Below are 144179 nucleotides of genomic sequence, written 5' to 3' on the forward strand. Positions count from 1 at the left end.
ACGAGTGGAAGAAGGAGTGGGAAATCAATAAGGTTCGATTTAATTTATTAAACAATTTTTTAATTTATTAAACTATTTTTTAATTCATTAAACTATTTTCTTTTTTTTTTATTAAAAGGTCCCAAAGTCGATGAACGACACGGTCTGGAAGGAGTTGTGTGCGCATTGGGATAAGGAAGAGACGAAAGAAACTTCTTCCACCAACTCCACCAACCGCAGGAGCGACCGTAAAGGGAAGGACATCTACATGCATAACTTGGGTGCTCAATCTATTGCCACTCTGGGAGATCGCATGGTAAGTTCAACCGCTTTTTCTTCAATTATTTGAGTTTCAGAATTTTAATTTATTGTGCATTTCTTCTAATTTCTAATGTTTCTTTAATTTATGTTTTTTTTCAAGGCGGAAGAAAATGATGGCGAGCCGGTTGATGATCTCGCCCTAATGAGGAGGGCGTATACCAACAAGAAGACCGGCCAGATTGATGACGGTCTTGTGAGGGACGTGGTCGACCTTGTCCAAACTCAGGTGGTAGGCGAAGTGTCTCAGCTTCAAACCGAGGATGACGATTCGACGGCTTCGACGGCTTCGACCAACTTGTCCCGGTTTCGAATCAACGAAATCGTTGAATCCGTAAGTTCTTTTTTTTTAAAGTTCAATTCATTTATTTATTGGTTTAAATTTGTAAATTTGGCTATTCAGTCGGTTCCAAAGAAGAAGGGACGTTTGGTCGGTTTGGGTCGTCGCACCCGGTCGGTTCCTCCTTCTTCTGCACCACCGCCCTTTGTTGATCCAGAAGTACTTACGGCTCAGTTGACGGACAAGGATGATCGCATATCTTTGTTGGAGACCCAGATGGCGGCTCAACAGGCGGGCTATGAGGCACAGAGGGGGCTGAACCAACAAATGATGGAGATGATGCAGAGGATGTACCCGAACGAGGTGTTCCCGGACGTGCCAGACCTGTAGTTTTTTTTTTTTCCAAAAACTCGGAATCTTATATGCTGTTTTATTTTTTTGTATTATTTTAATGTATAAGAAACCCATTGAGAACTCCATCAATGCTGTTGGCCTAACTAATTAATTTTGGAAGGAAAGTTATTTTAGAATAATGTAACTAAGATTTTCGCAGAAAGTTATGAATCAATTAGGATTCTAAACGTATAAACTCAGACAGGTACTTACATAACTTGGATAAAAGTATGTCTTCAAAATAAAACAAAACAAAACAAAATATTTTTTTTCGTTGATGGATGGGAAAGTAGAGATGGGTAACAAGGGTTATTTCTCTTATGAGGAAGAGATATTGAAATATATGATTATAATTGTATCATGTATTAAAGGTGCAACTAATACTCCTGATAAATCCTACCACGCATGGATATGGTAGTATACACATATATGCGGGTATGTATAAATTTAGTTTTTTTGTCAACGAAATTAGAATTGTATTAATCTTGTAAACACATAGTTAGAATACAAGTATAGAATAACCAAAGAACTACAATGTCATTAGACATAATTTCCAGAAAAAATATATTACATAAGCAAATATATGTGTCATATGCTAAAGACGATAACACAAGAGAAGTAAACTTGATGATGCTTCCCGAAGTAAAGACGACTTATCCGCTAACAGACTTTTTACATTGTTATTTCCTTCTCCATAATCAAAATTCTTTTGATGCGAAGTGTTGTGTTTAACTAGCAACTTTTGGCTAAGACTCTTTATTACACACATCATAGTGAAATCCAATGCTTCCATTAAAAGAAATCATGTTTTTACGAATGGACACCACCGCTTATTATATGCTCAAATTAACCCTACAGAAACTTATTCTCCCAAATAAGAGGTTCAGTTGTAGTATTTAGGGATCAAATCCACAAAAAATCTATTAATACACGTTAGACTTATTGTTTTCGAAATAAAGCTAGAAGGTAATGTTATAAGCCAGTAAACAGAGAATAAAGTGTTGTAAGTTATCAAGATGAGATGAAGCTAAACTTAGGTGAACTCTCAGGTATGATTGGTATGTAAACCAAATAAGTTATTAGGGATTAAAAGATTTGTTCTCGAACTCAAACTTGAACTATAATCTAGCAACGTTCGTATGTATAAATGATCTAATGTTAGACCTAGGAATCCAACTCTCGTATGTGAGTCCTTGGAGAGTATCGGAGTGTCGATCGATACTGCTTCTAACAAGCTTTAGCGAATGGGTTTGGTGCATTCTCTAACCACATAGATCAACTCTCATATGTATCTAGACAATTAGATCATCCTAGTTTCATTCAGGTAACAGAACAAGCTCTCCCTTGCGCCAATAAATCCTAAGATCTAATTTCAGGGTGATCAATCCTAGACTTGGCAATAAGAACAACTAAGTGATGAACTAGTTAAATCATCCTAACAACAATACATGTTTAACAAATCATCAGATAACCTTTGAGGAGTCCTAAATATAACAATAGAACTACTCAGACATATTCATAGAAAACATTATGATGGTCTGAATAATACTGCAATAGATAAAATAGAAAATAGAGTAAAGAAACAAAGGAGTTCAAGATCTTCTCTAAGAAGGTGTTCAGATATCACTCCAATCCTAAGCTTTCTCTTTAGAAGGGTATGAGGTGTGCCTCCAAAGCGTAACAAAGCGTAAAAGAAGTTATCCTTACAAAACAATAGAAAACCCTAATAAATAGCTTAACATGCAGCCACGGACTTATAGTGAATTTCTTGGAACTTTTGGGGAAAACTTGTAATTTCCTCAAACCATCATTAAACTCGCGGGCAGCTACAGTGTCGATCGTTACTTCGAGTGTAGTGTCGATTAATGCTTCTCACAGAAACAGTCTATGACTTCAAGTCTTCAGCAAAGCTTTCCTCAAAGCTCCAAAAAGATCTAAAATCTTTAATTATGTCCAATAAGTACCTAGACCTAAGAAGACTCTAAAACAACTCCAAATACATAATAAACTTTAAAAACATATTTATATCATAGGTAAAAACAATACAAGAAAACAACGGTATTCTGACGGATATTCCGAGGAAACACAAAATTTGGTTTCCTAGGAATTTCCTCGGAATATACAGACGGAATTCCGAGGAAATATCAATCCGTCGGAATATTCTTATGGAATACCGAGGAAAAATGTATTCCTTGGAAAAAAACTGATGAATTCCGAGGATATATTATAGCCGTTAGAAAGCCGTTGGAGAGCCGTTGGGGGATTTTAAAAATTCCGAGGAAATTCCGACGAACTAGCCGTTGGCGTCGGAATTCCGTCGGAATTTCCTCGGTCTGTCGGCAGGATTTCAAATATAAATACAAGCACCCCTCTTCCTCTTCATTCACTCCATATCTTCATCCTCCCTCTTACTCTCTTTACACACGAATTTGATTCATAAAAAACATGTCTTCTTCAAATTATTTTCGTTCTTGGATCAATCGACCTCATTTTGATCCGAACACGAGATTGCTTACGGAAGAATACCAACGAGGTATAACCGAATTCATGGGGTTAGTTCACCGACGACCGGAAGCAAAAACATGTATGTTAAGATGTCCTTGCTCTAATTGTAAAAATAGAAAGGTTATTAAAGAGTGGGATGTTTGGACTCATCTATATTTGAGTGGGTTTACACGAAGTTACAAAATTTGGTATCATCATGGGGAAACTGATTATGAACATGGTAGTACTAGCGAACCTCAGCCAGCGGTTAGATTAGAAGAACCAATTAGAACGGATGTAGATTATGGTGTAGGTACTGAGCAGATGGTAAATGATCATTTTAGAGGGGAGATTTACCCAATGCAGAAGCTAGGAGATTTTATGATATGTTGGATGCTGGAAAGCAACCATTGTACGAAGGTTGCAGAGATGGTCATTCAGCTTTATCATCTGCTACAAGATTGATGGGCATTAAAACAGATTATAATTTGGCTGAAGACTGTGTGGATGCGATTGCTGATTTTGTAAAAGGTATTCTACCCGAGGATAATGTAGCTCCTGGTTCATACTACGAGGTTCAGAAACTCGTAGCTGGTCTTGGTTTATCGTATCAGGTAATAGATGTATGCAGCGACAACTGCATGATTTATTGGAGGGCGGATGAACAGCGGGTTACATGCAAATTTTGTGGGAAGCCTCGTTATAAAGATACGAGTGGAAGAGTTCCAGTGCCATATAAAAGGATGTGGTATTTGCCTTTGACGGAAAGGTTGCAGAGGTTGTATCTGTCTGAACGCACAGCGCAACCAATGAGATGGCATGCGGAGCACTCAACAGATGGTGAGATCAGACATCCTTCAGATGCAAAAGCGTGGAAGCATTTCCAATCAAAGTATCCCGACTTTGCGTATGAGAGAAGAAATGTCTACCTTGGATTATGTACTGATGGTTTCAGCCCGTTTGGCAAGAGTGGAAGACAGTATTCTCTATGGCCAGTCATTCTTACACCATACAACCTACCCCCAAACTTGTGCTTGCGACGAGAGTTTTTGTTTCTCTCGATTCTCGTTCCCGGACCAGAGCATCCTAAGAGATCACTTGATGTGTTTCTTCAGCCACTAATATATGAGTTGCAACAACTATGGGCTCAAGGTGCTGAAACATACGATGTTTCGTGTAAAGAAAACTTTCAAATGCGGGCAGTACTAATGTGGACAATAAGTGATTTTCCAGCATATGGTATGTTATCTGGATGGACAACGCATGGAAGGCTATCATGTACATATTGTCAAGATAACACTGATGTTTTCCAACTAAAACACGGAAGGAAAACATGTTGGTTTGACTGTCACAGAGGAGATTCCTACCACCTGATCATCCATATCATAGGAGTAGGAATTTGTTTACGAGAACAAGAGGGTGTTTGACAGTCCACCTCCGAAAATTTGTGGGAAAGATTTGAAAGACACAACTAAGAGATTTTGGTGCAGAAAGGACGCCAGACGTCGGTGGACATGAGCGTTTTCCGGTAGATGCTGTTGGAGACCTACATAACTGGCACAAAAAAAATATTTTCTGGGATCTGCCATACTGGGAGGATCATCTGCTAAGGTATAATTTAGATGTCATGCATATTGAGAATAACTTTTTGACAATCTCATGAACACGATCCTTAATGTTCAAGGTAAAACAAAGGATAATTTGAAGTCAAGACTGGATTTAGTCGATATATGTGCTCGTTCAGAACTTCATGTTGATGAGAATGGTAGGGCTCCTTTTCCCATATACCGACTTGATGCAGAGGGAAAAGATGCATTCTTTGATTGGATTTCAAACGATGTGGAGTTTCCAGACGGTTACGTCTCTAATTTGCGTAACTGTATCGACAGAAAGGAAGGAAAGTTTACTGACTTGAAAAGCCACGATTGCCATGTAATGATGCAGCGCCTCCTTCCGTTTGCCTTCAAGGAACTATTACCACGAAATGTTCATGAAGCAATTGCACGGATAAGTGGTTTCTTCCGCGATTTATGCACGAGATCAGTGACTCTTGAAGGTATTGAAAATTTGAAGACTACGATAGCCGTGATTCAGTGCAACCTTGAGAAGATATTTTCTCCCTCATTTTTTGATGTTATGGAGCATCTTGTTATTCACCTGGCAAGAGAATTGGAACTTGGTGGTCCTGTGCAGTATAGATGGATGTATCTGTATGAGCGGTATATGTTCCATTTGAAGAAGATGGTGAAAAATTTAAGTAGGGTGGAAGGTTCTATAGTCGCACAGATGATCAATGAAGAAACTTCAAACTTTGCCGAGTACTACTTTCCAGCAGAAGTTCAGACCAAAAACAGAAGACCTGCTCGGCATGATGATAGAGGCGAACGGGCAACATATCATGTTACGGTTCCAGACATTTTCACAGACGTTGGACGACTTAGCGGAAAACCAAAGGACCGTCGACTTACTGAGCAGGAGCGCAGTAATTTGCAAACATATTTGCTCACCAACTGCGAAGATGTTCTTCAATATGAGAGGTAAATAAATTAGCTTACAAATTTTTATTTTAACAAGTTGAAATTTAAATCTTAATTAATTACATTATTGTCATCATATGTACAGGATTTTCATGGCAGAAAAGCGGTTCGAATATAGATACGCCACAGAGGACGAACTAGAAGAAATGAAGCAGAGAGAATTTGCTGGATGGATGTTTACTTATGTGAGTGCTTTAAACAAATTAAAATATCATTTATCACATATTTATACTAATTCACATTTATTGATATAACATATATATGTGCTATTAATAGGTGTCTGCTGGTTTGGCCAGAGGTGAAACATTTGACGATTGGATACGCGAGATGGTCGTTGGACCAAAATTTGTTGTGAAGTCATATCCGAGATTTTGTACTCGAGGATATGCATTCACAACTCAGAAGAGGAGACGTTCGAGTACGACTTATGATGCTGGCGTTTGTTCTGCATCAGGAGATGATGTATACTACGGACACATACATGAGATTTTGGAAATCAAGTATTTGGGCATGGTTGGATTGCGCTGTACTGTTTTCTATTGTGATTGGCACGACAACACTCTAGATCGAGGTGTGAGAACAGATGCATTTGGTGTTACATCAGTAAATTCGAGGCGAAAGCTGCAATATTATGATCCTTTCATTCTTGCTTCTCAGGCCGATCAGGTAATTAAATGTTAATTATTCAGAATGATTCATCATCATGTGTATTAATTTATAATTTTTCTAAATGTTACAGGTTTGTTATATCAAGTACCCCCGGGTAAGGAACAGAGATGATCCATGGGTTACTGTTACAAGACTCAACCCGAGAGGCCGAGTTCAGGGAAGTTCTGAGCTGGAAGACCCACTACAACCAAGCACATCCGGCAACTTAAGTGCAACAGAAGATTTAACTGGAGTTGGCCTTGTAGTCGATTTAACCGACTTCGGAGAGGAAGCCGTCGTTCACGTAGAGGATGAACCAGTGATTGGAGAGTTTCACCAAGATCCAGATTCAGATTCATCTGGTGATGATGACTCGGAAACAGACTAGCATCGACTTTTTTTGTTTTTTTTTAATAGAAATACCGAGGAAATTCCGAGGGAAGATAGGTTTTCCTCGGAATTTCTTCGGAATAGACCTTGTCGATTTAGGGATTTGATTATAGAGTCTTTTTCCTCGGAATTGCCTCGGAATATTCCGACGGAATTTCGCGGAAGATAAGGGTTTCCTCGGAATTTCCTCGGTAATTTCCGAGGAACTAGGGGTTTTTAACCAAAAACAACGTTTTGCGGATTGAATAACACGTATATAACCTTCATTAAGTGTCTTAACCAGATTATGAAGTCAAACTTTGGTGTTTTACCCAATAACAAACACTTTTACGATTGCATGAACGAAAACCACAAAACATAAGAGAAACACTTATACACTTTAATAAACGGTAAATGGAATACTTACAATTATTTTTGAAATTTTGTTATTTCATGGTTTATGATCATCTATACAAAGAATCCTCAATTGTATGCATTACAATTGTATAAGAAATGAAATACGGCAAAAAAAATCAATGTTTTGAAACCCCAAACCCTGTTTCCTCGGAATTTCCTCGGTAATTTCCGAGGAAATTCTGAGGAACTAGGGGTTTTTAACCGAAAACAACGTTTTGCGGATTGAATAACACGTATATAACCTTCATTAAGTGTCTTAACCAGATTATGAAGTCAAACTTTGGTGTTTTACCCAATAACAAACACTTTTAAGATTGCATGAACGAAAACCACACAACATAAGAGAAACACTTATACACTTTAATAAATGGTAAAGGGAATACTTACAATTATTTTTGAAATTTTGTTATTTCATGGTTTATGATCATCTATACAAAGAATCCTCAATGGTATGCATTACAATAGTATAAGAAATGAAATACGGCAAAAAATATCGATGTTTTGAAACCTCAAACCCTGTTTCCTCGGAATTTCCTTGGTAATTTCCGAGGAAACATGGTTCCTCGGAATATTTTCATTTAACCGGGTAAACCAAGCCGCCAAATATTTCGCGAAAATTGAATTAATGATTTCCGAGGAAATTCCGACGGAAATATTTAATCATTCTGAGGAAATTCCGACGGACATTTTCCGTCGGACGCCTCATTTTATTAGGTCGAACCAGATCTTCTTCCCCATTTCTCTCTTCCTCTCCGCCGAGCTCTCTCTTCTCTCTCGTGATTTCCGGCGTTTCCTCCCTTCTCTCTCGCGATTTCCGGCGAATCCGCCCTAATCCTCCTCAATTTCAGTCACTGCATCATGTATGAACCCTATCCCACTCTCTTAGGTTAGATTTGTTAGGTTTTTAAGTAGATTTGATGATTTTGGAATGATATTTATAGATTTTTGTGAGGGTGAATGGTAGGATTGTGTAAAATCGAGTTTGATTATGGTATTCACTTGATTTGGAATTTTTTTTTTAGTTTTTATTAATTTTGTGGTTATAAAAATCTAATTGATAATTATGTATATATAATATGAAAATGTTTTTTGTATATAAAATCTATTTTTTGCATTATAAAATCATTTATATATTTATTAAACATTTTTAATATATATAAAAAAAATTGTGATTAAAAACTATTATTTGGGATTTAAAAACAAATTATATATATATATATATTTATAATATAAATTTTTATATTTATTAAACATTTTTAATATTATTAAAACTATTTTTTGTAATTATTAAACTATTTTTTATTTATTAAAACTATTTTTTGTAATTATTATACTATTTTTTATTTATTAAAACTATTTTTTGTAATTATTAATCTATTTATATTTTTGTGATTAAAAACTATTTTTTAATTATATTTTTTTTATTTATTAAAATTATTAGAACTAATTTTTAAATATGTTTTTTTTAATTTACAGGTCTAATGATGATCAGATCCGGCCTCAACAGCGTCGTGGTCGTGGTGGTACGGGTAGCCAGTCTCGGGATTCTAGCCAGATTCAGAATTCTGCTTCGCCCCACAGCTCCTACCATACATCTCCCTCTCCATTTTCTGCTCCTGCTCCTCCCGCTCCCGCTGCTACACCCGCTCCTGCTCCTCCGGGTCCTCCGGGAGTGATGAGTGTTGCGGAGTTGGTTCGACAGCCCGGTCGTGACCATCTTCCCTATCTCACTCCGTATCCACATGGACGGGGTCAAACATGGTAATTAAACGTATTTTTTTTCATTAAAATTTGATTCATTATTAATATATTGTTCTTTTTATTAGGTTCAACCGATCCGGAAACGGGATCAGCGCATGGATCAACCGTATGATGTACTCGGCCCTCGACAAGGGACATCCGACGTTCACTGACTTCCCTACCGACAAGCAGCATCTGTGGTTTCGTCAGTTTACGGTAAGTATTCTAATTTTTTACTTATATTTTTAATCTTTAATATAAATTTTCTACTAATTGTGTTTTTTTTCCAGCAAGAATTCAACTGGAATTCCGATAATACGCTCTTTATCTATCACCACTTCGTCCATAAAGTTATGGACAACTATGGGAAGCAGATGCACGAGTGGAAGAAGAAGTGGGAAATAAACAAGGTTGTTTTTAATTTATTAAACAATTTTTTAATTTATTAAACTATTTTTTAATTTATTAAACTATTTTTTAATTTATTAAACTATTTTTTATTTATTAAACTATTTTTTTTTTTTTTTATTAAAAGGTCCCAAAGTCGATTAACAACACGGTCTGAAAGGAGTTGTGTGTGCATTGGGATAAGGAAGAGACGAAAGAAACTTCTTCCACCAACTCCACCAACCGCAGGAGCGAGCGTAAAGGGAAGGGCGTCTTCAAGCATAACTTGGGTGCTCAATCTATTGCCACTCTGGGGATCGCATGGTAAGTTCAGCCGTTTTTTTTTCAATTATTTAAGTTTTGAAATTTTATTTTTTGTGCATTTCTTCTAATTTGTAATGTTTGTTTAATTTATGTTTTTTTCAAGATGGAAGAAAATGATGGCGAGCCGGTTGCTGATCTCGCCCTAATGAAGAGGGCGTATACCAACAAGAAGACCGGCCAGATTGATGATGGTCTTGTGAGGGAAGTGGTCACCCTGATCCAAACTCAGGTGCAAGACGAAGTGTCTCAGCTTCAAACCGAGGATGACGATTCGACGGCTTCGACCAACTTGTCCCGGGTTCGAATCAACGAAATCGTTCAATCGGTAAGTTCTTTTTTTAAAGTTCAATTCATTTATTTCTTGATTTTTATTTTATCATCTTTTTATATTATTTAAATTTGGCTATTTTCTATTTCAGTCGGTTCCAAAGAAGAAGGGACGTTTGGTCGGTTTGGGTCGTCCCTCCCGGTCGGTTCCTCTTTTTTCTGCACCACCGCCCTTTGTTGATCCAGAAGTACTTACAGCTCAGTTGAAGGACAAGGATGATCGCATATCTTTGTTGGAGACCCAGATGGCGGCTCAACAGACGGGCTATGAGGCACAGAAGAGGCTGAACCAGCAAATGATGGAGATGATGCAGAGGATGTACCCGAACGAGGTGTTCCCGAACGTGCAAGACCCGTAGTTTTTTTTTTTTTCAAAAACTCTGAATGTTTTATTTTTATTTGTACAACTTTGAATATTATCTAATATGTTTTCAATTTTAATTTTAATTTTATATTTTCGAATGTAAATTTCAAAAAATTTATTTTTTTAAAAAAAGTTAATTTTTTTTGAAATTCCGAGGAAATGAACCCTCGGAAATTTCCGACGAACATTTCCTCGGAATAAGTCGTCGAAATATACTGAGGGACTCCTTCCTTGGAATTTTCCGAGGGCTCCGTTCCTCGGAAATTCCCGATGAAAATTCCGAGGAATATTTCGTCGGAACTTCCGCGGATTGGACCATCGGAAAGTCCATCGAAATATCCCGAGGAATTTCTCCCTCGGTATATTCCGAGGACCTTTCCGACGAACTGGTGGTCCTCGGAGTTTCCTCGGAAATTCATTTCCTCGGAATTCCGTCGGAAATTTCCGAGGGATTTCCGAGGAAAAATGAATTTCCGAGGAGTTATTTCCGAGGACTTGTTTCGTCGGTATGTCGTCGGAATAACGTTTTTCCGACGACATACCGACGATTTTTTCCCTTGGTATGCCGCTGTTTTCTTGCAGTGAAACATGTAAAATTCATGACATATCAGCTTACGTATCCAACACCTTCTATGAGGGTTTTGTTTTGACTTCATACTCCTTGCAATAAAAATCTGGCATCATCTACAAATATTGCCTATATTTTCTTCTTCTATTCCACCAGCTTTCCACAACCATACCTAGTAGATTTCAGAGTGACCTTTGCTCCGTAGACAGTGCAAAAATAAATGTTTCCAATAACAAAAAAAACACCGAATAGTAAATCCAAAACAATAATGTTTTAGAAAAATGCAGAACAATCGCTCTTCTTCAAGACATAATGCAGACAAGTTTCCATGACATTACCGATTGCAAGATGTTGTTGCCATTCAGTTGAAGCCGTGAATCCTTTAACATCAAGCAGTGAACAAACTTCTAATATCATATAGAAAATAACCAACAGTGGCTTCAGATCCATCATTGTTTCTGATAATTGATGTTGGGTCAGGATAACATAGATCATACTAAAGAAAAATCTGTGTTCAAACTTCTGATTCCACAGAAACTCATCCTCTTCATCAATATTTGTTTTACCCGGATCACATACCTGAAAGGTCACAAAAATGAATCCAAATAAACCGTACAACAAAGCAGACACAGAAACAGGTAAACAATTGCCGGAGTTTTGCCGGAAGAAAGCTCTCGTGGAAAGAGAGAAGAAACCAAAAGTCTAGAAGTTGAAAGATTAGGATGTTTGTTTCTAGAGTGTAGGCGCAGTGTCGTATTAAAAAAACAAAACAAAACACAGGCCTAGATTATAAATTTTACGGCAAATTTATAATTTTCTTTTGCCTAGTAACAGTAATCCCCACTGCTTATAAAACACCACCTTAGAGATTTCTTTACCATCAATTTCTATTAATGTGGTGATAGCCCTCACTTAGCGGTAATTAGGGTTAGGCTTCAATCATGAATCCAGGTAAATGGTCTATGTTTTCCAGATCTGGATGATTAGGTTTTGTACGAGTTTTTTTACTTCTAATTCGTCTATTCCTAACCGAAAGCAAAACTATCGTTTTCCAAACAATCTCTTGGTGGTTAGTCATATATATTTTCTGAATTCGTGGTGGTTTGGGGGAACACATGTGAATTTTATGGTCAATTAATCAATTTTTTGACATAATCATATGTTTTGTAATGGATCTCCCAGCCCTAAGCGTAAGATCAAATCGAAGATTAGGGTATTTTGTGACTGTGTTTTTTCGTTTTGTCTGGCCATCAAGCGCTTGATTTTGATACGTGTCAGCTGATTTATCAGCCGTTAGTATCCATGTTTTATTACATCAGATTATTTTTTCTTCATTCACTTAGAATGTTACGTAGCCTTGGAAACTGCCTTAATAATCCTGAAACCCTAATCATAAGTTTGTAGACGAGGGAATCTTTGTTATGGGTTCTCTCAGTTGTCTGAATGTGAAAGCCGTTCTTGAATGTTGCTTTCACATTCTATGTTCAAAATTATGGTGTTATGTCAATTTCTTTTAATAAACTGTATTCTACTTTTGCTATCATATGTGACACAATCTTATTCCTCAATATTTCAGCGTTGGGATTTACATCTGCGTTTTCCAATGTCGACTCGATCCCGATGCTAAACGGGATCAAACTTTACGGAATTGAAAGAACATCTGTTACTTGTGCTTGCCCTCATGGATCTTGACATCTCGCTCAGGGAAGAACGTCTCAGTCCTTCTAAAAAAGTTGACGAAACCAAGAAATGGGACCGTTCCAACCGCATTAGTATGATGGTAATGAGAATCCGTATCCCGTAGCCATTCAGAGGCGTTGTTCCTGAGGATGTTACTACATCCAAAGAGTAGTTAGCTGCGGTTGAGAAATGCTATGAGAAAAACGTGAAGTCAGAGGTGGAGATTTTACTGGACGAGTTTTCCTCCATGAGGAAACAGCCAGATGAGAGTGTTAGGGAGTATATTATGACGAAGATGAGCGTTGCTGCTAAGATGAAGCAACTCGGGATGCATATTCCAGATGATGTTGTGGTAAGTATGTTACTCGCTAGTCTGCCCTCGGAGTATGATCATCTTAAGAATATTTATAGCTGTGGGCAAAAGAAATGGCCGGCTCATGAGCTCATATATCACTGTCTGCAAGATGAGGATAGTTGGAAGCTAGAAAAGAAGACGTGTGATCTTGCTGTTGTGGATTGTGGTAAGAAAAGGAAGAAGTTTGAGGAATGATTGATTGATTTTGGATTAAAGTAGAAAAAATATGCTTAGGCTTGGAAAGAAGAGGATATATATATATAAACACATAATAAGAAGGTTGATAATAAGAAAGTGGATCTCACAACGTGTAAATATGCAAAATGTATAGATTAAAAATACATATATTTTGAATGAGGTTCTCTATTTGATTATTTCAGATTGTTATTTTATTGTACTTAACTCAAAATATATTTGTAAGTAATAAAAGTTAATTAAAATGTAATATAAATAAATAAATTAAAATATCTGCACAGAAGTGGAGTCAAAATAGGACGAAAAAACGTATTAATCTGTCGTTATCCCATAAACTCCTAGTATAAGAGAATCTCCGAGCTTTTTATGAAACATTCCTCGTGCAAAGAAAAGAAGATAAGTTTCAGCGATCCTTGTACTAGTGGTGCATACTGAATAGTACCGAACATATCATAGTCATATCATAGTACCGAACATATCATACTGATAAAGTGAACCTAAAGTTACATATCTGAGGCAAGATTACGTCATTTGATACAAGTTGTAAACATATTTCAACTCTGGCCAAAGCTATAGTGATATAAGTTCATTCACCTTCACTATTTGGGTACGTCAGTCTTGTATGCATATTCTTGCATTAAAGGTTATTTTTCTCTGAACATATACTATTGTGTTTGATGAAGCATCACTCATATTATTAATTTTTTAAAAAGAGACATGTGAAGGCAAATGCATCCATCAATCATTGGATATTTGAATCGAACTGAAAAAGGGCTCGTCTGTCCTGCTCTGTTTTCCCCTGTTTTCCTCTATTTGCCTATTACTGTAAAAAAATTTTTACTAAAATAACACTGACTTAGAAAAGAACTTTAAGATACTTATTTTAAAAGTTATTTACAAACATCTGCTTATATACAAATCATCATCATCAGGCCAGGTGTTAAAAATATCTAAAAAAAAAAATCCTTACAGTTCAGGTGTTTCATGGATAGATTCAAGACGTGGTTTCCACTTATTTTCGCTAGAAGATCTGAGAAACATTCTCTGGTTCACTAAACCGAGCTGCTCTAGTGAAACTTGCTTGGCCAATAAGAGATCCAGCTGTTTCCTAGTTATCACCACTTTGATTCTTCTTCCTCCTACGTTAGCTTTCTCTTCGAACACCGAATCATCCTTCAATGACATTGTTGTGTATCTTCCTTGGACGCAGATCCTCTGATTTACTGACAAGTTGTGAGATCCACCTTCTTATTATGTGTTTATATATATAAAGAAAAACAAAGAGGGTTCGTTCGAATATTTATTTAAAAGGCTTTCAAATATTTAGAAGTATGGGTTGTGTTTAATTTGGAGTGGATGGTGAAAGAGTTGGTGGGAATGTAACAGATGCGGATCAATAAAAACCTTAAGAAAATTAGAGATGAAGTCTTGGTAATCTTAACACGTGTTGCATTATGGGTTGGTCTTGCGCATAGAAACATTAATTTCGGACCGACCATTCGATCCAAAACATATGGCTTGTCTAATACTTCGGGGAATATACCTATCTAAATATCTAATGTATAAAATGATTTGCCCAAAAAAAAAAAATGTATAAAATGATTAATATTTTTTTAAATGATTAATATTGTCCCCTGTTAGAAACTACGCTAGGCGCTAGTCGGGCGGCAATTTTGGGTCTAGCGAGTTACCGAAAAATCGGGGATTAAGCGGGGTATACGCGGGGATTAGTTTTTATATGTTTTAAATTATAAATATATGTATACATACCATTACATGTGAATGTTTAACGAATAATCAACATAGCTCAGTGGTTTGCTTAGCAATTGTTGCAGTAAGAGGTGTGGTGTTCGATTCTACTCTGATGCAACTTTTCTTTTATTTTAAATAGCACAAGTCAGAAAAAAAAAATTAGAAACCAGTGGCATTTGTCCCACATCGACTAATTCCTTAGAAGAGTAGCTTCAAATTCTTCTATAAATACATAGAGGAGATCCCAGCTCAACTCAAGCAAATGGGCTGTCTTATGGCCCAAACATTTGTCTTTAAAATCCAAAATTTTAATGTTCAAATTGGTCTTTTTGTCCGATTTCTGGACAATTAGGCGGCGATTAGTCGGGTTTTAAGTGATTTATTGCTTATCCGACTTATTGTAACGATTTGGCTAAAACCGCGGCGGTGCACCACCGACGAACGCCTATGCGGACGCCTAGGCGGCTGGGCGTCCGAGTTTTAGAACAGAGATATTGTCAGGTCACGGTTAGAGAAGCTGAATCTGCAACAAGAGCTTGTCAGGATCCAAATCCGTCTGTAGACAGACGAAAGGCCAGTTGCAAACTTGATTATCTTGGTGCTAGGAATAATCAATCAAACTAAAACGGTTCAGTCTTAAGAATCCCAAATTCAATTAATTTATTCGGAGAGATACTTTCTCGTTATAATATCTGTTCTTGTAACCTACTAACCTGTGGGCCGGCTATCTACGTAGAACCCTACTGGTATTTGCTCATTCTTCGTCTGTCAATATTTTTCCCTTTTTAGAAATAACATGGATCATATTTATTTTGTGTTAAATTTAATACTTTCTAGCATCAAACTGTATGGTATTAATATGAAACTAAGATAAAGTTTTTTGGGTTTCTTCATATTCAAGAACGAGTACTACACAACTACAAGCAGTAGTATCAGTAGTACTACCAATCTCAATCTGAGAAAAAGAGAGCTTCTTGTTCCGTTATATTCTCATTGTCAATTCCGTTTATTCTAGGGTTTTTTTGCAAAATTGACCTAAAACTCAAAGTCAAACACAAAACTAACCTCCATTTTTTTTTTAAATGAGTTTTGCCCTATTCACCCCACAAGTTCATATAATTCACGAAAATGCCATCAATTTTTTTTTTCGAAAATGACATTTTTACTCTATCACCCTCATCATCTACAAGTAATTACAAGATTGTCATTGTTATCAATACTCCAACCACCATGAACAACCAATTGGAAGCTCTTAATGCTCCCAAAATCGATTTACCCTTCTTCTTTCTACATTCTTATGAACTAAACACAATATCTCTCTCACTTTCTCTCCACATTCAACTAAAAAAACCCAAGATTTTGATTCTACATTTTTTATGGTTCATAGAGTCATAGAAGCTAACAATTCTGGGTGGGTCACTTTCGTTTGAGATTCTGTGTGCTTGGAGAAGCCTTATGTGTGCTAAGGAAGTTATCTCACCAATTTAAGATATGAAATCGAGTTTTTTTCCATATCTGTTCGTCCAGACGACTTCCCAGGTAAGTCGTCTGGCTGTAGACGACTTACCTGGAAGTCGTCTAGTCAATGCAAAGGTTATTTTTGCAATTGACTTTGAAATCTATTTTCTGAGATGACTAAAATATAAGTCATCTGCTTTTGTTTGGTTACAAAAAAAATCTCCAAAGAACCTTGACGACTTACATGTAAGTCGTCATAGGTTAGTTTTGCATTTGACTAGATTTTGTCGGAATTTTGACTTTCCTAGACAACTTATTTTTCAGTCGTCTGGTGGAAAATTGAAATATCAATATTTTATTAAAACCCGACGACTTACATATAGGTCGTCGTAGGTTAGTTTTGCCATTGAAAAAAAAACTTCAATATTTAACTATACGCAGAACTTATAATTCAGTCGTCCGCCCGATGACTTACATGTAAGTCGTCCAGGATTTTATTCCGAGATTCTGGTCAAACCTTGTAAATCCTGGATGACTTACATGTAAGTCGTCGGACGGACGACTAAATTGTAAGTCGTCTATATATAATTAAATATTGAAGTTTTATTTTTCAATTGAAAAACTAACCTATGACGACTTAATTGTAAGTCGTCGAGTTTTAATAAATTATTGATATTTCAATTTTTTTCACCAGACGACTGAAATGTAAGTCGTGCAGGAAAGTCAAACTTCTGAAATAATCCAGTCAAATGCAAAACTAACCTATGACGACTGAAATGTAAGTCGTCTAGATTTTTTGGAGTTTTTTTTTAACCAAACAAAAGTAGACGACTTATTTTTCAGTCGTCTCAGATAACAGATTTCAAAGTCAATTGCAAAAATAACCTCTGCGTTGACCAGACGACTTATATTTTAGTCGTCTGGAAGACTTAGATTGAAGTCGTCCGCGTCGATCTTTAATAAACTTTCGTTTTCTTTGTTCTATGTTTGCTAATGTATTTTATTTTGATTTTTTCAGATGATGCGTCAATTACATGCAGTGTATAGAGAATAATTGTTGAAAGATGGATGTTGTAATTTTGTGGTTGATCATTTCAAAGGAGCGAGAATGTTATTTTTGGGTGAAGGTTCGACACATGCTGATCTTGTTGCAATGAATCAAGAAGATTATAACCTAGACATGAACACATAGTCTATGGAGTTAACCTACTCATTACAACAGAGTCTTTGTAAAATTTTAATTGCAAAAATGACCTAAATGGACAACTTCTCTGGAAGTCTACTAGACGACCTCCGTGGATGTCGTCTGCCTCAACTTGTATTTTCTCTAAAACTATAGAGACTTTTAAACATTTTCTTGTTAATTCATGTTTATTAATGAATATTTGGGCTACTGAATGAAATTTATAACTTAATTGGTGATATTTATGAGGTTACCAACATTCACGTTAATTAAAGTTTCTAACTGATCCGAGAAGACTTCCGTGGAAGTCTTCTACGCTAGTTTTTAAGTCTTCTACGCGAGTTTTTGAATAATTTGTATTTTTAAGAGTGATAAGTAACTTCAAGATATGTAAAACTCATATTTTCAAAATATGTTTTCTCCCTTACTTATACTAAATTTGACTAAGTTTTTCAACACAAACTTATAAAAAATATGATATGCTTTGACTAGTTACTATTGTTTGTTTCCATCTCTTAAGTATTATTGTTATAGACACTAATGATGATTATTGTTATGAGTTGGAAGAAGGGTTAAAATGTTTCTTAAAATGTTGTATCAATATGAAGCTACCAACATTCTTGTTTATTAAGATGAGAAAAAGGTCATTGGAGTTTATTATTGCATATGAGAGATCCAAAGAAAAGAAAAAGACTATTGAAGTCTATTATTTCATTGATTTGTAAATGTGTAAACACATTGTTAGCTCATGTATTACATCTTGGGAAACATTATTACTGATTTTACAAAATATTCACTGTGGGAACCGAAATTCACACCGTCGATTTCTGTTTAATTAAGGAAACTAGGAAAACCCTAATTTCCCAGAGGTCCCGGATATCTGCTAATACCACACGCCAAGCAATCAGAACACAAGAATAACAACGATAAAGTATAAGAAATCGAAAAGAGAGCAAAGCAGATCTTATTCTGATTTCGCGTTTGAGCGTTACAACAAGGTAAGAGCCTGGGCTACGAGAGCTGTCGGCGAGATTCCTAGTTCTAAAACCCTAAGACGGCAATAACCTAGTTGAGTCGCAGCTCAAATAACAAAAACAGAAATATGCCTAATTGCTCTAAGTGCTAAGTTTGCTCTGAGAAAATTCCTCCCCATGTCTCTCGCCTAGGACTCCTTATGTACTGGCTCCTAGGTCGGTTTGCGCTTTTCCTCTTCTGCCCTCTAACCATTATAGCGTAAAAATGGAGATATTCCATTTTTTCCGATCTTCGTAATTATCTTCAAAATTTCGTATTTAACCGCGGAAACTTGACATTTATCTTTCCATGCGAACCAAGCGTAAACTGTCATGCGGCTTACGGGCTGCTGGTCAAGAAATCGTAAGTTGGGCCTCGGGTCATGTCTTAGGTCCCTTTGGGCCATCTTCTGACTCGAAGCGTTTGTTACGTCTTCTTACGATAAAGAACGAATTTTCCGCGGATTTTACGGTAAAGTTTGATCGATGAATTAGAATGGCAGGAAACATGAAATGGGTTCGCTACGATCTTCGGGAGATAGCATTGACGGGTAGACGAGAATGCATGGATTAATTATCGTATCGATGATTCGGAAGAACTCGGTCGCTACGTAGCGACCAAGCTTCGCTCGGGCTCGGGCTCGGTCGCTACGTGGCGACCGAGCGGAATGGACGCTCGGTCGCTACGTAGTGACCGAGCTTCGACTCGGGCTCGGTCCCTACGTAGCAACCGAGCGGGACGGGCACTCGGTCGCTACGTAGCGACCGGACAGCGTGCTTGTGCGGTAGTAGCGTAATGACCGAGCTTGGTTCGTCTGTGTTCTGATCGTCATACTCGGACCTATCCGTAACTGGTCTGGGTATGTTTCTGATGGCTTATGTTTGATCTAAACAGAATTCGAACGAAGCTTTATCTCGGGAACATACGTTGTTACGCTCTCTTGATCGAGCATGATTTGTTGCGAAAAGACATACTTGTATTTTGTGGGGATTTGGACGTTAACTTCGTCGTAATCGTTTTCGACCCCAACAATTAGCCCCCCAGCTCGTTAGGATCGTGGATTTCTAGTGAGATTCCAACGTGCGGTATGGCGAGTTCGGACGAGATTGGTGTATTTGGGCGAAGTTCGTTTCTGAAAATCCGCAAGTAAATAGTAATTTCTGATGCCTATAAGAAGGGAGGTAATTTCTTACACTTACACATTCTCATAGAGAGATTTCTTGAAAAATTATTTCTTCTTTTTCTTTCTCTCTATCATTTCCTTCTTAGAAAAGAAAACACGAGATGTCGAGTAAGAAGAGGAGTTCGAAGAAAGGGTCCTTGCCCGCGAACGTTTCTGAAGAGCTCTGTGTGCCAAAGATAGAATTCGTTCCTCATTCGGTAGACCCGGCCGAGAACGAGGCATGGTGGATGGCTTGTTATGGTTCGATCACGCCTCCCAAAGAGAAATCGTTCCCGGTCATCAACCGTCGCCCGGTCGAGGAAGGAGCACCAAGTAGGAGTACTAGCGAATTCCTCGAGATCATGCGGTCGTTCTACCAGATTTTGGATGTGGTGGAGTTCAGGGTTCCTCGTCAAGGAGAGCGTGCTAGAGGGTTACTTTCGCGGGTTACTTTAGTAACGAAGCCTTCGTAGTGCGCTGTCGTTTGTGGTTCCCGATTCCCAAAATTATCGTCAGTGTGTTGGATCGTTTCGGGGTGGCGATAAGCCAACTGAATCCCCTTGGCATCCAGCACCTCATTAGAGTCCTGGTCCTGAGCTATGAGCATGGTCTCTCCCTTACCGTCGATCATTTCGAAGCGCTTCTTAGGTTACAGATCATCAAGGATACAGACAAGTACAGGCTGGTCCCTCGGAACTTCATGTCGGTGGTTAAGGGGTTTACTTCTAACTTCAACTCATGGAAGAAGTTTTTCTTCCTCGTTCGTGTGGACGCTGCGTCTGTCGAAAAGAGTTGTATCCCATTGTTCCGGAGGTTGCCGAACGATCGTCCCTTCATCAATCCTATTGCTCTGTTTCCTGAGGACATTATCGCGGTGAGGGATCTGCTCAGGAACGGTCCTTTTTTCTGGACTTCCATTACGCCGAAGAGAGTTCGAAAGGCGTTGAGGTTTGTGCATCCTAGTCCTGCTTTGGGCGGTGAAACAGGGAGTGATTCCGAGCCTGATGGCCAAGGTTCCGACGCTGCTCCCACGGTTGCGACGGGGCTGAATTCTTCGAAGGGGAAAGATATTGACCTCGGTGACCTGGAGTTTTCGGTGGACGATTGCATGCTTCCAGGATGGGATCCGGACCTTGCTTTCGGCGATGGAAGCGGTACGAGCGAGGTCCCTATTATGGACTTTGATGATTTCTTCGCTGGTCTTCCCTCGGGCTTTGATGCTCCTCCGGCCACGAACGAGTCGGGGAGGCCGAATGCCGTCGCGTAAGGATCTCGTATCATCAACGGGGTATAGGCTTTAAGAATTTTGACGATCGTTTCAAGTGTATATATATATATATTTTTTTTTTTTGCTGATAACGTGTCAATCGGTTTTACAGGGCTTGAACTTGCTTGGATCAGCCATTGAGGCGAGCCATAGAGAAGCCATGATCTATCGCTTTAAAGCGGAGAAGGCGGAGAAGGATCTTGCTCGCATGCGAGACGAGATGTTGGCGCGAGATGCTCAACTCGCTCGTGATAATGCCAGGGCCGTTCGTAGAGCGGAACAGAAGGGCAAGAGGGAGATTGTCGAGGTGATGACGACTCGCGCCTCTCAATTCCAGGTTGAGTACGGGAACCTCAAGGATGCTTTCAACTCGCTTGGCGACTTCCGTGAGTGTCGCGGTTCAGTCGGGAGCCTTTGGAAGACGCGGGCGGATGACTACGTTTTCAAGAGGGAGATGGAGTTAATGAAGGGCGGCATGAAGGATCATGCTCACGCTGAGACGCTCATTTCTCCGATCGACGGGAGGATTCAGGGATTCTGGGATCCCATCCCGGTTTCTCCTGATACCGTAGAGACCATGACCGAGTTTGCCGGTGGCGATGAGGAAGTGAACTATCCTGCGGATGCATTCGGAGCTTCCTTGTCCGGGAATTTTGACTTTGATCTGTGAGAGGCGAGTGTTTGACGGGAAGAAGTTTTTTCCTTTATCTCGTATTATGCGGCCAAGTGTGGCTTTCATTCGTATATGTCCGGCCGAGTGTGGCCTTCGAACTTTGTATGGGCCTATTTTGGTCGCTTTTATCTTTACCAGGACTGGCCGTTGGTGGCTTTGAACCCCTACCGCCATGCGGTTTATATATATATAATGGATGTTTGTTTGAGTTACTTTGTTTCGAGTGGTTTTGAAGTAAACATGAGTTGTCTTCTCATATTTAATTCCGTTGAGGCATTCAATCTGTTGGTTTGTTCGAGACGTGAGTTTTTCGTAAAAATTATTTATTCTTACGGACTTTTGGAAACGTCAAGATATGAACGGAGAGACATGTTTTAGGATCTCGCATCGTTTAGATATCATGTCTTGAGATGTCTGAGACCAATGCGATGGGTTTAGGGCAAGACCTAGGTTTACTCTCGGTTTTTAGATTTGTGCGGTGACTAGCCGGCTATTGATTTTTCTGTTGCGATTTCTACCTGATTCGTACTGATTTAAAGTCCGCGATAGGTTCACGGCTTATATAACTTGTATGGCATGAATCGAGCATCTTTCCAGAGACAATTTTTAAGCCAACTAGAAGTGTTAGACCAAAATTTTGGATTTTTTTTGTAGCGCGCTTTCGTCCTTGTGTTGGACGTTCGAAGATCAAAAGAGTGATCAAGTTGCGTTTGTTTAAGACGACTGATGTGTTCGTCGGGCCCAATCGACGAACGGAGTGTAAGATTTTTGTGGTCGCGTTCGGACAATTTGTTCGCATCGTCTCGACTTTTAACTTGGCGACGTCTCGCAGTTATTTCGAAGACTATACGTATATTTTTGGTGCTGAAGAGAGATTCTTTTGCGATTTTGGGCCGTATGAGGCTGCTGACAAGAGTCTTAAAAAGGAGCGATGCATATTGTAGTAAAAAATTTCGAAATCTCTAAAAAACTAAATTACAATAACGCTTATTTTTCTATGTGAGAGTATACGAGTATACGCACCCACTCCCCCCCCCCCTTTTAGAGAGGGGGATAGCTGAACTCGTCTTTCGACGAGCTGCCTACGTACCTCTTTCGAGGATCAAGCCATCTCGTAGTTCTATTTTATGCTGCGAGCGTTTTTACTCGGCGATTGTCGCCGTGCTGACCGCCATGATCGTGATGACCATGGCCGGGTCAGCGTTCTCTTCTGGATGTTCTGGTTGAGTCGTAGTGTCGGCTTCGGACTCGTGTTGAGTTTCGACACCCGAAGCGTTTGCGTCAGCAGATGATGTTAAATCGTCTTTTCTTGACACGTTTCTGGCCGAAGATTTATCTATCTTCATGCGCTTGCGATTTGCCATTGCAGAAGTCGTCATCTGCCTTAACTTGTGCTCCGCGAGGAAGCATAGTCGCGTCTGTTTCTGACATCCCCAGATAGCTGCGACTCCGTTAGGGGTCGGGAATTTGACACCCAGATGGTACGTTGATGGAACGGCTTGCATGGCGTTGAGCCATGGGGTTCCCATGATCACGTTGTAGATGGCAGGATGATCAACCATCGCGAATTCGACGATTTTCGTGATCTCCTTGGCCATGACTGGTAGCTGAATCGAGCCGAGGGTCATCGATACTTCGCCTGAAAAACCTGTGAGCGGTTTCGGCGTTGGAGTTTCTTCTCCGAGTTCGATGCTCATCCGATTGAGAGTGTCGCGGAAGATTACATTGACCGTGCTTCCCGTGTCAATGAGTACTCTTCTGACTTCCAGATCTCGTATGACGAGAACTATGACGAACGGATCGCAGTGAGGTTGATCGATCATGCCGGCTTCCTCCTTCGTGAAGGTGATTGAGCAATTCTGATCATCTCGGGTAGGAGACCATGTAGGCCAGTTTTCACTCAACTCCGCCTTCCGCTGGTAAGCCTTGATGGCCGAAACCGTATCGTTGCAGAATTGCGATCCTCTAATCATCATGTTGACTCTGTGAAGATTGTTATCGTTCCCCTTGTCGTCCGGCCTTCTGCCGCGTTTATCCCCAGATTGGTTTCTTTGAGGAGATTTCTCCGCGGGAGGAATTCTGTCCGTCTTCAGGGGAAGATCGGTCTCGAGGATGAGATCTTTCATGCCGGTCACTTCCGAGAGCTCTCAAGCTAGTAGCTTCGCGGCCAGCCTTGCTCCCAAGACTTTCCAGTTAGTCGTGGAGTGTCCTCGGGACTGGTGGAACTCGCAGAAGGTGTTTTCATCATATCCTTGATTGCGAGTCCACGTATTACCCGTGGTTCAGCCCTGGTCCGAGTTGATCGCGTAATTGTGCGCTCCTTGGAGATCTTCCCCCTCGTGATGGACATACTTGTCGTTACGAGGGTTCTTCTTCTTCGTTTTTGGATCTACATCTTTCGAGGATGGTCTCGCCGACTTATGTTTTTGCGATAAGACTTTCGTTTCTTCCTCGATCATGATGTAGTCTGTCGCCTTGTGGAGGGCGTCCTGGATCATCCGCGGTTTGTCGAGGGCTATCCATTTTCTGAATTTCGACTTGTACCAGAGCGCCTTTCTGAGCGCATCAATGGCCACCTTGTCGCTTATCCTACTGACCCTTGACATTACCAACTTGATTCGGCTGATGAACTCGCTGAGGGGTTCGTCTTCCCTCAGGGACAGACTCCAGAGATCGATATCGGAAGTTTCTCTATCTATGAACATAGAGTATTGCTTGAGAAATTCCGATGCGAGCTGTCGAAAACTTCCGATAGAGTTTCGCTTAAGGCGTACCAACCATTCAAGGGCTGCCCCTTCTAGATTCTCGACAAACAGGCGGCAGTAGCCGGCGTCTTTTTCGCCGTCCTTCAGACACGCTCTTCCCATCGTGATGTGGAAAGCCTGAAGGTGCGCCTTTGGATCGGTCGTACCATCATACCTCGGTATTTTGAGTTTTCCCGGATCGGATACCCTCATATCTGAGATGCGAGTGGTGAAGGGGGTCTTCCGAGCCCCTTCCAGCAGCCTGTCGATCTCGGGTGCAGCGCTGGTAGCGTGATGGATTTGGGATTTCACGGCCCTTACTTCTGTCGCAGTCTTGGTGATATAGTCGCGAAGATCGCGGATATCCGACGTCTCGCCAGCAGATTTCCAAGCCTGTCGGCGTTTACTGCGAGTGAGCTCGGTTTGCTTTTTAGCCAGCTCTTCTTGTTCGTTGCAATAGAGGATTTCCTCCTCTTCTGTCATTGGTTTGTCGAACGGAGAGCTTTCCCGAGCGACTCGGCTTCTGGTCCTCCTTGGATGTATGTCGACGTCCTCATCAGTATCGTTGGAGACATCGCTAGGATCCAGGTCGACGTGCTCGACTCCGTTGTCCTCCGAAGCCTTCGCGGGAAGCGGAGGACTTTCAGGGTTTCCCTTTTCGATGGGAGATTTCTCGCTAGGGTTTTGACATGAAGATCGTTCCTGCGCGGCTCCAGGCCTGTCGAGTGGGGTTGCGAAGTCGAGTCTTTTCCCGCGGACTTTAGTGGTTCCGCGGGGGCGGATTGCTCGAGTCCTTGCTGTTAAAGTTTCAACTTGTTTGGTCAAGGTGCTCACGAGCTTATCCTGTTCTTCCGACCTTTTTTCGTAAGTGGCGAACATCTTTTTAAACTCCTCGAGCATCGCGGCGTTGGCTGGTGCGTTGGCCGCGGGTACGTCTGTTGCGGGAGTGTGGAGGTCAGTGCCACTGCTTCCTCTAAGAGGAGTCTGAACATTATCCTCATCTTCAGTTGACATGTCTGGTTGAGCGTGATGTGGTTGAGAGTTAGATTGATCTGTACCTCCCCTCCTTCTAGCGCCAAACTATGGGAACCGAAATTCACACCGTCGATTTCTGTTTAATTAAGGAAACTAGGAAAACCCAAATTTCCCAGAGGTCCCGGATATCTGCTAATACCACACGCCAAGCAATCAGAACACAAGAATAACAACGATAAAGTATAAGAAATCGAAAAGAGAGCAAAGAAGATCTTATTCCGAATTCGCGTTTGAGCATTACAACAAGGTAAGAGCCTGGGCTACGAGAGCTGTCGGCGAGATTCCTAGTTTTAAAACCCTAAGACGGCAATAACCTAGTTAAGTCGCAGCTCGAAATAACAAAAACGGAAATATGCCTAATTGCTCTAAGTGCTAAGTTTGCTATGAGAAAAGTCCTCTCCATGCCTCTCGCCTAGGACTCCTTATATACTGGCTCCTAGGTCGGTTTGCGCTTTTCTTCTTCTGCCCTCAAACGGTCATAGCGTAAAAATGGAGATATTCCATTTTTTCAGATCTTCGTAATTATCTTCAAAATTTCGTATTTATCCGCGGAAGCTTAACATTTATCTTTCCTTGCGAACCAAGCATAAACCGTCATGCGGCTTATGGGCTGCTGGTTAAGAAATCGTAAGTTGGGCCTCGAGTCAAGTCTTAGTTCCCTTTGGGCCATCTTCTGACTCAAAGCGTTTGTTACGGATTCTTTCGATAAAGAACGAACTTTCAGCGGTTTTTACCGTAAAGTTTGATCGATGACTTAGAATGGCGGGAAACATGAAATGGATTCGCTACGGTCTTCAGAAGATAGCATTGAAGGGTAGACGAGAATGCATGGATTAATTGTCGTATCGATGTTTCGGCTCATCTCCCCGTGACCTTCTTTTGAATTCTCAAAACTTCTGTCACAGCATCCCCCAGGGGCGGAGAACCCGTTGCTGTCTCGGCTGTGCTACCGGAGGCTCTGGGGAAGTCGGAATAGGAGAGCACTCATCTTGGGGTGGGCTTACTACTTAGATGCTTTCAGCAGTTATCCGCTCCGCACTTGGCTACCCAACGTTTACCGTGGGCACGATAACTGGTACACCAGAGGTGCGTCCTTCCCGGTCCTCTCGTACTAGGGAAAGGTCCTCTCAATGCTCTAACGCCCACACCGGATATGGACCGAACTGTCTCACGACGTTCTGAACCCAGCTCACGTACCGCTTTAATGAGCGAACAGCCCAACCCTTGGAACATACTACATCCCCAGGTGGCGAAGAGCCGACATCGAGGTGCAAACCTTCCCGTCGATGTGAGCTCTTGGGGAAGATCAGCCTGTTATCCCTAGAGTAACTTTTATCCGTTGAGCGACGGCCCTTCCAGTCGGCACTGTCGGATCACTAGCGACCGAGCTTCGGCTCGAGCTCGGTCGCTACGTAGCGACCGAGCGGAACGAACACTCGGTCACAACGTAGCGAGCGAGCTTTGGCTCGAGCTCGGTCGCTATGTAGCGACCGAGCAGAACAGACGCTCGGTCCCTACGTAGTGACCGAGCTTTGACTCGGGCTCGGTCGCTACGTAGCGACTGGACAGCGTGCATGTGCGGTAGTAGCGTAATGACCAAGCTTGGTTCGTCCGTGTTCCGATCGTCATACTCGGACCTATCCGTAACTGATCTGGGTATGTTTCCGATGGCTTATGTTTGATCTAAATAGAATTCGAATGAAGCTTTATCTCGGGAACATACGTTACGACGTTCTCTTGATCGAGCATGATTTGTTGCGAAAAGACATACTTGTATTTTGCGGGGATTTTGACGTTAACTTCGTCGTAACCGTTTTCGACCCCAACATTCACAACTAAAAGAGTAGACATGCAAATCACAAAACAGACCACAAACAAAACTATTATAGATCATTCTTCTACAAAGACAAGCTCGGACTCCACTTGATATGGAAGAAGACTTCGTCAGAAGACTTCCAGGAAGTCCTGGAAGTCGTCTGGAAGACTTCCTGTAAGTCGTCTGGAAGTCGTCTGGAAGACTTCCTGTAAGTCGTCTGGAAGACATCCTGGAAGTCATCTGGAAGACTTCCTGGAAGTCGTGACTTCCTGGAAGTCTTCTGGAAGACTTCCTGGAAGTCGTCTAGCGCATTATATTTTAGACGACTAACATGTAAGTCGTCTCAGAAGTCTTCCAGATCTGAAAAACCTGCATATCTAAAAACGTTCAAATGGGTTAAAAACAGAGAAAATGAGTGGAAGATTAGATACATCTACTTTTATAGAACACACAAAAATACATATCTAAAATTAATAGATCTACCTTTAAATGAGTGGAAGATGAGTACCATCTGATTAAAAACCTGCAAAAAAAAGATAGATTAGTAAGAAAGACATGAGACAAAACTGAAAAATTCATATAAAGTTTGGTGTTTTCAAGTCAAAGAGATTAGAGTGGGTTTGGAGAGTTTTAGTTTGGGAAAAAAGTAAGAACTTTATAAAACAAGAAGTTACCAAATGAAGAAAAATCAGACATAAAAACTTACCAAAACGCTCAGATCTATTACAAAAGGGAGACTTCGTCAGGTCTAGCGCATTATATTTTAGACGACTAACAGGTAAGTCGTCCCAGAAGTCTTTCAGATCTAAAAAAACCTGCATATCAAATCCAGATCTGAAAAACTTGCATATCCAAAAACGTTCAAATGGCTTAAAAACAAAGAAAATGAGTGGAAGATTAGATAAATCTACCTTTATAGAACACAAAAAATACATATCTAAAATTAATAGATCTACCTTTAAATGAGTGGAAGATGAGTACCATCTAATTAAAAACCTGCAAAAAAAAAATAGATTAGTAAGAAATACATGAGACAAAACTGAAAAATTCATATAAAGTTTGGTGTTTTCAAGTCAAAGAGATTAGAGAGAGGTTGAAGAGTTTTTTACATTTTTGCTGCAGCCATTTGAGAGAAGAGAGAATGTGTGAATTTTTCTTTATATAGAGAGACAAAAAATCCAATTAGGTTAAATATTTTTGATTCAGACGACTTCCTAGACGACTTACTTGTAAGTCGCCTAGAAGACTTTAATATTTTTAGCGGAAAATTAAAATAATTTTAGCGGTAAACTAAAATAGAAGACTTCCCAGACGACTTACAAGTAAGTCGTCTCGTTTAAATTATTTAAGCGGAAAAATAATTTTTTTTTTTAATTTTAGGCGGGAATATTTGGACGACTTACATGTAAGTCGTCTGTTTTAATTTCTTCACCAGAAGACTTCCGTGGAAGTCGTCTAGACCCTAAACATAACCCCTAAACTTAATTAACTAACTAAACTCTTCATAAAATCAAATTAAACTTTAAAAGTGTTTACTATACCCAAAAATAAACACATATAGGTAAAAAATAAATTTTTCAAAAAAACATTCAAGATTTCCAAAATCTAACCCTAAGAATACATACAATACTACAACATATGTTGCCAAACCCTAGACCAAATAATACCATGATTCACTACCTACACTCATCTATGTTGAAAACAATTCAATTTTGTTATATTTTAATTTATATCACTTAAAACTGTTTATAATTACATGATTTTAATTTTTCGCTTATCAAAATATTTTTTAAAAAAATTATAAATTATTTTTAAGATCAACTACACCAGAAGACTTACTTTGAAGTCGTCCAGACGACTTCCAATATCTCAGACGACTCAGGCGACTTACTGGGGCTATATTCGTAAAAATGGCTTCTATTTTTTTGTTTGGTCACAAGGGGCTGGACTGTAATTTCACAAGGTTTTTAGGTTAGTTTTGCATTTGATTTAAGTTTGGATATAGGTTTGGGATTAAAATCAAGTTGTAGATTAGTTTTGGCAAATTTTCCTTTATTCTATCTGACTTTATGTAGGCAAAAGTTCATTATTACGCATGCATCCGTAAACTTTTATATCTGCTTCTCCTCTGTTCCAACTTTTTATATCATTGATTCTGTCTAACTCAAACTACTAGGGATCGTTATCCGCGCCAAGGTGCGGATTTTTTGCATTTTAAACTATTTTTGTCTCTTGCTTACTAATTTAGCATTCAGTTTTTCAATGCATTTTATCTTCACCATCTCCTCTTGTCTTGTTTACATTTGTTTTCACGTTCTGTTGTTTGATTTGTCTTACTTTTGGCTTGTGTAATAACTTAACCCTGCTCATTCTTCTTTCATTCTTTATTGATTGATATTTTTATCTCGCTTAGCTCTATGTTGCCACTAACTTGCTCGAATCATTTTTCATCATCTGCTTCGTATTCTTTTCATATTCATTAACTATTGTCTCCAATTTCTTTAAATCCTAAAAATCCTACATGTTCTTTTGTTTATTAAATCACATATTAAATATTGTTGAAACTGTTTATTTATTCTAATAAATCCTTACGATTATAACTAAGATGATATGGATACAAGACTGATTATAATTTAGTTGAAATTAAAGTCTAAAGTAGAAGTTATTAAACTTGCAATCCTTCTTTTTGTCATCCAAGATAGCTTTAGTCAAATCAATTATATTGATTTAGAAAACCTATGAGCTATTTCAATCCCAAACAACCAATAAACAGGCGCATTTGTTATTGACGCTGCGGCGGGTTTCCTTTACTATAAACATAATTGATTGTCACAACTGTTAATAAACCCAAATGTGTTTACAAAAGCTACCCATATATGAGTTTCATACTCATTTCTCTTTCTCTAGTCATCTCCTATGTTAGTAGCTATCATAATACAATCATCAAACAAAGGACATATCTCTTGGTTCCATATTGAATATGCAAAAGGACTATTTTCTGTAGACTCCATGATAACTGAGTATTATAAATATCAAACTCTGTCTATGGTCTATTTATATGTTGAGGAAATGCCTCGAAATATAGCTTCCAAATAATGATTTCTAGGTCAACACATTGCATGTTAACCTCCACAATGGGATAAGCGGATCTGCAGATACCGCTACATGTCGAGTCGAACGCAGCAACACATATGTTCCCTGCTTGTGCCTTTCATTCACAATCTGCAATTCTCCCAAGAACCCGAATCAATGTTAAATGAGGTAAAAGTTTTAGAGTCACAACAGACTTTGTATAGCCAAGCCCAATAAACCAAGCACCCAACGTAACATCCCCACTTGCCTATTTGTGCAGAAAATGACTTGATCATTATATAGTAGCACCGAGAAGTTAGATGGAGAATGAGGTATGAGTGCAAAGTAGACAAAACAGTTAAAATCTTACTGATTATGAGAAATATAAGAAATCAATTCTTGAAATGGCGTATAACTGTCCAATAGTGTGACAGAAGTACTTGTTCCTGTTCTCACCAAACTTCCAATTCTAAATGTATATATAAATCTATTAGAGTTATTGCCAGCACTCTGTTGCGATATTTGTTAGCTAAAATAATTCATCCAACATAATAGGAAAAAAAAACCAACGAAATTGTAAAGCTAACCATCAGCTGAGATGCTTTTGTTGTCCTGACACATTGCAAGCTTAGTGATTTCACTGTCAAAAGAAACAAACTAAGCATTCATATACATCCGAGACATTTATTTACAAACGATTCCTAGCACAGATGAAGCATATTATTATGTTACGGATGATAAGTTTGATGCATAAATACAGTTTTAAATTTTTTTCAACTGAACATTTGTGCCTACTGAATTTCCTTACAACACCCACTACATTGTGATTTTGGCATGTTAAAGCTGAGAATCAACATTGGAGCTTACGTTAGCATTTGGAACATGAAATATAGCACCATCAATTTCCAGTGTTAATTCCATTGACAATTTCACATCACATAAACTCTTCTTGAACAATCAGGCAACGGATAGTATGTCTCTCGTGTGACTCAGCTGAGTCCTCGATGGCATCCTGAACGACAAATGTCTTCTTCTTCTTCTTGGTTAGATCAAAGGGTGCAAGCTAAGGATGACCAAAGAAAATTAAAACCACACAATCATGATTTATCAGGCAAAATAAAAGAACCGATGATGAATTTATTAAAGATGGGGAGATGTAGAGACTAAAGAAGAAAAACTGATTCATGAAACTCAAAGAGTCAATCTGTGTTTCTTAGATGAGACATGAACCGATGATTAAAAATTGAAAGCCCTAAACTTCCATTGAAGAGAACGCTTACAGACCAAAGAAGTTTTATTGAGTTTTTTTTAACGAATCTCATTTCAAAACGTGAGTTATAAAGTATTTATTAAATCATTAGATAAAATAAATAAGTGTGGGTCCCACAGAGAAAACCGAAGAAGCAAAAGTTTCCGACCTTCATAAATATATATTTGTGACAGCCATCAATGTACAAATAATCTTTTAGCTCAGTGGTATAAATGTTGTTGTTTAGATCTCAATAACCCGGATTCGAGTCACAGACTTGACACTTTTTAAAAGTGAGACCCACATATCGCTGACGTGTCGCATCAGGAGTGATGCAACTGTAGATTTTAATATACTGCTGTTGAGTTGGTAGAAAGGTTGTCTCAAGAATAGAATAAATAACGAATCTATTCTCGCAAAAACATCTTATTCCAATTGCAAAAATTCTTGGATATTCGAGTCCTGATGAATCAATGAATCTCAGGAGAAGCATAGAAACTTCATGGGGAAAAGCGCTTTATTTGATCTTTCCCAAAAGTAGAGTAAATCATTAAATATACAAAAGTATATGGATTTCAAGAAACACACATAATATATGGACCCAACAATCTCAAATCTTTATGCGTAGAGCTCAAAAAAGATACATCCACCATGAACTATTGAAGAGATGGGGGGAAATAATCAGGTAAATTGCTTGCTTATACGGCAAAACCATTTCTCCTGCCTATAGCCACCATATCAACTCTTCCCTACTTTTGAACCAAAGATAAGCTCTTTATATAATTCTATATAAACAGTTTAAATATAGCTTTACAAGTAGTACTAATTACCAACACAAAAAGCATCATTAAAATACAGCAAAAGAAACTATAGTGTATATCTATGGTTGATTATTCAATATATCTTATATATCGGTAGAGCAACCAGTCCCTTGTATTATCGCTAATGGATCAGTGGTCATGTTTGGATCAAAAGCAACGATTGCAACACAGTTCACATTAAACCGGTATGCGCCAGAGACAAACGTCCCGATCTTCCACCTTAGCTTCCCATCCATCTTCATACCGATGATTACTTTACCGGCTGCCCTATCACGAACGATTTGATAGCCAAAAGACTGAGCAACGGGTAGCTCATTCCCTTGAAGAAAGGCTGTCAAAAGATTGATTTCTTCGTGGGATTGATAAAAAGGTGGTAGAGAAGCTTCTGATGTTATTTGTTGCCCTCTGTATGCTGCGTATACGAGTAGCTTGTCGTAGTAGATTCCAACTTTTTTGTTAGGGTTTTTGGAGAAGAGAGTGAGCTGGATTGAGGAGTTGAGGAGATGAGTGGCGGAGGAGGAGAGATTGAGGGTGTAGATGTCGGCTTCTGTGAGGGAGAACTCGGGTTTTGCAGGGTGGAGGGTGAGCCAAATGAGGAAGATGATGAGGAGAAGGCCGCTGAAGAAAGTTGAGAATGTGAAGAAGAGTTTCTTGCGACGGTTGTTGATGTTAATCCCTCCTTTCTTGGCGCAATGCTTTGGAGAAGTTTCTGAGATTTGAGACATTTGGAGAGCTCTAAGGAGAATGAAGAAGGAAGTATTTAGAAAGAAGGAGAGAAGTATGAAGAAAGAAAGAAAGAAAGAAAGAAAGAAAGAGAAAAAGAAAAATATGAAGAAAGAAGGAGAGAAGGTGAAGGGGTTAAATAGAGAGAGAAGTGTTGAGAGTAGAAAGCAGTGAGCACTTAAGCGGCAATTATCTTTGTCTTTAGAAATGCCTTTTGATTTGGATGTTGCTTGTGAGCTGTGAAGTTGTGAAACTATTGACCGTTGTTTAAACAAATAATTGGACTTTTGTTTTCTTGCTGTCTTTGTTTTCCTTTCTAATATATTTGCGTGAAAGTTTAATTTACTTTTATTATTAAACATGCTTGATTTCTTTTAATTAAAATTATACTATTAATTAATTCATCCGAAATTGGGGACGTCAGCTCGCCCGAGAAACAGCGAAGAGCTAACATCTTGTGAGAATTTCCCTTAACTAAACATGATTGATTAGTTAAGAGAAACCCCAAATTATCAATAAAGGTAACATCTCCAGAGAATTTAAAATGCCAATAATTCGCTCTTAATTTGTCTTGCACAGTTTGTGTTTTTCTTCGGCTAGGGTTTGCCTGGTAAATTTTCTTTTGTTTGGGTTTTATGCATGGTAATTATTGTGAGATCATGCAAAGTTAAAAGACAAAATGTTATGTAAATTCGAGCTATCGTAGCTAATCCATTAGTATTTTTTACTTCAACATGTAGTAAATTAGAATATGGAGTAAAAATATTATAATTTTACTTCATTTCTCACTGTATAGTAGAGTAAAAGTTGGATTTACTTCATAAATGGAATTATTTCATTATGGAGTTAGGAATCTGAGTAGAGTTGGAGCATTTTGACTCCATAATCTATTTTATTCTATTTTGGAAAAAAAATGGAATTTTACGTTGTAGATGTTTTTAGTTGAATCACATCCAGTACCGACGGCTCGGGATCTTTGGAGGTCCAAACAAAACCGGAAAACGTTTTGGTTTACAAAGAAAAAAATAGTTGAACAAACATTTTGGTTTCAAGAAGGTGTCTTGTTGTTGTGTCAAACGTCTTAGATGTCCCTCTCTGAGTAGACTTTGAATGCCAACAAACTTGTTTATTTTATTTTTTTTAACACTGGATAACACATTACATCATCATATAATCTCTAATCAAACTTGTTTATTTAGGTCCAGTATTCTCTTTTAGTTGGCTTATTATCTCTGATTTATTTTAGTATCTCTCTGTTGTGATTAGCCTTTACTATAATAGCCAAGTGGAAAAAGCAAAGTGAGTTTAGAAAATGTTTACGAAATTTAGTTCGAACTTTCACCGCAATATTGTATACAATAAAATTAATATAATAAGAACTTTATTATAAAATATTCTTATAATCTTATTCACATGAATATACACAAGAAAGATCACGAGTCGACGGAAAAAAGGAAAAGACGAGCACGAGGCTTACGTTATATGTGACTGAAGCGCGGTCGGGAGATCCTCTCGTCGGAATAAACTTTATACGCTCGCCTGCTCGGTTTGTAGTATTTACATGAGACAAGCAACGTATTGTTCTATTTCTTTTTAGAAAAAAAAAATCAAAATTTTTTTAATTTTATTTTAAAATTGTCTACTATGAAACTAATACATGTACAAGAATCAACGCCTCTAATTGCTTTTAAAAGTCTCATCCAATGGAAAGCTTAGATTTTTTCCTTCCAGAAAAGCAGCTTTCAACATTAACCTTATAATAGTCGGATAATGCGTAATATGTATAAAAAGAACGTCATACTCGAGAAATATATACCTGATTTTTTTCTTAGTTTTCTTTTCCTAGAGTAATACAAATATAATTCTTTCGGTTTTATGAGTATGAATGGAGATTAACCAAAGTTTTAGTGGATTTTAGTGGAAATATCATATCATCATTAAAACTAAGATTTAGCAGAGTGTGATGTGTAAATTGTAAAAAAAAAAAGAAGAATACAATCAGATAAGCAGAGTACAAAAATTGCCTAAATGTGTTAATGTCATACAAGACATGAGGAATCAATTGGCTTTTTCAGAGGAAAAAATATTAATTTGTAGAGAGAAAAAGAAGATTACAAAAAGATCGTGGAAGCATCTCAATCATTTCACGGGGGGGGGGGGGGGGGGGGGGGGGGGAGGCTTTTTGTGTCTTTATGCAGCCGCTCCTTTTACGCTAAGGAAAGATAAAGCAACTCGTATGCATCCAATGTCTTCAGATGTCACAATTGCATTTTTAATATAAGGTCTATATTGCATGCTCTCTTAGATATATACCTATTAAATCAGAGAATTTTAATAATTCTAATTAAGTGTAAGTGTTGAGGTTGGTTATTCGGAGATTCAAAAAGTAATGGATCTTCAAGGAACCGTACTCTATCGTAGGGTTCTCTCTTGTAAAATAGCCCTAGATGTTTTTATTAAAACACGATAATAGCAAGATAGCCCTAGAATTCATATTAAAGTTAGCCTCTTCTGCTACCTATATCGTCAATTCTCAACCCACATTAATGTGTGAAAAAAGCGAAGGGACCTCTAGTTAAAAAAAGAGAAGTGGGAAAATGCAAGACATATAATAGCTTTCACTATGGATTATACCTATATATACTATATGAAGACTTATTTGTTGTAGTTTATATTGGTTCATGAAACTAGTTTTATAACTTTTACCAAAAAAAACACTAGTTTTACAAGAAACGACCCCATGGACTTTGGTGGTGTGCGATTTGTAATCTTCTTTCAATTCTTTTGAAATACTTTCTGAAAATTGCTCATCATCATGATGTTCTTGCTTTGTACCTAACTTTTAGTGTATTGCGGTTTAAATTAATAGAACACTGAAGTGGGAAAAAAGAGACTATGCTTTACATTCTTTGGGTATTTAAAAGTCACTTTTTGTTGATTTTTCCCCCATAAGTTCACTAGTTGAAGGTTATCTGACAAAAAAAAATTGTTGAGATAACAAAATAGGAGTGAACTTGTCACCATAAGTTCTTTAAATAGAAAAATATATTTGAAGATTAGTATGGACCACGACCCTAAGTTTCCTAGTTTTATATATATGGAGATTGCATTTAGCTCAAATTTCTCCACATAAGTTCTATAAAGTGAGACTCTCAATAGTGTCAACTGCATGCTTCTCGTCTATGTGGCTTGCATAGCACCGGAGGCGAATTCTCTTTCTTGTTATTTTGTCTATTTCATAATCTTACCTATGTTCTAGTTTTTCTTCGTTCTAGGTCTTTGGTTTAGAGGTCATTGGAGGCGCATGGAGAACGTTTCTATCAAACAGTAGTGGTGAATCGACATTCTTTAAAGTTGCAGATGTGTCTTTGGCTGCTTTTGGTCCCTTTTAATAGGATATCTTTGTTGTCTTCTAGATCTGCTTTCACCCACTCCATGTGGTTGGTACTGAAGTGTTGGAGTCTTCGACGATCCGTTTTCCGTCTTGGTTTTTCTCTTTAGTTTTGTTCTGGCCTTTTTGTTAAACGGTTTTGGTTTTTGATACCTTATGTCTCACCTCCTTTCGAAATTGGATCAAGTTTCATTTTGGGATTGGTCTTGCTTCCGTTGTTTTCATGGACATATGTTTCAGTGGTGGTGATATTGGAAGTGATTGATTATCTATATGGTTTGTACTTTGTAGTTCAAATTTGTTCAATGATAAAGGTAACTGAAGAGGAAGACTTATCTACACTATGAGAATTATTGCCTTGTTTTCGTTAAAGATATTAGAAGTCCGTCTGCTACTACTGAAACGAGAATATCTAATTTATGGTAATTCCAAACAAGACCAGTTTGGTATTGTTAATGTGTCATTATTGATGTTTGTCCTTGCTAATTTTTGGTAGGGAGACCATTAGTTTCTCGTTATTATCTTGTGGTATTCTTCTCCTATGATGTAATAGATTTCAAATCATTATCAGCAAAACAAAGTAGTTAAAAAAGTTATATAAAGTATACAATTTTTTATAAGGTACTAGGATCGGCCCGCCCTACGGGCGGGAAGTTAATAATAAAAACTGTTTTATATAAATTTATATTAATTTTATGAAGCATTTAAAAATCACGGTGGATTAAAAACTATATTATAAAAAACAATAATGAATAGAATTCTGAGATCACATTGTTAGGGCATAATTAGTGGTAAAATAGCAAGTAGAGTACCTCACTAATATTTTTATTATTATTTTTGTACATAATTTAGTTATTAATAATTTAAAAAATTAAAATAAAAAAACCTGTAAAATGATACCACATGTATTCACCGATTCTTTAGAAATGTATGAAAGCTCTTCCCACAGGTACCACTCTTGCTCTCTTTTTTTATCCTTTCTCTTTCTTCTTTTTCAGCTTTTAATATTTTTAAATTTGTTAGAGACTGATGAATTTCAATCGGTGCGAGTGCCCTTATTTTTAATAAACATTTTTGGTTTGGAATTAAAATGACGATATCCTTCATTATTCTATTTTTTTCAGAGAATACAGAATTAGCAAAAAAACAATTCAGAATAATATGATGATATATACATATATATCTTCTTATTATTCTTAGTTCAATTTGACATAATAAAAGAAAATATTAACTTTAAATAGATAATAGGTGAAATTTCATGTTTACCACATTCATGGTACCATTATTGATCTTTACCATCACTAAAGGGGCATTTTTAAAAATATATTTTCAATAAGTAGCAAAAGACTCTTATATCCTTGTTCTTGATATATATATATAACAAATAATTATTTAAATAAAAAACATATTTTTTTTATGTTTTCGAATTATACTTTTTTAAAATTCAAATTTTTTATAATTATTTTTTTTTGGAATTATTTTGGTTTATTTTATTTTATTTTTTAATTCTACAGATATAAGATATGTTCGGTTATTTATAAAATTTGATTCAATTCTCGTTCAGATATTTTGTTTTTTTGGTTCAGTTCCGACAATAAAGTGGGGAACCAGCTAATATCAAAAACAAAATCGGGTCTCTTTCGATTACAGACGTTTCAGGTTATTTTGGTTAATTTGAGTAAATTTTATTGATAAATTTTTTTTTGCCAGGAAAAAAACAGGTGATTTAAGTTTTTTGGATAAATTATCAGGTAGTTTATATAATTTTAAATAATTTAAGGAAATGGTATTCATATAATTCATTTTGGATAGTTCAGTTTATAAATAATAAGTTTATGATATTTGTTACTGTAAAACTAAGTTTATTTAATATTTTAGATTTGTAAATTATATTTCAAATTGAGATACTTATTGATTTTGGTTCGGTTCTCGTTTGTTTTTGATATTTTAATTTCATAAAAATATAGAATACATGATATATAGAAATATACCTGATTTATGAAATTTGATTTTGTTTCGATTTTGTTTTTTATTTGGTAAGGTTCGATTCTTCAGTTACGGGTAAACACATGGCTAATTTCATGTGTGCAGAGCTTTGTAGTACTGGTTAACGGCACATCGATTTTAATGTTTGATCTCAAACCTCTCGTCATTCTAGTTATTTATAAATTAAAATTGTGATACAATTATTGACCATATATTAACTTAGAAAAATAAATTGGCGGATGAATCAAATCTATTTTTCATTTGCTAGTTGACTATAGTAAGAATAATATTATTGTATAGATCCAAATCAAAGTTTAGAGTCATAAATAATAGAGCCTAAAGAGACCGACAAATAATTTAAGTGGTAAAGTAGTTTACGATGACGTGGATTTTTTTTGTTCTCTATCTATATATAATTGATTACGGCTGCTGGTTCAGAGGTGGACTTTGTGGGTTACCGGACTTGAAAAATTAGAGTTGTATAAGGCCCAAAGTTTATAAGTCTGAAGCCCAAATAATGTTGTGACGGACACGTGTCGCCTCTGCAGCGAACGACTTTCCACGTGGCAAAGCAGGATAGATACCAACATATATATATATATATAGATAGATTTAATATTTTTTTTTGTTACACAATTCAATACTCCAACTTATTATTCTACTCATTTAATACATCAGTTTTAGAAATGTTAAATGTCTTTAAAATGTGTTCATTTAACATTTTCAAAATTGATGTGTTACAATGGAACTAATCAGTTGGAGTATTAAACTGAATAATAAAAAAAAGTATTAAACGGTTTATACAAATTTAGTTAAAGTACTTTTTATGAGCTTTTAGTTAGTTTTTTTGTAACTTATGAGTTTTTATTTTTCTATTTGTAAGTTTATAGATTTTCACTTTGTGATAATTAAATAATATGTAGGTTCAATTTTTTTTTTAATAATGTGTGTCCTTGCCTTTTTAGCGGGCCAACCGAGTGGAGTAGCATGATATGTGAACCGGACTTGTTGCGAAGCTGATGAAGTTTTGTGCAATTTGGAATCTTCATTTCATTGCTGGACCATTAACCATGGAAAAAGTAAAATACAAAGATCTATAATGTAATAATAGGGCACATATACATACATCTAAAAATAACATTTACTTACGGTGTTTATTACTAAAAAAGTTATTCGATGTGATCTCATTTATGGTCAAAATAGTCAATAAAATTTGAATAAACATGTTGAGTACTGTTTAGAAACTATACATCGCATGCGTATCATTTATATTTTCCCTAACCAAATTTAGCCAAAAGACATATTCATCACAGATATTTCAAATACAGACTTACGGGGGTTTTATTGTGAGATTGAGTTGTCTAGAGTTTGAAATTTTTTAAAGTTGATAGATTTTAAAAATTATGTAGATTATGCGAATATATTTATTGTTGATTTTTAAATTTTTTATAGATTGTTGTAGATTTTCATGAATGGATTCTATTACCTCTTTCTATCATTATTTTTGTAAAGTAAATATATGATGTATAGCATGCTTATTTATCATTTTGTAAAAAATATATATATTGGTTAAAAGAAAACAAGGAATATACATATAGTTATGCTAGTATGATATGTTGAATACTATAAATTAATAATCTTAACTATATCATATTTTCTAGAAATTGTTATGCTTCATCATGAAAATATCATTAAATAAAGAGATAATTGCATAATGAAAAAGGTAATAAAATATAAAAGATGATGCCTAACCAATTTTTTTTAACATTGTTTAGTTTCAAACCAAGGCAAAGTTCAAACAACTAGCTTTTAAAAAGCTAAACCTAAAAAAATCACCGATAGATGACATAAAGAGCCTAAAAGAGCATATACATAGAATCCACGAAAGATTGAGATAATATTAACCAACATACTGGTTTTTGTACTAATTTTTAAGGCTTAAGCATTACTTACCAGCCTCCTCATTAAGTAGTTGTTGCAACCAAGTAGAACATGACAATTCAAAGAGGTCATGTTCTTTTGATTTATAGAATTGCTAGGGTGATTTATTGTATCCTTCACACACTACAAGAAAACAGCAAAGATTCTGAGGGAAAAAATCGTCGGAATTTCGTCGGAATACCTTTATTCCGACGACATACCGACGAAACAAGTCGTCGGAAATAATTCCTCGGAATTTCTTCTTTCGTCGGAAATCCCTCGGAATTTTCCGACGGAATTCCGAGAAACAAATTTCCGAGGAAATTCCGAGGACCATTATTTTGTCGGAAATGTCCTCGGAATATACCGAGGGAGAACTTCGTCGGGATATTTCCTCGGACGTTCATCGATCGATGCGTTTTAGACATATATACATCGATCGATAGGAATATACCGACGGAACTGTTTCCTCGGATTATACCGAGGGACATCTTCCTCGGAATATTCCGAGGAACACGTTCCTCGGAATATTCCGAGGAACACGTTCCTCGGTATATTCTGAGGAACATGTCCCTCGGTATATTTCGAACGTTTTTTTTGTAAACAGATCGATCGATGGATTTATGTCCAAAAACGCATCGATCGATCGCGTGAAAAATATAATTAATTTCCTCGGAATGTAAAAAATATTAATTTTTTTAAAAAAATAAAATTTCTGAAATTTAAATTCGAAAATATGAAATTAAAATTAAAATTAAAATTAAAATCATATTAATTAATATTCAAAGTTTCACAAATAAAAATAAAACATTCCGAGTTTTTGGGAAAAAAAAAAATAATCTACGGGTCTGGCACGTCCGGGAACACCTCGTTCGGGTACATCCTCTGCATCATCTCCATCATTTGCTGGTTCAGCCTCCTCTGTGCCTCATAGCCCGCCTGTTGAGCCGCCATCTGGGTCTCCAACAAAGATATACGATCATCTTTGTCCTTCAACTGAGCCGTAAGTACTTCTGGATCAACAAAGGGCGGTGGTGCAGAAGAAGGAGGAACCGACCGGGTGCGACGACCCAAACCGACCAAACGTCCCTTTTTCTTTGGAACCGACTGAATAGAAAATAGCCAAATTTACAAATTTAAACCAAAAAATAAATGAATTGAACTTTAAAAAAAAAAAACTTACGGATTCAACGATTTCGTTGATTCGACACCGAGACAAGTTGGTCGAAGCCGTCGAAGCGTCATCCTCGGTTTGAAGCTGAGACACTTCGTCTACCACCTGAGTTTGGACCAGGTCGACCACGTCCCTCACAAGACCGTCATCAATCTGGCCGGTCTTCTTGTTGGTATACGCCCTCCTCATTAGGGCGAGATCATCAACCGGCTCGCCATCATTTTCTTCCGCCTTGAAAAAAAACATAAATTAAAGAAACATTAGAAATTAGAAGAAATGCACAATAAATTAAAATTCTGAAACTCAAATAATTGAAGAAAAAACATTTGAACTTACCATGCGATCTCCCAGAGTGGCAATAGATTGAGCACCCAAGTTATGCTTGTAGATGCCCTTCCCTTTACGGTCGCTCCTGCGGTTGGTGGAGTTGGTGGAAGAAGTTTCTTTCGTCTCTTCCTTATCCCAATGCGCACACAACTCCTTCCAGACCGTGTCGTTCATCGACTTTGGTACCTTTTAATATAAAAAAAAAATAGTTTATTAAATTTAAAAATAGTTTAATAAATTAAAAAATTGTTTAATAAATTAAATCGAACCTTATTGATTTCCCACTTTTTCTTCCACTCGTGGATCTGCTTCCCATAGTTGTCCATAACTTTATGGACGAAGTGGTGATAGATAAAGAGCGTCTCATCGGAATTCCAGTTGAACTCTTGCTGAAAAAAAAACACAATTAGTAAAAAATTAATATTAAAGATTAAAAATATAAGTAAAAAATTAGAATACTTACCGCAAACTGACGAAACCACAGAACCTGCTTTTCGGTAGGGAAGTGAGTGAAAGTCGGATGTCCCTTGTCGAGGGCCGAGTACATCATACGGTTGATCCATGCGCTGATCCCGTTCCCGGATCGGTTGAACCTAATAAAAAGAACAAACGGTTAATAATGAATCAAAATTTAAAGAAAAAAAAATGTTTAATTACCATGTTTGACCATGTCCATGTGGATACGGAGTGAGATACGGAAGATGGTCACGACCGGGCTGTTGAACCAAATCCGCAACACTCATCACTCCTGGAGGACCCGGAGGAGGAGGAGCGGGTGCAGCAGCGGGAGCGAGAGGAGCAGGAGCGGGTGCAGCAGAGGGAGATGTATGTTAGGAGCTGTGGGGCGAAGAGGAATCCTGAAAATGGGTGGAATCCCGAGACTGGCTCCCCGTACCATCACGACCACGACGCTGTCGAGGCCGGATCTGATCATCATGAGACCTGTAAATTAAAAAATATATATTTAATAAATACAGAAATATATAAATTATTTTTTTTTTTTAAAGTCTCAAATAATTTAATCACAAAAAAATATTTATAGATATTAAAAATATTTAATAAATATATAAAAATAGTTCTAATAAAAAAAATAGTTTTAATAAATAAAAAATAGTTCAATAATTACAAAAAATAGTTTTAATAATATATATATATTAAAAATATTTTTAAATCCCAAATAATAGTTTTTAATCAAAAAAAAGTTGTATAGATATTAAAAATGTTTTGTAAAATCCAAAAAATCGAATTTATATACAAAAAAATTTTTGTAAAATCCAAAAAATCGAATTTATATAGAAAAATCGTTTTGTAAAATACAAAAATCGATTTTATATACTAAAATCGATTTTCTAAATACAAAAAAATAAAAAAATAATAAAAAAATTATAAATCAATTCAACAAAACAAATTATTCAACTAAATCACAATTCTAAACCTATTATACAACCAAAAATCACAATCCTAACCAATCACCTTAACAAAAATCTATCAAAACTCCACAAAAACCTAACAAATAGAATCTAAGAGAGTGGGATAGGGTCCTTACATGATTTGTGTAAGAAAAGGGGGAGATCGCCGGAGATATCGTCGGATTTCAGGGGGAAATCGCCGGAAAAAAAGAGAGGAATCGCGCAGAGGAAGAAGAGAGAAATGGGGAAGAAGAAGTGGCTCGTGGTTATAAAACCTAGGGTCCGACGGACATTTTCCGTCGGAATTCCGTCGGAATTTAAATTTCAATTTTCGCGAAATATTTGCCCGGTAAAATGAAAATATATGCCGAGGAAATTCCGACGGATAGTAAAGTATCCGTCGGAATTTCCTCGGAATATTCCGAGGAAATACCGAGGAACAAGTGTTTGGGGTTTCAAAACATCAATTTTTTTGGGGTTTTTCATTTGTTATACAATTGTAATGTATACCATTGAGGATTCTTTGTATAGATTAGCATAAACCATGAAATAACAAATTTCAAAACTAATTGAAAGTATTCCCTATACCATTCATTAAAACGTATAAGTGTTTCTCTTATGTTGTGGGATTTCGTTCATACAATCGGAAAAGTGTTAATTAAGGGGTAAGGAACAAATTTTAGACTTCATAAGTAACGTAAGACACTTAATAAGGGTTATGTAGGTGTTATTCAAACCGCAAAACGTTTTTTTCGGTTTACAACCCCTATTTCCTCGGAATTTCCTCAGACTATTCCGAGGAAACCCTTGTCTTCCTTGTAATTCCGTCGGAATATTCCGAGGAAATTCCGAGGAACTAGTGTTTGGGGTTTCAATCTTGTATGTTTTTTTATAAACGGATCGATCGATGCGTTTGTTTAGAAAAACCCATCGATCGATCACCAGATGGACGAAAGCCGTAAGAATGTGATCGATCGATTGGATTGAACAATCGATCGATGGAACAAATCTGAAGCCTTCCTCGGAATATCCTCGGAAAATCTTGTATGTTTTTTTATAAACGCATCGATCGATGCGTTTGTTTAGAAAAACGCATCGATCGATCACCAGATGGACGAAAGCCGTAAGAATGTGATCGATCGATTGGATTGAACAATCGATCGATGGAACAAATCTGAAGCCTTCCTCGGAATATCCTCGGAAAATCTTGTATGTTTTTTTATAAACGCATCGATCGATGCGTTTGTTTAGAAAAACGCATCGATCGATCACCAGATGGACGAAAGCCGTAAGAATGTGATCGATCGATTGGATTGAACAATCGATCGATGGAACAAAATCTGAAGCCTTCCTCGGAATATCCTCGGAAAATCTTGTATGTTTTTTTATAAACGCATCGATCGATGCGTTTATGTGGAAAAACGCATCGATCGATGGGTGTGCGAACAGAATTATAAGGCAAAACCCGACCTTTTTGGATCTAAACCTCAGAACTCTCATCCCCTCCGATTTCCCCTATAATTCGCCCCCCCCCCTTTTTCTCTCTCTATAATCATCCGATTTGAACAATTTTGGGCTCTATTCCCCTTGATTTTTCGAGCTCTACCTGATTCCTACACTCGTTTTCACCCTAAGACAGGTATACTCCGCGAATCTCCACATTCTGAAATCGTGTTCTTGAGCAATTTTTTGGGTTTTGTGTATTTCTTATTTCCGTGTTGATTCCTTGATCAAATATGCATGAAACAGATGTTTAAACATGGAATAGAACACAATTGTCTGTGATCAACGAGTTTGTAACAGGATTTGAGATGATTTACGGATTGACAATTTTTTTGAATTTGGTTTTTTTTTATCACAACTCGATTTCGCTTTTCATTTTCATGTTGCTTTGAGTTCTTAATTGATTATAACCATGTTGAGAGCAATGATTCTATTTTGTAGAGAATGAAGCGCACAAAAATGTCAGCAAAGAAGAACCCACAAGAAGAGGGTTCGTCTCATCTGGAGAAGCAAAGGCCAAAGAAGTGGGATAAGTCTGATACCACCCACTACAACAACATGAAGAAGGTAGCCGTTCCGGCTACACAACTAGCATGTCCTGAGACGATGACAATATTGGGAATCCAAGCAGACATTGAAGGACTGTTCCAGAACATGGGTCTAGGCCAACTATGCAACCTCAACGAACCCACTTATCCGGAGTTGGTACGCCAGTTCATAGCATCCGCATACGTCACCCGTCCCGATGATAGGCATCAGGAAGGTTTTCTGGCATTCGTAGTGCAGAAAGTATACTATGAGGTAACTTTCACAGACCTCTGCGGACTATTTGGATTGAGTGCAGGGGAGAGGACATCTGGTCTTTATTGGACTTCAGAGCTGTTGAACTTCTGGGAAACGATTGGCACAGGGGTTTATAGATCTTCTCAGGCAAAGGAGTCACTTATCCGGAGCCCAGTACTGAGATATGCCACACGCCTCATTGGCTCATTGCTATACGGGACAACCACAGCCGCATCAGTCACGCAATGGGAGTTGTGCCTCCTGTACCAAGGTGTGAGGCATTTGCTACCGGCATTTGGAAACTCTACATTCCCACCTGCTACTGCCTTCAACATGGGAGCGGTGCTGGCCGCAAACTTAGCAGGATACAAGGGGAAAGTAACCAAAAAAAAGAGCAATGCATGTGGATTTGGTGCAGTGATTACTCGGATCCTTAGACATGTGGGTGTAGACTGCAAGAACCAGGAGGTAGCACTGGACAGATCGAACAACATTGCTTGGAACTACCTGGATGTCATTTCTCTAGTAAGTAAGGAGTTCATAGCTGGTCCCCACTCGAGGATCCATCGGGATGGTCCTTACGTCTACGTATTCCAGGACCGAGCGAAGAAAACACTCTACTGCCACCTACCTCAGATCGGTCTCACTTCTCTACTTTCAGAGGCTGCAGTTGAGTTCCTACCCCCTGCTACCGCACTAGTAGACAAGCCATCCTTCTTCACGCCAAAATATCAGACCAAAGGCAAGGGCGTGGTTGATGAAGAAGGAGAAGATGAGGCTGCACAAGCCATTCCAGATGATTCACAACCCCATCAGCTACTCCCATCAGACTCCAGCCAGTACAAGCTGCAAGAGCTTCCACCGAACGCCACTTCGCGCCAGCAACAACATTGGAGAGATCAGAGCATAAAGACAAACAACGACATGCTACACAAGATCTGGGCTGCCATTTCACGTATCAGGCCGTGTCGTTGCCAAAAGGATGATGTAGTTCATCGGGACAACTCTCCATCCACCTCTGGTTCGGGTTCGAGTGGTACACACAGGGTAAGAAAGAGGTCCAAGAGACCCAACGATGCAGGAACATCTGGAGCAGGAGACGAGGAGTAGGAGCTATCACCATCTATTTTATTTTCTTTTCTATTCTAACGTTTTATGGTCTTATTTTCTGTTAATTTTGAACTGAGTTTTTTTTTGGGTTTCTTAATTATGAGTTCGTATTTCTTTTACATGGTTTCTTCGTTTTATTTGGTTGTGTTCTGAGTAGTTTTTAATTCGTATTCAGCTTTGCCTTGCTAGATAAACCAAATAACTATTATTCGAGGAAAGAGGTTATATCAAGTGTTCCTCGGAATTTCCTCGGTATTTCTTTAAAAAAAAAAACAAATAAGTTCAATGGTAGTCTGTTTCCGAGTCATCATCACCAGATGAATCTGAATCTGGATCTTCGTGAAACTCTCCAATCACTGGTTCATCCTCTACGTGAACGACGGCTTCCTCTCCAAAGTCGGTTAAATCGACTACAAGGCCAACTCCAGCTAAATCTTCTGCTGCACTTAAGTTGCCGGATGTGCTTGGTTGTAGTGGGTCTTCCAGCTCAGAACTTCCCTGAACTCGGCCTCTCGGGTTGAGTCTTGTAACAGTAACCCATGGATCATCTCTGTTTCTTACCCGGGGGTACTTGATATAACAAACCTGTAACATTTAGAAAAATTATAAATTAATACACATGATGATGAATCATTCTGAATAATTAACATTTAATTACCTGATCGGCCTGAGAAGCAAGAATGAAAGGATCATAATATTGCAGCTTTCGCCTCGAATTTACTGATGTAACACCAAATGCATCTGTTCTCACACCTCGATCTGGGGTGTTGTCGTGCCAATCACAATAGAAAACAGTACAGCGCAATCCAACCATGCCCAAATACTTAATTTCCAAAATCTCATGTATGTGTCCGTAGTATACATCATCTCCTGATGCAGAACAAACGCCAGCATCATAAGTCGTACTCGAACGTCTCCTCTTCTGAGTTGTGAATGCATATCCTCGAGTACAAAATCTCGGATATGACTTCACAACAAAGTTTGGTCCAACGACCATCTCACGTATCCAATCGTCAAATGTTTCACCTCTGGCCAAACCAGCAGACACCTATTAATAGCACATATATATATATTATATCAATAAATGTGAATTAGTATAAATATGTGATAAAATATATTTTAATTTGTTTAAAGCACTCACATAAGTAAACATCCATCCACTAAATTCTCTCTGCTTCATTTCTTCTAGTTCGTCCTCTGTGGCGTATCTATACTCGAACCGCTTTTCTGCCATGAAAATCCTGTATATGATGACAATAATGTAATTAATTAAGATTTAAATTTCAACTTGTTAAAATAAAAATTTGTAAGCTCATTTATTTACCTCTCATATTGAAGAACGTCTTCGCAGTTGGTGAGCAAATATGTTTGCAAATGACTGCGCTCCTGCTCAGTAAGTCGACGGTCCTTTGGTTTTCCGCTAAGTCGTCCAACATCTGTGAAAATGTCTGGAACCGTAACATGATATGCTGCCCGTTCGCCTCTATCATCATGCCGAGCAGGTCTTCTGTTTTTGGTCTGAACTTCTGCTGGAAAGTAGTACTCGGCAAAGTTTGAAGTTTCTTCATTGATCATCTGTGCGACTATAGAACCTTCCACCCTACTTAAATTTTTCACCATCTTCTTCAAATGGAACATATACCGCTCATACAGATACATCCATCTATACTGCACAGGACCACCAAGTTCCAATTCTCTTGCCAGGTGAATAACAAGATGCTCCATAACATCAAAAAATGAGGGAGGAAATATCTTCTCAAGGTTGCACTGAATCACGGCTATGTTAGTCTTCAAATTTTCAATACCTTCAAGAGTCACTGATCTCGTGCATAAATCGCGGAAGAAACCACTTATCCCTGCAATTGCTTCATGAACATTTCGTGGTAATAGTTCCTTGAAGGCGAACGGAAGGAGGCGCTGCATCATTACATGGCAATCGTGGCTTTTCAAGCCAGTAAACTTTCCTTCCTTTCTGTCGATACAGTTACGCAAATTTGATGCGTAACCGTCTGGAAATTCCACATCGTTTGAAATCCAATCAAAGAACGCATCTTTTCCCGCTGCATCAAGTCGGTATATGGGAAAAGGAGCCCTACCATTTTCATCAACATGAAGTTCTGAACGAGCACATATATCGACTAAATCCAGTCTTGACTTCAAATTATCCTTTGTTTTACCTTGAACATTAAGGATCGTGTTCATGAGATTGTCAAAAAAGTTCTTCTCAATATGCATGACATCTAAATTATGCCTTAGCAGATGATCCTCCCAGTATGGCAGATCCCAGAAAATACTTTTTTTGTGCCAGTTATGTAGTTCTCCAACAGCATCTACCGGAAAACGCTCATGTCCACCGACTTCTGGCGTCCTTTCTGCACCAAAATCTCTTAGTTGTATCTTCAAATCTTTCCCACAAATTTCCGGAGGTGGACTGTCAAACACCCTCTTGTTCTTCGTAAACAAATTCCTACTCCTACGATATGGATGATCAGGTGGTAGGAATCTCCTGTGACAGTCAAACCAACACGTTTTCCTTCCGTGTTTTAGTTGGAAAGCATCAGTGTTATCTTGACAATATGGACATGATAGCCTTCCATGCGTTGTCCATCCAGACAACATACCATATGCTGGAAAATCACTTATTGTCCACATTAGTACTGCCCGCATTTGAAAGTTTTCTTTACACGAAACATCGTATGTTTCAGCACCTTGAGCCCATAGTTGTTGCAACTCATATATTAGTGGCTGAAGAAACACATCAAGTGATCTCTTAGGATGCTCTGGTCCGGGAACGAGAATCGAGAGAACAAAAACTCTCGTCGCAAGCACAAGTTTGGGGGGAGGTTGTATGGTGTAAGAATGACGGGCCATAGAGAATATTGTCTTCCACTCTTGCCAAACGGACTAAAACCATCAGTACATAATCCAAGGTAGACATTTCTTCTCTCATACGCAAAGTCGGGATACTTTGATTGGAAATGCTTCCACGCTTTTGCATCTGAAGGATGTCTGATCTCACCATCTGTTGAGTGCTCCGCATGCCATCTCATTGGTTGCGCTGTGCGTTCAGACAGATACAACCTCTGCAACCTTTCCGTCAAAGGTAAATACCACATCCTTTTATATGGCACTGGAACTCTTCCACTCGTATCTTTATAACGAGGCTTTCCACAAAATTTGCATGTAACCCGCTGTTCATCCGCCCTCCAATAAATCATGCAGTTGTCGCTGCATACATCTATTACCTGATACGATAAACCAAGACCAGCTACGAGTTTCTGAACCTCGTAGTATGAACCAGGAGCTACATTATCCTCGGGTAGAATACCTTTTACAAAATCAGCAATCGCATCCACACAGTCTTCAGCCAAATTATAATCTGTTTTAATGCCCATCAATCTTGTAGCAGATGATAAAGCTGAATGACCATCTCTGCAACCTTCGTACAATGGTTGCTTTCCAGCATCCAACATATCATAAAATCTCCTAGCTTCTGCATTGGGTAAATCTTCCCCTCTAAAATGATCATTTACCATCTGCTCAGTACCTACACCATAATCTACATCCGTTCTAATTGGTTCTTCTAATCTAACCGCTGGCTGAGGTTCGCTAGTACTACCATGTTCATAATCAGTTTCCCCATGATGATACCAAATTTTGTAACTTCGTGTAAACCCACTCAAATATAGATGAGTCCAAACATCCCACTCTTTAATAACCTTTCTATTTTTACAATTAGAGCAAGGACATCTTAACTTACCTGTTTTTGCTTCCGGTTGTCGGTGAACTAACCCCATGAATTCGGTTATACCTCGTTGGTATTCTTCCGTAAGCAATCTCGTGTTCGGATCCAAATGAGGTCGATCGATCCAAGAACGGAAATAATTTGAAGAAGACATATTTTTTATGAATCAAATTCGTGTGTAAATAGAGTAAGAGGGAGGATGAAGATATGGAGTGAATGAAGAGGAAGAGGAGTGCTTGTTTATATAGATTAAATCCTGCCGACATACCGAGGAAATTCCGACGGAATTCCGACGGAAAAGGCTAGTTCGTCGGAATTTCCTCGGAATTTTGTAAAATCCCCCAACAGCTCTCCAACGGCTATAATATTTCCTCGGAATTCATCGGTTTTTTCCGAGGAACACATTGTTCCTCGGAATTTCCTCGGAATATTCCGACGGACTGAGGTTTCCTCGGAATTCCGTCCGTATATTCCGAGGAAATTCCGAGGAACCCCAATTTTGTGTTACCTCGGAATTTCCTCGGAAATTCCTCGGTATATTCCGACGATTTCATTTTCCGTCGGAATGTCCGTCAGAATACCGCTGTTTTCTTGTAGTGACAGGATTGTTCTTATTGCTTGTTTGTAGAATAATTAACTAGAAACCTGATCATATGATAATTAGGCGCACACGAGAGCATGGTCTATTACCTTAACTGAATCCTGCTGAGTTAGGTTGTTAGGCGCATGCGAGAGCTGGTTTAGTTAACCTAGTGAACATATCGATTAGGACGTTAATGCTTGTCTATTTATTGATACCTATTCAATAGTATCAATCGGCACTCGATCCTTGTTCACATGCGAAAGCTAGAACAAAGACTTAGTCATCTGATTAGTAATTGCATGCGAGAGCTGGATTACTTGCTTATTAAATTTGAGTTCTAGGATCAACCCTTAGCATCTATAAATTGTTGTTCTAATAATCTGAATAAAACCCTAAGTCTAGTACCACTCTTCCATCAAAAAAAAAACTTCTCTATTTATTGTTTTGTTATTTACTGTTTTATATTATTTGACATAGCTTATCTGAAACTCAAGTCTATTATGTGAAGTATCGAGTTATGCGGATACGATCCTCAATTACTACAATTTGAGAGAGTTGTTCTTGAGATAAATTGAGCAGGATTTCCTCATCGGCATTAAAGCTCTTGATTCCATAAACTTGTTATAGGTCTAGCTGCCCACCTCAGGCGCAGTCTTTTAGAAAGTTGAAACAACATGAAGGACAATCGGAGAGAACTTGTAAAATACATAAAAAGAAATTGAGAAAATGAGTACTACTATATCTTTTACGTACGATACTGAGACACAACCGAATAACAAAGCCATTGTTTTCAATGTTCATTGAAACAATGAAGAAGAATGTAGAACTTGAGTTCTATCAAGTACATTTAAAAACCGCTGTGCAACCATCCCGGCAAGGATAGAACCGAGCCGGCTAACGATCCTCTACAGCACCAGATAAATCTAGAGACAATCATTGCCGTTAATCACGCTCTGATCGGACATTCATGGTTCATCAACCAGGGTATAAGGCTTGTCTCAGAAATCAAGGATACAGAGGTACGAGCCTATAGAACAGATCCTGTTCAAGTAAGGTCGTGACCACCGTTGCTTTCTCTCGGCTATATATACAATGAGGTTTCTTATGACGCTTGGGATGTGGGATACCGCATCAGAAACAAAACATAGAAAACCATATATATATGGCTTATAGTTTGAGGACTCATGTATTTTTATATAAAGCCCATTTATGATTTTTGTTTACACGTTGATCTACTACTTTGTAACAAGTTTCAGAAGAAGAAAATTTATTTAATCTATTTATTAATCCTAACACTAATTTGGTTGAGAGAATCATTCACATACAGATCCGTCAATGCAGCCATGAAACTTTCATTTGGAAAAGAAAAGCTTGAGTTGGACGAAAAGCGGTAGCTCACATCTCACTCTGATTATTCCTACTTTCATCTAATGAAAAAAAGAACAGTACATCGCCGATAGTGAAGGAGCAGAACAAGAATACAAAGTCCAATGATACTTACAACAAGGATTAGAAACAAATATTTTTTTCACTTGAGCCATTAAGTTTAAATCTGCGTTGGAATCAAATTAAGTCAAAGGCCTTCCAGTATTCAAACTTGAGCAACACATGATATTTGTTACCAGGAGGATCTTAATCTGCTACATTGAAGTTTCATGATCAGAGGTCATTTCAGTGAGTATAATTAAGAAGTTGATCAATATGATTGTCAAACTAAATTCATAGTCCAAGAGTCAAACATCAGCAAGATGATTTTCCATTTTTTAAGTGAAGAAATAAATAAAAGATCATCTGAAACGAGTTATTTTTTGGGGGGAGAATTTGCCAATAACAACTTATATATTCATTTTAAACATATATATAGGTATGCCAAAAAAACATATATATATATATATATATATATATATATATATATATTTTTTAAACTTGGAAACTTAAACTTGGAAACATATATATAGTTTGCTTGAATGAAACTTGGAAACTTAAACTGCAGTAATATGTGGTAGTTAGATATAATCTGTCACACATACTGGCAAGAGTTCAATCTACTTATGAAGATATAAAAGTTTTAATTTTGGAAGCATGACTTAGACTCAATTCCAGCTAGTTTATAATTTGAGGTGGGAATCTCAGGGGAGCCGATAATGTACAAGTTTTACTAGCTATTGTTGGGATTTGATGGCAAATATAGTTTGAGCTAGAACAAGAATTAAACGCACAAACTCGTTCTCACACTCTGACGAACTTGTGACATGATCGTTTAGAAAGTCAAAACAGCGCGAAGGACCAACGAAGAGAATTTGTAAAATAAACAAAAACAAATTGAGAAAATGAACATTTATATCTTTCTTATGTATGATACTTGGACACAGCCAAATAATGACCAAGATTGTAGAAGTTGGAGTTGTATCGGATTTTGTTCAGGTTTAAAGATCATAAAAACGAGTGACGGCAAATAAATGGGAACCTGTCATCAGACCGCCGTGTTTGCTCTACCACGTTCTAACAAGATTGATAAGAAGATAATTGTATTTAAACCGAACGGCCAATACAAGACTGAACCGAATACAGTCAAGTCTCGATATTAGGTAGCTATAAATATACTGACAGATGAAGAATAAAAAGAAGTTCAAGAGTCCAGTATAACCAAATTTCAAGCCTTTACTTTGAAAGTGAATGTATCACTAAAGAATTGTCATCTTATATGGCAATTAATCTCAGGGCAGGTAGCGGTCACAATGAATCTGGTACTTCGCAATATGCGATGTGATAACTACTGCCTAAGAAGTGGAGAGCCAGAAGAAACTGTTACTCATGCGATCCTCGAATGCCTACCGGCTTTACAAGCATGGACATTATCATCAACACCGTCAAACTTTCAAACTTTCTCTATCTCGAGTATCTACGCCAACATAAACTATCTATTTTGGAGGAAGAATAGTATTATGGAGCCAGAAGATGATGGAGACTATTATCCCTGGATAATCTGGTACATTTGGAATGTTAGGAAAAATAAGTTTTTCAGAGGTATAGACAGAGACCCATTGGAGCTAGTCAGTTATGCAGAGAGTAAGTGTCATGCCTCGTACAATACGAAGGATACTTTACATATCCCTCCACAAGCACAAATTGTTGAAGAAACACAAGCCTTGAGCTTGGGTAATATTTGCATGGTAGATGGTTGATATTACGTGTACACGCACACCAATTAACCTAATGTGCACACTACCACAATCGAATGGTATGTCGATGTAGCACTTTAGGATCGAATCCACAGAGACCAATGATTACACTTTATATTTATAGGATCAATATCAAGCTAAAACAATATGGGGGTTTTAAAGTTGATTTTGTAACAAGCAAGTAAGAGAATGATTTAAGGTTTTCAGATGATTAAGAATACTAACCTAGGTTGGTTTGATCGAGTGTTAAACAAGTGTGAGCCAAACAATTATTCAAGTTCAATTAAGAGTAAGTCTAGAACTCGGATCACTCAGGTTGAATCAACCCACTCTCATGGTATTGATTCCTTTGCAAGTCGGTCTTGGTGCCTAAACTCTCGTTTGGATCAAGACGCGCTAGCAAGCTTTGGAGATCAAGTCCGATATGTTCACAATACACCCTAATATCTACTCTCGCTGACTAGGGATGCAATGCTCAATCATAACAGATCTAGCAACCTATTACACGGTTAATGAACAGGTTAAACCTAGGATCTAACATTAAGCGGTCAGTTTAATGCAAGCATTAAGAATAGTTATGAATGAAGACAATCAATGGATTCACTTATCTATGTTTAACTCACGGATCTAACACCCTAACACCCTAATCTAAGCAAGTGGATTAATCAGCCATGGACAGAGAAATTACAGAGATAACAGATGAAGAAAACATGTCAGAATTAATAATAAAAAGCAAAGAGGGTTTAGAAATCTTCTCCAAAGGATGTAGAGATTCTTCTCCCTTAACAAGAGTACAAGTTTTCTCTCTCCAAAATCTCTCTAAAAAGTCATGTAAAATGTCTAGAATAATAGGAAAATATATATTGTAGGTCTCTGGCGGCTGCATGAGAAAAAGGGGGAAGCCCTAGGTAAAATCCCGAAATATTTGGAAACTTCCTTAAAAATCTCTGTCGCTGGAACAAGCACGCCAGACTGCTCTGCACGACTGCTCTGCATGAAAAACTCCAAATTGCACTATTTTCTCTTCTTTTCCTTCAACTGGTTTATCTCCCTTCCAATGCAACTCCAGACCTGTAATGACTCGAAAAGGACTACGAAGACTCGATAAAGACTTGAAAACCAATTAGAAAACATATATACAAGATGCCAAAAACACCATATATCAACTTCCCCTGACTTAGATCCTTGTTTGTCCACAAACAATGCCAAGTATTAAGAACAGGGAGAAAGGTTTGAAAGTGTGGGAACTCTCCTATTCTCAGCAACCATACTTTAACCACAAATCTCTGAACCACATAAGCAGTAAAACTAGGACAACACACCCTTACTGGAACCCCACTGACTGCTGTTCAAAAATCGGCTCCATACTCTACATATCAAACCTGAAAAAGCAACACTATCGAGACAAAACTCCCTACATTCATTTAAAAGTAGCGTGAGCTTCTCATCACAAGCACTATTCAGGGTAGACGGGCTTGGTGTTAAACAGGTTATTTAATGGTGGTGTTAAAAGTGTTTAGGGGCTACCATTTCATTGTAGGGGATGCAGGATATCGCACAAAATGGCAAGAGAGGATAGATCCATTGATGTCCACAGCCTCTACTCGTTTTTGCTTCCTCTGGAACGACTGCTCCGATTTGGATCAGCCATCTGGCTGCTCTCCAATCTTTCAACTTGGTACCCACTCTTTTGCTTGACCTTCCCAGTGGCCCATGTTTCTTTGATTTCTTCCCCTTCTCCATCACCCCATTTTCGTTTTTTTTTTTTTTTAATACTGATATGGTGATGTGACGAAGAAGGAGGTAATACATAATGTTTCTGAGTGCCATTGGTGGTTCTGATTCTCCACCCCTGCTCCTGCGCAGTTCATTGGTTATGGAGCGGTTGCTCCCTTAATCTGCTTGTTCTCCTTTCTGACTGAATTTCTGCAGCAGTAACGAGTAAGAGGCTGCGTCGATCCTTTTCTCTCTGACCTTTTTGCACATATCTGCACATATGACACTGAAAAACAAATGCATGAAGGTGGAATAAACGCTAAGGTGCAAGGTGGGAACTAGCTACAGATGAGCTAGCCACTCAGGATCAGCAAGATGGATAAAAATGATAAGAAGTCCTGAGTGTGTTCTCGTTTCCCTGATCTAATGCCCATAACAAGAAGAATTTCAGTCAAGATTAGGTTCAAGTTAGGTGGATTTAAGTCTACCCAGTGTAACCTGGTCGGTTGAGAACTTCTGGAGAATCAAGTGAGATATGTCAGGGTGTTCTAGGTCCACATGTGTGTCTTTCGCCACCGCTAAGGTCACTGAATAAGATAACTAAAGCACGAGGTGGTTAGTGATCAACACGGAATAAGGTCATAATTCCCACAAAGTTTTGACTGACTCGAACATAAAAACTGACTCAAACTAACTCAAAAGAAAAACAAAAGAAAGAAACGAGTTAGTAAACGACGAAAACCCTCTCCCAGATTTACTTCACAACGTCCCTGGTGTGAAAATAAATCAGAGAGAATGTGAAAACAAGAATAAATTTTTTTTTGTGAGATACTTACCTGAGTGGAGCGGGCGCTCCACGAAAATTCTGAGTGTTCCATCGCAAGATCTCTGCCTGGAGCAGTCACTCCTTCAGCAACCCAGAATTTTTAAGTATCTCGGATTTTTCTGCTTTTTGACCTGAGACTCAATAAACTAAAACGAAAAATAAGCAAACAAAAACAAAACCAAGTTATATTTACACTTACCAGTGGGTTGCCTCCCACCAAGCGCTTGGTTTAAGTCACTAGCTTGACTAGGTGACAGTGATCAGTCGGGTTGATCATGAGGGCTTGTTCCAAAACAAGCTCCACAATCAGACATGTTCAACTTCAGAACTCTGCTCAGCAACCCCTTCACAACAACTTCTCCTTTCTCTCTCAGCTCATGTGTGAGAATTACTGTGACTTTAGAGAAAGGTTTAGAGGTACCCTTGCACTTTACCTCATACTCAATGGATTTCTCATCATACTTCCGCGGTATCAAAGTCATCATAGGGTCACCCTTGACCCTTTTCTTCTCGACTTTTTCTTTCACCTTTGCATTCCCACTGAGTTTCTTTGTATCAGTGTGAGGATCTCCATCCAGGACTACTTTGATCTCACTCTTTCCAAGAAGGGTACCTTGCTGCCTCTTGACACTCTCAGCTGTTTGAGCAAGCTGAACATCAATCCTCTTTATGTGGTTGCTCGCAGTATCATACTTTGTATTCAGCTCGGTGAACATGTTGTCCATCCTGGTGTTGAAGTCTGTAGAAACCTGATTCAATGCCTTACCCTGAATTTGCATACCCTGCAAAAGTTCTTGCATCATCATACTTAGACCCTTCAGCTCATCTTGTTGAATGTTCCCGGTAGCTGGAACAGCTTCCCGATTGCTCTGCGGTTGTCGCTGGTTCTGGTTCTGTATCTGCCCGGCTGTAGCTTGCTCCATGCTGAAGACGTGCCCTTGGTTATTTTTCAGTAGCTGATCAACCTTGGCAGTCAGTTCATCTATCTTCTGGGTCGATCCTTTTCTCTCTGACCTTTTTGCACATATCTGCACATATGACACTGAAAAACAAATGCATGAAGGTGGAATAAACGCTAAGGTGCAAGGTGGGAACTAGCTACAGATGAGCTAGCCACTCAGGATCAGCAAGATGGATAAAAATGATAAGAAGTCCTGAGTGTGTTCTCGTTTCCCTGATCTAATGCCCATAACAAGAAGAATTTCAGTCAGGATTAGGTTCAAGTTAGGTGGATTTAAGTCTACCCAGTGTAATCTGGTCGGTTGAGAACTTCTGGAGAATCAAGTGAGATATGTCAGGGTGTTCTAGGTCCACATGTGTGTCTTTCGCCACCGCTAAGGTCACTGAATAAGATAACTAAAGCACGAGGTGGTTAGTGATCAACACGGAATAAGGTCATAATTCCCACAAAGTTTTGACTGACTCGAACATAAAAACTGACTCAAACTAACTCAAAAGAAAAACAAAAGAAAGAAACGAGTTAGTAAACGACGAAAACCCTCTCCCAGATTTACTTCACAACGTCCCTGGTGTGAAAATAAATCAGAGAGAATGTGAAAACAAGAATAAATTTTTTTTTTTGTGAGATACTTACCTGAGTGGAGCGGGCGCTCCACGAAAATTCTGAGTGTTCCATCGCAAGATCTCTGCCTGGAGCAGTCGCTCCTTCAGCAACCCAGAATTTTTAAGTATCTCGGATTTTTCTGCTTTTTGACCTGAGACTCAATAAACTAAAACGAAAAATAACCAAACAAAAACAAAACCAAGTTATATTTACACTTACCAGTGGGTTGCCTCCCACCAAGCGCTTGGTTTAAGTCACTAGCTTGACTAGGTGACAGTGATCAGTCGGGTTGATCATGAGGGCTTGTTCCAAAACAAGCTCTACAATCAGACATGTTCAACTTCAGAACTCTGCTCAGCAACCCCTTCACAACAACTTCTCCTTTTTCTCTCAGCTCATGTGTGAGAATTACTGTGACTTTAGAGAAAGGTTTAGAGGTACCCTTGCACTTTACCTCATACTCAATGGATTTCTCATCATACTTCCGCGGTATCAAAGTCATCATAGGGTCACCATTGACCCTTTTCTTCTCGACTTTTTCTTTCACCTTTGCATTCCCACTGAGTTTCTTTGTATCAGTGTGAGGATCTCCATCCAGGACTACTTTGATCTCACTCTTTCCAAGAAGGGTACCTTGCTGCCTCTTGACACTCTCAGCTGTTTGAGCAAGCTGAACATCAATCCTCTTTATGTGGTTGCTCGCAGTATCATACTTTGTATTCAGCTCGGTGAACATGTTGTCCATCCTGGTGTTGAAGTCTGTAGAAACCTGATTCAATGCCTTACCCTGAATTTGCATACCCTGCAAAAGTTCTTGCATCATCATACTTAGACCCTTCAGCTCATCTTGTTGAATGTTCCCGGTAGCTGGAACAGCTTCCCGATTGCTCTGCGGTTGTCGCTTGTTCTGGTTCTGAATCTGCCCGGCTGTAGCTTGCTCCATGCTGAAGACGTGCCCTTGGTTATTTTTCAGTAGCTGATCAACCTTGGCAGTCAGTTCATCTATCTTCTGGGTGTCGGAACTATTCTCTTTCTTGGAGTGATCGCTCTCCTCGTTCTTATTGGCTGAGAGCCATGTTCTCAATCAGCTCAAACGCTCCATCAGTGGTCTGAGTCATGAAGTCTCCGTCGCTGGCAGAGTTCATAGCACTCTGAAATTCCCAGTCAACTCCATCATAGAAAATTTCCAAGAGGTAGTTATCATCAAATCCATGGTGAGGACATTCTTTGCGATAGTCATTGAAGCGCTCCCATGCGTCGCAGAAAGGCTCATCAGTGAGCTATCTGAAGGAGGTGAACTTGTTCCTCAATGCAGCTGTTTTCGCCTTAGAGTAGAAATGGTTGAAGAACACTGATCAGACATGTTCCCATGAAGTGAGAGAGCCGGTAGGGAGGGAGTTCAACCACTGTGCAGCTTTTCCATCAAGAGAGAATGGGAATATCATGCACTTGATGTAGTCTGGTGGTACGCCATTAGCGCGAGTGAAACTGTATACTTTTTCGAAGCTCTCAATATGCTCCATTGGAATTTTTGTAGAGAGACCAGAGAACACCTTTCTCTGTACTAGACCGATCAAAGCAGGCTTGATCTCGAAGTCCTGTTTGAGGCAGAGTGGAGGAACAATGGCAGAGCGCGTAGTAGGGATGTTACGCGGAAGGTTTCTCTTCCCGATCGGAACCGTCTATGCCTGCTGTTCCTGCTGCTGCTGAGCAGCTTGTTCCTGCGCTTGAATGGTCTGCTGCAACTGTTGCATATGTTGCTGCATGAGTGCCATTGCAGCAATAAGATCATCCTGATTGGCTTGATCACCCATAGTGGTGTCGGTTTGCCTTGGCTGTTGACGATTTGTTCTTTCGAACCTTGCTAGCCCCTGGTTGGTAAAAATGTAACTCTCCTTGTGCGTTTCTCCGAGTATGTCTACTGGTCATGCACCTGAAAAATTAGCTACAACAAAAAGGATAGAGCAAGTTAGAGGTCTTAGACTAAATAAATAACCGAAAAATAAAGGTAAAAAGATGGTCCCTGGCAACGGCGCCAAATTGATATTATGTGTATACGCACACCAATTACCCTAATGTGCACACTACCACAATCGAATAGTATGTCGATGTAGCACTTTAGGATCGAATCCACAGAGACCAATGATTACACTTTATTTCTATAGGATCAATATCAAGCTAAAACAATATTAGGGTTTTAAAGTTGATTTCGTAACAAGCAAGTAAGAGAATGATTTAAGGTTTTTCAGATGATTAAGATTGCTAGCCTAGGGTGGTTTGATATGGTGTTAAACAAGTGTGAGCCACACAATTATTCAAGTTCAATTAAGAGTAAGTCTAGAACTCGGATCACTCAGGTTGAATCAACCCACTCTCGTGGTATTGATTCCTTTGCAAGTCGGTCTTGATGCCTAAACTCTCGTTTGGATCAAGATGCGCTAGCAAACTTTAGAGATCAAGTCCGATATGTTCACAATACACCCTAATATCTACTCTCGCTGACTAGGGATGCAATACCCAATCATAACAGATCTAGCAACCTATTACACGGTTAATGAACAGGTTAAACCTAGGATCTAACACTAAGCGGTCAGTTTAATGCAAGCATTAAGAATAGTTATGAATGAAAACAATCAAGGGATTCACTTATCTATGTTTAACTTACGGATCTAACACCCTAACACCCTAAACTAAGCAAGTGGATTAATCAGCCATGGACAGAGAAATCACAGAGATAACAGATGAAGAAAACATGTCTGAATTAATAATAAAAAGCAAAAAGGGTTTAGAAATCTTCTCCAAAAGATGTAGAGATTCTTCTCCCTTAACAAGAGTACAAGTTTTCTCTCTCCAAAATCTCTCTAAAAAGTCACGTAGAATGTCTAGAACAATAAGAAAATATATATTGCAGGTCTCTGGCGGCTACATGAGAAAAAAGGGGGAAGCCCTAGGTAAAATCTCAAAATATTTGGAAACTTTCTTAAAAATCTCTGTCGCTGGAACAGGCACGCCAGACTGCTCTGCACGACTGCTCTGCGTGAAAAACTCCAAATTGCACTATTCTTCTCTTCTTTTCCTCCAACTGGTTTATCTCCCATCCAATGCAACTCCAGACCTGTAATGACTTGAAAAGGACTAGGAAGACTCGATAAAGACTTGAAAACCAATTAGAAAACATATATACACGATACCCAAAACACCATATATCAATGGTTCATGGACCTCCACAAATCAATTCAGTGGAATTGGATGGGTTTGGATAGCATGAGAAAGATCCAACTAATAGGGACACAGAACTTAAAGAGGCGTGAGACAGCACTACACTCGGAACTGGAAGCGCTAAGATGGGCAATGGAGAACATGCTACAACATTCGACCTGCCAGAGATTTGGAACAGATTGCAAGGACCTGATTTCAAAGGTAACGAACCCACAAGCTTGGCCAAACTTCTCAACTGAGCTGGAGGTCATTCAAATTCTCCAGACGTGTTTTCCGGACTTCAAGATCAACTACTTCCCAATGGTGCAAAATGAAAATGTTGATTCGCTGGCTAGGAATGCCCGTTCTTTTCTTAGATATCTTTGTTTTATTGGTTGTTCTATTCTGGTCTGATTACCTAGACCACCTCAAGCTTGAGTAATAGAATAGCCGTTTGATACCAAAAAAAGACTAAACCGAATTTGATCGTAACTCATGAGTTCTCTGGTTTCGTCCAACTATCCTCTTGGAATGCAAGTTCACACTCACACAGCCAATCTATATTGGTCTCTTACGGTCGGTGTGTCGATCGGGCTGGCCTGGCCTGGCTCAAAACCCGCAAAGCCCATTGCTATTTAATCCCGGCCTGGCCCGCAAAAGTTATGGGCCTATATTTCAAATCCCGGCCTGGTCCTAAACGGGCTATAGAACTTTTTGGACTTTTTTGAGCTTTTGTTATGTCTTGCCGGCATATATAAATCACTATTTCACACCTAATTGAGTAACAGAAATACGCACCTTCTCACATTACGTCTTTCAAATGATTGAGATGGAGAAGAACACAATTTCTAAAACCATATGTTTTTATGAAATCCAGTTAAACTAAAAAAGATGTGTAACTTAAAAACACCAAATAAGATAATAATAATAATAATAATAATAATAATAATAATAATAATAATAATAATAGCAAATAGAAATAAAACAAAAGCATTTCAACTTTGATGCAGTAGAAATTGTAGGATCAAGTTATTCTCAGTGGTTTCTACATTCTCATCGTCATCAAGAGTACATATAAAATATAAAAGATATTAAAATTTGACAAATATATCAATATAAAATAAAACTTTATAAATACTAATATGTTACCTAGATCCGGAACGTAAATCCTTCCAACCAAATGCGTGTATAAATCAGTGCTTCAACATGTTTTGGTAGGAGACGACTTCAAGAAATCTTGTTTTAATCCATTAGACATGCCATTTACTTTATTCAGACATGAAGATCCATCAAAGCAGCAATTAAAACTCAAATTTGGAAAGAAAAGCTTGCGATAGAAAAAAAAGAAAGAACATATTTTTCAGTATCGTAAATATTGTTGCTCTCGCATTGGCACAGCTGCTGCTCCCACACACAAGTGAAGCTTTAGAGCACCATTAATGGGAGTGCTTAAGGGGTTGCTTAGGGGTGGGATCCACCATAAGAGAGGAAGAAGCGTTGCTAAAAACGCCAAATTAAGCACCGAGGCTTGCACTGTTTCATGGGCCCCACTGACACGTGGCGGTCCGTGATTGGTTCGTTTTTAATTTTTTTTTTTTTTAACCAGACAAAAAATATATATATATATATATATATATATAAGCACCCCAAATGGGTTTATGGGTTAAAGATGCTATTAGCTAGTAGAAATGAGAACTAAAGAATACCCTAGGCCACGGTATCTTATATGAAAGACATTCGTGTGTACGTGTCATGTTTTTTTTTTGTTCCAGTTATTTTACAACAGTACAAAAGAAAAAGAAAAAGGTGATGTTAGTTTTATTGCATTATCTAATAAGTAACTAAAAATCTTGTTCAAAAAATATCAATAAATAAAAAAAAATCTAATAAATAATACCTTTCTCTGTTAATACTTAGCAGGTACTTGGAGTTGAATCTTTATCGGCAATAGATTGGCTTCAGTTAGTTACTCATTATCTGCGGCATTATCCCAAGACCCAAATGCAAAGATAATTTTACATTGCATATATATATATATATATATATTAAAACTAAAACTACATTGCATATTATTCAGTAAGGAAAATATGACCGATGTTTTTTGGGGTATCGATGATGATTTCGGGGCGATTGGCGACTCAAGGGGCGAGTCGAAGGCGATTCGAAAGGAATCTCCATCTTCTCCCATGGAAATGGCTCTATGGCTAATCTTAGGGGAGTTTCTTGTCAGAGGGAATTCTTCTCAGCCATATGGATAAAATTGGAAGATTTCCAAAATATTTTGGGAGATTTACAAAAATCTTTAGAAAATATCTTCTTTTCCAAAAAAATTTCGGAGAAGATATGTGTTTATCTAGGATTGAGGGTATTAGCGCTATTAATATTAACACAAGGCTCTTGTTTTCTTAGAAGCTGGCGAGCAAGATCTCTATTCTTATTGCTAATGGGTGAGAATTTGGCTGCAGTATTGAAAGGGATGTCGCTCAGAGAAGACAAGTCTATAGTCATATAAGAGGATGACAACTTCTGTGCGATGGAAAGGGGAGGGCGAAGCCTCTTGGGACATCTTCTGAATCCGGATTGTCAGAACATGGATAGAATGTTGAGAACAATGCCAAAAATCTGGAAGGTGTATGAGCAATTCAGGGGGCATTGCGTTTACCAAGGAAGGGTTTCAATTTATCTTTGATCTTGAAACCGACATCCAGATGGTGCTGAAGCAAGGGTTTTGGATTTTCGATGACTGGGGTATGGCTATGGAAAGGTGGGTGGAAACGCCACCACCAAATTACCTGCAAACAGCAACGATATGAGTGAGGTTGCATAATCTCCCAGTCAACTATCTCATGATGCAGTGGCACACGACCTTGGGCATGTAAAATTGATAGATTTTGATCCTTCGAAGCCTCATATCCTTGAGTATGTAAGGGTCCAAGTAGTTCTGGATATCAATCAGCCACTACGGGATAAGAAGTCAGTGACTTTACCTGGAGGTAGAATTGAGTATGTAGATGTTGAGTATGAAAGAGTGAGGAAGAAGTGCTTTCACTGCCTGAGACTTTCTCATTAAAAACAAAAGTGTCCTCTCCTTCATGGCTTGCAAAATAAAGAGAAAGGGGTGGTATTTCGACAGAATGCAGTTGAGGTACAATAGTCGGGTGTGAGACAGCATCACAGTGATCTTGTCGACCAACTGATGCCCTTAACGGCACCAACTATACTGCCCGGATTCGAGCCACATCCTTCAATTGTGGCTCCAGAAGTCTTTGAAAAAATGAGACTATACATGGATTACGTTGATCTAGAGGAAAGAATAATCAGAGAGGCAAAAATGAGGAAGACTCTCCAGGAACTGTCTAAGGACCCAATTGCCAGAGACCATATCTCAGATTGGAAAGAGCACGACTGGTTTCCTCGGAAATCAATAGAGACAGAGGAAGATTTATCGACTTCAGTAGAGTTGATACTGCCTTTGTTCCTATTGTAGCAGAATCATCGTCTTATGGTTCCTAGAGACTACCTGAAATGTTGGAAGATGAAGAGGCCAGAAGGGAGGTGGTGGCTGACTCCACAATGAGGTTGGATGAGAATAAAGGTTCGGAGCAATGCATGTCGGTGAATGAGCAACATAGGCTCTTAAATAAAAGAGGAGAAGAAGGATATACTGCTGACCAAGAATATGGGTTACAACTGGGTAATATGAGAAGTGGAGGCTTTGTAATGGGCGTTGGGACCTCCAACGGAGCAGCACGGAGTAGTCGCAGTAGAAAAACACATAGTAGCTACTCTTCTTGGGTACGACGTAACCAGAATAAACGTAGAGGCACTCAGGAGGCAGATGCCATGGCTCAGCAGAGCAGAGAAGAGGGTCAAATAAAACGCAAGGCGCATGAGGGTGAAGTCTCGTCTAAGATGGCGAAACAAGTGAAGGGTTTGGTGGTTTCCCCGAAACCATCCAATGATCAATGACGACGCTCAGTTGGAACTTTCGGGGATTGAAGAGCAACTTGACATTTCGACGCCTAGAGGAGATGTGTCGTGAGCATCTTCCGGATTTTTTGTTTCTCCTAGAGACTAAAAAATCTAATGACTACGTGAATGGTGTTACATGATCGTTGGGTTATGACCACTCTTTTTGGTGAATCCAGTGGGTCTTAGTGGAGGTTTAGCGCTTTTTTGGAAGAAGTCGTATGAAGTGGAGATTTTGAGATAAAGTAGTAGGATTATAGATACGAAGGTGAAGGCTGGCAACCTTGTATACTATATGACATTTTTCTACGGAGATCTAGTTAGACAAAGAAGGAATGAGTTTTGGACAGAGTTGAAGTCTATTGGCTTGAATCGGAATGGTGGTTGGGGCTTAGCTGGCAACTTCAATGAGTTTATGAGCAGTGAAAAAAAGCTTGGTGGTCCGGTTCGGGTTGAGAGCTCCTTTTATCAGTTTCGTTCTATGGCTCGCATATGTAAGATCAAGGAGATTCCGAGCTCTGGGGATAAACTCTCTTGGGCAGGAGTAAGGGAGGTGATTACAAATGGTGTCAAGGAGAATGTTTGGATCCAGTGTCGGCTAGCTAGAGCCTTTGAAAATCCAGAGTTGTTTCGTCTCTTCCCTCGCTCTCATCTGTAATATCTCGAACGGTTGGGGTCTTATCATAGACCTATCTTTCTCAGCATGGTGGCTCAGAGTCAGATCCGGAGAGGAAGATTTATATTTGATAAGAGATGGTCGTCGCAGCCTGCAGTGTGTGATATAATCAAAAAACATTGGAGATCGGTGGAAAGATAAGATGGAAGGGACGTGCCATCGGTGATCTCATCTTGTCGCTAAGAGCTGGCAAAGTGGAAGAGAGGTGATGCAGGAAATTCTAAGAAACAGATTATGAAGCTACGTCTGCAACTCGAGGAGGAGGAGACAAAACTTGTTCCTGACTTGGTTATGATAGCAGAGATAAAGCTGCAGTTGACCCATTTGTATCAAGAAGAAAGCTTCTGGAAACAGAAGTGTAAAAACAAGTGGCTGGTTGCGGGTGATCTAAACACTAAGGTCTTTCATGGTTGGACAAAATCAAGGAAGATGAAGAACTTGATACATGCACTAGTAGACTCAGGTGTAGAGCAAACAAAAGAGGACGCGTAAAGAAGTTAAACAAGGCTATGTGTGCAAGTAAAGAGAGAGTGATATAGAAAGTGAGAGATGTGTTTCGAGGTAGAAGTTAGTTGATGGTATCTTGTGAACAAGTGAGTCCGACATTTGAGAACAACCAGTTCAAAGTGTAGTTATTTTCTTGAGAGGAGTTAGTTCTTTCTTTTAATATGTATTCTTATTTTGCTAAACTTCAATTCTTATGTAACAAATAACTTTAATTCGAATTTATTCAGTTTCATTAAGTTTTAATATATTCACACTGTTATTTTAATTTTGTTAAATTAATAATCTGATAAAAAATCAAATAGTAATAAAAAATAATCTTCAAATATTTTGGAAAGTCAACATAAAAGAGTGGTCAGAAATTTATCAGAAAATGGATTGATAATTTTGACCACTTTCTGCTGCTTGTTTTTTACGACAATTCCGTCGACTTAATATGGTCAAAAAAAATTGACCATTTTCTGACCAAATTTATTTTCTGGCGGAACTTTTTTGACGGTTTAATGTGATTAAAAATTGGTCAAAATAGAGTGTTTCTGACCATTTTCTAACAGAATTAAAGGTCAGAAATTAAACTATTTCTTGTAGTGACACATTACAAATTTAATTAAATGGTGGAAATGTTTCCAGGTACTGTATAACTCTATAACTTTGTCTTGGTTTTTATGCGAATAAGTGATATTTGAACATGAGTATTGACATCTTGTATTTTTGTTTTAGGAGGCATTGGTTGTAACGGGAAAATATATTTTACAGTCTCTATTGTTAAAGAGAAGCTATGAAAACTAAGATGAACATGAGCCATGTCAAGAGCATTTTTCGTATTTTACATTCTACACTGCCAAAGAGAAGCTATTCAAACTATAAGGTAAAATGAATAATTAAATGAAGTTTTTCATATTTTAAGACAGAAGTAAAGAAAGAATGAAGTGTATGTTGTACTTTATTTCGTGCATCAAATGATGTTATCTAATATAATTATATAACTTATCTTAAGAAAATTAGGAGAGAGATTAAATCATTAAAGGTAAAAGACAATGTGATAGTCCCTGTAGAATCGGGATTAATTTGATTAGTTTATTATATATATAGTTGAATGTATAAGATTTTGCCAAACCAATCGTAGTCCAGTGGTTCTGGTGCGTGGTATTTATCTATAGGACCTGGGTTCGAGGCAGGATGTGTTTTATGTAAATTTGAATTTTTCTTTAATGAATGGAAATTTACAAAAATATTCCCATCTTATTCCTTTCACGTGTCGCAGAGAAACCCTATTTTTGTGTTTTTATTGTTTTTTTTATAGTTATTCTTGAGTGTTTTTACTGATTTTTCTTATATATGTGCCCATTTTTGATAGATTTAGAGAGAAAATTATGATTTTGAGTTTCCAATTTGAAAATCGAATTTTTTGTTGAAGATCTGAGTTTTTATAACTATGATGTAAAATTTAACATTTTTTAAGTATGATATTTAAAACTAATTATAAACATGAAAACACATTGTTCGCTAAACTGAAACATAGTCGCAACTACAATAAAACATATATCCTCTATATATTAAAAGAGAAACATTACAACATTTGAGATACCTATGTGTCATCACCACAATGATTCTTAAAATTTCTAGAGAAATAGGTTGATCCATCTAAATATATAATAAGTTTTTTTATTAAACTAACCATAAATTAATTATGAATGTTCTTCATTCTTTCCATAAATAAAAATTATGGATGTTTTTTATGTAAATTTGAATTTTTCTTTAATGAATGGAAATTTACAAAAATATTCCCATCTTCTTCCTTTCACGTGTCGCAGAGAAACCCTATTTTTGTGTTTTTATTGTTTTTTTTATAGCTATTCTTGAGTGTTTTTACTGATTTTTCTTATATATGTGCCCATTTTTGATAGATTTAGAGAGAAAATTATGATTTTGAGTTTCCAATTTGAAAATCGAATTTTTTGTTGAAGATCTGAGTTTTTATAACTATGATGTAAAATTTAACATTTTTTTAAGTATGATATTTAAAACTAATTATAAACATGAAAACACATTGTTCGCTAAACTGAAACATAGTCGCAACTGCAATAAAACATATATCCCCTATATATTAAAAGAGAAACATTACAACATTTGAGATACCTATGTGTCATCACTACAATGATTCTTAAAATTTCTAGAGAAATAGGTTGGTCCATCTAAATATATAATAAGTTTTTTTATTAAACTAACCATAAATTAATTATTAATGTTCTTCATTCTTTCCATAAATAAAAATTATGGAATTGCCTAATGTGACTAAAATATATGACAATTAATGATTTTGAATAATAAAGATTTGAAAAAAATTAGTGTATCATCTATAATGTTTTTCAATTTCAGCTTATTAAATGAATTGAACAACCACATTAATCATATAATATAAATTTAGATTTTTTCTTATATGTTATATTTTGAATTTTAAAAATGAATCTAAATTACTAAAACCGTTAAAAGTCTCACACTAAAATTTCGTGAACCATGGTTAAAATTTTTGTTGTGATAAGATACAAATGATTACAAAATCATAAAAGTATGAAGACTCATTTAATAAATATTAAGATTAACAATATATATATATATAACTATATACCATATAAAATACATAAATAATTTAATTTTGATATTTTTTTTGAACAATGTTTTTTGAAAAAAGCTTTGAACAAATATTGACAACTTAATAGTTTAATTTTAAACTTTGCATTGAATTTTTTAAAAAAATTATAAATTAGAAAACTATAAACATCACACAGTGAAATTTTTTGTTATCAGTGATTTAAAGTTTTTGTCACAAAAAAATACAAATGATCAAAAAAAAATATGAGTAGAAAAAATATTTAATAATATTAATAGTAAAAATATACTATATATCTATGTTAATATTATTTAAATTTAATTATAGAACATATAAAATAAAAAAGTGTTTGTTTGGATAAATACATTTTATTTAAGTGTTCGTATCAATTTGATAATATACGTAATAGTAACTGAATTTTTAATATTTAATATAATTTTTTATATTTCATAATATGTAAAATAATATATAATACGTAAAAATAATTTATATATAATATTCATTCCGCGCAAGACGCGGATCTTAACCTATTACACAATTAAATCATGTATATCATAATCATGTATCACTTCTTTATTAGTACTTAATATGTTTAAAAAATTAAAAATTGCAAAGCTGTGAATATATGGGTTTGGTAGGGACTGCATAGATTTTTTATAACATTTTTGCATAGGGTCAAACAGTGTCCGACCCATTTCACTCAAAAGAAAATTTTGCTGACCCAAAATCAAAATTGCAAACTCAGCCACGATCCACTCTGACAATAATTTCTTTTCTTAGCGGATTGATGTTTCAAACTCAAGATTTTGATGGAAGTTTTGTTAATAAAAGTTTTTTTTCCAAAAAGGATTATGCAGATTTAAGAGAAAAGAGAACATCTTTTTTTAATAAAAGGCGAAAGGTTAGTCTTGTTTGTCCTATCTACACATATTTATATACTTCAGTTCTGCATTGTTCCTTAGTTGTATAACCAAAGTAGGGTCTTAAGTATTTGATATATATCGAGATATTATTGGCTTTGCGGATCATTAAATCCCATTTTAATTAAGCAGCCCAGTAAAGTCGTTAATGCGTTGCCATTTGGAGCGAGATTAAAATTATGATGAGTCTTTTTGCGTCTTAAATTTCCGTAAGGTTCATCCTCTGCTTTTGATGCGTGAGTTGGCTTTTGATACAACAGCTTTGAGTTGAGCAGTTGTGCATTGGCCGATTCTATTTGTATTAAAGCTTATCAAACGACTACGAGAACCATAAGGCATTAAACTTATCAAACGACTACGAGAACCATAAGCATGAACTGAATTGAGTATATAATCTTATATCATTAAGGTAATTTGCCAACAAATCAAGAAAACAGGTTTGCAAGTTTTCTGAATTAAGAAAAAACTACTATACATACAATTTTGAAAAGAAATATTTAACTTAAAATTGACTAGATGATATAAAAAATAATATTTAACTTAAAATTGACTAGAAGATATAAAAATAATATTTAACTTAAAAATTGTAGGGCTTTAACCAGAACGGAGCCCTTCCAGAAATTCTCGAGAGCCCAAGACAAGCTTAGGCTCAGGAGGGGGTTTGGAAATAGTTTTCAACCAGCAATAGACGCGCCTCGGTTAGTACCTAATAAGCTGCGTCATTGCCCCAAGCGCAAAGATGGGTTTCTTCAGTTGAAAGTCTCGTATTTTATAGGCAAACAAAATCTATGACCTTCTATACTGCCTCCGATGTGGGACGCGTTAACTTAACCAAAACCATTTATGGGTTGTTTTAACTTAAACTGGTCCTGATTATAAAAAGCCCATTAATCACTTTTAAGGTTTTCGCTTGACTAGAAGTTTGTGACGAGAGAGACAATGTTCAAACTCCCTTGTTCCCTGATCCTCTCTTTTATCCCCCCCATCTATTCACTCCGAGGAACGAACCCCATGTAAACGAAGTAAAACTAATAGAAATATTATACAATTTATAGAGTCATCACATAACCTTAAAGATGCTATTTAGTCAATAAGCATATGTATTAATAATGAAAATTGGACACCGGCAATGCCAGTAGAAATATCTAAAAGAACATCAAACAAGTAATAAAAAGAAAATAAGAGCATCAGGGAAGACATCCCCGCCAGCTTGGAAAATCGTCCAATAGGAAGGTTGCTTTTTGCGAAGTCATACATATATGGGCTTGCACGATTTTTTGTTTTCCGTAGGTTATGGACTCTTCTTTCTGGGCCGCAATGCAAACCAAAAGAAAGCCCGTCTCACCTACCTCTTTCTTCCTGATTCGCCTTTCTAGGGTTCATCGTCACTTTGAGGATCCGATTCCTTCTACCAGCAATGGTGGTTCTGAAATGGCGTGAAACTCGACGCTTCGTCACTAATCTTCGCGTCGGAGTCTGTTCATGTCGTTCCCGTTTCGATTCTTCACCTACCAACGGTTTCAAGTCGCATTGATTCAACGTAATTAACCAAAACTTAACTCTTCATGGCCACTACAACCAAGATCTCGCATTCAAAGACTCTTATATAGCTTCGAGGCGGTGACTCTCACCTATAAAAAGGTATGGCTTGGCTTCATCTTCGAGCATCATCCTCACAAATCCTAAAATTGAGAGAAATATTATATTCTGTATAATGGCTACCTCATTTGTCTTGCTCTCTGATTTGGAGGCTGGAAGTTGTTCTTCTTACACGGTGGAGGTTCGGCTGCTCATATTCTTGAAAGCAAGAATGTGATCATGTTTGATTTTTTCGTGGTTGAATCTAAACGTGATCATGTTTGACTTAGTAATTCACTATGAGACTTACCAGAAATCTCTTGCGGAGCACCAAAACCCAAACACGTTGAAGAGGCTGAATGAGGCTGATAGAGCCAAGAAGATTTGTCGTATCAATAGTATATCGATCCCACTATTGGTGAGGCGGAGCGTCAAAACGGTAATCTGGTTTTGTAGTTCTATCTTGGTAATGCGAGTTATACTAACATCATTTTGTGTTTGTAATACAGATAATAAGTTATTCAAGGAGCAGGAGTATCATAATGCTGTGAGACATCACACTGAAGCGATACAAAGAAATCCAAAAGAACCAACAGTAAGTCCAATTCTAATCATCTTATGTGCTTAACTGTTGTGTATAAAGGCTTCACTGATACGTCTTCATTTCGGTTTAGGGCGAACCAGTGAGCTAAGATTATTTTATTTTCTTCTTCTTCCAGACTAGGCCTAGGGGAATGCAAGACCCAGGAATCAAGAACATTCTCACAGATATGTAATGAGCCAGGTAATGAGACAAACTTTGATCTCTAGATATGTTCTCGATTTACAAATCAATGTTTGGTTATTTGTTGCAGCAATCCATCTTGATGTTAATGATATCTCACCAAAATCCAAAGTCTTTTAACAGATTCTGTATGATTTCAGGAGAATTCACCAGCAGCACAACATGCACACCCCGATGATCATGATCAAATCCAAAAGCATATAAAGATAAACCCAGATTTTTTACTTTTTGTAGCTCTCAAACCAAAATCAAGTTCCACCCATTGTTTCAGGATAATCTGATGTAACATTTTCTTATATCAATTGTGTCTTTATAAGACAGATACTTGAATTACTTACATAACTGCATAGGTAAAACAAACTCACAAAAATTCTTCAGTACGTAGGGTTAGTTCTGAACAAGAAAAACAAAATGTTAAGCAGCAACTTCTTCATCCCTGGATGAAAGTTCAGAGGATGATGCAAGCTCTTGGTGTTTTGTTGAATGTTCAGTTTAGGACTTACGTGGGATGAAGATGAGGCTCAGAAGGATGAGATACCTACACGACTATCCGACGGCCAACACCAGTAATATAATTCAACAATTATTGAAAGAACAAGAACAAGAGAAAACTAAAAACATGAAAAAAATCATCAATACCCAAGCCGGATAGTTTTTTTTTTCCACAAAGAAGCCGGATAGTTCTTGACGCCTGACATCTCAATATCACTCAAAAGGATGACCAAATTGATTGAATAACGAACAAACAAAAATTGATTACAAAAGAAAGTATATCTCTAATATAGTCTTATACACAACAAAAACATATACACAATAAAAACATACAAATAAACACAACATGTATCTAATTATTCGATGCTATTAGTCTCCAACCACCATCACTACCATCAAATCTACATTATAATGAGTCAGTTTCATCACTCCTGATGCGACACGTCAGCAGGTAAGTGGGCTCCACTTTTTAAAAGTGTGAAAAAATGTCAAGTCTGTGGCTCGAACACGGGTTATTGTGATATAAACACCAACATTTATACCACTAAACTAAATGATACTTTTTATATTGATTACCGAAACTAATATATATTTATGAAGGATTTCTTATAGTGGATCTCACACATAACTGTAATATTTTAATACTCACGTGTAACTTTGATCATCGAAACCTATTTAGTAAAATCCGCATTCTGGCCCAATAAAACTTATAAGTGGGCTAAATCTCTTTTGTATGTATATAGGATTTTTATAGTACTCTGTCTCCACCGATAAACCGAAGCGTTACCCTTTTAGCTTATCAACAAAAATTCTGAAACTTTTCATCTTCACCTCTCTATATCTCCAACCATCAGTTATGGTACCGTTTCACCTCTGAAACGATCCGTCTCAATTCCTCAAACAAACCTTGAGACTCATATCTCTTATTAAATTACTCCTAAATTGAACTGTCGCAGCTTTTAGCCAACCTTCGAAGATGTCAGCCTCCAGTGTTGTTGTTGCTTAATCGGTCGTTGTCCCCGCCACCTTTCTTCGCCTAAAACATAGTACCTAGGAAAAGGTAATGACAAATTGACTTTCTATCGAATCTACGTTATAATGAGCCAGTTTCATCACTCCTGATGCGACACGTCAGCAGGTAAGTGGGCTCCACTTTTAAAAAGTGTGAAAAAATGTCAAGTCTGTGGTTCGAACCCGTGTTACTATAATATAAACACCAACATTTATACCACTAAACTAAAGGATACTTTGTATATTGATTACCGAAACTAATATATATTTATGAAGGATTTCTTATAGTGGATCCCACACATAACTGTAATATTTTAATACTCACGTGTAACTTTGATCATCGAAAACCTATTTAGTAAAATCCGCATTCTGGCCCAATAAAACTTATAAGTGGGCTAAATCTCTTTTGTATGTATCTAGGATTTTTATATTACTCTGTCTCCACCGATAAACAGAAGCGTTACCCTTTTAGCTTATCAACAAAAATTCTGAAACTTTTCATCTTCACATCTCTATATCTCCAACCATCAGTTATGGTACCGTTTCACCTCTGAAACGATCCGTCTCAGTATATATAATTCTTCAAACAAACCTTGAGACCCATATCTCTTATTAAATTACTCCTAAATTGAACTGTCGCAGCTTTTAGCCAACCTTCGAAGATGTCAGCCTCCAGTGTTGTTGTTGCTTAATCGGTCGTTGTCCCCGCCACCTTTCTCCGCCTAGAACATAGTACCCAGGAAAAGGTATTGACAATTTGACTTTCTATGGAATACTATATACCATATTTTTTTAATCAATATTCAAGCTATCAGTTTTAATACTTTAAGCGTATGTTTCTCTGGGCGGAATTCCGAGATCCACGGTTCTATCCCAGTTCGTGTGAATCACTACCATCCATCGCTACGATAGGGGGTCGATCGTGAAAGTTGATTGATCGCTTTGAAGTTGTCCGATTAACTAATATGATGTAAACTCTGTTGTGTTGGGCTATAACGGAAAGTTATTTGGTTGCTAGGACTAACAGAGGCTGCAAGGCCGGGTACGTCTCAGGCGGAGCTGAAGGACGGTACAACAAGAGCGCCTATTGTCCGGTTTTTGTCGTGCCAACGTGCTATGGAACTTAAGCCTTCCTAGGAGAATCCAAATCACTTCGAAACGTCGGCTGTCATTTTCAACAGGTACCACCAAGATGTAAATTTTTTTTATGTTTGTGGTGTGGTTCGACTCAAGATTGAAACTTTTGCTGATGAAATATTGATTTTGTGGATGCATGTCAATTAGATTTAAGAGGCTACAAACTGTCCACTGTACATTGGCAAGGAAAAATGGCTATGTATGGTTCAGTTGTAACACCGATGTGGTGCAATGGGGATGGAAATGGTAACCAAAGGTGTGCATAATGCTATTGAGTTCCTCAGCGATGATTCCCCTGACATGGATGTGATCAGAATCTCTGGTGAGTTCCTTTTGTATGGTATTGGTTTGATTTTAAAACAATGTCTTTTAGCTTAGCGTCATCTTGAGACTTAAAAACTTGAAATTTATTGGTAAGATAACTTCTTCTCCGACATTAACAAACATGCTGCAGTGAACTGCATCGAGGGACATGGCAGTAATTAGAAGAGATATAGGGAACAAGGTGTTGAAAACGAGTGTGTCTGGCTTGGTGGAGCTCAATATACTCAAGAACCTCACCGTCTATGTTGTTGCAGGCTCTCTAAGTCGATTCAAATCTCATGCCAGCAACATAGTGTTTGATGTATTCATAGCTACTTGCCAAGATCCAGCCCAAAACATGGAGAGCTCTCAAATTGATGGAAGCAATCACCGTACCATCACTATCTCCACCATCACTGAAGATACCATCATAGAGAACCAAGGTTGTCTAATTTTACTTGTCATCACGTTCATGTATTTCAGGAGCACAGTGAGAACATTCTTCCAAGCAGTGAAAGTGACGTAGGATTGGCAGCATCATCGGGCCTGTCTGTTTTGGGAGACAAAGTCGATGAGGAATGTGCTGCAGCAAATCCTCCAGAGATTTCAGACGCTCAGAACAACCGCAAGTGCTGCCGTGAGTGATTGGAAACATCTATTATATTCCTATCAGTCCGTCAACGTCCTTTCTATGCATTTTTAAAAACTGCTATTATCTTTGTTTTCCATCATAAACTTTGGATATTTGTTCCCTTGCATGTTTTCTCTGTTCGGAGATTTTATTTCTATTTTGGATTATTAATGAAACGTCGACGGGTTCTAACTCATACAAGATTTGTCAGTGGTGTATTTTTTTTGGTTTACCTATTTCTGACATTTTTTTTTGTCCACCATAAACTATTTTTAACAAAGTCGAGTAAAACTCTAAAAATAAATAATTTTGCAACCGTATAATTTTATAAATTTTTCTAGAGTTATTAATTTTTTTAAAAAAAATAGTTTATTACAATTCTGTATTTTTGAAATTAATTTAGGTAAAATAAAAAAATAATTTAATTTATTGTTCGATAAAATTGTTTAATTTTTTGAATTCAAATTTTATATTTTGTTCCTTACACTATTTGTTTTATATACTAACAACTACCTAAGTAAATACTAAACAACTTCATAATTTTTATCTTTTGAACATGAAAGCGCTAATAAAGCTAATGGTCGATCAAATCATTACGAAAATAATGCATATGAATTCGCCGGTCATTCTTATATCAACTTAATCAAACTGTGTGACTTCTAAATGTTATGTTCATCACCATTATATACAACACGGAAAAACAAAAGTGGAAAAAAATAAACGACAAAATCCCGTACACAAAACTACACAACGATCGATAACTTATCCGGGTCTATACCCATAGTCTATATTATTAAAAGAGAAGTACCCATTAAAAATACCCCTTAGTTTTTAAATTTAATTATACTTCCATGCCACTGAGAATTAAATTGGATTCCCTATTTTAATGCTTGTCTTTTTCAGTTAGATTAATGTGTTTTCCTTAAATAAATTTGAGTTAAATGTAATTAAATAAACTTTAAAATCTATATCTAGATTAATGTGCTTTCTTTAAATAAATTTGAGTTAAATGTAATTAAATCATTAAAATCTATATTATTAAAAGAGAAGTATCCATTAAAAATACCCCTTAGTTTTTAAATTTAATTACACTTCCATGCCACTGAGAATTAAATTGAATTTCCTATTTTAATGTTTGTCCTTTTCAGTTAGATTAATGTGTTTTCCTTAAATAAATTTGAGTTAAATGTAATTAAATCAACTTTAAAATACACCTATTTTAACAAGCTATCAAAACAAATATTAACAAACTATTGAAACAACCTAAACTATGAAAAACAATTTAAAAGTTAGCTTCCACGCTTTTGGTCTTATAATACGTATATATTACCATATATAAACAATATTAATGCTTATTAATATAACTTACCAATAAAAAATTTTGCATATATATTAGACGTGATTCACTTATGTTCAAACTTTTTTTTATTATAAACTTTTTGGAATATTATCATCAATTTTTTTAATAAAAAAAGGAATAATCCAGCAATATCAGTTTCATATTTTGAATATAAAATTAACTTTATTCCCATGATTTTAGTTAAAATAGGCGAATCAATTTATATCCTTTCCAATTGGGTTTTTATAATAGTTGTAACTTTTGACCTAAACGCATGATATACTAATAATACATTTCAATCATACAATTAAATATGAAAGAAATGTCAATATAAAATTTGATCAAACATAGTATATATATATATATATATACATCCAATCTTTTTGTATATTTACATAACTGCTCCAACACACATTTAATAAATATAAATATATATATATATATATATATAACACGATACATTAACAAAATATATGATATACATAAATCGTTACATAAAACACCCGTGCGGTCAAGCTCTAGTGTATATTATAATGGGATAGTTTAGTCTCTCAGCAAATGGGACCCACAACCAATTTGTGTTCTTAATCGATCCTAGGCTTCCGTATGTTTTATGGCGTTGATGCTCGGTGGCCCATTAACAACGTACAGCCCAATTTAACTTCCGTCTTCGACGGAACTGTGATTGAAAAAGAAAATTCTACTGGTCCACTTATCTTCGTCTTCGATGAGATCTAGAGTTCCTCCATGAAAGCACCAGCCTCACAACACCAGACGTTTAATTTTCTAATGATCAAATTAAATACATCAACTGTTAATCTTCCTCTTTCTATACATCTCACACCTTTTACTCGGGCCATCAATAATGATTGGGTTTCGTAACCGCTCGAGGGTCTCTGCTATATATGTAGTTCATGTTATGCAACGATACCTTGCCTCTCATTTCAATTCAAAGCTTTTCTCATCCAGAGAAGATTTCATCAAGTCATCGAGAATGTCTTTCTCTGCTGTTTCTGTAGTTCAAGCCGTCCGCCATTCATAGTTAAGAAAAATAATGAATTTATGGGAATCACCCTCATCTTCCCTGATGAGAAGGTATCATACTCTTTGCTCTCTCACGAATCATACAGTACAAATCTGTTTCATGAATCCTTAAAATAATGGCTGATTTTACTGCTCTCTCTTCATATGCAGAACTCTTCAAGCTCTTGCAAACACATTCTTAGAACTCCCTTGTAAAGCATTCTTAAACATTTCCTTGCAGTATTACTACTCCACAACCAGTGTTTTATATTTGCTTTCATTCTAAACATAATGTTGCAGATGTTGATGGCCAAATTCAGTTCGTGAAAGGGGCTGACACGTTAGCGGTCAGCTGATCTATAAAAATATATTGCATTTCTCCATTTTAGCCTTATTTGAAATAGTTTTTGTATTCTCAAATACCAGTTTGGTGGTTGTGTACTTGTCCTTACGGGGACGACGCTGCAGCAACGCTTAGGGGTCTTCTAAACTCAGGGGATAAGACCCAGTATGTCATAGTGGTCACTGCTGCCAATCCAAAAATATTTGGAGGTTGGTCTTCTATTTTAAAACATTAACATAGTATTTTTGAGTTGTTGCATTACGTGAACTTTTGGTGTCTTATTGGTTCACTCTTTCGATTGTAGAATGAGTTTTTGAATTTGTTGCCTTTGGATTGTACATCTTTTGTACAAGGATTACCAAGGCGACCAAAAGCTCACTATCACCACTTACTCTTCAACCGGTTGGAATAAAGCTTTGCTCTTTATGTGATGATTAGTCTTTGTTATAAGCTTTCTTATTAGAAGTCATAAACTTTACTCTCGAGGTTTGTTTTCATGTGATGAAGTTGATGTTTTTCTTTTGTAGTCAATCACTACAAGTTGAACAAACAAGGGAGATTTGTTTGTGGGTGATGTAGCTACCCAAGTCAAGATCACAAGAACTTCACTGCTGATATCAAAGTTGCCTCTGATTCTTCTGTAAGCAATAATTCTTAAGACCATAATAACATAACTTGTCTTTAGATATTCAATATAACCTTTTCTTTTGACATGTTACTTTCTGCTTTTATTTCAGATCCTTACCGTTTTTACCTATGACGAGGCTACCCCTGGATTGAAGGCAATTGTTAGCGCCAAGGTGTCTGATCAGAAATCTGCCGAGGTAAATCAATAACTTTCATTTATAGTTTTGTTTGCGTGTTTTGTTCTCAGGTGGAGCTCCAGTATCTGCACCCACATGTTGGTATTTGCACCAGTGTTGGATTGACAGCCAACCCCGTTGTCAATTTCTCCGGTGTGATTGGGACCAGTGTATTGGCTCTTGGTACCGATGTGTATCAAGTGTCCTTTGACACTGAATCTGGAAACTTTAAACATTTCAATACTGGTGTGAGCTTCACTAAGGATGATCTGATTGCTGCTCTTACTCTGTAAGTGCCTCGCATCCACTAATTTATGCTAATTCAGTATCTCTACTTTCTATTTTTGGGGTTTGATCTTTTCTTGAAATGTTTTTTGCTTAAAGGAATGACAAAGGTGAGAACACAGTGGTTGGAGCTGAGGTAAACCACAACTTGAAGAGCCAAGTGATCTCCATAACCGTGGGTGCTCAGCACTCTTTGGACCCGTTGACCACAGTGAAGGCACGCGTGAACAATGCAGGTATAGCCAACCCGCTGATCCAACACGAGTGGCGTCCAAAGTCGTTCATCACCATCTTTGGGGAGGTTGACTCTAGGGGGATTGAGAAGAGTGCCAAGGTTGGGTTTACTATCGCTCTCAAGCCTTGAGAAGAATTCTAATCTTTTGGACTAATCTTTGTCTGGTTTTTTTCTTTAAAATTGTTCATTTGTTTTCTTTTTTCTACAAAATAAGAAAAAAAAATACTATGAAAGGATCGTCTTGAAGATGATCCAAGTCTCTTTCTTGATTATTTAAATACTTCAAATTATAAAAATAGATGTATTTTCTAATTTATAAACGCTTTAATCACGTAAGATTTCGTTATCATTGTCTTATGATAACATTGGAGAAATATGTGTTCCGAAAAAAAGGTTTGGAGAAATATTACCTCTTTCGTATATTACTTAAGATCCGCGCCTTGCGCGGGATCAACATTATATATATAAATTATTTTATGTATTAAATATTTTTACATATTATGAAATAATTAGTATATATTAAATAATTAAAGTTCAGTAACTATTAAATATATAATTAAATTGGTGCGAACATATAAATTAATTTTATTAACAAAAAATATTTTTTATATTTGATAGGATATGTAATTAAATTTAAATGATACTAACATAGATAATATATTTTAGTATATTTTTAATATTAATATCTATTAAATGATGATTTCTATTCATATAGTTTTTTCGATCATTTATATCTTTTATAGAAAAAAATCTAAATTACTGATAACAAAATTTTCATTGTGGGATTAATAGTTTTAGTAATTTATAATTTAAAAAAAAAAGTTGTCAATGATCGTTCAAAACTTTTATCAAAAAAATTGTTCAAAGTAAATTTTGAAACTAAAATATTGTATTTTATATGGTTTATAGTTTAATTTAAAACGATATATATATTAATCTTAATAATTAATTAAATTAGATTTTTTACTTATATAATTTTTGTAATCATTTGTATTTTGTCATACCAAAATTTTTAAACCATGGATCATAAAATTTGAATGTGAGACACTTAACAGTTTTAGTAATTTATAGCCGTTTGTAAAAATTCAAAATATAACATATACATAAAAATCTAAATTTTTATTATATGGTTATTGTGGTTGTTTAATTTATTTAATAGTTTAAAATTAAACAAATATGATAGAAGATACACTATTTTTTTATCAAATCTTTATTATTCTAAATCATTAATTGCCATATATACTTTAGCCACATTAGGCAATTCCGTAAATTTTATTTAAGGAAATAATAAAGTACATTAATGATGAATTTATTGTTAGTTTAATAAAAAGCTTATTATATAATTAGATGGACCAACATATTTCTCTAATGATTCTAAGAATCATTATAGTGATGACATGTGGCTACAAAAAGAAGTTGTAATGATTCTCAAATAATATATAAGGGATGTGTAGAAGATTATATATTTCAATAATAAAGTAAAAATGTTAAAGTCATTACAACAAAATATTTCAATAATACAGTAAAGTTCTAACTACGATCCACCCACTAGGCCTGGGACTTTTATCCGAGATCCGGATTCGATCCGAGATTCGATCCGGATCCAATCCGAAAAACCGGATATCCGGAGGGGACGAATCCGGATCCGGATAGTAAAATGTTGGATCCGTCAAAGCCGGATCCGGATACCTTAATTTTTTAGTCCGGATATCCGGATCCGTAAGTTTTATTAATAACTATTTCAAAAATAGTAATATCTATATATAAAAATTAATTTATTTAATATACTTTTATTTTTATAATAGTATATATAAATTTTATGTAAATTTTATAATATTATACATAGAAATAATTAAAAACATTATATCTATTTTTAAAAAAAATTATTTTTAATATTTTTTATATATTAATATTATTTTTTATTTATTTTAAGGATCCAAATCCGGATCCGGATATTACAATTTTTAGAAGGATATCCGACATCCGGATATCCGAGAACCCCGGATCCAGATAAGGATAGTAAAATTATGGATCCGCCGGATAAGGATCCGGATCCGGATACCTTAAAATTGCCTGGATATCCGATCCGTCTCAGGCCTACCACCCACTACAATTTTGTTTTTGGCGAAAATACTTTCTTCGCTATGTTTTTGGCCAGTTAAGTCCCAACAAACACTAAAACCTACCATATGGATGTTACTGCCAATTTAAAATTACAATTAAAAAATATAAAAAAGCAAAAATAAAACTAAAGTTGAGAATACAATCATTGTTTTTCTTTTAGAAAAACTTTCAACAATGTTAAATACTCTACATACATAACATATACACAACACCACATTTTACGCTACCGCCAATTTAAAATTACAATTAAAAAATAGAAAAAAACAAAAAAATATAAAGTTTGGATTACAATCATTTTTTTTAAGAAAAACCTCCAATAATGTTAAATACTCTATCTACATAACATATACACAACACCAACCGCTAAAAAAAAGCATAACAATTCATCACCACACATCGTACATATACTCAAATCATTTGTGAACCAGCAAAACGCTAACTATACAAATAAGCATCACATGTACACATAGCGGTAAAACAAAAACTACGTACACGACCCCGCGGGGGCTATGCTTGTAGTAGTCATATAATCATTAACCATTATTGCTATACAGAAATTAATAGCTTAATATACGTCTAACAGTATATAGATATATATATATATATATATATATATATATATATATATATATATAAGTTATTAGTTTTAAGTATAATCAAAATATTAATAAATAAAAATAAATTATTTATATGTTAATATATAATATATAAATTATATTTAATGAGGTCAGTGTTAAAAATTATTTTCTAAAAATTAATCAGTATCATTTTAGAAAATTAATCGGTAACATATATAAATTACAAAACTAATAATAAAATAAATAGTGAAAATTGTTATAAATATTGAAAATTAATGTTACATATTATTGAGATTAAATTAAACATTTTTAAAGTTACATTAAATTAGTTTAAAGGGTAATATAAGTATATGTTTTACAAGTATTGTGAACACAAAATGTAAGGTTATTGCAAATGTGGACTTTAAAAAAATACTAAAATAAAAAGCTCAACCATCAAACAAGTAATAAAAGGAAGATATAAGCCTTAGATAGAGTGTCCACGTAGGAGAAAATAATCAGCCAATGAGAAACTATATTTTTCTCATGTTACCTCCTCCATTTGTTCTTACAAAATGATCCTTTAACTTTTTATTTAAACAATTATAACCGAAAATATTTTTTTAGTGAAATATATTATTTATATAAATATAATTATATTTTTTATTAACATAATATTTTGTAAAGAAATATTTAGTGTAAATAATATCATAATTTTATAAAATACTAAAATAAATTGGGTTAGTTTTAAAGTTTCACAAATAAAAAGTATTATTTGTAAACTTAGAAAAGAATATATCAAGAATATTATTTTTCAGGAGAGAAAATAGAAAAATACATCAGAGAAAAATTCATCTCTATTATGAAATTCCTCTATTTTAGAGAAAAAATAGAGGAATACATTGGAGATGGTCTAAGGCATGGCCGATGTAAATTATCAACGTTGAGATTTCAGTTTTTCTGATTCTTACCATTCTAATGCTTCAATATAATTTGAATATTCTCTTTGCTTTATAATATAATAGTTTAAAAGTATTTTTTGTTTCACTATATAAATTATTTTTATATTTCAATGTAACTTTATACTTATTGGATATTGTGTGGCTAATTAAATTATGTAAATTATTGTGTAATTGATTAAATTTATATATTAAATGATAGTTTTCTAAAGTAATAACTTTTAAATATTACAGATTTTAATTAAAATTGGAGGATATAAGCCTCAGATAGAGTGTCAACGTAGGCGAAAATAATCGGCCAATGAGAAACTATATTTTTGCCATGTCACCTCCTCTATTTGTTTTTACAAAATGATCCTTTAACTTTTTACTTGAACAATTATAACCAAAAATATTTTTTTAGTGAAATATATTATTTATATAAATATAATTATTTTATTTTTTTACATAATAGTTTGTAAAGAAATATTTAGTGTAAATAATATCATAATTTTATAAAATATTAAAATAAAATGGGCTGGTTTTCAACTTTCACAAATAAAAAATATTATTTGTAAACTTAGAAAAGAATATATCAAGAATATTCATTTTAGGAGAGAAAATAGAAAAATACATCGAAGACAATTCATCTCTATTATGAAATTTCTCTATTTTAGAGAAAAAAATAGAGGAATACATTGGAGATGGTCTAAGGCATGACCGACGTAAATGATCGACATTGAGATTTCAGTTTTTTTGATTCTTACTATTCTAATGTTTCAATATAATTTGAATATTCCCTTTGTTTTATAATATAATGGTTTAAGAGTATTTTTTGTTTTACTATATAATTTTTTTTTATATTTCAATGTAACTTTATATTTATTGGATATTGTGTGGCCAATTAAATTATGTAAATTACGGTGTAATTGATTAAATTTATATATTAAATTACAGTTTTCTAAAATAATAGCTTTTAAATATTACAGATTTTAGTTAAAACTGATTACATTTTGAAATAGATAGAATAATCTATAAACTAACTCTATATAGATATGAGGACAAAATTGTAAAGTGTTCTCACCTTGAATTTCTCTCATTCTGTGCATTCCTAATTGGAAGGAGATAATCAACATCTAATATTATGTAACTCTCAGTAGGACAACATAGAAGAGTTTTCATGCCTTCTAATATTATAATATATCACTATATTAGTGGCTAAATCAGTTTTCTCTAGCACAAATACACACTCCATTCTTGGAGTTTAAACTTTTCTTTCTGATGATATTAGTAGTTTGATCCAAAAAAAGAAACGGTCGAACTGTACATTGTAATTGGAGAAAGAAAACAAACAAAAATCAACCGAAGACTTTTAAGATATATGAAACAAAAATTGGAAATAACAATTCTCTGCAATTAAAGAATAAGACAATAAAATTGTAAAAATACAAAATAAAACAAAAAATATAAACACAAAGAAAGATTTAGTAAAATAAAATCATAATATAATTTCATAATTGATAGAGCTCAGTTACACTAAAAAGTCTAAATTTACAACATACACAGTTTTATTTACATCTTTAAACCTATTATCTAATTAAAATGATTCTAAAAAAGTGTCAGCATAAAGAGTTAGAAAATATACGATAAAATATAATACATAACGTTAAAAATACATTATTACTGATCACTAAAAAATCATGTTAGTAGTAATAAAAATGAAATGACAACAGATTTATTAAAACCATAGAACGGCACGCAACAAGGTGTTATTAAATATACAAACTACAAATTAAATATGCTCAACGCAAATACACATAAAAATGAGACATCATATTTGGATATATTTAAATAAATAATTTTAAATATATTATATTCTTGATAATTTTAAAATTACTTAAAAAGAAACTAAATTATTAAAAAATTAATATACAAATAAAACTAAAACAATATTTTGTAACATCAAAATTATAAATGAATAAAAAATATATTATGTTAATAAAATATATTTTAGATTTTAAAGACTTCTAATTCATGTAATATTACAAAATTCAAAATTTGTTTATTACAATTAATATTTTACCATTATATATATTAAAATAATATTCTAGATCGATATTCAATTGTCAGTTTTCAACTATTACACGTAAAAAAATATTATTAAGTACGTTTTTTTTTTGAATTTTTTTGAAAATGGAATTTTATATTTTAAATAGGTTATTGGAGTACTTTTTCTTTTCGTGAATTTATTCGAGATGAGATTCCGATCTTTTAAACTAAGATAATTTATGTTCTATACATAATTATATATTTTTTACATAACTCTAAAATCTCGTACTGGGTCCTTCATATTTTATTAGTTAATTGTGTTACATATAATAGAAATACTTACTTCAAACTAAAAATGTATAAAAACTCCAATTTAAAAATTAGTTATATATAATTTAATATACAAAAATTCACATACAAATAAAAATGATATATGTAACAAATTTAAATATATTATCTGCGCGTAGCGCGGAGAAATGATCTAGTTTATAAATAAAAATATAAAATAAACATAAATAATGATAACTGTAAAATAGTCAAAAAAAAAAAGATTATCGTTTTTGAATTATAAATTTATAATTTTTGAAATATTTAGATCCTTGTATTAAAATCACTATAGCAACAAACACTAAAAATGAATAAAGAACCGCAAAGCGAATCATGAAAAGTTACACAACCCTTGTAACAAGTATGAAAGGCTAATTTTTTTGATTAAGAATTAAATATGGTAGCCTATAGTCGATGACAAAGCATTAACAATTTTTTTTTTTGACACAATAATATTATGTTGTAAAAGCCATCAATGTATTTATTTAAGTGCTTAATAGAACAGTAAATAATTATATATATATATATATATATATATATATATATATATATATATATATATATATATATATATATAATGATCATATAGATTAATATATTATCTTAATTTGTTTTTCCTAAATGATATAGATATATTTAAAATATATTTTATTGAAAATAATATCTCATATTTAATTATATATATTAAGCTATATTTTAAATTGGAACTGTTATTATTTTCAAAATTAAAAATTAAAATTATGTTAATTGTAAATTTATATTAAAATTTTAAAATTTTATGAATTTGATTTTTGAATAAAACACAATCTTTTGATATTATAAAATATGATTAATTAATTATATAAAATTATTTCTAAATATTATAGTACTATAAAGCAAATGTTCTATCAAAATTTTTTTGGTGAAAATATTAAATTCATACCAAAGCTTTTCTGTTTTAGAAGATCTGTGGCTAACCACTTATACAAGAAGAAGAATACATAGACAACATAGAAACATAGCAAGAGACAGAGAGATAGAAGTTACAGACCGGAAGGAAGGAGAGAAAGATAGACCTAAAACAGAGATGAGGTAGCAGAAGGTGGTTGGTGAATGGAGATGAGGCGGTCCCTTAAGAGGCGATGAATGTTAGCGATGACCCCAACTTCTGAGGTGGAGACCTGCTGGAAAATACGCGCATTGTGTTCCTTCCAAGTACAGTACACAATATTCTGCAGCAACAACTTGATCACAACCTCAAGGCCAGGAGATTCAACAACATGATGTTGAGACAGAATGTCAGCAACAGAATCAAGAGATATTAGAGGGGAGGCGATCGAATTTCCACAGAAATGCGCCCATATTGAAGAAACAAAGGGGCATTGGAAGTGTAGATGTTGATGAGACTTTAATCCAAAGCTACACAGGACACACTGCAATGGAATAACCATGCTCCAGGAGGCCAATCTATCTCTAGTTGGGAGTCTCGAGAGAGCAGCCATCCTTGTAACAAAGGAGCATCTAGGGACACCCTCTTTGAACCAGACCAGTTTGTGCCAAGGAACAATATCAGCTGACTCCCTTACCGAGTGCCATGTTGCCTTTGAGGAGAATTTAGGAACAAAATTATCAGCACCATTACACCATAAGAACCTATCAGAACCGCGGTCAGGCGTAGGTAGAGACATGGTAGTGAGAACAATCTGTAGCGTTTCAGCCACATCAGAACGAGCATGAGGCAGGGTCCAATCACCATTCCGAGCTGCTTGACAAACATGAGATTCAAGTCCCAACCGAAGAGAACGAGGACCAGTCTGTCCAAATGCCTGAATTAAAAGCCCTAAATCGGTCCAATAATCATGCCAGAAATTTGCTGACTTCCCATCACCAATACTGCATCTTAGGAATTCAGAGACAGTGTCTTTTCATTTAAGCATACTCCTTACAGTAGGAAAAAAGCGCTGATAATCAGCTGTGGTCAGTAACACTTCCTTCTGAAGACATTTGAATGCAGCCAGGCCACCCATAAGGACCCTGAGAAAGAGAAGTAATTCCACACCCGTTTTAGGTCGAAGACCTTATGATATTCCTCCATCCTTCTCAGCCCGAGACCTCCTTCAAGCTTAGGTTTGCAGATATTTACCCAACTAACTCTTGCCCCAACAGCAGATGTAGTGCTATTTTTCCAGAGAAAGGTGAGCACATTGAGTCAATTTTTTCATAAAATCTCTTTGGCAGAGCAAAGACCGAGCTCCAGAAGTTGACCATGCCATGTATGACAGAGGCTACAAGGGTGACTTTTCCTGCAAATGAAAGGGTCTTAACCGTCCAACAATTGATCCTCTCCAGAAAAGGCTGCATGGTAGCGTAGCTTATCCTACTCGGGTTAAGAGACAGACCCAAGTACCTAGTAGGAAAACTTTCAATTCGAAATCTAGATATATCAGCAATAACTGATGCTTCAATCTCAGAAAAACCCCCAAAGAAGATCTCTGATTTTGCTACATTCATATCCAGACCCGTCCACTCTTTAAATGTTGTCAAGACCTTTTTAATGCTAGTAATGGAATGCCTAGAGCCATCTAAAAACACCAACAGATCGTCTGCAAATAAGAGATGAGTAACTCTTGGCTCTTGACAGCTTGGATGTAATCTAAGGTCGCCTGCGTCCACAGCCTGATCTAGCAATTTAGATAGCGCTTCCATCGCCATAATGAACAGATAAGGTGAGATAAAATCGCCCTGCCGAGGCCTCTTCATGCCCAGGAAGAATCCAGCTAACTCTCCATTGATGGCCACTGAAAAGCGAGGGGAAGTAATGCATTCCCGAATCCAAGTGACAAACAAAGGTGGTAAATCCTGTGCATCAAGCAGTTTAATTATAAAGTCCCAAGAAATGGTATCGAACGCCTTTTTTATGTCCACCTTAAGCATACATCTTCTTGGGCATGAGGAAGATCTATAGTTCCTTATCAGCTCAGACGCGAGGGGACCGTTCTCTCCTAAACTTCGACCCTTTAGGAAAGCAGCCTGATTTCTACTAATGCTCGACTGAAGAATCGGCTTTAGGTGGTTCACTATAATCTTTGTGATGACTTTATAAACCAGATTACAACAGCTAATCGGCCTAAAATCCCCAAGCCTACACGCAGCGCTAGTTTTTGGAATGAGTACGATGGTTGTTGTGTTCAGGTCTTTTAATAAGCGCCCATTCCGAAAGAACTCAGCGACTGCAGCTATTATGTCCTCCCCAACAGTGTCCCATGACGCCCTCAGAAACTCTACTGAGTACACATCCGGACCAGGGCTCTTGCTCAGAGGCATTGCAAATATTGTTCCCTTGATCTCTGCTGAAAGAACCCCCCTTTTCAGATACGCTCTCGACAACTCCGAACATCTGAAGAGAAGCAAATCTTTCAAGGACTCTACACTGGAAGGAGACAATGGCATATCAGTTTCCCCTAAGATACCCTGAAAATATGTAACAGAGTGCGCCTTGATGTCAGCAGTTGATCCCAGGAAGTTATCGTTTTCATCCTTCAGAAAATGAATATGGTTTCTAGAATTCCTCTGTGTGCCAGTGTTGTGATAGAAGGAAGTATTTCGGTCTCCCACAACAGCCCATCTTACTCGAGATCGATGTCTGAAGAATTTCTGCTCAGCATTTAAGAGAAGGTTTAGCTTGTCTCTCTCCATGTACTCTTTTCCCGCAAGGGCCGAGTTTGGTTGAGTAAGAAGCTGACGTTGCAAACCCACTACCTTAGCAGATTGCCCCTTCACCCTTTCACTAATACCACTGAAGTGCCGCTTGTTGATTCCTCTTAGATCTTTTTTAAGCATTTTCATCGTCCTGACCAGTTTGAATTGGGCAGAGCCTGTGATTGATCCCGGGTTCCAGGCAGCAGCATCAGCAGAGCTGTAGTCAGGGTGATCGATGATATGGTGACAGAACTTAAAAGGCTTCCTGCTTTGTCGCCTCAATGATGGAACCTTGACTATGCACGGCGAATGATCAGATTGCCCCGGCTCGAGTAAATCTGCATATGAATCACGAAAATGATCTGCCCAAATTTGGTTTACGAGAGTGTGATCAATTCTCTTGGAGACTGGGTCCTGGTCATTATTATTCGACCACGTGAAAGGTGTTCCTTTTGCTTGAGCCTCAAACAATCCCGCATCTTGCAAAGCCTCATTAGCCTCCTGCATACCACTTGAATCAACCACATGAGACGGATAACCCGAATGGTGAGCCAAGCGTAAAATCTTATTAAAGTCTCCAAGGACGGTCCAAGTAGAATTCTGCAACGCTGGGGTATCACTTATCTCAACTAGTTCATTCCACAACGCCTGCCTCTCTCCAACAACGTTGAACCCGTACACAAACGTGACAGTAAGATTTATGTTCTCCGACAAAATGTGAACTCCATATGTAACAGCTTGCTCTGTAGCCTTGTAGATAAATACAGAGACCGAAGGGTCCCAAACAACAATTATCTGACCAGAACTGTGATGCCCGTAGTTCCTAAAAGACTTCCAAACTACCAGTATAGCATCATTTATTCTGGCTGCATTACTACTATGGATATGCGTTTCCAAAAATGCTTCAAAAAGAGGTTTATGGATGTTAATCCAGTCTTTGACCATTGTGTGGCGTCGTACTCCATTCAGCCCTCTTACATTCCACGCAAAAAACATCGACATATGATTTTATTGAGATGATTTGGCCATGCGGCCGCTCTTCCTGCGATTAACCAAAAAGAAAGGGTCTTCAGCATCCTTCTTGCTATGCTGATTATCTCCAAAACCCATCAGAAACTGCTCCTTCTCAGGGTGTGTTTCTATATGAGGTTCTCCATGAACAACATCATGATCTTCTGCAAGATTATGGCTGCAACCTTCCTTTCCTAGAGCGGGATGATCAGCAGACTTACTTGCGGGTGACGAATCACCTGGCAGTACTTCCTTAAGACTCGCAGGAGCTATGGGATCCTCACAGGCTTCGCCTGATACTTCGCCTTCTTCAGCCTCTGATGGCATAGCACGATGAGTTACTGTTTTAGAGGAAAGCTTTGATCTGGTAGGTCTTGATTTCTTCCTGGTTTTATTACCCGCAGGTACATGACTCTTAGACCTTCTCCTATCTGAAGGAATACCCAACTGAGATCTGCACTTTTATTGCGAATGGCCATACTTTCTGTCAGCTCGCACTTCAATGGTAGCCAAGGATAGCTTACTGCAATCTCTGTTTCCTTGCCGTTAGAAAACCCAGAGATAACCTTGCATGGGAGAGGTTTTGTAAGATCGACTTTAACATAAAGTTTTGCGACTTTAAAGTGTTCTATCAAAAGTTCAATATAAAAACGTTGAGAAAAGAGTATTATGAAGAGCATTTGCATATTCTAATTATTTTTATAATTATTGATTGAATAGCAATAAGAGAAAATTACTCAGAATAACTCTACTTTTTTTGTTAATTACTAATCTAACTCTACATCATCAACACATGTTAGTATAGGTGGCTAAAGACCAAATAACCTTAATTGTTCTTCTTTATTACAATATTACCATTTCTAATATATTTCATTAATAAATTTTGAAACAGAAATAGAATGAGCGGTTCCAAAAATCCAGCTAGCCAATATTAAAACATATTTGCATTGCCTCTGTTTTGAGCTGTTCTAAAAATCCAGTGAATTGCCTCTGCTTTTTAATATCTACAGGCGGTGTGTTTTGGGGTAGTGTCAACAAAACCTTCTTTGGAAACATGTAGCTCAATTTCACGTCGTAAATCTGCTCATTAACCTTGTACTCTTTGATCACCATATGAACAAAATCATCATAACTTGTTTTGTCGTCTATGGCTATAGCGTTACTCCTCTTCCTTTGTCAACACCAAATAACCATTTGTTTTTACCAAATATCCAATGACCACAAACAATTTTTATTTGTGCCATGAGAGAAGAAGGAAGAAAATAACGTCAATCTGAAAGCGCCATTAACGTCGAACAAGGTAATCACGTGTAAGAGTAATTTTTGGATTAGGGATTTTCTCTTTGTTTGGTTTAAATTAAGTTTGATTTGGTTTAATTAAATAAATTTGGTTTACATGCTTTTGATTCAAATTATGGTTGGTTTGAAACATTTTGGTTTAAATCAAGAAAAATAAATAAATCAAATCAAAATTAAATCTGTTAAAAATAAATAAATTTGCGGCTATATAAAAAATAAATCTATCAAATCCTACGTAAATCTGTTCAAATTAAGTAAATCTATGGCCAAATAAATTAAATATGTCAATTTTTTATAAATTTGTGGCCAAACGTAACATATTTGTTTTAACAAGCCTGCAGAAATCTTATTAAGTCTATGGTTTTTAAATAAATTTGTGGCTAAAAAAGAATATATTTAAGTCTGTGACTACATAAAACATGTACAAAATAAGTCTGTAGATGGCAAAATTGTAATTAATAAATAAGGGTTAAACTAGTTTTTTTCCTAATAATAATAATCATATTACTTTGCAAATATGTAGCCAATCAAAGTCTATGTAAGGCTTAAAAATATGAACATTCATTTTTGGTATAAAATAAATACTCATTTTTATAAAAAATTGGTATAAAATTTAACATTTACACTGGAAAAAAAAATGAATACTCATTTTCAGTTTGGCATGCACGATGCACGCACACGCACGGCTTTAGATTTGTACTTGTAAAAGTCGTAACTGTGAAGTAAGAAGAGTAATGTGGAGCCCTCCTCGATCGAAATCTCTTGCGGAGCTTCGCTTTTTCCTTCTATTTTTCATGAGAATTCGCACGTTGCCGGGGTCGTCCATGCAAGCGATTGCGTCACTTTTTTTGGTATTTTTTATTTGTCGGCGACTAGAATTGTTAACAATTTGGTGTTTAACGAATTACCAAAAATAATTAACAGGAATTTCAAGACCTCATATTCCAAGGCATTTATTGTCTTAGCTTTTAAAAGGGAGCTTCCAGGTCCATTTAAGTTTCTTAAAGACAGCTTATTTATTCGTATTATTAGTTAATCAACTTTATAATACGATATACTTTCGAGAACGAAAAATTAAACAGATTAAAAGTACTTACTCCTTTCAACGAAACTATACTTGCATTCTAAAAATATGTTTTTCAAACATGAAACAGGAAATAGAATTTGGACGGAATATCCATGTAACCTAGTAAACCCTTTCTTATAACCAAAAATATGTAATTAGATCTACAAATAGTTTAAAATGGAACCAGAAAAAGGAGGTAGGTCCCATAAGAGTATCTTACCATGTGAGGCTGAGGAAGGTTGTTTTCGGGTATCTGTCAGAATCTTCTTCGCTTTGCTTTTCCTCCTTTTCCTGTCAACATTTATTATTTATTTTCGTTTGGTCGGCTCGATAACACAAATCTACGTACTTAGCACAACTAACCATGACTGCACATGAAGTCAACCAGTTGTGACCTGAAAACAAAAGCTGTTTTCTACTTCCAAAAAAATAAAAATAATAGTAATTCGATTTTCTAATATCCAAATTCGTACTCACCTTAGCAAACATCTATCTCTTTCTATCAGTAACGCTCTGCCGCTGAATGATTGATTGATTTTCTGGGACTTACTGCAGTCGACAAATCTCACCACAGGATTTTCAAAATTTACTTGGTTTCGATCGCTTATTACTTAATCACTCCGAGGAAGCTCGACGGGTCTTTTAAACGTTGTGATTCTAAACTTGTAGAATCGAAGGAATGTGATCTTGTTTTTTGGTTAGTTTCCCAAAGTTTCAATTTTTCGAAAGTTGCTTTGTTGCAAAAAAAAAATCCAATGGGAGAAGGAGAAGAAAACGAAGCAGAATCAAATGAGAGATCCTTGGCTTTATCTCCCACTTGGTCTGTTGCTCTAGTCTTGACTGTCTTCGTCCTTGTTTCTTTGATCGTTGAGCGCTCCATCTATCGTCTTAGCACTGTGAGTACCCTCCATTCATATGTCTCATCATCTTCAACCTTTTCTCTAAATCGCTTGTTTTTATTTCTGGTGATAGTGGTTGAGGAAGACAAAGAGGAAACCTTTATTTGCTGCTTTGGAGAAGATGAAAGAAGGTTATTTTTTTTTTGTTCAACCAAAAATGAAACCTTTTTGTGTTTGTTTTCCTAATATATATTTTTGTTTCTTTTTTTTTCTTTTGCAGAGTTGATGCTGCTTGGCTTCATATCACTCCTTCTTACAGCTACATCTAGCACTATAGCCAACATCTGTGTCCCGTCAAGTTTCTACAACGTCAGATTCGTTCCTTGTACACGTTCTGAGATTAAGGAGGAACTTGAGAACGAATCATCTGTCCAGAGGAATCTGTTAACCAAATCCTTCTTTTTCAGCATCTTTAGGAGAAGAAAGCTGGAGGAAGGCATTCACCGTGCCACTTGCAGCGAGGTAAACTTTTAAATGGTTTAAAAATCTTTAGAACTTAGCATTTAGAGAATCTTCTGTTTATTTCTTAGGGACAATATTTCATTGTCGCAGGGGCATGAGCCGTTTGTTTCATACGAAGGCTTAGAACAGTTACATCGCTTCATCTTTATAATGGCGGTTACACATGTTACTTACAGCTGCTTGACCATGCTCCTGGCCATCGTCAAGGTTGTATCTTCTCTTCTGAATTTCTAGCTTCTCTAAAAAATTAAGCAACTCAGTGTGTTTGATCTTGGAAGAATCTATGTTTTTAACATGTTTGATTGGTATGCTTTTCTTATCCAGATTCATAGTTGGAGGATCTGGGAAGATGTAGCTCGCATGGATCGACATGATTGCTTAACTGGTGAGCACCAAAAGATTCTTCAGTCTGCTCTCTTGTACAGTTAGAATGCTGTTACCGTATTTGACAGTGACATTATTATAACGATGTTCACAAGTTTCTTTAGCATTACGCTTTGTTTGCTTCCTCGTTCATGTGGGTTTAATGCTTTGATTATTCAGCGCTCATGTCTGTGATAATTTCTTTTTGCTTTCTTGAGACAGCGGTGACAAGGGAAAAAGTATTACGAAGGCAGACAAACTTTGTTCAGTATCATACATCTGCTCCTCTGGCCAAGAACAGATTGCTTATATGGGTGGTATGAGGACAACTTTGGATATGCATTTCTTTATTTTCTTAGTCACTGTTTGGAATAAACCAGAATAATTTGTGTTCATCAAGCTAAGCTGATAGTTTTTGAAATTCAAGCAGTATACATTTGGTTTTGTCTGAATTATCGGTTCATATAGACTGAGATGTCTTCGGTTTGTATGCTTGCAGACATGTTTCTTCAGGCAATTCGGACATTCTGTTGTTCGTTCTGACTACCTTACTCTCCGGAAAGGATTCATTGTGGTGGGTGATACTTATGCTATGTTAATATTTGCTCTTTTCACTCTCGTTGTCAATCATGTATGAGTGACAACAATGTTACAACTATATAAAATTAATTGGTGCTGTTTCTCCTTTTTATTTCTCTGATGAGCAGAATCACCACCTCACATTAAAGTACGATTTTCACAGCTACATGATTCGCTCTATGGAGGAAGAATTCCAAAGGATCGTTGGTGTAAGGTGAGCTACCTTATCTTCTAGAAACATTGTGTGATATATCCAACTTAAGCTTTATATATATCAAGTTCTACTATTTAACTATGCTAGATTTGTCTATCGCAAATTACTTTGTGTTAATTATTTACTGAATAATTTTGCGTCAATGATCTTCTACAGTGGGCCGCTTTGGGGGTTCGTAGTTGCTTTCATGCTCTTCAACATTAAAGGTTTTGAGTAAATCAAATTAAAAGACAGATGATCATTTTCTTTTGTTTCCTTTTAGTCCAATAGTGAAAAATCTTTCATATTATAGAATTTAGTTTTAAACCTGATTCTGCTTCTTGATACTGCAGGATCAAATCTCTATTTCTGGATAGCAATCATACCTGTCACTGTAAGAACTTCATTTTCATTTAATTTCAGAACATGGCAGCTTTAGTAAAATTTCAACTCCATTTTTTGTTTTCCAGCTTGTACTTCTGGTTGGTACCAAGCTGCAACATGTAATAGCAACTTTGGCATTGGAGAATGCTGGCTTAACAGAATATCCTTCCGGAGTTAAGCTGAGACCTAGAGATGAACTCTTTTGGTTCAATAAACCAGAACTACTCTTGTCCCTTATCCACTTCATTCTATTCCAGGTCTGCAATATCTTTCCTTAACATCCCGAGGTCCCATGTTAAGAGTCTTGATAAAAGTTGCAGCTAATTGCTTTCCATTCTCCAACAGAATTCTTTTGAACTGGCTTCATTCTTCTGGTTCTGGGTATGGCAAATGAACCATATATTGAATTGATCTTTTGTAAGCTTTTTTTTTTTGAACTTACAATTCATTTTTTCTTTATTTTTTTCTTCAGTGGCAGTTTGGTTACAACTCTTGCTTCCTAAAGAATCATCTCCTTGTCTACTTCCGACTTACTTTAGGGTAATGAAACCATTTTTTTCTCAACTCATCCTGTAGACTGTTGCGCATATGAATTAAAGTAATATTGAGTTTCTCTTTGTAGGTTTGCTGGACAGTTTCTATGCAGCTACAGCACACTGCCACTATATGCATTGGTCGCTCAGGTAATAGAGTTAAAATCCATCCAAGATTTCTGACTTTTGATTGTTCCCTAATGGATTGTTTAATCTATTTGACTCCTAGATGGGAACGAACTATAAAGCGGCTCTGATACCTCAGAGGATAAGAGACACGATTAAAGGTTGGGGAAAAGCGACTAGAAAGAAAAGAAGACATGGTTATTACGGAGATGATTCCACTGTTAGAACAGAAACAAGCACGGTTGCATCTCTTGAAGAATATGACCATCAAGTGCTTGATGTTGTTGAAACTTATCCACAACAACAAGGACAGAAAGGTGTTGAGCTTGAGTTACAGCCAGTCCAACCTCGTAATGCTTCTGCTTCTGTACCTAATGAATCTTCAAGTAGAGTTGGAACGCCTCTTCTTCGATCTTGTGTCTCTATTTCTTCAGCAACGACCCCAGAGATAAGAACAGATCCTATGGAGCCACTCTCGAGATCATCTTCATTGCCAGTGAGAAGAGAATGATATATATATATATAGAGGAATATAAGTTTTCAGTGTTGTGAAACTAGAGAATAAAATCTATATTATTCATGAACATAAGGAGCTCTTTATATATAGTGAATTACACCGTCGTAGAATAATGGAAAAACTAAAGAAATGAATTACAAATATGGAAAGAGTACAAATCATAATCTAGTAAGGAAAATGCAAGATGTCGATTCTCTCTCTCTCTCTCTCTCTCTCTCTCTCTCCTCACGGTCGACTCTCTCTCTCTAGCATTGGTCTGGTTATGACCCGGACCGGTTATGGACATCCACAATATGATTTATCACACTCCCCCTTGGATGTCATAACCATACATGGATTATAATACGCTTTAGATGTTACCTCATTAAAACCTTACCAGAAAAACCCAATGGGACAAAACCATGGTGAAGGAAAAAGAGTACAACACGTATTACTCTCCCTGTTCTGAACAACTCGCGGCTGGCCTCATGAACAACCAAGATCTCCGAATGGTTTGAAAATGTGGCCGCGATCGTCTGCTTCATGGAACGCCATGATATGGCTGTTCCATCATGTGTGAAAACATAGTCTGTATGTGATCGAGCATTGTGTGGATCCGAAAGATAACCTGCATCAGCAAAATCAACTAAACCTTCTTTGTTTTGGTTAGTATAAAATAAACTCAAGTCTTTCGTTCCTTGCAGGTAACGAAGAACATGTTTAATCCTGTTCCAGTGCCTTTGGGTTGGACAAGAGCTTAATCTAGACAATAGATTCACGGCAAAACATATATCTGGTCGTGTGACTAGCCAGATACATCAAAGCTCATATGGAACTGAGATATGGCACTTCGGGACCAAGGACATCTTTATCGTCTATCTTAGGACGGAACAGATCAGTGTCCAGGCCGAGGGACCTCACGACCATAGGGCTAGATAATGGGTGAGACTCGGCCATGTTGAATCTCTTGAGTACTTTTCTGTATATGTCATTTGATGCACAAGGATTCCATCTCTTATGTACTCAAGCTGTAATCCCAAACAAAACTTTCTTTTCGTTCAAGATCTTTAATCTCGAATTCTTTCTTAAGATATTCAACTGTTTGGGAAATCTCTCCAGTGGTTCCTAGGATATTTAAATCATCAACATACACTGCTATAATCACAAAGCCCTGACCGAATTTCTTTATAAAGATACAAGGGCTGATCGGATCATTCTTGTATCCTTCTCTCTCTAGGTACTCACTTAACCTATTGTACCACATTCGGCCTGATTGTTTCAATCCATAAAGCGACTTATTCAACTTTATACAGTGTTGTTCTCGAGTACTCGATTTGTTTTTCAACTCTATACCCTCTGGTACTTTCATATAAATCTCATTATCCAGTGGCCCATATAAGTATGCAGTTACAACATCCATTAACCTCAAGTCTAATTTCTCTCTTATAGCCAGACTTATCAGGAATCTAAAAGTAGTAGCATCCACCACAGCGGAGTATGTCTCCTCATAATCGATTCCTGGTCTCTGTGAGAATCCTTGTGCAACAAGCCGTGCTTTATATCTCACGACCTTTCCGTGTTCATTTCTTTTCCTCACAAAAACCCACTTATAGCCGACTGGTTTAACATCATATGGTGTCCGGACTATTGGTCCAAAGACATCTCTCTTCTTTAAAGAGTTTAACTCCACGTTTATAACTTCTTTCCATTTGATCCAATCTGATCGTTGAGTGCACTCATAAATAGACGTGGGTTCATGATCCTCATTCAAATCCATAAGTTCAAGTGCTACCTTGTATGCAAATATATCATCAATGTCGACATTCTTTCTGTTCCATTGTATCCCAGACAAGACATAATTTATTGAGATCTCATTATTATCAGGACCTTCAGTACCTTGAATCTTGGCGTCCCAAGAATCAGGATTAGATACATCAGGGCCGGCTGCATCTAAGCATTCATGATCGGCCGCGATCGCTATTAGGGTTTTGGGATCAGCCGCAGTTAAGTCTCGGGATTTAGGAACGGCCGTGGTCGTGTCTAGGGTTTTAACAACTTCAGTTTCATTCTTTGCACCTTTCTTAGATTTCCGAGGGTTCTTATCTTTGGAACCTATTGGTCTACCACGTTTCAAACGTTGTCTAGACTCTGTAGCAACTTGATTGTGTCCCTCTTGAACATCAATACTGATTAGTGCATTAGCAGCTGGTATATATGATTTAGTCACTCTTTTCAGGTCAGCAAAGGAATCTGGCAATTGATTAACTAGCTTTTGTAAATGTATAATCTTTTGGACTTCTAAGTCACATTGCTGAGTCCGAGGATCTTGCCAAGATAAGGATGTTTGATTCCATGTAATCTTTTTTTTACCAGCTTATTGCTATCTCCCCCTAATGTTGGATGTTCGGATTCATCAAAGTGACAATCCGCATACCTGGCCTTAAATAAATCACCCGTAGTTGGTTCAAGGTATTTTATAATCGTGGGGGAATCATATCCAACATATATCTTCATCCTCCTTTGAGGTCCCATCTTTGTTCTCTGTGGTGGAGCAATTGGTACATAGACAGCACAGCCAAATGTCTTAAGATGGGATATGTATGGCTCATGACCCGTAAAAAATTGTGATGGAGAATATTTATATTCACTAGACGGTCTGATACGAATCAGTTCAGCCACGTGCAAGACCGCGTGTCCCCAAGCTGTGGCCGGAAGCTTACACCTCATAAGCAATGTTCTAACTATTAGCTGAATTTGTTTTATGAATGATTCGGCCAAGCCGTTCTGTGTATGTACATGTGCGACGGAGTGTTCCACACTTACCCTCATGGACATACAGTAATCATTAAACGCTTGGGATGTGAACTCACCAACATTGGTCTCTATCATTCCGACCTTAGCATAGTAAAAGGCCAGTAGAGAGCGCATGTATAGACTCTAGGACTTTCTTATAGCCTTGGCCGATCTCTATGATCTGAAGGAACTCTTTGTTTCCTTCGCCCTTAGTCTCAATATGAAAACCATGCATTCGAATGTCTTTAAAGCTCAATAGGCTTCTCTTAGAGCTGGGTGAATACAATGCATCAGATATCTCTAGATGCGTACCCTTAGGCAACATGATGTTAGCCTGGCCGTAGCCCTCTATGAGACTGGCTATACCCGGAATGATACTTTAGAGACTTCATATAAAAACTTTCATTCATTAATAAAATAAGTTCAAAGCAATCAAAACATAGAAAACATAAAGCAAAGAACACGAAAACATAGATGTTGAATTCAACTTCATTCTTTTAAACAATCTGAAGTTTCATAATCCATAAGATCGTCTCGTTCATGATTGAAATCATCTTCACCATCTTAATAAGTCATATGAGCTTCAGGATTCTTCCCTTTCAAACTCTCTTGGTAGAGGTCAACGAGATGTTTGGGAGTCCTACATGTCTTAGCCCAGTGATTATCCATACCACATCTATGGCACACGGATTTGGTCGAGTTTTGTGGCTTGAAAGATGTACCACGGCCTCGGCCATGTCCACGGCCTCCATAGGAGCCACGGCCATATGAGTTGCCTTGGTCTCGACCAAACGAGTTTCGGTCTCGACCACCACATCCATGCCATTTTCCACGACCACGGTTGTGTTGGCTATCACTCTGGATATGGTTCGACTCTTTCTTAGCCTCTACGGTCGCATGTGCCTCAGGTTATGGGTTTGTTCCAGGAGGTCTCAATTCACTGTTTCTCATCAACAGTTCATTGTTCTGCTCAGCGAGCAAGAGACAAGAGATCAGATTAGCATAAGTTGTGAAGCCCTTCTCACGGTACTGTTGTTGTAACAACACATTGCTTGTGTGGAAGATGGAAAATGTTTTCTCAAGCATATCCTTATCCGTTATATCCTCACCACACAGTTTCAATTTTTAAACTATTTTAAACAGGGCCGAGTTATACTCGTCCACAGACTTGAAGTCCTGGATTCCGAGATTCTTCCAATCATACATAGCCTTTGGTAATAACACCGTTCTCTGGTGATCATATCTCGTTTTCAACTTTGTCCAAAGGTCTAGAAGATTCTCAATAGTCAAATACTGATCTTTGAGACTCTCAATATTATGATGGCGTATAATTAATATCGCACTGTATCTATCTTTCTCACTTGCATTATTGCCCTCGGTGATACATTCACCGATGATCTTAGCATCAAGTGCCCATTGCAAGTAATTATCTCCAGAGAGACTTTGGGCAGCAAAATCTAAGTTGTTGATTTTCGACATCTAAAATCATATGTTTCATATTTTGATTTAAAAGTGTTCAAGCGAATGCAATCAATATGCTCAAGCAATCCGGATTCTAGGTATGATGCAAATAGGTCATTCGTATATGATGCATACATGTTCAATCTTAGCATTCAGATTCTATATACAATCAGTTCGTACTATTATGCATGCATGATGCAAACAAGTCGCACGGCTACAATCTTAGCAAACGGTTTCAATGCAATCAATACAATGGTTATTCGTTTTCAATCTTAGCAAACGGTTTTCTACGAGTTCAATGTGTAATTGCAATCAAACAGTCGAGCAATGGAACAATTAGGGTTCATTCGAGAATGTATGAAAACTATCAATACTAGCCGGATCATTATCAAGACGAGAATGCATAAATCATTTAACCTAGCAAGCGATTTCTATTTCAATTCAAGCATTCGGTTTTAATCAATCAAACAAGATAGTATTCGATTTTAATTTCATGGCATTAGGGTTTCGATCAAACAATCAATACGACTTCAATTTGAAAATCATTCAATCGGTTTTATCAATTCAAACAACCAAATTCAAGAATGAGATTATCAATCCTAGCAATCGATTTCTATGTGATCAAATTCAATACGGTTTTAATTAATCAATGCTAGCATAATATATCCAAACATACAATCATTCAAACAATCAATTTTGATTCAAAGCATTAGATTAAGGTTTTGATTTTAATTCATTCAATCAATCAATTTGATTTCGAATTAGGGTTTATAAAATCGAATGTGTTTTAGTATTAGGGTTTTAAATAAAATCGATTTCATGCATTCATGCAATAAGCATGTATGCGGCTAGGATCATGGATATTAGGGTTTCGATTTTGATCTTAGATGATTGGGGTTTTGAGATTCAAAACCATTAAGGTTTCGATTTTAATTGATCAAACAATCAATCTCGATTAGGGTTTGGGGTATCGAACTTATGATTATGAGCTTCGATTTACTCATTGGGGTTTTGATCTATTACCCTATGGTTTTGATTTCAACATTAGATCATACTATTAGGGTTTGTAGTTTTATGGTTTCGATTCTTATCAAACAATCAAATTTGATTATGGGTTCTCTTTAAGGTTTCGAATTACCTTAACCTCAAGTAGGGTTGAATGGACCACCAAAGAGATGAACCGCGAGCTGGAACTGATCGGAACGCGAGCTGATGTTGCCGCGAGCTGTCTGATTGCTGAGATCGGGAACGCGAGCTGTCCAACGTGCTGATCGGGTCGCGAGCTGTCTGATTGCTGAGATCGGGAACGCGAGCTGTCCAACGTGCTGATCTGGTCGCGAGCTGTCCGCGAGCTGTCTGAGATCGTCTTGTTTGCGAGCTGAGGTTGAACAAGCCGAGATCATCTGAGCTAGGATCAGGAACGCCTTAAGCTGAAGCTGATCGGGAACAGATTGCAAACAAGGATCGGGATGTAAGGTTTCGCGATCGGGATTAGGATAGTTCGCCGGTAAGGATGTTCGCCGATTAGGGTTAGGGTTTTAGGCGGTTTGTTTTAGCTTAGGGATTTAGATTCTATCGTGCTGATAACGTGTTGTAAAACTAGAGAATAAAATCTATGTTTCTGTATTATTCATAAACATAAGGAGCTCTTTATATATAAGGAATTACACCGTCATAGAATAATGGAAAAACTAAAGAAAGAAATTACAAATGTGGAAAGAGTACAAATCATAATCTAATAAGGAAAAGACAAGATGTTGATTATCTCTCTCTCTTCTCACGGTCGACTCTCTCTCTCTTCTCACGGTCGACTCTCTCTCTCTTTAGTACTGGGCCGGTTATGGACATCCACAATATCATTTATAACATGTAGGAGTATTTTCAGTAGAAACATGTATAAGAAGCTTACCTAATCGTCTGTACCACGTCTATCAACATTAGGAAGTCACAATGAACCCGGACATGATTAAGTTTTGGAGATACAACTTGGAAAAGCCTTCATGGCAAGACACACTAACTAGTGCTTCTACCTTATGTCCGTATTAATTTAACTTGGTTTAACAAAATTCACGGCGGTGGAGACAAGGCAACCAAACCAAACCAGATAACTCAAGTACGCAAATGATTTTAGAAAAAAGCATTTTAAATATGAGAGTTCAACTGATAAATCAAATAACTACGTGTAATATTCGAAACGTAATTTACATATTCAAATTATAAATTATATACATACCTGAAATAACCAAAATTATTTGAAAATATAACTATAATTTTTAATATATTAGTTATATCAAAACCAAAATATACATATTTGCTAAAATGTAGCTTTTTTCAAAATAAAAATATCAGTTATCTTTATAGTATTATTTGAGAAATAAGTTTAATATGTGTTGCATTCACATTAATTATTACGATGTTTTTCTTACAATGATACCATTATAAATTAAATATACCTAATTGTTATTATTAATTTTTTTTATTGATTTTATTTTTTTTATTTTATATTTATATAGTAAAGAACATTTATAAACTTATATATTATGTGATTCGTAAAAAGAAAAGTTCACAAAATAATCTCCTCATTTAAAAGATATTAAACAACATAATATGTAGTTTAAAAGTAATAACTGTTTTATTTATATTATTTTGTAACAACTCAAATTATTACAAAAATAATTTAAATAAAATCAACTAACATATCGTTAATGAATAAAAATTAGACTCATTTAGCTCAATAACCATAAAAAGAGTGGTAATTTGGTGATCATGCACAATCTTTAAGTGTTTAGTTAAATGGGTATAGGAACAAGGCGATATTACTTTTCTGTCCAAGTTGAGTAGCTGTTCGAAGATAGGCTTCTCGTAAAACGATTTGTAGAAGCGTAGGGTTGTGAGGTTAGGGGGAATATTGTGTCAGGCATTTGTCGGATTTACTAAAAATTAATATATTATTGGTCAGATATTTTTTTTATTACTTGAACGTGGAGACTGATAAAGATGAAAGAAAATATAGCTTGTATTTATTCCATAAACAAAAAAAATCTCATAATAATGCACATGTTAATTAATAAGAAAATTTGGGGTAAAACATTTGGCAGACAGCTATTAAAAACGATGTGGATATTCGAAAAATCTGGTTTAAGAAAAACATATAACATGTTAGTTAGCCTGTTTGAGAACCATCTATTTTTAAGATTAGTAGACAAATCGACATGTATAAGGAAAATAGTATAATAATGAAACAAATGAAAATGCCTCATTTCTTTTCATCAAAATGAAAAGGCCTCATTAACTTACAAAGAAGCTTGGTAAAATGTTTGCCAATTGAGTAATGAATAAATACATATTATAACTGGATATTATATAAATAATCCTGATTATGATGATAATAGCCGGAAAATAATTTTATGTACATATAATAGATTGTATATTAGAATCGGATAATACATTACGAATTTGAATTAAGTTATTATATGAAGAGTGGGTAATATGTATTAGTAAGTATTAACCGGATATTACAAAGTCAATCCAGATATGATAATTATATCCGGATGTATTAATCTTCATCTGATTTAACAAAATGATTTCCGAATACTGAAAAAATAAGTGAACCGGTTATATAAATGTTTATCCGGATATATGATAATTTATGAAATGAGAACAATTTATGGATAATACAAAATATTAACTTTAATGCAATGTGTTTAGTATTGACACAAGTTTTAATATTTTAAATTGACTATCCGATTTAAAGGATTATATCCGTCTGCATAAAATATTATAACCGGATATTTTATAGTTATTTCATATCAAATGTACAATAGTCAGATACATCATTTTGTTAACTTATACATAACTTTAGAATAATCACCGTTACATCAAAGCTCAAGAGTGAACCATTTAAAAAAAATGCATATTAAGCTAGCAGATGAAAGTCACCACCTTCTTGAATAAGGCACCACACATAAGCTAAACACGTCAACTATACTTCATTTCCTAAATCTCATAGTAACTCAGTCTACTTAATACCTGCAAAAAAGAAAAATATATGAATATGAACACAACTTTAATTCAGAGTAGCAAATACCCAAAACAGAAGATGACCTTTTATAGAATGTTGAAAAAAGACAATCTTAACAATTCACTATCCTGTTCAAAGCTCCTTAACACATATTTCAAACAAATGATCTAATTGAACTCTGCTTAAAAATGTTTAAACGACACAATCTGTACAGTTATTATCGTTACCAAAGCTCATTAACAAAGATTTCTATCCAGTTAAACAAACAGATTGCTTGAAGTTCCTAACACAAAAGAAACAAAAAGAGTGAAATCCTCATTCACGAGACAAAACACGAAAAGATTCTTCCTCAAAAACTGTGCCAACTTTAGAAGTCTCATCACTTATGCGTTTACAGATCGAAGCTCACTCTCGGTTACGGAGTTGGTGCCGAAGAGGAGGAGTAAAGAGATGAAGCAGAGAGTGAGAGTGAGGAGAGGACTCATTTAGCCCGGAGAGAATGGAAACAGAAGAAGTAAGCCGTAAAGATTCATTATCTGAGAGAGATAATAAGAAAGAGATTCAAGATTTTTATTCAAAACCTTCCATTCTGAAATTTGGAAGAGGGAAGAAGAAAGCGAAGTTTTTTACAAAAAAAAAGAAAGAAAGCGAAGTGAGACAGTGAAACGAGAGATGATGTAATTACAAATTTGATTATTGTTTAGCCTCCCAGTGTTAACCGGTTGCGTGTAATAAGGTAGAGTAGCATAATAAATACAAGATTATAGACTCTAAAATTTAGTGGGTTAGACTCGGCTCAGAGTTATAGTAGGGGCATCGTGGAGAATATGAAATGTGTACAGTGTTATTTTCGCAATTATGCTATTTACTTAATTATTTTTTTATTCGTAGCTATAGGATGCAAATACTCTAAAAATTATATTTTTTATTTTTATTTAATTTTCTTTATTATATTTTTCCAAACGACATGTATGATAAGAAAATATTTTTAAAATTTAAAATATTTTTTTATTTATAATATGATTTCATAAAAAGAAAAAGAAATTTTACAAAAACAATTTTGATATTAATTCTCTTTTAATTTTGTCGGCTATTCGTGCTAATCGTCACTTTATCTTTTCTATTTTTATTTTTGCAAATCAAGATATACCAAATTATTAAAAAATGAAAATATACTTACATATCTGAAATGAAGAACTAAACTATTACAATTAATTTGATTTAACTGAGTTAGATTTTTTATTTTTGTCAACTTGTTGGTTTTCATTAAACCCATTTGAAATAGGATTACATATGACATCTTCGCGTGTTCACATATTTAAACACACGTGTAAGGATAAAAAAGAAAACTAGCAACGTGGCAATAGAGAAACATGGAAATCAGAATCATCTTCCACTCCGTCGGTAAGGTTGAAACCACCGACTTGGCCACCATCTTCTCCGCCACAAAGCCACTTTCACCCCAAGCTTGTACTCCTTGTGCTCCAACCCCTTGCCATAACCGCTACTTGAGATTGCTTTATCCATCATCACCGATAATTAAATCAAAGAGAAACTTAGATGATTTAAGAGGCAAGTTCTTCATTGGACCATCTTAAACAGATGCCAACTCTACTGAACTTCTCTTTAACCAGCCAAGATAATTTCATCTCTCCATCCTCTTTCGCTAAAAAGATATTTTACTCCTAACCGATTAAATCCACTTTATGGATGAGTAAAGATTGATTCCTTTTAAAGAAAGATTTTGTGCATAAATCAATGATGTAGAACAAAACAAGCTAAGTAGAACGGGATATAAAGAGAATTTGCAGAGGAGGAGATTCTCAATCCGCCGATCCGATCGGAGAGATCGGAGTTATTGTCTTCAACCAACAAACCGAGAAAGGTAAGAGTGGAGCTCTGCTCAGTTTGATTGAAGAAATCACACCAAAATTGCCATCGCGAAGTTGAATCCGCAACAGGAAAACGAAATCCGAGATCGAACTATTTTACAAACAAAAAACGATTCGATCTCTCCCCCTCCCCCCACCCTCTGAATGATATGGTTTTGGTAAGAGGGGTTGAGTGAAATTTTTTCTCTCTCTAGAAAGGGAGAGAGAATCCAAAATTATTAACTGAGTTAGATTAAAAATTGTTCTAGTTTAATTTGAAGAAATATACGTAACACAGTATACAGAGAAAATGAGTAACTGGGCTGATAAAAAATCTTATATCCAAAACCAATATTTTAACTAAAATAATAATATATTATTATTTATAATAATATTTTTACAAACATAAATTATAAAATGACTCAACATATTAATATATATATATATATATATATATATGAAATTTTCAAATAATATTTTAGAGATATTAGCTAATTATTATAATTAAGTTCTTCTATGTAATATATATATATACCCATGAGGTTTCAAATATTATCATTCTTATATATGTAACTTTCACTTTAGTTTATTCTTACTATTTGAATCTCAAAACAACATATGCTAAATTATATATAATTTTACTAAAATATATCTAAAAATCTAAGACAAGAATAAAATTAAATGGTAATAAAAAATTAATCAAATTTTAAATCTATAGAACACATATATTATGGTTGAATAGGAAAATAGATGTTATCAGATATATCTGAATAATAACTAAATAAACGGGATATCATATATCCAAAATCATACGTCTAATTAAAATAACATAATTTTACTTAAATAAATTATGCATTTTAATTACAATGTAAATTACAAAATAAGTAAAATTAAATTATAATATTAATAATAAAAATTTATGATATTTTTAGTTGTAATAATTAATTTGGTGAAAGAAAGTATCCAATCTAAACCAAATACAAAAAAAATCTTGGTTCTATATCGGTTTTCAATTAATTTATCCGACTCGACCTGAACAAAAGCATAGTGTATCCAAACCGATTCAAATCGAACTTTGTTCGATTTCTAGAAAAGTCATAAACCATCGACCATCGTACCCGAGCCATCTAAAATTCGATAGAAACAAACTAAACCGGTCCGACTATCTTCTCGTTGGTCGGACGGTTTTATGCAGAAAGAAAACCATTATTTAATTAATTATTTTCTTTTCCCCTTGTTTCCTTCTTCTGTTCGGACACATTATTTATTGGTTTTGTATCATCCACGGCGGCGTCCAAACCCTAAACCCCAGATTCAGCCTCCATCAATCTCCAATGGAGTCTGAAGCTCCAGCTTTCGTATACGACGCTCTTCCTCCACTTAGCCTCTCAGATTGGAATCAGTCTCCAGCTACGCACGACGAATCTCACAACTATTCTGTTTACCGCAACGAGATCTCTGATCTAACCGAAAACACAACGCCGGTGGAATCAGACACGGTTGATTTCTTCTCACTGGACGTCGACGCCGGGGAGAATGAGAACGGCGAAGAATTTGTTACGCCGGTTGTGGCCTCGAAGAAGAGCAGAAAGAGGAGGAAAGACAAAGAAGCTGAAGAGCCCAGATTAGAGACTAACTGGTTTAACGAGAACAGCTGTTCCAAGATCCCAATGCTTCAACTGCATAAAGGTAATAATGTAGAAAAAAAAAGAGAGAAACAAATCCTTTTTTTTTTTTTTTTGTTGAAGCATTGATTCTCTATCGGTGTTGAAAGCTTCTCTCTTTGGATGGATGTTGCTGTTGCAGAGATAGTTGATTTCAGCGAGTTTCTCTTACCAACTCTAGATGAGAAAGCGCAGCGTGATGCAGCAATGGATAGTGTTAGAAGCGTTATTCAATATATCTGGCCTGATTGCAAGGTACCATTTAGTCCTATGAAAAGCTTTAAGCTTTCTCACTGATTAGAGGTTAATTCAAAAGTGTAATCTCTCTGTTCCAGGTAGAAGTTTTTGGATCATACAAGACAGGGCTTTATCTTCCAACAAGTGATATCGATGTAAGTGTTCATCTTTTTTTTTGGTGGATTCTCTGATAACTCTTATTTTATCCTAACAGTGAATCTTTTTTTTTTTTTTTTTTACTTTTGGCTGTATATAAAGGTGGTCATTTTGGAGTCGGGTATCACAAATCCTCAACTAGGTCTGAAAGCACTCTCCAGAGCATTGTCACAAAGGGGGATTGCAAAGAATATTCTGGTATTTCTTTTTTTGACTTTCTATTATAACATGTCAGCATCTCTGAGAGACTGTGTCTCATAGTTAGATCTCTGATTTGTGCAGGTGATTGCTAAGGCTCGTGTACCAATTATCAAGTTCGTCGAAAAGAAAAGCAGTATTTCATTTGATCTAAGGTTCAGCACATATATACAAACCCACATACGACCCTTTGAATGGACTATTATGTGAATTTAGTTTAGTATGAGTTATTAAATTTGGCACTGACTGACTTTACAGTTTTGATATGGAGAATGGACCAAAGGCAGCTGAGTTTATACAGGTTTGTGATTTCAGCTGAATAATACTTCTCTACCAGCTTATCATGTCTCTCGATTATGTGTGAAGATCTCACGTTAAATCTTATGACTTATTTTTCAGGATGCTGTAGTCAAGTTGCCTCCTTTACGACCATTGTGTCTAATTCTGAAAGTATTTCTACAGCAGAGAGAACTCAATGAGGTCTGGAAATAGTTTACTTTTACACCATCCTTTTTCCCAGTCCCAAACATTCAATAATTTTCTTTTAATGTTTTTGGGCAGGTGTACAGTGGTGGAATTGGTTCATATGCTCTTCTAGCAATGCTCATCGCTTTTCTCAAGGTAACATTGGTGACTTGAGTTTCACATTCCTAGATCTTTCACTCCCCGTCCGAACAAAAGAGAAAAAAAATCTCTAAACTGGACTTTCTTTGTACCTTTGTTTATTTTATGAAACAGTACCTCAAAGATGGTCGAAGCCCACCAGAGCATAACTTGGGAGTTCTCTTGGTATGTTCTTGTCATTGCGACTCGAAGCTTCTGATTGTATTGGCTAATAAGTAATATCTTTCTTTCTTCTTTTTCCTTATTATTGTAGGTTAAGTTCTTCGACTTTTATGGGCGAAAATTAAACACCGCAGATGTGGGTGTATCTTGCAAGAAGGGAGGTTCTTTCTTTTCAAAGTCCAACAAAGGGTAAACTCACTAAACCCACATTGTTTACTTGGTTCTCATCTTTATTGGCTATCTCAAACTCCCTGAGACATCAGCGACCTGTACCTTTTGCGTCTTTTGGCGAATTTACCTCTCTCTTCTTCTTTTTTGTCTCTCCAGTTTCCTGAACCCAGCCCGGCCAGGGCTCATCTCTATCGAGGATCCACAGGTTAGCTTTCGAGCTTTGGTTTTGTATGAACACAAGCAGCCTTAGAATTTAGCAGACAAACAGTATTAACTTGGTTCTTATGTGGGTAACCAGACACCAGAGAATGACATTGGCAAGAGCTCATTCAACTACTTTCAGGTTCTCTTCATTTCTCTAATTTATTAGAGAAGTATACTACTTTCAACAAGGTGGATATATGCTTTTATTAAAGCCGAGTTCTTTCTTACAGATTCGATCAGCATTTTCAATGGCCTTGTCTACTTTAACAAACACGAAAGCTATTCTAGCATTAGGACCGAACCGAAGCATTCTCGGCACAATAATCAGACCAGACCGGATTCTGTTAGAGCGCAAAGGTGGGAAAAACGGGGACGTCACTTTCAACAGCTTGCTTCCCGGAGCTGGAGAGCCATTGCCAATGTCGGCTAACGGCAAAAGCAATGGTGGGCTTTTCTGCAACTGGCAACTCGAAGAAGACGAGGAAGGCTCGTTTCCAAGAGGGGATGCTGCGAACGGAGACAATACTCCTGTGCTAGTTGACACTCCTGGTAAGGTTACTACGAAAGAGTCTTCCCGGAAGAAGAAGAGTAAGAGCAAGAAGAAGAAGATGGTGGATGATGATGATGGTGAAGAAGAAGAACCGAGTTCGAAGAAAAGAAGACGGAAGAATAAGTTTTGAAGCATGGAACGGCCGGCCATGCTGAAATCAACTGGAGGTTAGTAACCAGAGGAGGCCTTAGTCTTTAAGTGTAAATTATAATTTGGTAAAAACAGATATAATGCTGTTGTAACAAATTAAAAATTTACCACCAGTTTTGACTAGTTTCTAAATTTACGTAATGTTATTGAACATTGAAAGAGCTAAATTTAAACGCTCTATATCCGACTCTTTGAGCGCTTGCTTAATTCTCTTGGATCTTGAAAAGTGCAATGAGCTCTTTACATGTGTTTGCACACTACTAGCAACACCCTTTATACTCTTCACAGCCTAGACAACAGCCTCTCCGTCCATGCTTAGTTTACTCTGCTTCTACCAACATTGGAATTCAACTCTACAGATTCCTTATACAAAGGTCTTCAATATTCTTCTGCCTCCTCATCAGCTCGAGAAGATCCGTGATGTCCCATCACATAGCTCAAACTCCTCCAGATTTAAACTCCCAGTCGCTAACCTACCTCCTTCAACTTCTCCAGTCAGTATTCCAGCTTCTCTTACTTCAGTTTCACATTTCTAGTGGTACACATCCTGCAGAACAATATTTCTGCCATTTTCATGAAATGAACTTTCAATATCTGTTTCTCCAATATTTAGCAAAAAAAAAATATCTGTTTCTCTGCAATGTCCCTAAAAGTGGTTTCCAACCGCTCTTTGCTTATGAAAGCAATAGGCATGGACGGTCGGATTCATATTAGCTTTTTTCGGGTTTTCACGTGCAACTTCCTAAACTTTATTCGGATTTTATATATGTATGCATCCTGTTTCTTTAATAATACTTGGGGGTATAGGTAGAATAGATCTTATAACTCACAAAAAGTGTGCCGTATATTAGAGAATCCGCCATTTCATTTGGTGGTTGTTTAACCACGGTGGCGTTGCTACTAGTGGGCCTTCTTCTACGATGATATTTAGAAATGGGCTTTATCAATTACAGCCCAATCCGCATTGCTTTTAGGATTCTTAACGCTTCATGACGCCTTCGATCTAGGGTTGGGTCGAGATAACTCACCGGCGATTTCGCGAGATGGGAAGAGACCGCGACGATTCTCCGCCGGAGAAAGCGAAAGGCGACGTCGAGGATAAAGACTACAGAAGAAAATCATCCCGGAGACGTATCGAAAAAAAGTCCGTCGAAGAAGAAGAAGATGTGAATCGCCGTGAGTCGAGGAGGAAATCAAAAGACGGCAGAGACTCCGATTCTGGTTCGGGATTGGAAAGCGGTAGCGACTCCGAATCGGAGAAGGAAGAGAGACGTAGAAGTAGAAAGTCGAGAGGGAAAAAGAAATCAGATCGGAGATCTCGTAGTAGACGAAGCAGGAGACGCTACGATGATTCCAGTAGTAGCTCGGAATCAGAATCTGAGTCGGAGTATTCGTCTGATTATTCTGATTCTGAGAGTGAGAGTGAGAGTGAGGATGAGCGGAGGAGAAGGAAGAGAAGGGAGAGGGAGGAGAGAGATAGGAAGAGAAGGAGGAGAGAGAAAGAGAAGAAGAAGAGAAGGAAGGAGAAAGGAGTTGATGGAGATAGCAAGAAGAAGAAGAAGAAGCGGAAGAAAGAGAAGAAGTCTGAGAAGGCCAAGAAAGGAGCTGTCACTGAATCTTGGGGGAAGTATGGAGTCATCAGAGAGACTGATATGTGGTAAAGCTTCTCTCTTTCCCTTTGGAAAATCTTGAATTATTACATTAGCAAGATAGATGGATAGATTAGTTCGGAATCTGATATTCAAGAATGTGATTTTAGTTCTACATATGTTGATTCTTATGTAAAGACTTGTAAACTTGTGTTTGCTGTTTTTGAAATACAATTAGTTATTCAAGTTGCTGACTTGTTTAGGCAGTTCATACCATCCATACATAGTGTTTTGATCTAAGAGCGAAAGGAAAGCAGACACGGCAAATGCAGCAGACATCTAGGCAAATACTTCCATGTTACGGCACATACTAAGACATATTCTAGAAATGACCGACGGACTAGCAGCAATACATTACTCATAGATAGAAGATACTCGTGGATAGTTATTGAGTCTTTTTGAAGATTAACATACTTGTATTTGCTTTCCTGAAATAGAAATTAGATATTCAAGTTGTTAATGACTCATATATGTAGGAATAAACGACCAGAGTTCACAGCATGGCTGCTTGAAGTAAAAGAGGTAGCTCTATCTACTCTGTAACCTTATATTTTGCTTTGGACTTCAAAGCGAATAATGTAAATTTAGCTATTTTGTGGATTGATTTTGGTTGTCTGCTTGGTCCAATAGGTCAACTTGGAAAGCTTGCCACCATGGGAAGAGAAGAAAATGTTTAAAGAGTATGTATCTCCTGAGTTTATGTTCCTATGAAGTTCTTCTTTTGGTTTCTGATAAATATAACGATGTGCAATTGATTGATTCTTTCACAGTTTCATGGAGGATCACAATACTGGTACATTTACCTCCAAGAAGTAAGCTTCTTTTGGTTGTGGTTTGATGAATGTTGTTGAGTAGTTGTTAAGATTAGTTGTTCATTTCGTATCTATTTGAAACTTTGCAGATACTATGACATTGATGGTTACTATAGACGTAAGTTGGAGAAAGAGATGAAGAAGGGTTTGAAGAAAGCTGGGAAGAGTGAACGGACTGTGTTCAATGACGAGGAGCAACGCCGGTACACCAAAGATTCCCACTTTACATCAGCAGACATAGAAATGCTGTGGATGGGTTGCCTTAAAAGGCATGTTTGTGTTCTTGTTTTCAGGCTAGAGATGCAGGAAGCACGGGAGAAGCAGAAGGAAGAAGAAGTTTTAGCTCTAAAGCGATCAATGGAAGGCGGAATGGTCAGTTTCTTCTTTGAGATCTTTGCGGTTTCCTTTGCTATTAATCTGGTCACTAGCACAATCTTACGTTGATTTTATAATCCAATCGCAGGCGCAAGCTATGAAGGAACAAGCTCGGCTAAAGGAAGAAATGGTCTATTTATACAAGATTGGGGACATGGAGGTTTGATACAAAGACACTATTTTTCTCTTCAACGTCAGTTACATGTTTTGAATTTCTTGTTATTGTAACGTTTTTTTGGATCCGTCTTAATACACGCAGGGTGCAGCTGCTATTCAGAGAAGGTTGGATCCAGATGTTCCTATGTAATGTGGAGGTTTTGGTTTAAGCTACTACAAGATCTAGTTCTTGTTCCTAAACTGTGTTCTAAGTATCGAACTTTTGTAACACTACGATAAGGAAAAACAAAACAATATTTTCATCTAGTGGAGCCATAAAGCATGATATTGCTTTTTGGTTTTTGAAATTATTATGAGAATATTACGTTCTAGGGCACTTAGAGTTTATAACTACAGCTTAAATCACTTGTTGCTACTAACACTTTTCTTGGGGTCAAATTTGCTACTACCACACTTTTGATGTATTTCTCCGGTAAAACTTCTAGCAAAATTTCTCTTTTACTTTCTTATCCAGAGTTTCTAATTGGGAAATTTGTCCTTATATACACAAAAAATTCAAAATACACTACCTAGCTAAAAATACTCTTTCTGTCCTACTTTTTTTTTCTATCTTTCTCTAACTCTCTAAAAATCTAATTTTATTTTTTTTGGTTATTTGACAAATAAGTCATTTCTAATTCGGTTCTAAAAGCAACAAACCAAAAGAAAATTATTATTTTCTTCTCATACATTATTATCATTCAATAGTAGATGGTAAGGTCCGTTTGACTACTGTTTTTTTATTTGGTTATTTGGCAAATAAGTCATTTCTAATTTGGTTCTAACCGAAGCAACAAACCAAAAGAAAATTATTATTTTCTTCTCATACATCATTATCATTATCATAACAAACTCTCGTGAAGATTCGGTAAACCAAACTAGGAGCTCTACGTTCATATGAACTATTGTGTTTTTATAATTGATATATTTAGTTTTTATAAAGGAAAAAAAGAAACAAAAAAATCCTCATAAATGAAAAAAATAAAATCAAAATCCCAAGCGAGTTAGTGCTCTCCGATTTCAGGCAACTTTAACCCAGAAAATCTTCTTATTTGTAAAAATTTGTCTTTATTGGCTCTTCACTTTTTCACTTGGTTTCAGAGAATTGTATGCATGCTTGATCCTACTTTGTAACTTCGACTCTGGTTGAGAGCTCACACATACTCACATACTTTGTATCATTTCACACAATTGATCACCATAAATTCAGTGGCAACCGATTGTTGTCTGCAAATTTTTAAATGGATTCTGCTCCTTGCAAAAGATTGCTCTTTTGTGTATTAATTCAAAACCTAGGTTGTGAAATTGTAGGGTTTTTTTTGTTCGATTTTGACATTTCCTCGATAGAATTTGGTTACTTGGAAGCTTAATTAGTTCTCATTTGTGTACACCATGAATAAATTTTGTACATATGTACACCAACAAAAAAATTGTACACAACAATTGTACACATATGCAAACATATAACAATGATAATAGAAGCATGTACAAAATCAACGTTTATGGTATGAAGATCAAAAATAATCCTCATTCATGAACATGTGAAGCCTTTCATTCATGTAAACCATCCATTCTCGTCCTTACCCCTACAAAGGCAATCTTCTCTCCTTTTCATGTGTAAGAATTGCTAGTGCAAGATGACACTACAATGGTACTGTATAAAGTAAACCAAGAGACAAAACAACTGCAAGCAAACACTATGCTTTATTAGAACAATTTATTACAATATCTTGTTTATTCATCTTTACTCGTCTAGTGTTAACACCCTAACCCACGACACTGAAGGATTCTCTCGCCCGTCAAGTACTTCAGCCACTGTTTCAGCACTACCCAAAAACACTTCCAAGAGCTTATCTCTCTATAAGATCAGTCTATGTGTCTCTGTCTCTATACAGACGACCCCATAGCTATCTTATAGTTATTCTCTACGTTCCCGAAACCCTAGTTTACAAGGCAACATGTATGGACATCTTCCATAACAATAAGTGCAACTTTCTTTTTCTTAGAGTGCACTTATTCCTCTTTCTTTAAGTCATAAACTTGCTCCTCAAGTTTATTCTTCTTTCCTTATCTCCAAGATACTCTCTTGCTCTCCAAGTCTACATGACTCCAGCTCAGCACCTTGACTCCACATGGTCTTCACCACTCAACACGACGTCTGCTTCAGCAACTACGTCAGCGACTACTTCAGGGCGAACATCTTACATCTTCAATCTCCCCCGTTAGCTTTGTGTGCCGATCAAACACAACAATCTTCTGGTTCAGCAACCACGTTGCAACCACGTTCCTCACCTGGAAACTTCCACACCAAATGTGCTTTTCTCCCCCACGAGATGTGCACCACACCATGCTTTTCTCCCCCATAAGATATGCATTCTATGTACCAGAACATCACCATTCTCTCCCTGCTTGATTGCATACTAAGCTAAAACACAGATGCGTAGATGTCAAGCCTTACAGACCCACCCGTCTGTTTCTTCATGTATAATCATGACACAGCCCCTGCTGCAGCAGAATAACAAGTATTGCTTCACGATCTGATGCACATGTCGAACTACCTTTCGACCAGCTTCTGTTGAGGACCTGGCTTCCTTCATGTGTCGTCTTCTTGACCATGAGCCCTTCTCCATCCACACCGAGTGCCCTCTGCACTCGTTTATATTGTCTTGGAGTGATTTCACTCTCACCCTCCTGAAGATCATCTCGCATCACTTCCTGACGCACTTCGATCTCCTTCCCCTTTGTGTCACAAACAACCTCGTGTTCTGGCTCCAGATTTGATGCTTCTTGATCAACCTCAAGATCACTCTTAACAGTGTTGCACCCTTCTTCTGACGTCTCTGCCTTGACCTCATCAAGTAAGCCACTCTTGGCTAAGAGCACCTCTTCAACCCTCTTAGGGTTTAATGAACGTCTTGTTCACCATTTTGGCCATGTTCCTGCTCTTCTCACGAGCAAAACACTCCACCTTCTTGTGTCCAACCTTCCCACAGAACCAACAACACATCCGATGTTGCTTCTTGCTTGGCCTGACACAGTTGCTGATGCACCAATCAGTCTCCTTCCTTGAACTAGTTGCACAACCATTCTTTAGAAACTCATGTCTGACCTTCATGTTGTTGCACTGATGTACTCCCTTCGGCTTGTTACTCACAGCTACGCGCTGTAGAACTTCCTGCCTTACTCCTTGTTGTACGTCCCGAAGTACTTGCTGACGAACCGAAGTACTTGCTGACGAACTTCTTTGGCTCCACTTTTTGATGTGCTTCCCTGCACGAACTGTGACAGCCCCTTCTGTTGGACTTCCCTCAGCTTGCTAACCTCCTGCTTCAGAGACTCATTCTTCTCTTTCATAGCCGCAAATTCTTCACTGACTTCTTTAAGCATCTCTATTAGCTTATGAGTCTTATCCTCCCATCTCAGATTCTGATCCTTGAGATTCAACCACTTTTTGTACAGCACATGATACTCCTCATCATCTGTACCAACATCTGAATCCGGGAATTCACTAGATTCCTCATTGCGTGCACCAAATGCAACAAGGTTCTTCATCACCTTTCCATCTCCCTCAGACTCTGAATCATCAAACGACTGCAATGGAACTCCTTTTTCCTTTTTTAAGTTTGGACATTCACGTCGTGTGTGTCCAACACCTCTACACCCAGAACACTTAAGTTCTCTCAGTTGTGCTACAGGAAAGTCAGCCTTTATATGACCAACACCTTCACACTCATAGCATCTAAGACGTTCCCTTTTTCTGCTATTGCCACGATCACCTCCCTGGAGACCATAATGATTCCTCCCACCAGAGAAATTCGTCATCTTACCCAGATTCCTAGCCAACATCCCCATGGCATCTTCAACATTCAGAAATCTATCTCCATCTTTGTCAGCAGAAAGAGCTATACTCCTTGATGCACCACATGACGTAGAGACTGAACTACTGTCTGTCTCCATCTCTTCTGACTTCAGCATACCCACAAGCTTGTCAAACTTGAGCTCATCCGTGTTTGTGGTCATATTCAAGACCGCCTTGTGAGCTCCAAATTTCGTTGGAAGACATGGTAGTAACTTCTTTACCAGCTTCTTCTCCTTGTACTTCTTCCCAAGTACACATGTTTCATGCGCCATATCTCTGAGTTTGGCACTAAAGCTCGCCACATAATCATTATCAGACCACCTGAGTTTCTCAAACTGCGACCCAAGATGATCCAAGCGTCTCCTCTTGACACTCTCATCTCCCTCAAACGAATTCAGCAGGACCTCCCACGCCTCTTTAGCCGAAGTACTCCCCTAAATCAGCTGGAACTGTTCTGCTTCAATGGCTCCAAAAATCACCGAAAGCGCCTTTGCATTAAACTTTGATGCATTGCGCTCTGCCTCTGACCAATCCTCTTTTGGCTTAGGCTTCTTCTCATCTCCTGTGACTATGGTAGGTTCCTCCCAACCAATCTCCACAACTGTCCACGCATCTTCATTGATTCCTCGAATCATCTGCTTCATGCGAGCCTTCCAATGACCATACTGGTCCGCGTTCAACATGATTGCCTTCTGCATTGAAACAATCGTGTCCATCTTCACCTTTAGGATTACATCGATAACTTAGGTGCCCCGCTTTGATACTAATTGTTAGTGCAAGATGACACCACAATAGTACTGCAGAAAGTAAACCAAAAGACAAAACAACTACAAGCAAACACTATGCTTTATTAGAATCTCCTTTAAACATTCTATTACAAGACCTTGTTAATTCAGCTTTATTCATCTAGTGTTAACATCCTAACACACGACACTGAAGGATTCCTAAGCTACCCGCTTATGTCTCTCTCCCGTCAAGTACTTCAGCCACTGCTTCAGTACGACCCAAGAAAACTTCCAAGAGCTTATCTCTCTATAAGATCAGCCTCTGTGTCTTTGTCTCTATACAGACGACTCCATAGCTATCTTATAGTTATTCTCCACGTTCCCGAAACCCTAGTCTCCAAGGTAACATGTATGGACATCTTCCATAACAATGCAACTTTCCTTTTCTTGGAATGTACTTATTCCTCTTTTTTTAAGTCATAAACTTGCTCCTCAAGTTTATTCCTCTTTCATTATCTCCAAGATACTCTCTTGCTCTCCAATTCTACACGACTCCAGCTCAGCACCTTTGACTCCACATGGTCTTCACCACTCAACACGACGTCTGCTTCAGCAACTACGTCAGCGACTACTTCAAGGCGGACATCTTACATCTTCAAGAATAATTTTATGTACACATCTCCGTAGTCACCCAATCTACTCGTATTCACAAACATGATGTACACAAACAAACACAAAAGCAATACTAAATTTGGTTACCTCTAGATCCATGCAATCTTTATTTTTGGCGTTTTTACCCCCAAAACTAACAAATATATATTGTATAAATTAACCAATTACAGCCAAAAGACAAGCAAAAAACAAGTTTTCTCATAACTTTTTAGTCTTAATTATAACCAAAACGCTATAGCTCTTCTCCGCCAAGCATTATCCCCAATTTTCCGGTCAACACGCCCCCGTTTTCGAACAGAGATGAAGTACATCAAATCTATATTTTCTCCATCGCTTACTCTTGCCATCCCGGACTCCTAATCTCTCGTCGTAAGCTGACATCGTCAAGCCGACGATCTCTTTCGGTTTTGGTCAAAAACAAAATTTAGCTCAAACTAAAAGACTAAAGTGTTGTGGTTTTTCTTAGATTTTAATATTCAAATACTTCTACAAATAAAACATAACATGAGGCAATTAAAAAAAAGAAGAAGATATGATTCAATTTGTTTTAGTTGTGGGTAAAGATGTAAAAAACAATAAAAACTATTTTAATAGTGAAAAGTGTTCCAAAATGTAATTAAAACTTAGAATATGTCTTAAAGTGTAAATCATTCTATTATTATTCGCCAAAGGGGCGTCGAGTAATTAAAACGGGTTATGCTTTTTATATTTTTTTAACACTGGTTTTACTAAGGTAAAATGGAACTACAACTCCAAATTGAGAGGAGCACAAATGAGTTCAAAACTAAATTATAGAAAAGGCCTATACAATAGGCAAAGCAGAAATTTAAATGTAAGACACAGTAGGTGCCATTGATAGTTGAAACAATCATCCATAGACTGTAAAACCAAGGAATTGAAACAGCCTAGAAGTTGTTCGAATGTGAATCGCAATACGCACTGTTTTGCTCTGGCGACTAGTTTGGCGATTTTGGGTTTGAGTTTCTCATTCTCGGTAGGATTTTGCGCCGCCGTCATCTGCGGTGGGTTCCGATGGTAGAGGAAGGCGATTCTCAAGCGGATGCTCCTGATTCTCAAGGAGTGTTGGTGTCGGTGGGTTCGGGTCTTGGAGGGCCTAAAGGCTCTTGGGTTGGCGCGGTTCAGGGTACTCGTTGTCTGAAGAAGTATGATGTAGAGATTTTGATGAAGGATGGTGTGGGTTCAGTCATGGTTCCAGAGGAGATTACGAAGGATGTATCACCGCTTTGGGAGGACTTTCTTATCGGGAAATTTCTCGACGACGCTCCTCACATAGAAAAGATTCATGCCATTGTAAACAAAATCTGGAATATCAACGACAAGAAGCAAATGATTGATGTGTTTGAGGTGAACTCGACATCGATGAAGTTTGGGGTTTCAAGCCAAGCTGATAGGAACAGGATTCTTAGGCGGGGGATGTGGAACCTAGCAAGCATTCCGGTGGTGGTGACAAAATGGTCTCCAGTGATTGAGAAAGAGAAGGCTCCGAAGCAATCTATTCCAATGTGGGTTCATCTAAAAAATGTTCATATTAACATGTTTTCGTGGAAAGGTTTGAGCTTTGTCTCAAGCCCAATTGGTGTCCCGGTAAAGCTTCATCCGGAAACTGCTCAATGCCTGGATCTGGAGGTGGCTAAGATCTTCATGAAGGTTGACCTGACAACAGACCTCCCAAAGAAGCTGGTTTTCAACATTCAGGGACAAGATGTAGTGGTGGAATACTCATACCCGTGGCTACCAACCAAATGCCCTAAATGTGAGAAGTGGGGGCATTCTCTTAAGGCGTGCCCAGGGAACAAAGGAGAGCAGACTGTCACTCAGAGAGAAAAGGAAATTACAATGGAAGATCAGAGTGTAAGGAGTGAGGAGGATGTCACTGCTACATTAGAGCAAGATGTGGTTATGGCTCAAGCTCAGGATCAGGAAAGGGTTGTGAACAAGGAGTTAGTTATGAATACAGAGGAGGCGACTCTATTTGTATTGAATGAGGAGAATGGTAATATGGAGAAGATGGAACATGTATCAATGGAGGTTAAGCAAAGGAATTTACCGGTGGAGGATGTGGTTGCAGAGACAACAAACTCTTCTGGCGAAAACAGTTCTGAAGCAGGCAAGGAAAGAGAGTGGCTAGATGTGTCTCCGGGTAAAGCTAGCCGATATCCTTCAAGAAACAGAGAGCTAAAGTTTGGTCAGGTTGCCTTTTTTACCAACTCAAGATTTGTTGTCTTGAGCTCTGAGGAGGAAGGTGGAATAGTAGAGAAAGAGGAGGAATTTGAGGGTACTGAAAGTATGAAGGAGGACGACTCTTCTAACACAGGGAAGGAGAGAGTCATTCCTCGTCAGAGTCTACCTAGGGAATCAAAGATGAAACACAAAATTTTGGGAAATAAGTCTGTTCAGAAAGCTCAAGATGCAAGTCTTAGCGATCTGAATAAAAGGAAACCTCGATCTCATTAATGTCTGGATTCTTCTGGAACATCAGAGGGTTTAACAAAGATTCAAAACATCTGGTGGTGAAGAATTGGGTTCGGAAGTGTGGGTTTCAGTTTGGATGCTTGATAGAAACAAGGGTGAAGGAGAACAGAGCTAAGAGAATCCTTGAGAAGGTGTTTCCTAGCTGGTCTTCTATCACAAATTATGACCATAATCGTCTTGGCAGAATCTGGGTATTATGGGGTCCTAAGGTGAGAGTTACTCCTTGTTTTCAGAGTGCTCAGATGATTACGGTTTCAGTTCTTTTGGAGGGAATGGAGGAGGAAGTCTTTTGTTGTTTTGTCTATGGCTACAATCTGGAGGAGAATAGGAAAGAGCTTTGGAGGGATATAAAGTCTCATCAAGATTCGCCTATAATTCAGAAGAGGTCGTGGTTAGTCTGTGGCGATTTTAACAAGATTTTGAGTGGTGTGGAGCATTCTAGGTTTGATATAAACTATGATGCTGCCGGTATGAGAGAATTTCAGGAGGTTACAAATTATTGTAGTTTGGTAGATATGTCGTACCAAGGTCCGAGATTTACATGGAGTAATAAGAGAGACAACGACATTATCTGTAAGAAGTTGGATAGATCACTGATGAATGAAGAATGGATGCAAGTATTTCCTCAATCCTATTGTGTTTTTGAGGCTGGAGGGTGTTCGGATCATCAAAGGTGTCGAATCATAATAAAACAAGATAGTCTGAAGCCGAAGAAGCCGTTCAAATTTGTGAATGCAGTGGCCGACATGCTGGAGTTTTTACCGTTGGTCAGTGAGTTTTGGTTGAGTACAGAGCCGCTGTTCAATTTTACCTCTGCTCTATTCAGGCTGGGTAAGAAACTTAAAGCTCTAAAACCCTTGTTGCAGAATCTGAGCATGGAGAAACTTGGCGACATTATAAAGAAGACAAAAGAGGCTTACAACACGCTTTGTGAGCTCCAGACCAAGACTCTCAATGAGCCTTCGCAGGCTAACATGATGCGGGAATCTGCTGCTCTCTCTAGATGGACATTCCTATCTAAAGTGGAAGAGAAGGTTCTGAGCCAGAGAGCTAAGATTTACTGGCTGGAGATAGGAGATGGGAATAATAAGACTTATCACAGAGCTGTGAGGGTTCGGGAAGTGAGGAACTCTATTAGAGAGATAAAGCGTGAGGATGGTTCTATTGCTGATAACCATGAGGACATAAAGAAAGAAGCGGTTGACTACTTCAACAAATTTTTGAACGATACTCCTCAGGACTACACTGGTATCAGCACTGCGGAGCAAAAAGATCCTCTAAATTATGAATGCTTTGAAGAAGATAAGAATATGTTGTTGGGTGTGGTGTCTGCAGAGGCGATCAAGAAAGTTCTCTTTGGTATGGCCGCAGAGAAGTCCCCAGGGCCAGATGGATTTTACTCAGAGTTCTTTCGTGCTACATGGGCTATCACAAGAGGTGATTTTGTTCATGCAGTTCAATTATTCTTTGATAAAGGGTTTCTCCCTAAAGGGATTAACTCTACTATCCTGACTCTTATCCCCAAGAAAGATGAAGCAACGTTCATGAAAGATTATCGTCCTATTTCTTGCTGCAACGTGATCTACAAGGTGATATCAAAGATACTGGCAAGCCGCTTGAAGAAACTGCTCCCTTCTTTCATCTCTCCAAACCAATCAGCGTTTGTTAAAGACCGGCTTCTTATGGAAAACGTTCTACTCGCTTCAGAGCTTGTGAAGAACTATCATAAACCATCAGTGTCATCGAGATGTGCAGTAAAGATTGAGATCTCCAAAGTTTTCGACTCCGTTCAGTGGCCGTTTTTATTATCGGTTTTGGAAGCTTTGAGTCTGCCAGAGAAGTTCATACTGTGGATTAAGAAATGCATCCAGCTCGCCTCCTTTTCTGTGCAGATTAATGGAGAATTAGCAGGCTACTTACTAGAGGGCTGTGCTAGGGGTGTTCCCTCTCACCGTTCCTGTTCGTTATGTGTATGCAAGTTTTGTCAAAGCTACTGAACAAAGCGGTATTAGAAGGGCGTTTTGGATATCACCCCTACTGCAAGGATCTGACCTTGACACACTTGTGTTTTGCTTATGATGTCCTTGTATTCTCGGATGGAAAGAAGAGCTCTATAGTAGGAATTTTGGAAGTGTTTAAAGAGTTCGCTAAGTTCTCGGGCCTGAGTATCAGCTTGGAGAAATCAACGCTATTTCTGGCAGGTGTTAAAGAGGATGCTAGTGATGATATATTAAAACAGTTCTACTTCGAAGCTGGATCTCTCCGGTGAGGTATCTTGGATTACCTCTGCTAACAAAGAAGATGTCAGCTGCGGACTATGCCCCTTTGATCTCGAGAATTAGGAGCAAGATCATATCTGGACGGCTCGACATCTCTCCTTTGCCGGTCGTCTCCAGTTAATTGGTTCGGTACTATATAGTATCACAAACTTTTGGATATCAGCTTTTCGCCTACGTAAGCAGTGTATTGAGGAGATCAACAGCCTCTGCTCAGCTTTCCTCTGGTCTGGTCCGGTCTTATCCTCGCAAAAGGCAAAAATAGCTTGGTCAGATGTCTGTAAACCGAAAGAAGAAGGAGGGTTAGGGCTGAGATCCTTGGAAGAAGCTAATAAAGTCTCATGCCTGGAACTGATTTGGCGTATTCTCTCCTCTAAATCCTCATTGTGGGTCCAGTGGATTCACAGATATCTGATTCGAAAAGGTTCCTTTTGGAGTATCAAGGAAACAAGCTCCTTAGGGTCATGGATCTGGAAGAAGCTTCTCAAGCTTAGACCCCTGGCTAGGGAGCTATCAAAAATGGAAGTAAATAATGGTATGATGACATCTTTCTGGTTTGATAGGTGGTCTCACTTGGAAGTCTTAATCGATCTAATAGGAGAAAGTGGAGGTTTGAGGCTGGGTATTGCGTTGAATTCTACAGTTGAGACTGTAGTGAATACTTACCGACGGCGTAGACTGACAAACCCCATTTTGATGCAAATTGAAAGCGAGATCCTCAATCTTCAAGAGCTGGTGCTGTCCCAGAGTGATGATAATTGTCTTTGGATGCGCGAAAATGGTGAGTTCCGACCGGATTTTTTAACGTCTCAAACATGGAACTTAATCAGAGTACATGCTCCTCGCGTCCCTTGGTTCAAGGGGATTTGGTTCAAAGAGGCTACTCCTAAGTTCTCCTTTCTCAGTTGGTTAGCAGTCCATGACAGGTTATCGACTGGAGATAGGTTACTCAGGTGGAACCATCAGGCAAATTCTACTTGCTGGCTATGTAATGCTGTCATGGAAACACATGATCACTTATTTTTGGATTGTTCCTTCTCGGCGGAAGTTTGGAGAGGCATGATCAGGGGGTTGGATGGTGTTGGTCCCTCTGTTCACTGGCCCGCTCTGTTACAAAGACTGGTGACAGGTTCTCGAGATCTCCTACACACCTTTCTCCTGCGATATTGCTTCCAAGCAGCAGTGTATGCAATATGGTTTGAGAGGAACAAGCGCAGAGTTGGAGAAACTCCACAAGCTGCTACTCGACTTATCATCTTCTTGGACAGGTTGGTTCGAAATAGAATCTCCTCTCTGAGGAAGAAAGCTGGAAACAAATATGAAAAGGCCATGGAGATATGGTTTGGGAGTAGATAAACTCTCAAATTTTGCTTAGGAAAATCCTAAAGGTTTTTCTTTTTGTACAAAATAGCATTAGGTTGTACAAAGGTTTTTTGAAGTGAGTAAAATTTAAAATTCTTTCAAAAAAAATAAAATAAAGAAACAGCCTAGAAGTCTACCTAAGATTCATGTAAAAATCTGATTGGAGATAAATCTGATGTAGGAGAGCACGAAGTCAATGCAGACCTCCCACAACTACGTACACTTTAGACACTTGTAGCAATGAGGTTAAGCTACTTATTCCTTTTGTTCCAAGAGATGGTTAAGTCTCTCTTCCTCAAAAGAGCTAAAATTCAGTATCGAAGGACCACCTCAAATGAAAAACAGAACCATCTTCACGACTCGAGACACATATGAAAGTCAGAGAAAAATAAAGTTCTTAAACTCCACAAACATCCACAGATCCACGCCACCATATCTGCACGAGGGCGACCGGATCTGAAAGCACCATCACCCTTGTTGGGTATGGGTCTGACCCTCCCAAAAGGCCCACAAGATAATTGTCCTAACACCTGATCACAACAAAGAGACTCGGCTCGTCGACTCGCGAGCTAGCGACTGGCTCGACTCTGGACTGCTTTTAGCCGACGAATCAAGAACCGGAAGTAGTCGGCTCGATGACTCGAGTTAACGGCCCGACCTCCCGGCCCAGCCGTCGAAGAGGCCCACTAGGTCAAGAAGAATTAGGTCAACAAGGAGCCATCTATAAAAGGAGGAAGAGAAGCAACGATTGAGGGATCCACAAATTATTATACTCGCTTTCGGCTAGATCTAGGGTTTTACATCTTGATTCCCGCTGAACTTGTAAGGTCCGACGAACCAGCTTTCGCCGGACTAATTCCATCGTTCTTTCCCCTTTTTATAACACAATTTCGACTCTTTGATCTAATAAAACACGTCTTTGTATTGACCCACCGACAAGAACTCGTCTCTCTCTTTACTAGTTTGTCGACAGATCTCGGTTCAAACAGTTGGCGCCCACCGTGGGGTGGTAGGCTTTCCAGAGAACAGAAAGGGAAGGCGGTGGCGAGGGCGACCGAATCGAGTCCTGCGCGAGTCGTTGAGTCGAACTCCCCTTCTGATTTCGAGACAATTAACCGTGAAGCTATGATGGACACAACGAATATGGATACGCCTCAGCGGGTCCTGGTTGCTGAGTCGGCGCGTCTGATTGTGCGAGAGATGGTTGAGGTGGAGCGAGTGAGATTGCGAGTCCCGAACAATTGTCTTGCAAACCCTACTTCCAAATTCGCTGAGTCGGCTACGCTACTCACCAGCGAACTGGGGGGACTTACTGTTGGGTATGAGCCTGACCCTCCCAAAAGGCCCACAAGATAATTGTCCTAACACCTGATCACAACAAAGAGACTCGGCTCGTCGACTCGCGAGCTAGCGACCGGCTCGACTCTGGACTACTTTTAGCCAACGAAGCGAGAACAGGAAGTAGTCGGCTTGATGACTCGAGTTAACGGTCCGACCTCCCGGCCCAGCCGTCGAAGAGGCCCACTAGGTCAAGACGAATTAGGTCAACAAGGAGCCATCTATAAAAGGAGGAAGAGAAGCAACGATTGAGGGATCCGCAAATTATTACACTCGCTTTCGGCTAGATCTAGGGTTTTATATCTTGATTCCCGCCGAACTTGTAAGGTCCGACGAACCAAGCTTTCTCTGGACTAATTCCATCGTTCTTTCCCCCTTTTTGTAACACCATTTTGACTCTTTGATCTAATAAAACACGTCTTTGTCTTGACCCACCGACGAGAACTCATCTCTCTCTTTACTAGTTTGTCGACAGATCTCGGTTCAAACAACCCTTCACCCATCTCTTCTTAACAGAGAGGAGAAAACAACATACACGGCAGCCAAAACCCAGAAAAATCGTCACAAGATGAAGCTTTGATGCACATACAACACATCAAACAAAACCAAGAAACCAAGAGAACGAAACTGGATCTACGATATCAAGAAGACAAGCGGTGTAGCCACACCGTTGATCAAACAGATCCGGACCCTCCATCATCATAGCAGAGAAGATCATGGCCAAAGCAAGAATATTTGACCTCAACAGCTCCAAATTCCTACTCCATAAAAGCCTTCACCAAAGGGGAGTAGCAGAGAGATAGAAAAGCAACACCTTGCCGGTGAGATACATTGCCGAAAAAGCCGTAATACGCCACCTATTCATTGAAAAAAGTCAAAAAGAGATAAAGGAGAGTGACGGGAGCCCCTCACGGCGATTGTGAAGAGCGCCGACCGCACGGAGAAGCGATAATCTCTACAAAAGGGTTGATGGCAGAATATTGTACACAATTTATATGAGAATTTTAAATTTACTGATGTTTAAGTAATGGAAACAAGAAATTTACTATAACAATTATATATTTATTTGACTCAGAATATTGTACAGAATTTATTTGAGAATTTTAAATTTACTGATGTTTAAGAAATGTTTGCTAATATATGCATATTTTGAATTTATTTGGAAAGATGATTTTCAGCTACATGAACAATAAACCACTGCATGCTCTACAAGAAAACAGCTGAATCCCGACAGAAATCATCCGTCGGGACTAAGACGTCATGAAAAAATTTCGTCAGAAATTCCGGATGAACAATTACCATCGATAAGTATTCCTTGGAAATCAGTCGGATATTCATTAGAAATGTTTTCAAAAAAATCGATCAATTTCATCCGTCGGAAATTATTGTCGGGAATTAATTTTGAAAATTAACTAAAGAAATAAAATAATTTTTTTTAATTTTTAAATATTGAATTAATAGTACTATTATGAAAATAATATACCAAAAATATAAATTAATTTATAATTTGTTTTGAACTATTATAATATATATGCTAATCTAACAAATTAAACAAATAAATCTGCAATTAACAAATTCTAAACTAAAATAAATTATAAATGAAATATTTTTTAATTTTTTTAATTAGAATTAAAAATATTTTAAATATTGTCTTATAATTTTAATATATAAAAATATATCGTAGTAATTGAAAGCTTTGTTAAAACAAGTTAATAAATTTGAGAATGTTCTTAAAATATAGTATTTCTAAGTGGTAAAAATTAGCAATAAAAAACTTTAGAATTTCCCACGGATTCTTTCGGAAGTCAATATTTTTTGTTTCCATCAAAAATCCATCAGGAATTCTGTAAGACCCGATCCCGGCCGACTAGGCCGCGGTCGATGCCTTACGTCGCTCAGTCCATACCCGGACCGAACCTCTAAAAATTTTGCCCTTTATTTAAAATATCACCCATTGGCGAGGGCTAACTCAGATCCTAGCTCAAGACTACCTTAGTCATTCCCTAGCTAGATCTTTTCAACTTATGCACAGCGGAATAGTATCTACTTAACCATTGGTCTATAACATTTATAATACTTGTCTGGTCGAATCACCTCGGCTACTGGTCAGTAAACACAACTACCAGCTAGCTCCAAGGTCAATCCCGAACCCAAATCAAGACATACAAATCTGAGGTTCCATTCCCCTAACCATTCTATCTAGATCTATGCAACATTGCTAGATCATACCTTTGCCACATCCACGGAGCTTGTTAGCTCATCGGCCCAGCTACTCTAGCTGAATGAACTCATAAAACAGCTGATCGAGCTGCCACACTCGAACTGAGCTAGGACCGAGCTATGGCCAGCTGCCATATACTGCGTCCAGCTCCTTTACACCTGCATAAACTCTTCCCTTGGGTACTTAGTCATTCAGCCAACCATCCCCACAGACATAAGTAACCCTTGAGAAGTCTTCAAACAGCAAAGGACATGCATCTGGCCCTTACCGGCTCATGCACTGTCCCACATCCTTTTGCCTTATCAACTTATGATACCAAGTCCAGCTCATGGACTAACAATGCCCATCAGATCCTGAGTCAATCAACCAACCACCCCCACATGCCCCAGAACTGATGAGTCTTCACATATACCTAACCGGCCATGGAACCATGCCCCAACGAAGCCGATCAGTCCTGCTCTTACAACCGGTGCATCTTTTGATCAATCAGATCAGACACCTTGATCCATCATCTATGGATCCGGTCGTCCATCCTTACCCATGATCAGATCACACACGGCCTTCCTTGAATAATAACACCAAGCTCAGTACTTATGGTCCACGCCACCAAGTACAAGCTAGACTCTTCCTTATGGCTCATAGCCAATGCTTTGCACATAGCTTACCAACCCAAGGTTGATAACTAACATTCCTTATGATCAATAATCATAAGTGACAAACATTTCACAATACACAAGCAAATGATCCGACAACCTAACACAAGGATCTATCATTGCATGGCTGGTTCTATAACTAATCGATCATTTTCTCATTAAACCCAAATCTGGCCGATTTCAAAAAAACTAAATAAAATTCATGTAAATTCATGATAATTCCCAACTAAGAGAATTCCATAATCAGAATTTGCAGAACCGGCCTCGATCCTAGAGATCTCGGCCACGAACAGCCAAACCGGCCAAACTGACCATCTCTAAATCAATTCGATAAAACTCAATAAAAATCATGATAATTCATGATAAATACCAACTAAGAGATTCCCATAATCAGATTCCAAAGAATCAAACCAGACCATATAGATCTTGATCAAGAACATCCCGGCCAAGGCCATGGGCACCATTCCTGAACCGGCCAAAGCCATGGTTTAATGTCATCAAGTCTGATCCAACAGACTACACCATAATCATTCATAATATATATATTCCTCAAGGACGTGCCATACTTGGCCATGATCAATTCCACAGTCAACAGAATTGTAATTCATAAGGTAATCATAAAACCGGTTACCTTATACATGATCTGATTAGATCATGTGCCATTCCTTATTATGTTCGGCCATGCTCCTCCAGTGCACGCCTCTATCAATCCTTATCATATACTTCCAGTATTGATAAGTTCCATTCATGGGTCGCACCCATCCTCCCTTCCATGGAACTCCCATGAAACCACTTTCTACACTGCATCTACCTTCAAGGCTGTCTAGGCCTGTAAGAGTGGAGTCTGGCCTTCTCCCTTCTCTCCTGGTTATCTGCGTGTGTTCCCAAGACACAGAGGAAGCCCAGGATGTGATCATCCATGATCAAACATCATCACAGGGTCGTCCATCACTTCCCCCTTCAGTGCCCATGAAACTGCCTTTCTACACACATCTGCCCTTAAGGCTGTTTTGGCCTTTGGGAATGAGTTCCGGTCATCTACCTTCTTTCCTAACCATTTGCGTGTGTTATCAGGCCCTGGAGGATGCTTTAGGTGATAACATCACAGATCAAAGCCACCAGAAAGTCGTTCATAACTTTCCCCCTTGATCTCTCCCAAAACTGCCTCTTTATGGCCTTCACACAACCATGGGTCTTGGATTGGGAATCCGACCAACTCTCTATATTTTCTCTGTGTTTCTTTGTGTTTCAGGATGTAGGAGGAAGCCCTGGCGTGCCTGCAAAGGCACGGACTTGCCTGCCTTTTATAGAAGAAGGGGTGGTTACTTTTTAACCATTGCATCCCTTCGGTTTAAATCCTGGCCATTGATTTAATAATGGTCCAGATCACACCCTTTCGCCTCTGGCAGTTACCAGACATCCTGGAACTGTCAAACCACTCCTGGACATGTCCAAAGCAAGCCCACATGGATTGCCCATGCTCTTGGCTCAACCCAAGGGCCCACCAGCCCATCGGCACACACGGGTCACCCATATGGCCCGGCCACTGTCCAGACCCGGACCAACTGCCCGAGACCGGAAAACTCAGTCCAGCTGAGTTGAGCTGATCCCCAGATGACCCAGCTGAGTGAGCTAGACAATCCAGCTCAGGGAGCTGACCTACACTTCAGTGAGTTACACCGAGCTGCACTACACTTCACCTAGCTGGTCGAGCTTGCTTACTGCATCGCCCAGCTGTTATACACTGCGTCTAGCTTGCTTCCTTTATATTCTTCAATCCTTCTAAGTCCCTTGGTCTATTTCCAGACCTAGACTTAGTTTTCCCATGATCCATTTTGATCATTCACTTCATCGAGCTTCACCTGGATCTTGTCCAGCTACCAGCTCGCTTGTCCAGCTCCTTTGAGCTTGTCTCCTTCTTGGATTAACTATGCCTTAGCTTCCTGATGCCCTTGACCTTACCTTCAGGCCATGATATACTTGTCTTTAGGTCATATGACCTGACTGGTGCGTTTACTAGCACCGCAGTCCGTCCGGACGATCCTATCCCGGATCGGGGACATGACAAGTCTCCCCCACTTACGAAGAATTCGTCCTCGAATCCAGTGGTGTTAACCTCTTGTCTCATGACAAAGGTTCCATCCGAACTCCTTTGTACCCGGAACATGAAGCATGCTCGATTGGTTCTTTCTAACCAATTCGTTGCATCTCCCACCTTGTTCCTTCTCACTGACCACGTCCTGGTCATCATATACACAACAAGTCTCCCCCACTTGATAGATATTTAACCCAAAATCTTATCAAGTGGTCCTTCAAGCACCTATACAAAGACATGACTTGTGTCACTGACCCAACTCTCCAGGTTGCGGTCCTAGTAGACACCAAGTCTCTTACTCTCTGACCCTTGTCCATGACTAGATCATCTTCAGTCCCTAAGAACTTACTGCATACCCGAGTCTTAGTAGATTTACCCAATCTCCAAGCCACTCAATGTATCAGTCAAGTCTTAATGAACTCCTTACAATCTTTAGGCCGCTTGTTGTACCACAAGTCCTAACAGATTGTTTTGTTTCCTTATGTCCTTACAGACACCAAGGGTTCATGATCTCAGCCTAATCGTACTGGATCATCCCTTAACCGACCACAGCCTTTTCCAGCTTGGCCATATTGCGAACTTAGTCCCTACTAGACTAAACCGCCTTATACATGACTTCTGTCCATTACCAGACATTGTTATACTTTGATCCTCATCCACTCGTGGACTTGATCACATTTCAGTCCTGGTCCACTCCGGGAATCGACCATCACATTCCAGCTATAGGTCCATCTCCGAGTAGGTCATGTCCTGATCCTCGTCCCTTACCGGACTTGATCATATTACGGTTCTGGTCCATTCAGGGACTCAACCGTCTCAATCAATACACAGCCTGAAGCTACCATCTTTCTGTTTCACAAAAAGAACTGGTGCTCCCCAAGGCAATACACTAGGGCGTATGAACCCCTTCTCAAGCAACTCCTCAAGTTGCTTCTTCAGCTCTGCCGTCTGAGCTGGTGCCATTCTATATGGACTTTTAGATAATGGGGCCGTTCCAGGTTCCAATTCAATGATGAATGGGTCAGCCCTATCAGGGGGAATGCCCTGTAGTGCCCCAAACACATCCTGAAATTCCCGAACCAACGGTATACCCTCTGGGTCACAGGCCCCTACAACCTCATCAGTGTAAATGGTAGCCAAAAAGCCCTCACAACCATTTCCAAGCATCCGTTCTACTTGGACTGCTGAAACCACCAAACTACAAGAGGTTGGCTTGATTCCTTGGTACTTAATCGGGGGTCCAAACTCGTTCTCAAGTTGCACCCTTCCCCGTTGACAATCTAGAGTTGCCCGATACTTTCCCAACCAGTCCATGCCCAAGATCACTTCATGATGCTTGAAGAGGACAACAATCAGATCTATAGGCATCGGCCTATCCAAGATCACCACAGGGATGTCCTTAACCAGACCGAGTGAGTTCATAACTTGCCCTCTGGCCGCACTCACTCGTTCAGGACCATCCCATGTTCCATACTGGAACAAACCTTTTCCAATCATACTTGGACTCACAAAACTATGTGTAGCTCTAGTATCAAATAATGTGTTTCCACACCACCGATCATTAAGTACTTAGATGAGTAGGATCACGGTTTGATCACACATTTGGAAAATGTCCCATACCATTCTCCAAAGCATCACACATCTGTGAACGTCTCATACCATTCACAAAAGTGTTTATAGTATACCTCAATCCTCATCATACTAAGATACTTAACATCGTGTTTCCAATTCCTCTTGGAATTGATCCATTCCATTCACTCAATCTTAAGGAATCCTACCTTGACTTACACTGAGTCCAAGCTGATCCATCTGATCACAAGCCCACTCATGTACTAGCCATGTAGCGTCTCCCTTAGACTAACATGAACATTGCATATGCTCACTTGTTTTGAACGGCCACCAAGGGATAACATTTACCTCCAAGAGAGTGCTGCACGTTTCTTTCAACCTAAGCCACTCTCTGGTCCATGTTACTTCCCTTGTCCAGGTCGTCCATACAAAGATCGTGCATTGCATCCATCATCCAATCCGTCTATTATTCCCAAATAACTAGATAAACTAACCTTTATGTTTTCAGGGTCTTGCCGTGGAAGAGTGTATCTTGGCTAAGCCGGCTCATCTTGGAACTTCCCCGTTCACAAGCATGAAACCCAAACTTACCTCAACTCTCACTTGGCTCACCACAGCTAAGGTTCCAAGTCATCTCAGTTTTCAGAAATAATTTCGGTTTGGAACTCAACATCTTTGAGCACTGTCTGTAACAGGATCAAGCATGCTCTGATACCAACTTGTAAGACCCGATCCCAGCCGACTAGGCCGCGGTCGATGCCTTACGTCGCTCAGTCCATACCCGGACCAAACCTCTAAAAATTTTGCCCTTTATTTAAAATATCGCCCATTGGCGAGGGCTAACTCAGATCCTAGCTCAAGACTACCTTAGTCATTTCCTAGCTAGATCCTTTCAACTTATGCACAGCGGAATAGTATCTACTTAACCATTTGTCTATAACCAATATAATACTTGTCTGGTCGAATCACCTCGGCTACTGGTCAGTAAACACAACAACCAGCTAGCTCCAAGGTCAATCCCGAACCCAAATCAAGGCATACAAATCTGAGGTTCCATTCCCCTAACCATTCTATCTAGATCTATGCGACATTGCTAGATCATACCTTTGCCACATCCACGGAGCTTGTTAGCTCATCGGCCCAGCTACTCTAGCTGAATGAACTCATAAACCAGCTGATCGAGCTGTCACACTCAAACTGAGCTAGGACCGAGCTATAGCCAGCTGCCATATACTGCGTCCAGCTCCTTTACACCTGCATAAACTCTTTCCTTGGGTACTTAGTCATTCGGCCAACCATCCCCACAGACATAAGTAACCCTTGAGAAGTCTTCAAACAGCTAAGGACATGCATCTGACCCTTACCGGCTCATGCACTGTCCCACATCCTTTTGCCTTATCAACTTATGATACCAAGTCCAGCTCATGGACTAACAATGCCCATCAGATCCTGAGTCAATCAACCAACCACCCCCACATGACCCATAACTGATGAGTCTTCACATATACCTAACCGGCCATGGAACCATGCCCCAACGAAGCCGATCAGTCCTGCTCTTACAACCGGTGCATCTTTTGATCAATCAGATCAGACACCTTGATCCATCATCTATGGATCAGGTCGTCCATCCTTACCCATGATCAGATCACACACGGCCTTCCTTGAATAATAACACCAAGCTCAGTACTTATGGTCCACGCCACCAAGTACAAGCTAGACTCTTCCTTATGGCTCATAGCCAATGCTTTGCACATAGCTTACCAACCCAAAGTTGATAACTAACATTCCTTATGATCAATAATCATAAGTGACAAACATTTCACAATACACAAGCATATGATCCGACAACCTAACACAAGGATCTATCATTGCATGGCTGGTTCCATAACTAATCGATCATTTTCTCATTAAACCCAAATTTGGCCGATTTCAAATGTGATCCAAAAACTAAATAAAATTCATGTAAATTCATGATAATTCCCAACTAAGAGAATGCCATAATCAGAATTTGCAGAACCGGCCTCGATCCTAGAGATCTCGGCCACGAACAGCCAAACCGGCCAAACTGACCATCTCTAAATCAATTCGATAAAACTCAATAAAAATCTTGATAATTCATGATAAATCTCAACTAAGAGATTCCCATAATCAGATTCCAAAGAATCAAACCAGACCATATAGATCTTGATCAAGAACATCCCGGCCAAGGCCATGGGCACCATTCCTGAACCGGCCAAAGCCATGGTTTAACGTCATTAAGTCTGATCCAACAGACTACACCATAATCATTCATAATATATATATTCCTCAAGGACGTGCCATACTTGGCCATGATCAATTCCACAATCAACAGAATTGTAATTCAAAAGGTAATCATAAAACCGGTTACCTTATACATGATCTGATTAGATCATGTGTCATTCCTTATTATGTTCGGTCATGCTCCTCCAGTGCACGCCTCTATCAATCCTTATCATATACTTCCAGTATTGATAAGTTCCATTCATGGGTCGCACCCATCCTCCCTTCCATGGAACTCCCATGAAACCACTTTCTACACTGCATCTACCTTCAAGGCTGTCTAGGCCTGTAAGAGTGGAGTCTGGCCTTCTCCCTTCTCTCCTGGTTATCTGCGTGTGTTCCCAAGACACATAGGAAGCCCAGGATGTGATCATCCATGATCAAACATCATCACAGGGTCATCCATCACTTCCCCCTTCAGTGCCCATGAAACTGCCTTTCTACACACATCTGCCCTTAAGGCTGTTTTGGCCTTTGGGAATGAGTTCCAGCCATCTACCTTCTTTCCTCACCATTTGCGTGTGTTCTCAGGTCCTGGAGGATGCTTTAGGTGATAACACCACGGATCAAAGCCACCAGAAAGTCGTTCATAACTTCCCCCCTTGATCTCTCCCAAAACTGCCTCTTTATGGCCTTCACACAACCATGGGTCTTGGATTGGGAATCCGACCAACTCTCTATATTTTCTCTGCGTTTCTTTGTGTTTCAGGATGTACAAGGAAGCCCTGGCGTGCCTGCAAAGGCACGGACTTACCTGCCTTTTATAGAAGAAGGGGTGGTTACTTTTTAACCATTGCATCCCTTCGGTTTCAATCCTGGCCATTGATTTAATCAATGGTCCAGATCACACCCTTTCGCCTCTGGCAGTTACCAGACGTCCTGGAACTATCAAACCACTCCTGGACATGTCCAAAGAAAGCCCCCACGGATTGCCCATGCTCCTGGCTCAATCCCAAGGGCCCACCAGTCCATCGGCACACACGGGTCACCCATATGGCCCGGCCACTGTCCAGACCCGGCCCAACTGCCCGAGACCTGAACACTCAGTCCAGCTGAGTTGAGCTGATCCCCAGCTGACCCAGCTGAGTGAGCTAGACAATCCAGCTCAGGGAGCTGACCTACACTTCAGTGAGTTACACCGAGCTGCACTACACTTCACCTAGCTGGTCGAGCTTGCTTACTGCATCGCCCAGCTGTTATACACTGCGTTTAGCTTGCTTCCTTTATATTATTCAATCCTTCTAAGTCCCTTGGTCTATTTCCAGACCTAGACTTAGTTTTCCCATGATCCATTTTGATCATTCACTTCATCGAGCTTCACCTGGATCTTGTCCAGCTCCTTTGAGCTTGTCTCCTTCTTGGATTAGCTATGCCTTAGCTTCCTGATTCCCTTGACCTTACCTTCAGGCCATGATATACTTGTCTTTAGGTCATATGACCTGACTGGTGCGTTTCTTCGCACCGCAGTCCTTCCGGACGATCCTATCCCGGATCGGGGACATAACAAATTCCCCACGGATTCCCGACGGAATTCATTGTTTTTTTTGCTTTCATTGGGAATCTGTTGGGAATTCCCAACATATTTCCAATGGAAATCAAATTTTTTAGTTTCTTCAGAGTTTTGTCCGGAATTCTCGACGGAGTTTTTTCCGTCAGGAAGTCTATCAGGAATCGGTTTGTTTTCTTGTTGGTATGTCTATATACCTAGACAAAAAAATGTATCAAAAACTATATGAACTATATGATTCATATTACAATATCACTGAACAATTATATGCTATATTATATGCTATATTGCTAATTCCATCAACATCATTTTGTTAGACAAAAAATGTGCCAGACTTGGAATCCTTTGAGGACATATATCCACATGTTCTTGGTTGTATAATATTACATATAAATACTCGATCTATGTATTATTTTGTTTTTAATCTTTTGTATGTGTGCTATAGTATGTTTTTAAGAATTTGGTTGACGGACTTCTTATCAGATGTTGTTTAATTCCAAATGCGACACACTTTTTAACTACCAGAATGATGGTTATGGTGTTACTAACATAACAAATAACTAGAATTTGACCCAAGCGCGGGGATTATTTTTGCTAACATATTTATGAATTTGTATGTCTGTTTACTAATATGTTTAGATCTTGACGTGTGTTTTTTGTTTGGTTCTAATTTTTTTTCAGTTTGATTCCAGTTGGAAAAAAATGTATATTTCAACCTGAACTATACGCGTCGTGTCTTTTACTTCCCAAACTTTGTAGTAGTGCGTATTCTATACTGAACTGAACAAAAATTTAAAAGATACTACATGAACTTTTCACATTGCGCCTATTTATTCCCAAACTTTATGGAAATGGCATAATCCATACTGAACTAAATAAAATTCAAAAATACTATATAAATACTCAAAATCGTGCTTATATATATTGACCGTCAAAGGTGTTAGTCATCCGTTAATTATCAAACGACGTCATTTTAGATAAATTATGTAAAATTAAATTTTAAAATACTACATAAACTCTCAAAATCGTGCTTATATATTACCTGTTTAGTCATCAATTAACTTTTCAAAACAACGTCATTTTGATAAATTTTGTAAAATTTAAAAATACTACATAAACTCTAAAAATCCTTGTTATATATATTGACCGTCAAAGGTGTTAGTCATTTGTTAATTTATCAAAACGTCATTTTGGATAAATTCTGTAAAATTAAAAAATTAAAAAATGAAAAATTCTAAATGAACTCTTTAAATCGTGCTTTAATATATATTGACCGTCAAATCTGTTAGGCATCCGTTAATTATCAAAATGACATCATGTTGGATAAATTTTGTGAAAATAAAAATTATTTTTTTAACTCTTACACTGGTGTTAGTTGAACTGATGACGTCGTTTTGATAGATTAACGTCAATTTGATAAATTAACGGTGAATAACACCTTTGACGGTCATGAAATATATAAGCACGATTAGAGTTCATGTAGTATTTTTAAATTTTAATTTCACATAATTTATCCAAAATGACGTCGATTTGATAAATTAACGGATGTCTAACACCTTTGACGATCAATATATATATATATATATATATAAGCACGATTTGAGAGTTCATATAGTATTTTTGAATTTTTGTTTGGTTCATCTTGGAATGCACTAATATAAAGTCCCGGAATGAAAAAGCATAACACATAAAATTCATATAGTATTTTTAATTTATTTTTTAGTTCAGTATGAAATACGCACTACTTCAAAGTTCTAGTTGAAATTGGCTCTTTTCCAAATTCCAGTTTGGTTTTCATTTTTCCCCGGTTCAATAGATATAGGAATTTGAGTTTGGTTTGGTTATTTTGGTTTTTGGTTAGGTTCAGATAACAATGTTAGAAACCCAAAATTTTGAGTTCAATTTGGTTATGGTTTGATTCTTGCCATTTGTATTATTTCGAATAAGATATCGACTCGGATAAATTTAGATATTTTGGATAAACATTATTCAGGTGATTAGGTTATATTGGAAATTAAGATAATTTTAAATATTTCGAATAAAAAGTAATAGGGTAATCTGGTTTTTTTGAGTAGTCCGGTTTATAGGTAGTAGTTTTAGAATATAAACTGTATATTGGATATTCAGTACCCATTTGGTTTTCAGTTTGGTTCCGGATTGATTTTAGTTTTTTTTCCCGAAATATAAGAACCGCTCAAATTTTGTAAACATTGATTCAGTGTTGGTTTTGTTTTAATACTACATTTTCGGTTCTTGATTTAGTTAGAACACAACTAAATATGAACCAATATATATTTAAGAGAAATATAGCCTTAAGAATACTTACATTCTCATATGCTAAGATGAATTTTATAGTTTCTCATGATGTCGAACTGTATCATTTTATATGTGTAGCATTCTACGTGTATCATCTAACTTGTTTCGAAAGATTTACATCTTTAGCCTGTTTTAAAACCAATATTATCTATTATTCTCTCTGTTTCATATTAAGTGTCACTTTAGCATTTTTTTTCCTTGTTACAAAAAGTGTGTCATTTTAGAATTTCAATGCAACTTTCAGCTTAAAGTTAATTACAAATGCATTGATCTTATAAATAATTTCATTTATCTCAAATACTATTTGTTGAATATGTGTAATTAATAAGAATTTTAATGCATTTCAATCATTTTTTTAATCTGTGTGAAAAATGTCAAAGCGGCATTCTTTATGAAACGGAGGGTGTAGAACATAAGTACACAGTTTTATAACTAAACCATGTCTTTAAAATTTTATTAAAAGTATTTTTTAACATTTCATTAAGAGCATGTTTGACTATATTGTTACCGTTTTTACTAAGTGTCGTTGTAGAGTAAAATTTTCGTTTCAAGATAAGTGTCGTTTTATAATTTCAATATAAAATTTATTGACTTTTTATTCAAATCTATTTTTCTATTGGTTGAAATGTTGTTAGGTGTATTGGTAATGATGTTTTTATTTCGGGAAAATATACAAAATTAAATGTTTTATTAATCTGTGTGTCCAAGTCTAAAACGATAATTAAAATGAAACGGAGAGAGTAAATTTTTTTATCTATTAAAATAAATACACAATATTTTCGTGTGAATTTTGTTATGAATGAACCTACGTTTAAAATTTTATTGAATGTTTTAGCATTTCATCAAGAGAATGTTGAATATATTGTTACCTAACAACCAATTACTACTCAATCTTGTTTGTTATTTGGTTTTTGATTTAATACCTAAAAATGTGCAACACAATATTACCAATTTACCATATAATTTTAAGGAATTAAATGATTCCTTCCTAAAAGTATATGATTCCTTCGCGTGTGTGTAAGATTTGATTACTGACATTTGAAAATAGAATTTTCGTTTCAAGATAAGTGTCGTTTTATAATTTCAATATAAAATTTATTGACTTTTTATTCAAATCTATTTTTCTATTGGTTGAAATGTTGTTAGGTGTATTGGTAATGATGTTTTTATCTCGGGAAAATATACAAAATTAAATGTTTTATTAATATGTGTGTCCAAGTCAAAAACAATAATTAAAATGAAACGGAGAGAGTAACATTTTTTATCTATTAAAAAAAAAATACACAATATTTTCGTGTGAATTTTGTTATGAATGAACCTACGTTTAAAATTTTATTGAATGTTTTAGCATTTCATCAAGAGAATGTTGAATATATTGTTATCTAACAACTAATTACTACTAAATCTGTTATAAACAATGTGGATTGCCATTAACCAAGACAAGAAGAGATGGCCTATCAGGCCACGACCAGGCCCAACCACAGCCATGTCCAAGAGGAGAGAGAGAAGCGGCTTAGAGAGAAAAGGAAACTATCTTTCCTTTTCCTATTAGATGTTATCTTTCCTTTTATGTATTTAGTAAATTTCCTATTTCATGTATGATTAGGATAAGTACTCTTTCTATTTATGTCTATCTTGTAATTCTTATATAAGGAACCTCTTTTGATGATTAATAATACACACGAAATATTCAGTCTCAAACCCTTCGTTTACAACACGTTATCAGCACGATAGACTCCAAAACCCTGAGACAAAACCTAACCTAAAATCCGTCACACATAAACCCTAATCCAGGCGTAACTTAAAATCGATCTATCTCTCAAACCCCCGAGGAACCTGACGACAAGCTACATATCAAATTGAAGCTCTGGACGAGACGAATCTATCAGCGAAAACCGTTTGTCAATCCGATCTCAGACGCGCCCACACTCGCAGAAACAATAGACGGCGCCGCCTTGGTCTTTTGGAACCCTAATCCCGAAGAACCCTAATTCGTTCTTGATTCCGTTCCAGCAAGCATTACCGTCTCAGCTTCATCCCGATCTCAGCTCAGACGAACCCTTGAACTCAATCCCGTCTCGCGTTCCCGTCTCTGCCTCAGCTCGATCCGACGATCAGCCTCAACTCGATCCGACGATCAGCCTCAACCCGTTCGCGAGAGACAACCAAGGCGATCGCGACCTAACAAACCTAACCCGATCGCATCCTCTCAGCTCGCGATCCCGAAGCAGCCAGCTCGCGTCCGTTCGAGGTTCATCTTGGTGGTCCGGTTTCTACAATCTGCAAAACAAAGGTAATCCTAATTCTGAGAACATGAATTGAACATGGTTGTTTTGTAAAGATTGAAACCCTAAAAGATAATCTCTAAAACTAAAAGCCATAGGATAATAGATCAATACCCTATGAGTAAATCGAAGCTCTATAAGTTCGATCTAAACCTAAGAAAGAGATTGATCCATTGATCAATTAAAATCAGAGCCTTAAAGGTTTTTTGAATCTCAATTCAAATCCCCTTGATCAAAGATCAAAGTTTTCGAAATCCCCTAAAATCCTAATTAGAAAATCGGTTTTAAATTTGATTTGAAACTTAAGTGTTTTTGATTGATCACCTAGAGCTGTGATTAGGATTGTTTCAAAACTTGAATCTGAATCTTGTTTAAACTGAAACCCTAATTTCGAAGTTAAAGATCCTAAGGCCTTGAAACCCATAATCGGTCACTTGAATGTTTTAAAACCCTAATCTCGATTTTAAAATTCTAAAGGCCTTGAAACCTTAATCTTATTTTGCTAAATCGATTTCTACTAAAGTTTAAATTAAAACCCTATATTTTATAAAGTAGAATCCAATTGATTAAGGTTGCTTGCATAAATGAGAGTTAGGTTGCTAGATTACTTGATACTAAAATCTAGTTGAATATTACCAAACCTTGAAATTAGTAAACCTAATAGAGATGCAACTATGCAATAGGATTAAATACATTTAGATTAATAATCCTCTATTGTATATAGTCGTATGGCCTAATACATTGTACACACTTGCGGCCTTGTGCCCTTGATTGATTAAAAGCCGTGTGGCTTAGTGTACATCTAAGAGGCCGTGTGGCCTAGCATCCGGATAGTCATATGACCCGAACAGCATCATGATCCGATCCTTAAGATCGTTGTATCACATAATAATCGTGAAAGTCTAAGGCAAAGCCGTATGGCCTTATATCCGGATTGATATATAAACCGGATTGTATCATGAACCAATCTCTAGGATTGTTGTATCACACTAACATGGCCGTGTGACCTAATTGGCACGATGATCGATTGTTTTCATAGATGCGTAAGACTTGTTTGTGGCCGAGCTTGATAAATACCATGCGGCCACATGATCACATTGTGAACCTAAATTTTAAATGACAATGTGACTCAGATATCAAAAAGGGACTTGGTGATACAATCACCAAGGACAACAATGAGAATGAATCGGTACAGGGCTATAAGCATTATATTCCATCATCTCATTGAAGGTCTAAAAGATCAGTACATCACTATAGAAAATCCACTAGACTTTTGGGATGCTTTACAGCATAGAAATTACCACCAGAAAACGGTGTTGCTTCCAAAGGCTAGAAATGACTAGAAGAATCTAAGATTCTTGGATTACAAAGTCATGGATGAGTACAAATCAGTCTTGTTTAAGACAGTCTCGATGCTGAGACTTTGTGGTGAAGTAGTAACCAAGGAAGAGTTACTAGAGAAGTCCTATTCCACATTCCATGTGTCGAAAGTCATACTGTAACAACAATATAGAATAAAAAAAGGCTTCGCCACTTATACTGATCTGATTTTTCAAAAGGACCAAATTTCGATACGACTAGTCTTATTGCTTTATGATTGCATTCGTGTTTATTTAACCTAAGGATCATTCACGATTTATATGGAATTGGTTTTAAGTTTATTAAATCTTGCCTGATCTTACTTAAACATATGAATGTTTTAAAGAGTTGCCTAAAGGGCATAAAACCAAGTAAGAAATCATGAATGGTATAGAAAGCCTGGTAGGAAACTATG

General features: G+C 37.3%; 7 protein-coding genes, 2 long non-coding RNA genes, 3 other non-coding genes and 1 pseudogene across 12 annotated transcripts; 8 read left to right on the forward strand and 5 right to left on the reverse strand.

Annotated features, from left to right (window-relative positions):
• The first annotated feature begins 12171 nt into the window (after positions 1 to 12171).
• Positions 12172 to 15384, forward strand: LOC125593214 (annotated as a pseudogene).
• Positions 15385 to 32386: 17002 nt separating this feature from the next.
• LOC106416504 (NDR1/HIN1-like protein 26) lies at positions 32387 to 33470 on the reverse strand. Its single transcript, XM_048768754.1, has one exon. The coding sequence runs from the start codon at positions 33334 to 33336 to the stop codon at positions 32695 to 32697; it is 642 nt and encodes a 213-aa protein (XP_048624711.1). The 5' UTR covers positions 33337 to 33470; the 3' UTR covers positions 32387 to 32694.
• A 2044-nt stretch (positions 33471 to 35514) lies between these two features.
• Positions 35515 to 37066, forward strand: LOC106417928. The gene is made up of 2 exons (XR_001283535.3): positions 35515 to 36667; positions 36751 to 37066. It is a non-coding gene; the product is annotated as an uncharacterized LOC106417928 (long non-coding RNA).
• Positions 37067 to 52107: 15041 nt separating this feature from the next.
• Positions 52108 to 52324, reverse strand: LOC125593779. Its single transcript, XR_007329670.1, has one exon. It is a non-coding gene; the product is annotated as a small nucleolar RNA U3 (small nucleolar RNA).
• A 7435-nt stretch (positions 52325 to 59759) lies between these two features.
• On the forward strand, positions 59760 to 59866 carry LOC125593677. Its single transcript, XR_007329577.1, has one exon. It is a non-coding gene; the product is annotated as a small nucleolar RNA R71 (small nucleolar RNA).
• A 2031-nt stretch (positions 59867 to 61897) lies between these two features.
• Positions 61898 to 64821, forward strand: LOC106417358 (uncharacterized protein At4g02000-like). Its single transcript, XM_013858174.1, has 3 exons — positions 61898 to 61973; positions 64398 to 64515; positions 64587 to 64821. Exons 1-3 carry the CDS (start codon positions 61898 to 61900, stop codon positions 64819 to 64821), a joined length of 429 nt encoding a protein of 142 aa, XP_013713628.1.
• A 6200-nt stretch (positions 64822 to 71021) lies between these two features.
• On the reverse strand, positions 71022 to 71172 carry LOC125593721. Its single transcript, XR_007329619.1, has one exon. It is a non-coding gene; the product is annotated as a U4 spliceosomal RNA (small nuclear RNA).
• Positions 71173 to 79880: 8708 nt separating this feature from the next.
• On the forward strand, positions 79881 to 80726 carry LOC111209985 (mitochondrial outer membrane protein porin 3-like; the record flags this gene model as incomplete). Its single annotated transcript, XM_022710145.2, has 2 exons — positions 79881 to 80164; positions 80260 to 80726. Coding segments are annotated over 2 exons (549 nt in total), but the record flags the coding sequence as incomplete, so codon positions are not given.
• Positions 80727 to 87445: 6719 nt separating this feature from the next.
• On the reverse strand, positions 87446 to 91013 carry LOC106417362. The gene is made up of 3 exons (XM_013858178.1): positions 88513 to 91013; positions 88316 to 88403; positions 87446 to 88195 (listed from the first exon to the last, which is right to left on the reverse strand). Exons 1-3 carry the CDS (start codon positions 91011 to 91013, stop codon positions 87446 to 87448), a joined length of 3339 nt encoding a protein of 1112 aa, XP_013713632.1.
• A 2820-nt stretch (positions 91014 to 93833) lies between these two features.
• On the forward strand, positions 93834 to 97585 carry LOC106418645 (MLO-like protein 11). The gene is made up of 15 exons (XM_013859389.3): positions 93834 to 94340; positions 94417 to 94474; positions 94564 to 94805; positions 94896 to 95012; positions 95130 to 95190; positions 95391 to 95485; positions 95668 to 95742; positions 95876 to 95961; positions 96118 to 96167; positions 96294 to 96334; positions 96411 to 96581; positions 96670 to 96705; positions 96797 to 96864; positions 96947 to 97007; positions 97087 to 97585. The coding sequence occupies exons 1-15, from the start codon at positions 94200 to 94202 to the stop codon at positions 97492 to 97494; spliced, it is 1710 nt and encodes a 569-aa protein (XP_013714843.2). The 5' UTR covers positions 93834 to 94199; the 3' UTR covers positions 97495 to 97585.
• A 7937-nt stretch (positions 97586 to 105522) lies between these two features.
• On the reverse strand, positions 105523 to 106582 carry LOC125592313. The gene is made up of 2 exons (XR_007328123.1): positions 106164 to 106582; positions 105523 to 105762 (listed from the first exon to the last, which is right to left on the reverse strand). It is a non-coding gene; the product is annotated as an uncharacterized LOC125592313 (long non-coding RNA).
• A 2272-nt stretch (positions 106583 to 108854) lies between these two features.
• On the forward strand, positions 108855 to 111948 carry LOC106417366 (terminal nucleotidyltransferase 4B). Its single transcript, XM_048767125.1, has 13 exons — positions 108855 to 109314; positions 109432 to 109544; positions 109625 to 109681; positions 109785 to 109880; positions 109965 to 110035; positions 110139 to 110181; positions 110280 to 110360; positions 110442 to 110501; positions 110619 to 110669; positions 110758 to 110855; positions 110994 to 111042; positions 111136 to 111180; positions 111272 to 111948. The coding sequence occupies exons 1-13, from the start codon at positions 108960 to 108962 to the stop codon at positions 111719 to 111721; spliced, it is 1569 nt and encodes a 522-aa protein (XP_048623082.1). The 5' UTR covers positions 108855 to 108959; the 3' UTR covers positions 111722 to 111948.
• A 596-nt stretch (positions 111949 to 112544) lies between these two features.
• LOC106418720 (vicilin-like seed storage protein At2g18540) lies at positions 112545 to 115044 on the forward strand. Its single transcript, XM_013859477.3, has 8 exons — positions 112545 to 113398; positions 113867 to 113912; positions 114021 to 114070; positions 114161 to 114202; positions 114292 to 114405; positions 114496 to 114574; positions 114666 to 114737; positions 114837 to 115044. The coding sequence occupies exons 1-8, from the start codon at positions 112785 to 112787 to the stop codon at positions 114882 to 114884; spliced, it is 1065 nt and encodes a 354-aa protein (XP_013714931.1). The 5' UTR covers positions 112545 to 112784; the 3' UTR covers positions 114885 to 115044.
• The last annotated feature ends 29135 nt before the right edge of the window (positions 115045 to 144179 follow it).

The sequence above is a fragment of the Brassica napus genome, chromosome C9, assembly GCF_020379485.1.
Source record: "Brassica napus cultivar Da-Ae chromosome C9, Da-Ae, whole genome shotgun sequence".
Classification (NCBI taxonomy): domain Eukaryota; kingdom Viridiplantae; phylum Streptophyta; class Magnoliopsida; order Brassicales; family Brassicaceae; genus Brassica; species Brassica napus.

Bases quoted from the DNA above. Each gene is read 5' to 3' on its own strand.
- LOC106416504 (XM_048768754.1), bottom strand. From the start codon at position 33,336: ATGTCTCAAATCTCAGAAACTTCTCCAAAGCATTGCGCCAAGAAAGGA.
- LOC106417358 (XM_013858174.1), top strand. From the start codon at position 61,898: ATGGGCAATGGAGAACATGCTACAACATTCGACCTGCCAGAGATTTGG. The intron at 61,974-64,397 runs GTAACGAACCCA...TGAGCAATTCAG, and splicing joins GCAAGGACCTGATTTCAAAG to GGGGCATTGCGTTTACCAAG. The intron at 64,516-64,586 runs GTGGGTGGAAAC...ATAATCTCCCAG, and splicing joins TGGGGTATGGCTATGGAAAG to TCAACTATCTCATGATGCAG.
- LOC106417362 (XM_013858178.1), bottom strand. From the start codon at position 91,013: ATGGTCAAAGACTGGATTAACATCCATAAACCTCTTTTTGAAGCATTT. The intron at 88,404-88,512 runs GTAAATATCTGC...TCTCTTTCTCAG, and splicing joins TTGGGGCAAGAGTTAGTTGG to GGTCCTTATGGGTGGCCTGG. The intron at 88,196-88,315 runs GTAAGGAGTATG...CTTTTAATTCAG, and splicing joins ATCAGCGCTTTTTTCCTACT to GCATTTGGACAGACTGGTCC.
- LOC106418645 (XM_013859389.3), top strand. From the start codon at position 94,200: ATGGGAGAAGGAGAAGAAAACGAAGCAGAATCAAATGAGAGATCCTTG. The intron at 95,962-96,117 runs GTGAGCTACCTT...GATCTTCTACAG, and splicing joins CAAAGGATCGTTGGTGTAAG to TGGGCCGCTTTGGGGGTTCG. The intron at 96,865-96,946 runs GTAATGAAACCA...TTCTCTTTGTAG, and splicing joins TACTTCCGACTTACTTTAGG to GTTTGCTGGACAGTTTCTAT.
- LOC106417366 (XM_048767125.1), top strand. From the start codon at position 108,960: ATGGAGTCTGAAGCTCCAGCTTTCGTATACGACGCTCTTCCTCCACTT. The intron at 110,361-110,441 runs GTCTGGAAATAG...GTTTTTGGGCAG, and splicing joins AGCAGAGAGAACTCAATGAG to GTGTACAGTGGTGGAATTGG. The intron at 111,181-111,271 runs GTTCTCTTCATT...TCTTTCTTACAG, and splicing joins GCTCATTCAACTACTTTCAG to ATTCGATCAGCATTTTCAAT.
- LOC106418720 (XM_013859477.3), top strand. From the start codon at position 112,785: ATGGGAAGAGACCGCGACGATTCTCCGCCGGAGAAAGCGAAAGGCGAC. The intron at 113,399-113,866 runs GTAAAGCTTCTC...TCATATATGTAG, and splicing joins ATCAGAGAGACTGATATGTG to GAATAAACGACCAGAGTTCA. The intron at 114,071-114,160 runs GTATGTATCTCC...ATTCTTTCACAG, and splicing joins GAGAAGAAAATGTTTAAAGA to TTTCATGGAGGATCACAATA.